Here is a 144,179-nt window from a genome sequence, read left to right as displayed (position 1 = left end):
AACTACAACTCAGAGTTGTTTGAAAGACAGAAATCTGCTAAAGGTACGACGTAGCGTTAGTGTGCTAAATTGATGCTTTCTCTGCAGAGTGCAGACTGATTTGCTCTCGCGAGTCACGTGACCAAATCGCAGCCTTTGCGATTAGGAAATCGCGTTTCAACATATCGCAATATTATTGCAAATGCAATTAATTGTTCCGCCCTATTACAGACCCAGAAGAGAGGGGTAATATTCTGAGAAAAAACTTGCGTCGAAAATTTACGGAGAAAGAACTCTGATATTCTCTGAGATTAAAGTGGTAAATTTGGAATTGGAATTAATTACTTCTCTGCAATGTTCACACAAGTCATCCGGTGAGACTGATTGGACCCTTTGGCGGGCCGGTACTGGCCCACGGGCCGTATGTTTGACACCCCTGGCCTAAGGGTATAAAACCTCTGACAGTATTTCTTTTAAAAATCCTGTAAAATAAAAGCCATACAACATCCTTACCAGGTGTTTGTCCATCATGTGAAAGTATGAGAGGTAAAAACGTCCCACTTCCCTTTCACCGGTCTGTCTTGTTCAGGTTCTGGTATGAAAACCCAGGCGTGTTTTCCCCTGCCCAGCTGACCCAATTGAAGCAAGCCTCTCTGGCACGGGTGCTGTGTGACAACGGGGACAACATCACACGCGTCCAGCAGGATGTCTTCAAAGTGGCCAAGCTGCCCCACGGCTACAGCAGCTGTGAGGACATCCCTCAGATTGACCTGCGCATGTGGCAGGACTGCTGTGAAGGTGAGAGCAATTTTAGATTTTGTTATAATGTTATAACACCGCTAACTACAGCTTCAAACATGATCATGAAATGGGCGTGACAAGCTTATTGCAAGGCTGTTGTATTGGATTACAATAGATTGTAGAGGCGTACAAACCAAAGCCAGTTTAAATTTGTGATTATAACATCTCCGCCCGGATGCAACAGCTACACCTGAGCCATAGGATGGCTGAGCTGGGGGCAAATAATTTTAACCCTGCACCAAATCAAGGAAGATGAGCAGCACATTGACTCAATGGTTGTCTTAGCAACTTCCAGGCAGACTGGATGGCATTTCACTCTCCCCTGGTTTGGTACTATCACCAGTGACCCCTGAAAGCTCCCTGGCCCAGCCTGGGCCACCACCACCTCACAAGGACAGTGGAAAGGCAGACAGTCACTGTCTCTCGCTCCTGTAAAAGTCCCTCACCTCAGCAATAGATCATTCATACTCTGTATCCTAGCCTGCACTTCCTGCTGGTTTTCTTGATGCCTCAGCTGCCCCTCCTGTGCCCCGCCCCACTACTGCAGCCCCTGTGTCTACTGTTCCTGTGTCTGCTACTCAAGCTGCGTCTACATCCAGCCCATACACAACCAGATCCTGGCATCCCCAGTCAGAAGGTCCTTCAAATCCCCTAACCCACCTGGTCCATCTCAGTCAGACCACCCTCCCCTATCTACCGTTGTTCTCGGGAGCTCCATCGTGGACAAGGATCCTGATTTCTGGTCAAATTCCAACACTGCACAACCCTTGGATTCCACATGGGTGCACACTTTATGTTTTGATTGATTGATTGATTGATTGATTGATTGATGCCATGCCATTGCTACTGGCTGGATCACCACTTAAGTGAAAAGGCAGGTCCTCTTTATTGGCAGCACGGTGGCTCAGTGGTTGCATGTTCTCCCCTTGTTTGCGTGGGTTTCCTCCGGGTACTCCGGTTTCTTCCCACCATAAAGACATGCATGCTAGGTAACTAGGGCTACAGTTGAAAATTAGCCGGCTGGCTAACACTGGCGCTTTTACAGAAATGTTGATTAATGTGCATCGTCCTAATCAAATAAACTTACAAATCTTTCTGAACACCCGTGACATAACCTGTGTTATACTTTTCACAGACTGCTCCTGTTAATAAGAATAGATTGTATTTGGAGTTAAGTCCTGGATATTTAAACCTTCCATTCAGGGGTGCAGCTGACGAAGCGAGAAGAAGGAGATGAATGAAGAGGCACCCCTTGCTGTTATAATAAACCAGCATTAGGGTTTATACTATTTGTTTGCCTTGTTTCATTTATTTGGAGATGTGATCAGTTGTAAAATGAGAAAATGGCTTAGATTAGAATAGATAATCTAAGGAATTAAAGTAACATTGAGCAATCATAATGATACATTTTGTTGAATGAGTACTAAATAATCATTCAGTCATTCCTATCTCCTGAGCGTTCATAAAGGGCTCGCAGGAACAACATAATGTGGCCATTTACCGCCTCCTGTAAAACATACATTACAGCCACTGCCTCCCAACTGTACCTTTTTCCATTTAATCACTAATGAAGTGATTGTATGAAGTGAAAAAGAGCAAACAGATGACATGGCTGTGTATGCACTCCAGAGTCTACCCACAAACTACTATGTATGGTAGGGGTGCATGATTCAGAAAAATGTCACGATTCATTTTAATATCGAATTGCTTTTTTTTTTTTAGGCTCAAGATTCGATTCAAAATCGATTTTCGATTTAAAAAAAATAAATAAAGATTCACGGGTGCCCGAATAACTTAGTTGGTAGAGCGGGCGCCCATACAGTGGCACTCATAAGTTTATGAACCCATGCTAAAGTAGACTAAAAAGAAGAATAAAAAAATCATCTTTTGGAAATTGATCTTAAGTCGCTTTTCCATTACATGGTACCTGCTCGACTCGCCTCTACTCTCCTTTTTTGGTTTTCCATTACGAAAAAAGTACCTGGTACCTGCTAACAGGTACTTTTTTTAGTACCACCTCAGTCGAGGTTCCAAGCGAGCTGAGGCGAGCTGAAAAGTGACGTGAAAGCGACAGACGGGGGTGTCCTGAACAAACACGCTATTTTTAAATAGTTTAGCCAGCTGTGTTTTTTTTTTTTTTTTTTTGCTGCCTCCAGCTTCATTTGAAACTAAATGTGTCTTCTGGCTGTGGCAACAACACCACATCTTCCACGTTCTGTGTGTCACGTTAGGTCACGGCAGTTTCCTGCGGCGCCGCTTGTTTTATAGTTCTGCGGAGGCTCCAGGCAGAGCTTTCACCATAGCCTACTTACACACACACATGTCCGGCTCGACGCACGCACCAGTGCGCAAGTATAAACATCAGGCCACTTACATAGTATACGGCGAAAGCTCTGCGTGGAGCCTCCACAGAACTGTAAAACCACCTCAAGTGGCCTGATGTTTATACTTGTGCGCTGGTGTTTGCGTCGAGCAGGCATATAACGACCAGCCACGCTGAGGCGGTACTAAAATCTGCAATGGAAAACGGACGCACAGTGTGTCGAGGCGAGTAGAGTCAAGCAGGTACCATGTAATGGAAAAACGCCATTAATGCCTTATTAAAAAAATGACGAAAAATCCAACCATTAAGGACACCAATTTTCTTTGTGAATGAATAATGTATCGTAAATAAATGTTATCATTATAAATGTTCTTCCTTAAAATACAGGGGGCATAAGTAAGTACACCCCTATGTTAAATTCCCATAGAGGTAGGCAGATTTTTATTTTTAAAGGCCAGTTATTTCATGGATCCAGGATACTATGCATCCCGATAAAGTTCCCTTGGCCTTTGGAATTAAAATAGCCCCCCCCCCCACATCATCACATGAAGACTTGACATGGGACACACAAATGTAGCACCAAATTTGTTTTAAACATTCATTTAACAATGTGAGAGTTAAGCCACTATAAATATATAATGAGTAAATGATTTCAGCTGTGTACATCTGGAGGCTGTTTGACCTTTGTGTCAATTCAGAATGGTTTTGTGCTGCATTTTGGATGAATTCTTGCTTGATGTAGACGCTTAGTTTTAGTACACTCTGATATAAAGTATTTACCATCATGTGTTCGCTGTGGTGTAAGTCTAGGTCTCAACTTCTAAAAGATTAAACTGAAATGAGGCAGCTTCATCAATTCATTGTCATTGTCAAGCCACATTGTATGGGGATAAAACACGAACAAAGGTATTATTATCCCAGATTCTTACCCTAGCGTTCATCCTTCCTTGACAAAATGTACAAAGGAAGAGCTGAGCTAATAAACAGAGAATATCCTGCTAGAAAGAAGCTTCTGTCTGTCTGTCAGCTAGGCTGTAGCCAGATTCACAGTTGTGTTTGGCTCAATTTAGAGTGGACACCGCTGGGGGGGGTGTGTGTGTGTGCAGCTCAGCAGGGTTTGAACGTGCATCTGTGTGCTCATGTGTGTCTATCAGCATGAGATAGGAAGTCTTGTTGTGTTTAGATAGTCTCTGGTAAATCAAAGGCACTCTGAGGCTGAGCAGCCGGCTTTAAACTTTTACAGATAAAGGTGAAGCCCTCCTAACTACAGGGCCTGATCCCATCCGTGTGTGTGTGTGTGTGTGTGTGTGTGTGTGTGTGTGTGTTATTGTCTTTGATCTAGGTACAGTGATGGCAGCCTGAGAGTGAGCCATGGTAATACAATAAGCCTCAGAGTCTTAGATCAGCACTTTGAAGCAGAAAGAAAGTGGCATCAGCAGCCATGGTTTCCTGTTTCGTGTATACATGTGCGTGGGTGGCTGTATTTCTGTTTGTGCGTAAAAGAAAAAGATTAACCTTATTGCCTTGCACAAGTTTCCCTTATTCCGTGGGGTCATTAGGTTCTTAATTGCTGCTATTTTATCATATTAAATACAAAAATATAGCTTGATCACGAAAAGCATCAGTCAGTGATTGTTTTTGCCTGAACCACAGTGTATTGTACTTTGTTTGGCCCCAACAGACTGCAGAACCAAGGGTCAGTTCAACGCCCTGTCCTATCACTTTAGAGGACGCCGATCAGCTGAGCACAGCTACAAAGAGAATAAACCTGCCAACAGCATCCAGGAGAACAGGTAACACAGTATGAAAAACATTAGGAATTCATCTTTGACTTAAGAGTGACAAATGTTTTAAAAGACACTGTGGTGTCAGTATGTGATTTGTATACTGATATAATTACTCTGAATCTGAAGCTTTTAAATGTGAGATTTAAGCAAGAATTTAGGATGTTTATAAATGATACACAGTGTATGTAGTTTATTTAGTCTTAGATTACAATTATATAATATACTTTGTACTATAATTATATGTTTGTACAATTGTCTGTGCAGCCCAGTGGAGCAAGCTGTAGAAAGTCTTGTAAATGTTACTGTGACCTCCAAGAAAAGCACTGAACCCTCAATCAACGACTTCCAGGACTTTGTCTCCGACATGCAGAAGACAATCACAAGCTTACGAAAGCAGGTGAGTGTCTCCATATGCTGCATGTCTGTAGCCTAGAAATCTAGACACACCCTAGCGGCAGCAAATGTAATTTGCAGCTAGGGTGTGGGTCTCGCTTGTCTGGCTAGCATGTCTGCACTGTCCATTTGAAAAAGCTGCTGTAGTGGAACACATTGACACAGTCAAAGCCTCATACATACACACATGTTTTTCATTAACATGTCAGCGGTACAGTTAATTCCTCAGGATGGGGTCCAGCATTCTTTTTCTTTTTTTCAACTATCTTTTTATTGAGAACAAGGTACAGAAAGACGGTTATATAGAAGGACAATACTTTTGGATTTTTCACATAACACATAAACAAATACAACCCACACCCACCCACCCTTCCCCCCTCCCTACAACATCCAGTACATCCCAATCTAAGGAGATTAAATAAGTAGATAAATAGATAAAGGTTATGATATTAATAGGTGAAGGTATCATTCAACAGGTATGAAGAATTAAAAAGAAAAGTATTTGAAAGTAAAGCTTGAAAATAAATGAGGAGGCCGTGCATGCTGTGCAACATCATGCGTCACCCCTCAGGATCTAGTACTTGTGGATTCATGAATTATTAGGGAGGGTGTTAAATTTGTTTATGAAAGACATTACTGGGTTCCAGGTAGAATAGAAGAGGTCTTTTGACCCTCAAAGTGTGTGTTTTGATCTTTTCAAGACTTAAATGGAGCATAAGATCACTCATCCATAAGGAGGTGCTGGGTGGTATGGGGGGATTTCCAGTGCAACAATATCCTTCGGCGGGCAAGTAGAGTTGTAAATGCTATAATGTCCTGCTTATTGATAATCCGTTGGTCAGCTGGCAGAGTAGGCGTTAGGTTGCAAATTTAAGGACAGTGCCTGTGAAAGTATTCTGAAGACCTCTGACCAGTAATCTGAGAGGGAAGAACATGATCAGAACGTGTGTGTGTTAATGTTGCCGGGGCGACATGACATCTGCTACAATTCTCATCCGCCTCAGGATAAATTCTGGCCAACCTAGACTTGGAGAGGTGGGTACGGTGCAAGACTTTAAACTGAATTACACCTAACCTAGCACATGAAGTAGTTCCATTAACTCTCTTCAGAGCATCAGTCCAGGATTCCTCAGGTATTACATCCCCAAGCTCCTCCTCCCATTTCCCTTTAATTCTATTGAGAGAGGTGTCTCCGAGAGATGATATGTTGGAATAGATTCTCACAATGAAGCCTTTTAAATTGAAGGGAATTTGGAAGATGTCATCCATAGCAGTAGGTTGAGGGTGCATTGGGGAAGTTTGAATCTAGATTTTGCATAAAGTGTCGGATCTGGAAATTTCGGAAACGACTTGAGCCGGGGAGGTTGAATTTTTGAGAGAGATGACTAAAGGTAGAGAATACACCTTCGCTGTAGAGATCCTTAAATTTGGAGAGGCCAAGTCTATTCCACAGGGCAAAGGTGTTGTCTAATCTAGGTGGAACAAAAAGATGATTATCACAGATAGGAGCCAGATGAGAAAAATCTCTTAAACCGAAGTGGTTTCGAAATTGTGACCAAATTTGTAAAGTATTGATAACAACAGGGTTAGAGGTATAGGGTGAAGTAGACAGAGGGAGACTCGAAGTAACCAAGGCGGGAAGGGATACCAGGATGCATGACTCATTTTCTATTTCACACCACGACAGCTTTGGAGCATGAAGCCAGTATATGATTTTCTGAGTATTAACTACCCAGTGATAGTGAAGCAAATTTGGTAAACCTAGTCCGCCCTGGGATCGATGTCGCTGAAGAAGCCTTTTCTATAATCTAGGGGCTTTACCTCCCCAAATGAATGATGATATAGTTTTATCAATGGACTGAATAAAGGATTTTGGGAGAAATATGGGGAGACATTGAAAAAGATAGAGGAATTGGGGTAACACGTTCATTTTAATACAGTTGATCTTTCCAGCCAGTAAAAGATTAGTGGACCTCCAATTCTGTAAATCGTTTTATTTTATCAATGAGGGGTATGAAGTTATCTTTGTATAGTTTAGGGAAAGTCCATGTAATATTGATTCCTAAATATCTAAAGCCAGATTTAGCCAGGTGGAATGGCAGGTCCTTTTGTGGAATTGCAAGAGCTAGGTTGTTCACTGGGAAGCACTCGTTTTTCGTAAGGTTAGTCTTATATCCCGAAAAGATACCAAATCTCTGCAACACCTGGACTATGTGGGAAACACACCGCACCGGATCAGACACATACAACAGTAAGTCGTCAGCATATAGAGCCACCTTGTGTTCCCTCCCCCATCTAGAAATTCCAACTATTTCCGAGAATGATTTTAGCATGATGGACAGAGGCACTTAGTGGGCACCCCTGACGTGTCCCTCTTGTTAATGGGGGCCCAGCATTCTGACGGTCTTCTGGTTAGCTGCAGCCTTTTAAATGCAGAGCCGTTGATAAATAGAGAGTCTGATTTCAGAGGGTGCTGGACTGTTGTGTTTATAATAGGGAATGTGTTTTACATGGGAATTTTGTATATTGTAATATGGTTCAATGTGGCAATATCTTTCACTTGATAGTTGAGAGACATGTGGCAGTGTTGATGTAACTGCTTCTCTGAGTACATGTTTGTGTCCTTGTATCTTTGCAGATTAAAAGACTCGAGGCCCGTCTGAGCAAGACTGACTGCACTGATAGTGAGGGACGTGAGCGCACCGATGGAGAGCGGTGGAAAGAGGACTCCTGCACCATATGTGAATGCAGAGTATGTTCAACATATAAATCAATATGCAGTAATGTTTTAGTATCTCCATGTTTCTCGTTGAGGGCAGCCTGTCCAAGACTGCCCAGTTTAAATGGCCCAGTTTCTCTCTGGCACTCCTGCCTGTGTTTTACCTCATCCAGCACCTCTTGGCATTACCATCCTCCTGGCACCAGTGTCTCCACACAGTGTTTGTGTGTGCCGGCCACTTCTCTGCCTTTCGTTCTTTATCTTTGACACTTTTTCAATGCCAACTGCTGGCAGAGGAGCTGGCAGCCCCATGCCAAACCGGCTGCCTCTGATCTTCTTCAGTCTTCTTTCACTTTCTTTCACCTTTTGTTACCATCTTTTCAACTCAGTTTATTTTGCTCACCACATCTGATAACACACCTTTCAGTTTCTCTCTTTTCCCTTGGCTTCCCCAAAACTATCTCTTTCCACCTTCCACGCGTCACTGTAATTGGAGGATTTTTCTGTTCTAATTAAATTTGGCAGGCAGAAGAACAGTGAGAAGGACTGTCTGGGGAAAAAAATAGTTGAACACATCATGTTGGTGCTCTAAAACAAAGCGCTTCATTGTTCTGTTCGGCACTGTTGTCATGCACCTTACTGGAGGCTTGTTGTAGGCAAAACTTTTCAGTTTCTGGTCTGTGCCAAACAAAAGCACACGACAGGGCCAGCTCATGGCCACACATTGAAATCATTCATTCACACATTTTATATTCATATTATGTACATCTGAGAAGGGATTTCTTATTTAAACACATTTTCTGAACATACATTATCTGTGTTTGTTTAATGTGTTATACAGTCTTGTGGTTTTTAATTTTGCTGTATATAATAGTTTCTAGTCTCTATTTCTAGTCTCTATTCATGTTTTTGTGCCTGTTTGTACTTCCTGTTTCGTGATATCTGTTCTGCAGCTGGCCAGATCACAAACATTCCATCCAGTCTAATCTAATAGGATAACTGACCTGTTGCCCCTTCTTTGCACCCCCCCTCCCCCTCCCCCTGCAGGACACCCAGGTGACCTGCTATGTGGAGGCTTGCCCTCCAGCTGAGTGCAAACGACCTGTCAAGCTAAAAGGCGCCTGCTGCCCGGTGTGCCTAGAACAGGCAGATGTTGAGAAGCGGCAAAAATCAGACACCCGCCATGAATAACCCTCAGGACCCCCCCGACAAATACACTCTAGTGGCTGAAAGTCTGAGAGTCACACAGACATCCAGAGAGAGGATGGGACTCATGAATGTGTGCCATCAACCGCCACCATTAGCCCCAATAGACCCGATAGCCTCAGTTTTTGTTTTGTTTCATTTTGTATTCTTTTTTTTGTTGATTGGGGGAGGGGGGTGATTTCAATTTTGGATTGTTGCCCCCACCAGGGCCAGCAGCCTGAGGCTTGGTTTGAAATCCTCTGGCGACCAGCCAGCAATCACTAAATGGATTCATTTCTGAACCGAAGGGGGGGATGGATGGATGAATGGGTGGATTGTAAACATGATGGACAAACCTCTTCTCCTTGGTGGAGTCCACTGAGGCTTCTCACATGTAACAAACAGCCACTGTGTTGGTGACAAAACGCAGGGCCACTCGCCATTGACAAGCAGGAAAGGGAAGTAGTTTTAAAAGCGGCAGCCATTTTGTTGTCTCACAAAATTTTCTCAGGTTAGAGATGCAGAAAAAACGGTGCTATTCCCCCCCTTTTTTATTAATGATTTAATCACTAAATACAAACCTTCAAAGTATTGTCTTTTGTATGCAAAGCAACCTATATACACTCCGTATATGTCTTTTTATGATAAATCACAATTGAAAGAAGTGTTTTATTTAAACTAAAAGAGTATATGAATAGATTTTGGTTTTTTCCCCTCCCTTTTTGTATAAACATGCTTACGTATGAAGATAATGTGAAGCCCTAGGAACATGTTTGTAATGCAAAAGAGACGTCTACTGATTACTGCTCTTCTTCCCATGGACAACTTGTTAGTTGACTTACTTATTGTTTCTGCTGGCCTGTCCTGAACTTGAGTGAGGTGGAGCCGTGTAGCACTCCCCATTGCAGGACACTCAAACCAGCTCTTGCACTGTTGTGCTTCTTCCCAAGTTACATTTTTGCTTTCAGAAAGCAGTGAAAGAATATCCATTTTTACCACTGTAATGTTGTGAACTTTGTCCCAGTATTTTTCTTGGTCTCCTTAAGCCAAATGTATGATTTAGTTACTTCAAAAATGACATAAATAGCATATGTCCATCTATGAAACTATGTATGAATGTTGTCATGAGGTCAGGATTTAGCCTTTGGTACTGCTAACTCTACCACAGCAGTATTCTCCTTCTGGCCTGTTCAGATCTGTTTTCTTCATGTATAGTCTTTAGTCCACAGACCACAACATTGAAAGACTGCTACCATAACTGTTCTTCTCTGCTGTGGTGGACCTGCAGCTCTCTAGCTCCAGTTTAGACAAGGACACGCTTGCATGCATTCCTTTGTCAAGCATCACTTTGACTCCAGCTTTTCCCTCTAAGTTTTTTTGCTTTCTCATGTGTGTTCAGTGTTTGGATATTTCCCCCTGTGAGGACCGTCTTCAGTGTCGATATAGGTTAGGAAAGCTGGTCCTGCTCATGTTTCTTTACCATGTTGAAGATTTTGAGACCGGGGTGACGTCAGTCAGCAGCGCATGTGTGGAGCGCAGGCTTCTCTAGCACTCTGACCCTCATTCCGCTGTAATGGAAGCCATATTAGAGGGGAAGCAAGGGTTATGTTGGGGGAGGAGTGCTGATGATTGGGATACAATGTCAATCAAAACAAGTCTCCACCATCTTGCTAGTGTGAGATTTATTCCACTGACCCCTGTCAGCTAGCTCTAAACATATACTGTGCTTAGACCACCCATTGTACGCCATGCACTGGCTCACCTAGAGTAACATAAGTCACGTTTTGTTTTCCTGTTTTGCTTCGCTCCTAATTATGGCGAAGTGGCTGCAGCTGCAGTGTTCCTTTCCATTGTTTTCTTTATGTGGTAACATCCTGAGCAAGCATCTGTCACTAAACAGAAATAATACTCTCCGGAATGTTCCATCCAGGATTCCAGATGGATTACTGGGTTGGCAGTCGCACTGGTAAATTGGTATCATATCATATGTTTAAATATACTGGCCAGGTTTGTACGTTAAACTGTGTTTACAGCCGTTTCAAACTGTATTTTTCTCCTCTCCATTACTTTCTGATTGTGGCTCTTCCAACAGTACCTATATGTACACATCCTTTTCATGTGCTCCAATTTGTGTACGTTTTAATGAATTAAGTATTTTGATATATTTTCATAAACGTGTATGAATGTGTCTGTGTGTGTTTCGGCCTCATTAACAGGCTAAATGAATTTTAGAAAGTGTCCCAAGGTTTGGCTGTCAAAGCACTGTGAGCTCTCTTCGTTACCAGTCTTCATATTCATATATCTGTTGTATTATTATTTCATTTTTATTTTCACCATAGTTCCCTCTTCTTTTTATTTCCACCCAAAAACCTCCCAGCTCCCAAGTGTTAATGGAATGCACTGCTCTGCTAGACTGAACATGCTTTACCTACACTGTCCCTTAACCAGTGGTCAATGTGGATATAATAGTACCTATCATGACATTTGTATTGTATGTTTGCCAAAGAATGGTTTGCACTGTAATGTATGCCTCTTGACAGTAGTAATAAATAAGTAAGCCACATTTGAAATATAGTCATACATTTTGGTGCCTGTTCTTTTTCAGCTCCTGTGCTTGGCGCTAGCAGTTATATTGAACAACAGATGAGATCAATCTAAACCATGTGACCTGCCATCAGCTCATTGATGCTCTGACAATGCTCAGACATTTGGGGATTTTGCTTATATAACAATACGTTTTGTACTCAACAGCAAATCTATCTAAAACCCATGCAGTTTCGTTTTTTGACTCGCTGCTTTAGCGTCCTGGTCGTTAACATGGGCACTTCATGAAGTCTATAGCGCTAATCTAGTATTTTGTATTGGACTTGATTTTCTTTCTTAGTACTTCCTGCACTTCCCTAAAGTACACTGGATTTAGGTCTAATTAGCAAATGCTAGCGCACTAAACTACTAAGGTGACATTGGTAAAAATACCAGCTTAACATTAGCACGTAAGTGTTGTCATTATGAGCATGTTAGCATGCTGACAGCCTCACAGAGCCACTAGCATGGCTGTAGCCTCTTAGACTTGTTCTCCTTTGTGTTTGGCATGAGAGACAACCCTATCTAAAGCAAGTACATCCAAACAGGAAGCCGCTGTGAAGTGTTTGCTGAAAGATAATGGCAAGGTGAGTTGCAAGTTTAGACTGTTGGTCACGACATTGTCTCTAGACCCACAAGGTTTTTATACCTGTCCTCTGGAATTAGTTGCTTTTGTGTTGATCAGTTCTGATTCAGAGACGGTCTCAAAAATAACAAGCTTCCTCCTTTATCTCTGCTTCCACCATCCCCTTACTTTCTCTCCCCTATGACCCTCCCTTAGTCCTCTATACTTCTCCCTGTAGACTCAGCAATGGCAGCCAGGGCAGTGAGTGGACCGAGGCTCTGGAAACAAAACTGGACCAGGAAATGAGGTTTCCAGTTGCTGCACAGATAAAAGCGCCTTCATCTTCTCGCCAGGCAGGAAAAGTCATTATCACCCTGACAACAAGGGACCTTACTTTCTCTGGGGTTATTCTCATATCTGCTGCAGAATTTCCCTTCCAGGCTGTTTTTTGAATGGAACCTGCTCCGTTAACTTGGAGAGAGATGGACAATCTGATTATTTAAGTAAGAAAATGCTGTACTCGTCTAGAGCTAGATGTAGGCAGACATTCTGACACGCAAACGCCCGTCAAAAAAACCCGTACCAGACGCAATCAGATATATTCAACTGAGATAAAAGCTCAGATCTGAATCTCCATCCAGTACTTTTCAGATCTTAAAGCCATGTACAGAAAAGAGGCAAAGGATTGTGGCATTCAGGGTTTGGACAGGACACAAGCCTGCAGCTGCACAAGCCTGGCTACCAAGCAAGCCTCTCACTCCCCACTCATCATGTAGCATACTGGAATTTCATTTAGGCAATTGGCTCTCCGTGTTGTACCTCTCACTTTCCAAGGTGGGGAATTCTTTCCCCTCGCTAGTGGAACGTCATTCTCATTTCCAGAGCGAGCTGGATGAAAGAGAGAGAAGTGATGTCCCGCTGGGGGGGAAATAGCTTTTGCATCCTGGGACTCAAAGGACTGCTGCGATGGCTTGTCACCTCTAAGAGTGTGGAAATGTCATGCAATGGCTTCCCGCTAGTGTTTTTGGCACTGACACACAAGCCCACTGAGTTAATTCTGCAGGTGTTTCCACGGGCAGTTACTGTATTTTTACAGTTTTTCTCAATTGCTAAAACACTAAAAACCCATTGGCTGAACAAAGTTCTCAGTTGCCTGAACTCATTTAGCTAATTGTGCAGTCTGTTGTCAATACCTTGAACCATTTCACACGGTAAAACACAATTTGCAGATCTCACTTAGACTTTTCAGCAAATCTCTAAACACATTCTCCATGCTGTCATCCATGCTGGTAAACACAAGTAGCAAGAATCAAATACAAATGGAGAACACATGTCATTGATTGAACACAACCACTTGTTTCAAATGATGTGACACAACCAATATAAGCCAGTTCAGAGAGCAAACAGGTTGTTGAAGGTGGGAAGGAGAAAGTCTGAGAATGGATAGATGAAACCATGTGAGAGGACGAGTGCGTATGTGAGGTGGGCGAGGAGGATGAAGAGGATTTTTGCCCCTTTTAGTATTGTATACTGTAGTACAGTGCATTGTAGGCTGTATACTGTACAATGAACAAATTGTATGGCCCTGAACATTGTGCTTTCCATTTGTTAACAGTATTGACTGCTCAGTCATTTCTGATCAATTTTGAGCTACTATGATAGAACATGTTTTCGTTCATCAAAAGACATTGACGGGAAAAATATGAAACTTGTTTTGAGAATGAACTGTAAATTGAATGTACTTCTCCCTGAGAACTGTTTTGAAACCATGCGTTTTCCATTTGTTGGTGTATTGTTTACTGACTGCTTGATGGTTTATATCTTTTTGATCACTTTGTTTATGATTTGAGAGCAGTGTTTGATTTTGAACCCAGGTAAAACTGTTTTGAGGCGAAAGTTTCATTTTGCGAGAGGAGTCGGAGGTTTTGTAAATAGTGCTTGAAGATGAGGTTTTGTGTTTAATGTTTTCAGAAAATGGAGCGAGGTTTCAGAAATTGTGTTTTAGCAATTGAGAAAAACTATAAAACAGCTTGGGAAGGTGACTGTCTTACCTGCTTGGAATCACAAGGGCTGCAGTCCACTGGCAAACTCATGTTTTACTTATTTTGAATGACACTATCCTTACTTTGTGTCATTGATGGGATAGAGATAGTGGAGCTTGAATGTGAAGTTTGTCCTGATGATGGCACAAGAGGAAGGCACAATGATTGTCCAAAATCGAACCGTGGCTCTGCCCGGTGCATAGCGCCTCCCATGACGATTGTGATTGGTAAAGAAATACCAATAAACCAGAACACGTTTTTCTCCCATCCCAGAAGGCTGTGTGGACTAGCCAGACCCTCCTCCGCAAGTCTAAAGCTGCCGCACAGCAACCTGCAAGAGCGTTTCCAAAAAAGCAAAGCATTTTTAATGCTGTATACTGTTTTAATACTATGTATGCTGTTCATCCATGGAGCGATAGCCATCCTCAGCTGCTCTGCCTGAGGTTTTTACCATGTTTTCTCTGGTAAAAGTTTTTTTTGGGGAGTATTTTCTTGTCAGATGCGAGGGTTTAAAGGACAGAGGGTGTCGTATTCTGTACAGATTGTAAAGCCCTCTGAGGCAAATCTGTAATACTGGGCTATAATAAAATTTAATTGAAAAGCAGCTGCTGTTGAAGCCAGGCGGTTACCGCCAGAAGTTCAGCACAGTGAACTCTGAGCAAAATCTGTGCACATTCACGTGTGCGGCAACCACACTATAACCCTTCTGCCGGGATCAAAACCGCTTCCCCTCTGCCGTCTCCAATACCGGGTTACCGTGCAGCGGTGTAAAAGCCCCATGAGCAAGACTTAGCATTTCTAGATGCAGCGTTTCCAAGCCACCGTGTTTAATTTCTGTGTAAGTCCTTAGGACCCTCGTATTCCAAGGAACAATATGGTGGGCACTTTACTGGGCCCAGAAATGCTTCTGCTCAGGTAGCATGTGCGTTCACTGTCCCGTTGTCCCAACAGCATATTAAGCTCTTACAAATAAAGTACAATTCTTGCTTTGGTATTATGGCCTGTATCCTGAAGGAGTCACTAACAAGGTTTTGGAATTGCCTTTTAGATGAATTGATACCATTGGCACCTTGCTATCTATGATTGATATTTTTGATTCCTTATAGGTGTACTGTACACATGTACATTTGGCTACAATATCTGCTTCATGGTTGGGTCATTAATGGTGGGGGTGTGTGTGTGTGTGTGTGTGTGTGTGTGTGTGTGTGTGTGTGTTTCCTCTTCAGTCCCTGATGTCATTCTCAGCTTTTGTTGTTTCCAATTCCCAGCGTTTAAGTTACACTAATTCGATTTACGGCTGTAACTCGGCGCCAAATGGAGTGCTACATTTGACCCTTCTCCCCCCTGAGGTCTTTCTTTCTCCCCCGTATGAAAATACCAAACTCCTTTCTCAGGTCTATTAACTGTAATTGACTAAACAGAAAATATAGACAAAACAGGTCAACAGATAAGAGGAAGTAAGTTATCTTCTATGTCATCCAGCATAGATATGATTATGTTGAATCTGTGTGCATGTCTATGTGTGGGAGCTGGGCAGGGAGTTGAGAAAAAAACATACAGTTCCTACAAAGTAATTGTTGCTGATTAGAAAGCCAAGCTAATCTGATGTGAGGACTGGCTGAGCTCCTCGCTGGCAGATGACTCAGTGCATGACCGACTGACTGGCTGACTGATAGGCTATCTGGTTGATTTGCCTGCATTCCTCAGTGGACACCAGCAGTGTACAGTCTGACCCAGCGTGATAATCCCCTCGCTGCCAGGACCCCTAATCAGATCTCCTCTAGACCTGAAATCGGCTAGCTAATGGGGGGAAGCCAACCTGACACACTGAAGGAATGTGTGTTCACACGCACACATGCACATACACACCCACTGCGGTGCCATATGAACTGTCTGTCTGCAAAACATCAGCACTTACCTGAATGAAAGAAGCCTGGACAAGAGAAATGAACTTGGCTGGCATTTTCCTCCCAGACGTTGGGGGATTTTAGTTTGAGGTGTGTGAAAAGTGCATTAAATTACCAAAACCGCCGCGAGTATTGGATGCTTTGGATACACAGCTAAATCAAAACATGTACACAAAGGTTTTTATCGGGGGAATTCACCTAATATGACACATCTTTGCGGAGGAACGAGCCACAACTCCAGCTGTGAGCCAAACACTGTAAACGGTGTCGGATTGATATCAGGCACAAAACAAAGGGGAACCCCTTTCTGTTGTGATATTCGATATACAAAATATAACCTTTGAGGGCTGCTGTGTGCTCCTGTTGTATGGCTGTAGTAGCTCATGTTACCTCAATGCTCACATTAAATATATAGCTAGGTATTTCAGGACATTTCTTTTTGAGTTCTTAATGCTCAAATGTCTTCATTGCTGTCATATCTGAATACGTGTCAAGCAAACATGTAGCATTTCTAACCAGGCATATCCACAATTAGCAGTAGTAGCAGTGGTAGTAGTTGTCTGTTGGCCAAACAGTAGTCTCGTTTTGCCAGACCTTCCTTCTTCCTTCCTTCCTGCGCAGGAGGGTCTGACTAGTCCACACAGCATTCCGGGATGGGAGAAAAAGTGCTCTGGTTTATTGGCATTTCTTTAAACTAATCACAATCGTCTTGGGCGGTGCTAAGCGCCGGAAGGAGCGCCGGAAGGAGCCCCGGTGCCTCCGTAAAATAGCCTCGGTGAAGTAACTTGTTTTGGTGGAACGTGTGAACGTTCAAAAGTTGTTTTAGTCGTGCAACAGAAAACTCCGATTGGACAGATAGTCTAGCTAGCTGTCTGGATTTACCCTGCAGAGATCTGAGGAGCAGTTAACCATAGTCCTCAGAAATCAACCAGAGCTTAGAATTCCAACACAAAGAAAGCGGAAGGAAACGGTGCTAAAATAAAACCCTTAAGCTGTGATGACACTTGGGACAATGAAACATAAGCTAATCGTGGTATAGGAGTCAAAGGAGTAACATTATCAAATACCAGATGTTTAGATGAACATATTAGTGGGGTTTAAAACTCTCATGGAAGGCGTCATGGATCTGCTTTGAGAAACCGTATCCTCAAAGGAGAGCCCCTCAAAGGAGAGCCCCTCAAAGGAGAGCCCCTCAAAGGAGAGCCCCTCAAAGGAGAACCCCTCTGCGGCACCAAAGATAACACACAGTGCTACCTTGTTATAGCCTGTCCCTAACATGTGAGACTAAAGAGAGTTGGAATGAGCCTTAGGCTACATGGTCTCTAAATCAGACTTTTACAAGGTGTTGTTTCTCTGAAGATAAATGGATGGTCATACATCACCTAATGCCATAATTCCCATTCTTTGACTGTAGTGTTATTATGATGGAGAACTTTAAAGCTGCACTAATCAATATTTTTATATCAAAAAGGATGAAATCACAGTGTATAATGTAAAAGGTGTCGTTCTTAGTGTCAAACCCACAAAGAATCATTACCCTCAGCTCTATGAAGCATTCAGTATCTTGCAGCTTGTTGTTTTGGTTTTAAGGCTCACAACTTGCTTGTAGGATTTTCAGTCCCCCTACTCTTATCAACACTGTTTCCAGCTGCAGCAACCAGCTGTTTGTCAGTAAAGTCAGTATTGATAATGTTGGTTTTTATTGGTAATTTGACGATTTAAAAAAAAAAAAAAAGAAAACGGGTTGAAACGTCATGATTGATGATGAAAGCTGTGATTGACTCGCGATTGGTCGAGCGGGTGTATGGCCGGGACTTGTGCTGCGTTCATGCCACCTGGGAATAACAGGGACCAAACCCGTGATTACGTTGTTTTTCCGACTGCCAGCGTTCACATGTCCGGGATGCGTGTTCTTCTTCTTCTGTTATATTGGCGTTTGGCATAACAACTTGTTGCATGACTGCCACCGTCGGTTGGCCGTAGCAAAGAATTTCTAATAAGGGAAGAAGTTCCACTCTCTCGTTACTTCTGGCTTCTGAACTGGTTGCAGTTCCACCAGAGTTCCATATAGGGGGCGCTCACAGGCCAGTGCAGAAAATGGGACTCTATGGAGCTATACCCCTCAAAATCCACTTTTCTCAGGATGTGATTTTTTTGTCTAGTAATTTGAATGTTGCATTCGAAAGGGGAGGCTAAGAAAATACACACTGCTGGGTGTTAGATTTTTTTAAAGTGGCTTTTTTGTTCTAAAAAGCCTTTTAAAATGTCAATGACGTCATACACATATACGGCCAGAGATACTGCTTTACGGCAAGCTCTGAGTCGCTTCCTTTGTTCTCTCGAAGCATCGACAACACAGCTGACAGGTTAGACTCTCCCTGTTAATACAACACAGCTGACAGGTTAGACTCTCTCTGTTAATACAACACAGCTGACAGGTTAGACTCTCTCTGTTAATACAACACAGCTGACAGGTTAGACTCTCCCTGTTAACACACGTGCTAGAAAGAGGTTTGCTAATGTTTTAAAGACCACGCCGAAATATTCACTCTGACATTCTGGTTCTGCTTCGGATGCCGTCAAGCGGGATCTCCGATCGTAATCAGTCCTTGACTGACCAATCTGCATTCATTAGCAGAATGCTAGCGTGTTATGGGCAACAACGACTCAACCTGTAAGAAATCGAAAGGACACAAGTACTCGTTCATTCAACTTTTGACCTATAATCCATGTTGAACTTGCAAAAACTACAATCAAATCTGAGATTTCTCAACGACAAACGGGCGAAAGAGACACATTTAGCCGTCTAGCTCCATAGAGTCCCATTCATTTAGCACTGGACCGCGATCACCCCCAGTGGAACTCTGGTGGAACTGCAACCAAATTTGGTACAATGGGGCTGAATAGGGAGTGGAACGGGCTTTGGCCATAGCCTAGAGCATCAGGTGTGTAAAAACATGGAGGCCACAATAGCAAAATATTTGGTGCTGTTTTCTTATACGAGCATACAGACAGCACATGGACAGGTGTTTGTTTGTGTTATCTGCAGGATAACCAACGGGAAAGGACACAGTTAGGTGTTGTTTTTCTATACATGGGCCTATTTATGAATAATTTGAAACATGTTATGTCTGTGTATGTTTCTTGGCAGAGGCATTTGTCCACAATAAACAGTTTGTCATTGAAATATGTTCAGTGAACCAAAGTCGCCTACATCAAACGTCAGTCGTCAACAACACGTCACCAACTGGGAAACTCGGTTAGCAAAATCTAGCCTCAGTTTCCCACCTCTGATTCTCACAGGAAGGGACGTGAATGATGATGTTTTTACTCAGAAAAATGTTTTTCCGATGTCTATGAACACAGCATTCGAAACCGTGGCTCCACCGCCTGATCACTACTGCACAGACTCTGACGCCAAAATTACAATATGGTAGCGCTCGTATCCGGTATATTTTGGCTTCACTTTAGTACAGTGAGAGGACATCTTTTTTTACAGTCTAACTACAGTTAGTTGAGGGTGCGACTCCACCGGTCAAGTTTACCAAAGTTGAACTACGCGCAAATTTGCTTTGCCACCAAAAGTGAATGTTTTATTCGCCCCTTATTCACATGGAATGGAAGTGAACAGAAGGTGGATAATTGCCAAAGCTAATTTTGCACCGGTGTGACTGTGCCTTACTTTAAATCAACAACAGGCAAGCAGGTTGGCTCAGCAAAAGGTAAACAGGTAAAAGGCAGATAGCAGCGGCTGGGCACATACAGTAAACCTTCCAGCAGAGAGCAGCAGTGAGCCTACTGATTGCTGATGAGGAGCAGCTTTGTGAGCAGGTGATGGGTCAGGAGGAATCTCTTTAGTGACAGCAACTGGGCAGAGGAAGAATAATACTCCACAAAACATTGCGAAACAAGTACATTGTGTCTGACAGGTTTCTGTTTCTGTGGCTCAGGAGTAAGTAGAGGGATACAGTGTAGGATCTTCTTTCTCTGAGAACCAAAAAATCATTTTTGCCAAAACCAAGAATCTAAAATCATAAACTGCAGAAATAAATCTTCTGGGGGGGGAAGAAAACTGTTGCTCAATTTGTAGCATACCTTTCTCATAGCAACATTTTGTTTTCCCACTAACTAACAACATTTTGTGTGTGTGTGTGTGTGTGTGTGAGACACGACTCTGGTATTATGCATGCTTACAACTTGCGTGATGTACTGGGACACCTAAATGGAACAGAGCCATCATTAATGTTGTCAATAACGCCTTTTCCTACACATTTCACCACATATGCTGGCATTTTAATACATACAGCATGGCAAAAATGACATCTGGGTTTTTGAGTTATGCAGTGTGCTGTGAGAGAGGCGGAGATGTAGTTGACATGTTTTTCTGTATCTACTATTCCTGCAAACGTTCATAAGAGGAACAGCTGCACAGGCAAGTCATGGCTCACCAGAGACTAGGGGTCAGGTGGTGTGTAGAGACAGTCAACTCACTGAGGACACCTAGTGGGCAGGTCCTATCCTATCCCAGTCAGGCCCTACTCAGACGAGAAGTCTTGTGTCCAGATGTATCCCGACTGTGCCTGGATCCAGCTGAGTTTAACTGCAGTTCACATCTGGCATTCAAATGTGTCTAAAATGGGTCTCGGGTAAAATATCAATTTGATTCAATGATTTACATTGTGTAATGTCAGTTCTGGAATTCCATACAGTTAACCTCTGTGACCAGCTGGTTCAAAATTAGCAATGCCACAGATGTTTAAAATGCACAAGGGACTAAGGAACAACCAAACCCAAAAGATAATGATGAGGTAAAGCGTATATATGTCAGTAGCTGGCAGTGTGTAATATACGTGTAATTTAACTAGTGGCGTGGCAACAAACAGGTAAGGAGCCAAAGTAAAGGAAGACTGTCCAACAGAGAAACCCCAGCACAGATGTTACAGGATTGAACAAGCTGTAAGGCAAACACAGCAGAACAAAAAGGCAAGCAAACAGAGTGGGTGGGTTGTCAAGAGATGTGAACTAAAGAACTAGCAAGCTACTGGTGAGTAGTAAATCACATGGAACATCGAGAGGGTAAAAGATAGAATTTCATCCATCGTGTAAAAAAGAATAACTCAACAAAGCTTACTGAGGACATCCAGTGGATGATAAAGGAGAAATGGTGCTGGAAATTATTATTATATTATTATTTTTAAACTTTAGTTTTTAACCCAAAACAATCTCTATCGAATAATGTTGCTCATCACAGCCACACATCTACCTGTACTATAATTAAAACTGGGGAGCTCCAGCCTCGTTTAAAAAGAGAAGAGGCACGCAGGATGGAGACACCGGGTGAAAGACTGGCAGGGACCTAAGTGATTCACAATTGTTCTTGGAGCTGTGGCTGAGCTGAGCTGTTACACAACCTGTTTGATGTGTGCATATGCCTGTGGGTTTTGTTAACATTATTTCGCAACAGTCTGATGCTGGTAGCACAAAATGTAACCAGCAGATCTGCCGTGCGTAATTGTGGCTTGACAGTGACATCATCACTCCAGTTAGTACTTCTGTATAGTACTACAAAAGCATATTTCTGCCATGCCCGAAAAAGAAAAACATATCAGTATCACGTAACGAGTAATAACGAGTTTTTCACGTTTTATCAAGGTATATTCAAAACACACGTTTGGATTAAGCTCTACTTCGTGCTTGGTCTCAGACATGGCGAGATTCTTCTGCTATTGAGGACGGTGGATGATATTGTTATTAGTTGAGGTACACTAAGAAGGATTGTGAAATGGATTGGGCTGTACAGAAGGAAGAATGATTCTCAGCCCAAGCATGAAGTAGAAGCCGTATTTCGCAATTGATCTGTCCGCACACCGTGTCTTCATTCAAACAGAAGTTTCATGTTCTAACAAGATACATTATCACGTGAAACGTTACATGTTACACTATAAATCATCACATCATAACATGAAAAGTTTCACGTAACAATGTGATCATTTATTGTTACGTGAAACTTTTCACATCAGCATTAAGCCTGGCTTTAAGCCATGGCGTTAGGCCAGGCATTAGGCCTTACGTTAGGACTGGCGTTAGGACTGCCGTGGCATTAGGCCTGGTGTTAGGCCTGGCGTGGCATTAGGCCTGGTGTTAGGCCTGGCGTGGCATTAGGCCTGATGTTAGGCCTGGCGTGGCATTAGGCCTGGTGTTAGGCCTGGCCTGGCGTTAGGCCTGGCGTGGCATTAGGCCTGGTGTTAGGCCTGGCCTGGCGTTAGGCCTGGCGTGGCATTAGGCCTGGTGTTAGGCCTGGCGTTAGGCCTGACGTGGCGTTAGGCCTGGCGTTAGGCCTGGTGTTAGGCCTGGCGTTAGGCCTGACGTGGCATTAGGCCTGGTGTTAGGCCTGGCGTTAAGCCTGACGTGACGTTAGGCCTGGCGTTAGGCCTGGCGTGGCATTAGGCCTGAGGCCTTGCATTTAGCCTACCTGGGGCTTGTGGTATTTGCTCGGAGTCTCTTTTCTTTAAAGCAGAGGTCTTCAACAGGGGGTCCAGGACCCCTAGGGGGTCCTCAGAGTCACTGCAGGGGGGCCACCAAAGTGTTGTTAATTTTTTGAAAGTAAAAAAAAATTTCTTAACATGAATCCAATATATTATTAGCAAATATAAATCAGCCAATTTGTGGGGAAAAAAACACATTAATGATAGGCTTACTGGCCTATAGGTAAGGTAGTGACTAAGATCCAGATACAGTTCATTCTAAGGATTCACTGGGCCATATGTATGTTTAACATTAAAACATGATTTATAAAATCATGGCAACAATTATTTAATAGCTTAGTATTCTGTACATTTAAAAGGTACAGCATGTATAAAGGCTTTAGGCCACCATACACATTATTGTAGGCCCAGTTTAATATGAAACTCAATTTTATACATGTGTAGTAGGGGGTCCCTGCTCTGTCTCTCTCTCAGATAAGGGGTCCTTGGCTTAAAAAAACGTTGAAAACCCCTGCTTTAAAGCAATGAGGCACAAACACCAGTAATGAAAGTGTGGAAAATGCAAGATGGTGGTTCAAGATAACAGAAAAGAGCCATCTTAAACATCCACACACACTAGTCAATATTTTAGTATTTTCTTTTGCTTTTTGTCAGTAAATACTCGGGGCAGTTGTGAACCATGCTGTTATCTGTAACTCATCAGAGATAGAACAGCATCAATGACTCTTTTAGGCCGGCTACACACTGGCTGCGTGGCGTGAGCGTGTCAGCTGCGTGGCGTGTCCGTTTTTATTTCGGCTCCCATGGTAACAGGTTAGATCTTGCACACTGCCTGCGTGACATGCACGTCTCAGGCGCGGTTCGAGCCGTGCCGAAAACGCGTGCATGCTAGAAGTAGAACCGACGCCTATTTTTCACGCAACACGCAAGCGTTTCCAGGCAAAATAGAATACTAGAAGATATTTATATGTCATTTTGACACGAATACATATTAATAAATGACATGTTGTTTGAAAGTCTCTAGGTTTTGATATATGCTAAATGCAGATATAAATGTAATCGATTTTCAAATATTGCACCTGTCAATACAAACGAAATATTCTGTAGCCTATTTTGCCGTCAATACTGCCGACGTTGTCTTTGCTGTAATCAAATCAGTCTATATTTATGTTTAACATGGTATTTCATTTTATCAATGGGAAATGTACATATGTACAGACAAGGCTAGCAGCAGCAGCAGCGCCGCGTCAGACACGTTTCTGGTGTGAAAAGACATAGAAGAACCCACGCAGCCGGGTATGTGCACTTAATTGGACTCCATCGTGACCTCTGACATTTCTATCTGTGGTCTGTGCCTCAGAAGGTAAGGCAGTCCCCTGTTGTCACACCTTGACAGTTTCTGTTTACAACTCTCTGAAGCTTTTACCCTACACTCTAGAAAACGTGTGATGTCATTTGCCAGAAATGATGTAAACTCTGAACTAAAAACAGGAAACGACGTTCATGGGTACAGGGAGATGGATTTTGAAATCTGTGTCTTGCCCCTGTGCCATAGTTATCAAGTATTCAAGTATGCTATTTAGGACTTTGTAATTGTCTGCGTAAAAATGAATGATTTGATATTTAGTAATAGTTTTTATTTAGTTTTAACTTATTACTGATAACATATGCATTACTTATGAAAAAAAGGTTTTAAATTAGAAGATAGTTATTTTGGGATAAGGAAGAAAGTTAGTTATTATACAGTCTGCTTCAAATATCACATTATCATACATATTGGCTATATATAAAGAATTTCACATTTTACAGCATTATGTAATGATTAAAATGTTATATCAAAAGTGTCAAATTAAGTTCTATCTGCAGTACTTTTTGAGACAAATTCTTAATTCAATTTCAGAATGACTGTTACAAAATGAACTTTTTCAGAGACAGTTTAATCAATGCAATGCAACAGAAAAATACAATCAGATATACAAAATATTAACAAAAACCTTATAACAAAATAGGGTATGTATGTGTTTCGAGAAAATGTGTAGACAAGAACTCTTCAGATTCTTATCTTTTTTTCAGACTCAGTCAACATCATACATATGAATACAAGACAACAAGAAGCTGTTGTTATAGTGACAATTACAAGATGAAGATATCCAAATGTGTCACAATTATACATCAGTGCCTCCAGATATATATTTTAAAGATAGCAACAAGCATGTTAGACTTAAGTATTTTCTAAACCATCAATTTGACTTTACTTTTGATCATGTGTATTTGTTTCATTTTAGATCATACAAATGTCATTCATGTAGGAAGTGACTAACTCTCTAAGCTGTGCCTTTTAGAACAGTTAGGAAAAATAAGATCTCTACAATATTACAATATCTTATATTAAAGTTACCTTCAATATAAGATATTGTAATATTGTAGAGATCTTATTTGCCCATGTTGGCTGAGCAATCAATAGATTTCAAATACACTGCATGTTTTATTTAAGCACATTTTTGCACAGATGCTTTTACCTCCACTGTGGCTACAGCAAAGTAACAGCTTGGGAAAGAAAGATGAGAGGCTGCTTGATTGTTGCCATTTCTAATCAGAACCTGTAAAGGCTTTGTACCACTGCAGTGTCATGCACTGAATGATGCCACGTTGCTGGAGCCATCTACAGACATGCGGCCCGAGATGCAAACATCGGACGTCCCGCGTGACGAGTGAGCATTGTAGATGTACTTTTTGCTAAAGCACCATAAGTCCAATATTATTTGCCGGAAGTGGCTCCTGAACTTCACCCCAATGAAGGCATAGAGGATGGGATTGAGACAGCAATGCAGGTAGGCTATACTCCTGGAAATGGCCAGAACTTGGAGTTTAATCTTCTCTGCCTCACAACCCCGCTGGCTAAAAAGAGACAGGGTGTGGTTCAGCAGAACTACATTGTAGGGGAGGTGGCACATGATGAAAACCACAACAACTGCCAAAATCACCCGGGTGGCCTTGTGCCTCTGGCTGCTCTGCACTCTCAGCAAGGTGAACACGATGCTGGAGTAGCTGAACACCATCACCAACAGAGGCAGCAGGAAGCCAATGGCCATTTGAAGGCTAGGAACCACCACCTTCACTAACTTTGCGGTTTCATTTTTGCTGAAAGACAGTTGACACATCACAGTGACAGCCCCAGTCTCAAAATTCAGCTCTTCAAAGCTCTCACTGTAGAGAAGTGTGGGCAGTGTTAAAGCCACAGCAAACAGCCAAACAGTTGAGCAGATAAGGCGGCTGTAGGTCAAGGTGCGAGCGCGAACACTGAAGGATCTTCGCGCCCAAACTATAGCAATGTAACGGTCGCCACTAACGCACGCAAGCAGGAGCATGCCACTGTAGAGGTTGACACTGTAGGCTGACTTCAGAATCTTGCAAGCCACAGTGCCCATTGACCAACTGTGCTGCTCGTTGTATATGATAAACGGCAGAGCTAACACAAAGATCAGGTCTGCCACAGCTACATTGTAGAGATAGACATCTGTCATCGTCTTGGTTCTCTTGTAGAATATGTAGGTGAAGATTACAAGAGCGTTGCCGATCAGGCCGAAGGCACAGATGATGGAATGGATGTACGTTTGGGTGATGACCTCCACGGGGTTAGGGTCAAGGTTGCAGAGCTCATCATCTAGGTATTCTTCTGTACCATTTATATTATCATAATAGTCTGAAGTCATCGACTCCATGTTTTTGATCTGGAAAAGAAAAGATGACAATTTGAACAAATAATAAAGCAATTGATAATAGGGAAGTTAATTATAATTTGGGGAATACTACAAAATGTCAACATTTCCCAAACAAATTTGGTGTCACATTTTAATCTATATCCACGACGTTCCACTACCGGGATTGCTCCAGTGTTTGTGATTGCTCCATATAACTAAATACACTTTCTTTAAGCAGTGTACTAGAGTACAGTTTTGAGCTACTTAATTATTCTCATTTTATACTACTTTATACTTCCACTCCACTTCCTTTCAAAGGGAAATATTGTACTTTTTGCTCCCCTACATATATCTGACTCCTATAGCTTCTAGTTCATTTTCACATTAGGATATTACACGTAGAACTTACCAGCCATGATGCAGGGCTTTGCTATTAAAGTACTTCAAATTGGCTACACACTGACATTATAACAGTAAGTAATGATATCCAATAATACCGTACATTTGTATTATTAACCCTCTAACATGCACGCGCGACCGGATCGGCTATCAAAACAAAGAACAGAGAAGCTCTGATTTGAACACACACTGAGGCCAGTAATCTTTTTTGAAATACAGGAAGTTTACTTGTAATGGAGCATTTTAAATAATATTTCTATTTTTTGTACTTAAGTAAAAGATCTGAATACTCCATCCACTACTAATAAAGGCTTTCTGAATGGTCAATAACTTGTGCAGTTGTTCTCAAACAGACCAGTAACTATGTTATCACTTGTTAACTTGTAAGCCCTCAGACGGAAAGTGGTACCAAAAATCTAGCACATCATTTTGATGGGATAAAAGCCAGTGTTCTAGTTTAACTCTTCCTCTGGGTATGAATGACCCAATTTCAGCCCCATTAGACATTAAGTGAACGCACGCAATGGGTGGCTGCAGGTGCTAGTTTGTGCTTTGTCTGCTCTTGGATCAGATAAGCTCCTTATCATCAAGATCATCAAAGATGTTTTAGCGAGAATCAGCAAGTGTGTAGGAAGGCCACCAATTTGTAACAAGGTCAGTGAACAGTAACAGACTGAGAGTTTTTTTTTCTGTGTGACACTAAAACAGCAGACTTTTCCGTTTTAACCCTTGTGCTGTCTTCCCGTTGACAATGCAACTTTTTGTTTTTCTGAGTCAACATTTTGACGTTTTTGTCACTTTTTCCAAGTTTTTTTGTCACTTCTTCCACTGTTTTTTATTTATTTTATTATCAATTATCATTTTTTTTCTGCGCCTTCTGACATTTTTGTGGGATCTTTCCTGCGTTTTTTGAAGCTTTTTCCGACATTTTTGTCACTTTTTTCCACATTCTTTTATTGTCTTATTTTTTCAAATGCTATAAAAGTCAATAAAACACCCAAATTCAACGAAAGTAACTAACTGATCATTTATTTTAACTTGTGAAGAGTGTTGGATAGAACCATCCATGTTGCTTTTGTTGTTGAAAATGGGTCAAATTTGAACTGGAGGGTTAGCTGATGGGTATCAAATTACACGGACCAACCCGTAGGATACAGCATAGCACAGAAATAAACATGGTTTCTCCTTGATGAAAATAGTAGCATGAGAGAAACTTGAGCTTCAACTTCTTAAAAAACCTGATGTGACGATATCTCTTGTTTCAGCACTTTTACTTCTCACAACCAACTAGTTTATATAGTTTAAGATTATTTTTAGTATGGTACAGTAGCATTAATAGATGAGGAAGGTATAAGGTTTTGCATACATCCGTGTGGGATAGATAACAGAACAAGAAAAGGGTGAGCCTTTTGTTCTGTAGATATTAATTACATATGTTACAGAACTGATAGTTCTGTAAAAGTGTTCCTCTTGTGTGATGCGTCATCTGTGAAACTAAAACTGTGAAAAGGTTTATCAAATATAAAAATCTTTTGTCATTGTATGTAAATCTTTGACAATGATCAGTGCAGTTTCAAGCTTTAAAACAAGAACACACCATTAAATTACAGTTCCACACATAGATGCTACTAAATAAACAATACATAGACACAGTAAAACATACATCATGCATTTGCCAAAACTGAAGAAAATCATCCAGCAGAGAATTTGGAGCGTTTATTTGTGCTTATATTTTCTGTTCAGAACATACGTACCTTGCAGAATGAGGATTCTCTCTGCCGATGTCTTTAAGTCAAAAGAGAGTAAAAAATATTCCTTCCATGTACCAGAGCTTCGCAGGTGTCAAAGCTGCTTGTGAAGACAGAGTTCAGTGTGGGGATTTATATGTCACAAATACTGCACGCCCAAAATATGTTAAAAAAGAGATAAAGCCAAAGCCACATTCTAATGGGTTTTGCTTCTGTGTGTGAGTATACACACACACACACACACACACACACACACACACACACACACACACACACAGCATTACTGATCTTCCTACTTTTGATGTCACATGCAGGGACATCCCCCCCTACCTTGCTTGCACAATGCACATTAGGAGGTTAGTTTTGCTTGCCAAGCAATGCTTTGATTTACTGCAAGATTGCTTGATTTACCCCAAATGTTCACAGTCTCAACAACTACCCCATCAACTTTCAAATGATTTGTTTTTTTGTGGGCAACTACTGAGCATGCCGTCACAGTTGTTGTCAATTTGAAGACAACAAGTCTCCCAGAGATACTGTACAGTGACAAATGTCTTTCATATCATAAATGAAAGACCAAATAGAGTTTTCCAATCTATCGGATAACAGTTTGCTGCCCTCCCTCACTCTCACGTGTCTGGTGCATTCGCGCAGACATCCCACACAAAGAAACTACCTCTCTGTCTTCATGCCCTCAAACCTCAGTCTGGTTTTGCGGAGAATTTGTTTCACTTTCGAAACTATTCAAAACTGTTTAGTTTTCAATTGCCATCTTAGGTTTTGTATTTTATTTTGTAGTTTAATGTTATTTTAAAATAACTTTTACATTTGTTTTTGCCTATACTATACTTGTTTGTCTTCTCTTTTGGGGTTTTCTGCTTTCAAATGTGTAGCTTTAAGTTTGTATTCTATTATTGTAAACCCCAATTTAGCCTTTTTTAGATTTTTAGAGCATTGACTTGGTTATGTGTCAGGCTAGTGGTTTGAAAAGAAGTAAATATGGATTACACTGTAATGTGTACAATAATACAGACTGTAGTTGCCTTTCCTCAACATGACCAGCAGATAGAGTCATTTCAGTGGATACAAGTTAGATTTGAGAACTTGTTGGAGAAATAAAAATGTCATCATAACTAACAATTAGTTGATATGAACAGAATGCTAGATCTAATATGTTATTTTCAAGTCATCATTTGCAGGGATATAGTGGAGGGTAAAACTCTAAGATTGTATTTGTATATTCAATCTTTTGGGCCTCATTTAAAGCTTAATGATATCATCTTTATGTGATATCTATTTACAATACATGTCACAGTTACTAATTGCTGGTTTAAGGTGTTTTTAAGGAGACACACACAAGTAATACACTTTTAACAGCTTATGGTGTAGGTAAGGAACTGTACGTTGAAATTGAGATAAAACCCTAATTATCATAATTTTCATCATGATTTTCGGAACGTTTGTCGCACTCTTAAATTTAGAGCATAACTCATACATCCACACCCATAAGCAAATACAAAAGCTTTATAATTACTCAGAGTGAAAAGATGTAGTTAGAGGGCACCAGACTAAATTGGAAAGGTTGTGTTGAGAGATTCCAAAGCCTGCTGCATCAAGCAAGAAGTTGATAGTAAAATGTTTGCTTTCAAAATAAAAGCTTTTTAGTGTAACGCCTCAAAATTCATGTGGCATATGTCTTGTGTGCGAGACAATAACACAACTCAAATCAATATACAGCTGAATAATGTAATGGAAATATATACTTGTTATGCACGGATGCCAAAAATCAGGTCTGTCGCCGTAAACACTCAAAACATTGCCCCTTGCTTAACTTAAAGGACTGTAAAAACACGCTCAAACGCCAAACTCAACCCCTTTAGTTACATTTTAGTTGAAGTTGGTTTGAACCTGTTCTCATCACACACAGGACATGTGGAGCAGATGCTGGATGGTCCCGGACCGTCAGTGGATCCAGTTAAGTCAAACTGATAAATCCAACAAATAATGCTTTAAGCATTCAACAAAAGCCTGTTTAAAATAAATGACTGGTTTGAATATGATATGACAGTGTACTTGTGGGTACTTGAAAGGGACTTGGTACTCGTACTGCAGATACTACTGATGGCCATCAGTGTCAACAGTGACCCATTTCAGCCTTGCCTGTCTCTTCCTGCTGTTTTTCTTCCTGCTTTGACCATTAAACCTCTTTTTTTGACCTCATCATGCCTGCAGCTCACACTCCGTTCCTTTAATAGAAGAACCTCTTTATCGGAGACAAGTCTAACTGCATAGGATATTCATGGGGCAGTAGGCCCTCTTTGTGTTAATTCATTTCATGTTAGGGGAGTAGCCTACTCAACCCTTTGAACTTTGGTGGCTTGTTCTAATTGAGTAATTGGATTTCATGTGTACCATATGTAAATAGAATATTCAAGGACATTTAAATAGTCGAGGTCTGGGAATTTTAACAACCCGAGGAGAGTTATAGGCTAGTAGAGTCGGAACAAAGTCCTGTGACAGAAACCCTTTTGATAATTTTGATGATTTAGTTATTTTATACTCAAAACATTTTAGAAAATAAATCAACATTAGTCATAGTCGGATTTTATTTTGGAGGTAATAGTCGGAAGTGCAGTTTTGTTTCTTTGTTGCAGCACGTTTTTCCTACCTGATGGCGCGCGCGACCGGTGTGGGCAAGTCCAAACCTTCGCCTCGCGGCAACTCGCTCTGCAGGTTATCCCGGTGAATCACTCCTCAGTCAGAAAGCTATAAGAAGGACAACTTTCCTCATGCTTTCATTATCCTGCTCGCTCTTACAACAGGGACTTTGTTTTCAGACACCATGAGTAAGTCCAACAGCTTGAGAGTGAAGCGCTTTTTCAAATTAAAATCACCTGATAAAGAAAGCAAGGACCTGAAACGGTCGGACTCCCTCAAAGATGGAGTATCGACTTTACCGACGAGTCCCGGTCCTCTCAGCCCGGGACAAAACGCCACATTGACCGCTGATGTTGTACCAATTTCCCCAAAAGAAAAGAAGGGAAGGCGGCTGTTGTCATTCAAGATGAGACGGAAGAAATCCAAGCGCAAGGAAGAAGACGAAGGAGAAGAGGTGTTCTTCACTGATGAACTGGGCAGCTTCAACAAACAACTGTAAGATAAAAAAAAAAAAAACAAGTTAATTAATAACACGATGTTTCCCCCGTTTTTAAGGCCATGGTTTAAGTGTAAAATACATATTGATATTTACATATGATTACCATACAAACTTAAGCTAGTCTACATGAATATTGTGTACTTTTAACTGTAACAATGTAATAGTTTTGAATTAGCAAACCACCACAGATATAGGCCACAATCCCCCATTTAGTAAAAAGAATGGTCTTTAGACCCCTTATCAGGGTCATTGTTGTCAAATATAATCTATATCCAATTGTATTTTAATCATTGTTTACTCTGGAGGCTGGGTGACACTGGTGCAAAATATCATAGCCCTACATTTTTTTTCCTTCTGATATGTAAATGTAAGTGAATGTAATAGTGAAGCTATGGGCCCTGGAAACTCCCCTGGCACTCATTAGACCCCATTTTGGAAAACCAGTGCACCATATTTCACAAGCTGACAACTGAAGGAAGCACTGCTGAGCGATTGTTTTCCCCCCCCTGGCATTTTTGAAAACGAACTTCTGTGGAATTGAGCTGTGGTTGAGCTAGATTAGTCAAGTTTGTAAATTGCAGAGAGGTAAACAGAGAGTGAGGAGGGCGTGCTGTCACGCAGAACACCAGATGCTGTTGCGTTGCTTCTCCTAATGAAGTTCAAATATTTCATTTGACATATTAGGTCTTCACTTTGTAGGAAGATTTTGAAAGTGAATGTGAAAACAGCACAGGCTGACCCTATTTTCTTTTGGTGCCCTTGGGCAAGGCACACCGCCCCTTCAATCCCTGTTCATTGGCCAACAGTGCAAGACTGTGGCAGCTCCTTCATGGGAATGGAGGGGAACTGTGTCACTGTGAAGCAGTAAATATACATGCTGAGTCAGTCTTCCCTGGATAAATTCAAGATTTAAAAAAAACCCTGGTTAACCTCAATTGGTCACAATAATGACAGAGACATTTCCAGTACTTTATTTAACCAAGATATTTCCAGTTCATTTTAAAAAAAATTCTTCCATTTCTTCTTCTATTTAGATCCAAATGTTCTGCATCCGAGCCAGTTTGTTGATGAATTGAGATGTATTGCCTGGTCTGACTCAGATGTTATTGTCACCTGTCAGGTTAACATACACTGACATGTGATATGAGGAGGGCAAGCATTGCGTAACATTGAATGCTGAAGTGAAAAACCTGCGGTGCAGGTGTTACACATTTCCCTGTTCGGTCCAATTATATGTGGCTCAATGAAGTTGATGTTGTGTCTGAGCTGGTCTGGCACTGAGAAGTAAATGACTAATACAGAAGACAGAGAGGGGACAAAACATGTACACATTGTAAAAACATAAACATCTGACTCATATGAATTAGCATGCACTATTAATTATATGTCTTACCCACTTAGCTTGATCAATGTATAATTTTGAAATACTGACGCTGTTGTGCATCAAATTATTGGTCTATTATTGGTTTATACACAGTACTTCCCAAACGTCTGCAGGCAAGCACATTTCCATTAGCCTAGAAATCTAGACGCGCCCTATCGGCAGCAAATGTAATTTGCAGCCAGGGGGTCTAGCAACTCTCCGTTGGCTTGCGAGCTGGAAAAGCCAAACTCTACCCGGGCCAATCACTCCCTGGAGACTTGGAGTTAAGCTTTTATTTGAGGAAAGAACAAAGAACGGCACTGAAGTCGTTCTTAAAAAGGAAGATGTGTTCGGAGTTTTGCCGACCGGATACGTTTAATCTATCAACTAGCGTTGCTCTGGTTGGTTGTAGCGCTATCCTATTGCATGCAGAGGGAATTTGAAAGACAACCGTTTATCCCGCCCCTCGGATTGAGCCCTGTCAATGCTGAGTTCCCAGACCCAACATCTTGATGTGGGTCTGGCTTGTCAGGCTAAATTTCCATTGCATTTGGAACTTTCAGGTGCAATTTGACTTTTTATAGATAAAAAACAAACAGAGGCCAAAACCAACACTACATACAGTATATTGATGATGTAAATTTGTCTACTGTCAAAGACTTTGCCAATGCTGTATATACCACGTAAGCTGTCCCTTAAATACTTTATATCTGGATGTATTATAGCAGAGCTGTAGTCTAGGGGGTGATCGGGGGCCCAGTTTGGCGTCACGGCTGGTGTGATCCCATTGCAAGCTGGTCTCTAGTAGGGCTGCTCGACTAAGGAAAAAATAATACTCACGATTATTTTGTTGCATTTATTGAAGTTAAAAACCAGTAAACAAATCAACAGTGAAAACACCTTGAACTGTGATATTTCCCTTAATACCTTTCCCGTTTGAATTTTTCATTTTCTTCAGAACACAAGACAAAATAAGAGTTTACTTGCAAAACATGATGTGCAAAAGAATCGTTTTTCTCCATTATTCTTTTTTTGTGATCTTTAAAGGTGCTGTAGGTAGGATAGTGAAGATCCAGGATTGAGTCAAAGAATTTGAACATCGACAACTTCTCAGTCCCTCCCCCCCTTTCTGCTAAAGCCCAAAACGGTCTCCTAAGTCCCTCCCCCCACAAGGGAGAATGAATGCGTGTGCATGAGCAGTGATTGACACGCAGTTAAACTCAACTGCATATGATACTTCCAATGATACAAACAAAATGGTGTTGGTTTTCACCTTCAAAGACTCATTCAAGGTTCAATCAGTGCCACGCTTCATTCACACGTAATACCACTGTGTGTTTTTTTAACCAACTGTTGATACTGTTCCATCTTCTGAGCTCATAAACATTTTTATTCATGCATTTCAAGACAGGCTTGTACAATTTTAGAATACGTCTTCAAGATCGTAAACCTCTCTATCTCTTCTCTATTACCGAGTCTCTATGGCCTGCTGAGTTAGTTTGTACAGGATTAAGCAAACAAACACACCTGGACCTTTCAGGCATTTGCCCTATATTCTGTACCAAAACAGATACAACACGCTATAGCTTATCAGTGAAAAAGGCTGTTTTGCAACAGAATGAGATCACTTTAGTTTGAGGCATGTTTCTTCTGTCTTGTCACAATGACAGATGTGACTTAAGTCACAGCGCTTTATATTTCCAGGCCTGTGTCTGGCTGGAATCGGACCAGTATAACACTTGAAATAGTTGATGTACTAAGCGAACAGGGAACAGGGAAAGTACAGCCTGTTCAAACTCACTGATAATACTGAGGGATTAGAAAAAGTTCAGAGTTTGTGTTTGTGGACTGCTTGTTTGAGTGCTAAGGTGCGAGGATACATGCTTTCTCCTTTCTTCATGTTACTGCAACAATATTAAAATGTCTGGTGGCGTATGTGAAAAAGATTTCACTGGATGGCTTTAACCAAAGTATTTGAACAGTAGGGGAAAGCTCATGCAGTCTTCCAAAATAATCTAATCTAGCAGACTAGATCAACCTGTCACACCCTTCAGCACAGGCTGCAGATTCCTGCCCTGACAATTCCTTGGGTCAGGATGTGGAATTTGCAAGCCAAAATGAACAAGTTAACTTTTTTGTGCACAACACCTGTGGTCCCATAGCGATGCAGGAATTAACAAGAAAATCACCCTTAATGCAATCACTCATACCTTGCTTTTTCATTGGTTTAAACATGAATTATGAATGTGGCAATCATGACTCAGGTTTGTGGGGTACAATAGATGTATTATAGCCCAGTTTTTTTTTCTTGAACCCATATTCGTTTAAGATTATTCTCTTTATTAGTCTCTGAAGGCCCCTGGCATTTCATGCTGTTGATGTAGGGAAAGCTATCTTACATGGTTTTTGCTGGGTTTTTAGAGCGCTTAGGTGCAAATGACAAACAAACAATCTGGCCCGTCAGGTTAGTGTTGTTGCGCAGACAGTGACATCAGAGTTTTTGGCCTGTGACATCAGTATTTATCCCGTGATCTCCTTTTGTGAGCTGTCACAAATGAGGTGGCATTTCGTACCATGGCCGGAAATGGCCAAACTGGTTATGGTTCTAACCGCAAACAAGACTTTTGACATGTTTACATATAAATGTGCAGTTGCTCTTCCACTATATCGAGGAACAGGAAAAAAAAGATTACCTTGACCTTGAACAGAGGTGTCTGAATGCGCTACAGGCTATTGATGCGCCATTGCAGCCAGGTTGCCTTCCCTTCTGGTAGTAGCTCTTTTTCACGCCAACATCTTCTTCTTAGCGTGATGAGCCAACGTGGCTTTAGGGCTAGGCTACAGGATAGGCTTATATTGCTGCCTGTTAGTTTGGTATGCTCTGACAACGTATCAATGTGTTTTTAGCGTTTTCATTGGACGGGATTTTTTTGAAACGGTGCTTGTGTGGACAAGAATTGTTTTTTAGAACGAAAGAGTGTAAAACCCTGTTTTGGATTAGACCTGATACACATGACACAAATGATGTACAGAAGGTTTCTGGCAAACCTGTGTAGTTGGCACAGTGAGTCAGTCAACGAGAGAGAGACAGGTATGCTATGGCGTTATGAAGGATCAAGGGAGAGGGTTCACTTTTCCTGCTCCAGATTTCCCACCGTGGTCAGAAAGAACAGGGGAGACACTTTGTTTCTCTCACTATATGACTCTAGAGTCGCTACTCGCTCGAAAGCTAATCGTGTCACTCTCACTTCTCCCTCGCTCTATCACCTACTCCACACACACACACACACACACATGCCACAAGTATAAACATCAGGCTACTTACGTTATTTGCACTACAAAGAGTGTATATATTTGTTATTTATTTTTGGTATAGTGCTTAACAAGCATAATTTAATTTTGCCCAGTTGTGGCCTGTTGAGGTGTTGTGTTATTTGTATCGATCCACTATATAAACATAATATCTCCATACATGGCATTTGATTGGAGGCTAGTCTCTCTTTGTCCCACAGCAACATTAAAATAGTTTAGATTTATGTACATTGTTTCTGTTAATAATGTATTGTATTAAGTGTCCATTTCATTATAATATTCAGATTTATCATAAATAATTGAACATGCACGTGTATTTTAAGTTCCATTAAAGAGGGGTAGGTGGAGGTGGGGTCACATTTGAGCACTTAGAAATTTACTTGAAAGTAACGCAATAGTTACTTTCTGAAGTAACTAGTTACTTTCATAATTTGTAACTGAATAACTAATTTAGTTACTTTTGGAAGAAGTAACTAGTAACTGTAACTAATTACTTTTTAAAAGTAACTTGCCCAACACTGATAACATTGTCCCGTACCTACAGGACATCAGACTTACTTATTGATGCACGCACACAGTAGTGTCGGCAAACTTGAGGGGAGAAAGGAAAGTGTGATAGCGTTCCACGTTAATGCTTTTTTCCTCTCTCGCTCGAGACCGCTGTGTCCAACGTTACTAGCAGGTAGAGCGAGCTACAACTGACAGGGAGAGAGAGAATTTATCACTACAGCCAATCCAGTCTGCTCAAAGCGATGGTCTTTTTCACAAATAGGTTGCACGTAAGGGGGGAAAAAAGTAGCTTCCACTTAAGGGGCCCTATCTTGCCACGACAGGGTGGGGGGGCGTGGCATCACGATGGTGGCTTTCCATTGTGATGATGATGATATCGTCCATCGTGATCGGCACAACCCTAGATGACAATCGATTGGTTTATTGCATGTTACGCCCAAAACACACCTATGAATTAATGAAGACACTAAGTACAACCCTTTTGAACCATGCGCCCGGCGCACGGACCCTTTTTTCTGCCGTCAAACTAGCAAAAGTGGATTTGGACACGCCCTAAACGCACCTGCGCCATGCGCTTCACGCCATGCTCTTAGATCGTTAAAATAGGGGCCCCAGTGTTTTAGCTCATTCAGTCCCAGTGGGCTCGGCTGCCAACTTTTTAGTGCTACACCATCCCTGGCTTCAAGTTACCTAACATAACATAATCCCAATGAGTTTGATGCAAAGAAAACAGAAAGTACTGCGGCTGCAAAACCAGCCCTAATCGTTGGTACTGTTTTTTTTCCCCCCACCAAGCAATGAGGAATCGGATTGATATTTTCTTATTTAGTTTGGTAAAACTATGCCATTAGACATGTAAGTGTTTGTCCTCGAGAATTTCTTGAAATGAGATCATACATAATCTATCAACTTCTTATCACAGTAACACTAGAGATTAGAGGTGTTGAAATTAATCAAATGATCGATGCATCGAATCGTGGACATGGACGGCCGGGCCATAATCGATTATTTCTGTTTACAATTTAATGTAGGCCTAACAACCTTTCTGTTTACATATTCTGTTATGTATATGTATATGTGCTCAGTGCTGTAGTTTTATGTATCCAATTTATTTAGTGTTAGAGCACTGCAGAATGTTTTGTTTTTGAAGCTTGAAAAGCTATGAATTAAATATCCTACATGGCTTTAACAGAAAAATGTATTTAACGCATCGTGATGCATCGCGATATCGAATCGCTGACATCATAATCGTAATCGAATCGGGAGCTCATTGAAGATTCACACCTCAACTAGAGATAGAACTGACCAAGGATGCAGTACTGGTTCGCTGAGACCAAACCTACACACATTACGACAGCTGGATCCTCCAGATGGGTGTTGTCGGATTTGGAGGAGACTGTATTTGAAAATGAAAGTGTTGGTGTGCGTAACATGTTCTGAGAAGCTGTTGACTGGCTGACCTGAGCTGCGGCTCAGTGATATACACTGTATGTACGCCTGTTCACACCTGCTCATTCACATGCAAACAAAGACGAGACAGGTATTCATAAAAGAAGACTGGCTCTCAGCATGGCCTGTGTGGCTGGTCGCCACACAGGCCATGCTGAGAGCCTAACTATGGATTTTCTATTGTTTGGAACTAGTCAAATGAGGTATTCTATAGCTATCGGTTTCACTTTAATGGTATTGGTGTTGGTATTGTAATTTTGTAAACGATACCCTGCCTTAGCTAGTATAGACCCACACTGGATCTTACATGAACGAAATGTGTTGTTTGCCGCTCTTCACGTCTCAACAGATCTACCTTTCCTTTGCTTATGATCCAGTTCATCCCTCTACCTGTTCTCTGCTGTGTTTTTTTGTCTACAGGAGCAGGAGTTAGTCAGCAACACATTTGACTAACAGCATTTTCTAGAAGATCAGATGATAAGTAGGATGATTCACTGCTGATTCTCGGGTTGCTGTGTATGGTAACTACTTGAACAACACTTGCCAAAGGTTCTGCCTTCTTGGGAAAAAAAAAGGCTTTTTAAACAGGGGAATTGTTGTCACATGTTCAACCAACCAGCCACAGTTACAGATGTTTACTTTTGTTAAGGGTAATCAGATCTGGTATTAAACATTGCTCTGTTAGGTGCTGTTTAGATAAGTTCTGAGATAGACCGATGTTGTGGAAGGACTGGGAGAAGGAGGGCATGCAGGCGGGTTAAAGAAGGCATTTGGCGTTAGGCATGGGTCGATTCTGACGGTATAAAAATATCACGGTTTCAAGGTATTGCGGCATCGCGATTACAGCTTTAAAATGTATTGTTTTTGGCATGTCTGGGTAAAAATTGAACACACTGTATTTTATTTTTTAACACACCGCACACTGGCAGGGAGAGGGGATTTCTGAAGTGCACTTTCTGTATACCTTGTCCCAGTAACCGGCCTACTTGGCGTAGGGAGGGTTGGGAGAGGAAACGAATGAATTCACTCACATGTGAAGGCTGTTGCTCCAGGGAGCAGGTTGTGAAATGTGATGTTTCAACTGTTGAGAGGGAATTTCTTTCCATAAAGTTTGAAACGGGTTTGTAGGTTAAAGCTTCATTGTGTAGTGTTTTGAGTCGATTCTTAGCAAAAAAAAAAACCTTTGTTCTTTCACAAATATGTGCTCATTCATGTGTAATTACTTCCACCAACTAATCAATTTATTCTCGTAAGTGTAGAATCTGCCATTCAGAATCATTCAGAATACATACCATCTTTAAAATACATTAGCCAAAGAGGGACATACCTCCGCCTTTCACGCTTTTAGGCACCATGACGAATGCCAGGGGGAGATTACTCTTCAAATTTGCCAGCAGATTTGAAAGCCCGGTGAAGATGGAGGATCACGCTGATACTTTACTAACATTAGCTTGCATTCGTTTGGGAACCTGATAGCTGATGTTAGCAATGAAATGGTACCAAAATAACGAAAACGTAAAACTATCATTACACTGGAAGGAACACTCACGGACGAAGTCAAACTTCTTGGAATAATACGGCCACCGTAGGAGTTAAAACGCGATCGGAATGGGAGGGGCTAGAAAGTAATATTCAGTTGGTTGTCATTAGAGGTGGTACGGTTCATGAGAAAAAAAATCCGAACCGCTCAGTTCGCTTGTCTCGGTTCGGAGCGTGTTCGTCAGTACACTGTTAATGTACACTAACCACTAACTGCCTTAGTGCCCACTTTATACACCTATGTTAAAACACTTACTGGAAACGACGAGGGGGATGAGCGTGACAAACGCAACACATGGCAGCTGATTGGACGAACGCGTCACGTGGTTCTTGCTGCTCCCGAATTTCAAAACAGACTCTAATGGCGTCTCGTTCTGAATAAGATCTCGTATTTTACGAAAATAGTTCACCGAAACGTGTTTCTGACAACATTTTAAGCGAGAAATAGGCCATATAGTTGCTGAATCTCTGTTTTTTTTGATCGACAAAGGTCAGTTTAAAAGATTTTCGTCAGATTTTGAGAGGCGCCGAGCCTCATCACATGCAGAAATGTCAAGTGGGAGAGATAAGGAAGGCTGCCCGGCGTCATATATAGTCTGGTGTGTGGGAACATTTTGGATTTCATCTTACCTATGATGACAGCGGAAATAAAATAATAGATAGAACTGCCACTGTGTGCATGTATTGTGCAACATGCATTCAATATGCTAATTTTGAAGTATATTTCTGGAGTGTTAAAGATTAAAAGAAAAAATAACAAGAACCGTACAGAACCGAAAACCGTGACCCTAAAACCGTGATACGAACCGACCCGTGGATTTTGTGAACCATAACGCCCCTAGTTGTCATATATAATTTCACCGCTAGATGGGAGAAGTTCTTACACAATGTAACTTTAGGACGTGGTGGTTATTTTTATAGAAATGTTTGACAAAAAAAACCAAAAGAATAGTTGTGTGTTATGCTCCTGCATCTGTGATGTCCACATTTTGCTGTCCTGTCTTATCATGTTCTGAAACACATGATCTGTTGTTTTATATAACCACTTGCACAACCACTTATTGACTAGTAAAGTATGTGTAGAGGCTGCAACCTTTGTTCTGGCTTAATAAGCAGAATGTTTCTCAAGGATTGTCTCTTGTTGCCACCCTCCGTAGTAATTGACAGGTAAATAAGATCCTCTGGTTGTGCGGAGGCTCCATGCAGAGCTTTCACCATAGCCTACGTAAGTGGCCTGAAGGTTATACTTGTGCGTTAGTGTGTGTGTCGAGCCGGCGTGTGTGTGTATGTGTGTGGGGAGGGGGAGTGTGTGGTAGAGCGAGGGAGAGAGTGACGACGATTAGCTTCGGAGCGATTAGCAACTCTAGTAGTAAGAGAATGAGCGATATAGTGAGAGAAACAAAGTGTCTGCTTTCTGAAAATTAAAGGACAATTCCGGCGCAAAATGAACCTAGGAGTTAATAACGTGTAGCAAGTCGAACGCTCTCTGGGAGCTACAAAATAACAAGGTTTTGTTTTTTGAAACCATGCATTTTTAGATTAAGTAACTTACAGGATATCATATTTGATGTCCATCACATGTACTGTAAACATCCATTAATCTGCTTTGAAATCACAGAAAAAAATGCTCTCAGTTATCTTGATGTTGTCTGAGGGGGGTCAGTACTCCTATCATAATGAAAACTGTTCTGGAAAGGTGGACTCTGGCTTTGTGAGGCCACATTTAACTAGGGTTTGGAGATAATTAGACCAGACTCTGATTATCTACCTGAACTTAAATAACTCAAGTCATTAGACTTTTGTGCACATATACATGTGTGTTTATTCTACTATTTGATAAACCAGGACTGACTGGAACAAATGAATGTCACCTGATAAGTTGGATCAGTCTTGTCATGTCCAATGACGAAGCTAGAGTTAAATAATAACAGGCGGATTTTAAAATAGCAGCTACCACAAGTTGTTCTCCAACAACAACAGCTAACACCACTTGTACAGCTGGAACTGAGCCAACTTCTCACACGCTTATTAAATATGTGTTACTACAGTGTAGAGCAAACAAAGTAGAGCTATTTTTCATGTTACACATGGGTTGATAATGTTATAATGGCTGGATAAACCCGGATGGTATTTATGGCCTAAAATATAAAATAGACTGGAGAATGTTTAAGTTTGTAACTGGGGATGGAGGGATCATTTTTCTGACTTTTTCAATTTGTTGGCATTCAGACACTCAGGTGTGACTTTTAAACGGGTTTCATGCTTCTTGTCGTCGGGGCGGACGGTCCATGGTTGCTGTCTGCTCATTCATACTGATAGCGGTAAAAGCGGTCAGAGCGGCCCCAAGAACAGACTTTTTTTTTTTTTCTTTTGTAGTCAATCATTGCAACCACGTTGTTACAAACATTGCTCTATGCTCAGAACCTCCGCAGACCCTTCCTTGCACAGTCGCCCAGGCCACAGTTGCGTAGTACCGCCGTCCACAGCACCCCAACCATGCATGAAACACCTGTACCTGGAGTGGTTGATTGGTTGCTTAAATACATGACCTGTACTCTGATGGCCTTTAAGCCACTGTGTTTGTTTAGTCTTTCACATTTGCTGTTATTCTGTGGATGGGAGTGTTTCCTTTAGAGCCATTTTAGCTGCAGTTATGCGAAAAGTTGAATGCAGAAGTTGAATAATGCTAATTCATATGCACATGTGCATATTTTTGTTTTTGTATTGCATGAATGTCAGTTTATATTTCTGTCAGTCAGTATTTGCATGCTGAATACAATTTGACATGCGATGGTCGCTGGGTGTTAACTCCAGCATAAACTCCCCATTGTTACTCTTTTTGTGCGTAGGCCTTCAAACACAAGTTGAGGGAGCAGCAGATAGGTGTTCCTAAAGTAAACATGACCTGGCTTTGGTCCTGAAACTCATATTTGCTATTGAAGCTGTGTGCATGTATTCATTGGTGGGTTTTAGACACAGAAGCTAATATACAACAAACTGTACACACAAGCCCACTTTCATGCAGTCACACAGTCTTCACACAAACAAGCCTGCAGCATTGTAAAAGGAGTGGTTTTTAGCACTGTCCAGTTGGGATTAGGTAAGAACTGTGGGCTGACTTAAGTTTTTCCATGGTAAAGAAAGTTCTTTAAGGAATTCAAAGAATATTGGAGTTCATCATTATTGCAGCACACTGAGCACAGGAGTCAGCTTTGGTCAAAAACATGCTTATCTGCCTTGCTGTTTTTGAACCTCTGCGCATCAAAGTTCTACTCTTCCCGCTCTTTTATTTCTGCATGAAACAGAAAACGGTGCCTAAGGCATGAATACATCTGGTATTTTTATTCATCTGTGAGGAAGTATTATCTTACTACTTGAAGAAACAAGTTATGCATTCTGAGCATATACAGAAAGCATAAAAACGTTGTGCCACATTATTGCATTAAAATCCTCTTTAGAGTTTCTACATATGGAAGCCCAATGCAGTCAGGAAAGAAATATTAAGTATTAGGGATGAGGCTCCCTGGTAGCTCACTTGGTTGAGTGTGCGCCCCATGTACTAAGGGTCAGTCCTTAACGCAGCGGCCTGGGTTCAAGTCCGACCCGCTGCTCATTGCTGCATGTCCCTAGTCTCTCTCCCCCTCTCCTGTTTTAATCTGTCCTATCAAAAAGGCCAAAAAAAGCCTAAAAAAATCATCATTAATATAGTAAGTCGAAATGTTGACTTACTAAGAGAATTACTAAGTCAAAAGTATTAGATTTCTTTAAATCATGTAAAATGTATCTATATCAGCTTAAAAAGTCCATATTTGACTTGGTATCTCATCATTTTGATGTACCTTGAGTATTATCTTGATTATTTTGTCCTGACAAATTGGTTTCCATACATATAAGAAGTAATTAAGCTAGTATGTAATAGAACGTGGGAAAGAGAGAGTGAGACAGAGAAAATGGAAGATGCCATCCGCCTCCCCTTCCAAAGTCAACATGTCAGCATTATGAGCTGCCATTGTAACATTGTCATCAATTTGTACTTGTGGCAACATCCCAACTCTCTTCCCCAAGGAGATTGTAACAATGATATCCTGTATGCATTTTATTACTTCCACTTCTTTCTGCAGGCTGGCGTGCACATGCAGTTGGCGCTATACTGCAAATATACAATATAGTTTGGCTGAAGTTTTTCAAAAGATGCATCATTTCTGCACTTTGCAGTTGAGGGAAACACTTGAAAGTACTCACAAAGATGTTGGCTTGGTTTCCATTGCACACCATCATGCCAGTTATTGGAGTGGAAGTGTAGTGGCTGCAGCCTACTGGTTGTTGCAGACCCGCCCAGCATCTGGCAAACACTCGGCCCTGCAGTAGTTGTTCCAGGCACTCCCAAATGCACAGTCACTCCTACAAACAACGGCTGTTTTCGATTCATAGTGTGCCACGTTGGAGCCCATTTACATCTTATCATTTGCACTTCAGGGTATTGATTGTTACTGTATCATTCGTTGCTTAGCTAAACATCAGGCTTATTTAAACACTAATTGAAACTGCTGTGTTGTCTGAGCATGAAAAGGGAAAAATAGACCCATTGCAGAGCATGAGCCTCTACTTTTTGTTGCGTTGTACCTCAGCTCCAAGTTTCCTATTCGGAAACTTGACCTTACATAAGGCAGCAGTCCAGCCATCGGCTCCTATTGTGTACAGAAGTCAGATCCAGTGCCCTTCTTCAGTGTGATCTGGATTTATAGTATTCTTAGAACAAGATGTATTCCATACACAGCCTCTAGTGTTTCATTATACCCCTCATATGCCCAACAAAGGGGAGTCGGTAGTTGAATCCTTTCCATCCCTTGTTTGAGTTTATTCAGTAGTTCTACACAGGTCTGCAGGTTTGCCAAGCTCAATGAAAACTGTTTGTTTTATTTGCCTGTTTGTTCCTGAGAAATGAACGCTGAGTGTGCGTTGATAACCTTTTCTTGGCACCAGCATGTTGTATCCGTGTGGTGTTATTCTATGGGTTGGCTGAAAATCTGCAGTGGATTAAGTTCATGGAGGTTTGGGCATGCATATTCCTGGGTAATGTCCTCTTAGATAATTGTTAATTTAGCTTACATAGGTACAGTTTAGGGCTGCAGCTATCAATTGTTTTAGTAGTCGAGCATTCTACCGATTGTTCCATGATTGATTGAGACTTTTTAAGATAAGGTGACCGCTAAGATGAAGCTTAAAAACAGCCAGCCAACTCAGCTTTCCTAAAAAACTTTTTTTTGTCACACCTACTTTTCCATCTGTACACCCAATATGATATCACATCTTCTCTAAAAGATCAACTTTTACCTCCAGAAATATTTGAGGAATGACGTCAGTTGCCATGGTGTAAGACATAACATCAAACATTCCTTGTTAAATTCTCTTAAATTGTGCACTTACAACAGTAGAGCTTTTGTCTGTGTTGCAACATAGAGAAGTTTCAGACAAGTTGGAGCTGGTTTGTGCTTGCATGTTGACAGGATGCTGGGGAGACCTGCAACTGATTCTGCAACTTTACTTTAACAGGGTCAGGGGTTATTCTCAAAGGCTCTTTTAAATAAGGATGTATAGGTCGCAATTCTCTCACAGTGAGCTATCACTGTTTTTAAGATTGCACCTGGCCTTCAACTGGCTTTCAGGCATTCTAAATCTTTTGAAATACACCCTAAATGTGTTTTGGGGGTCAAAGGTTACAGAGTGCAGCGGCCACTTTTTCCCTTCACGGAAAGCAGTGAGGTCCAGATTTAAAACCCAGCCCTCACTGTTTATTGGTTTGTGTTTATTCTAGGGCTGTCAGCATTAGTGCGTTAATCACGATTTAGGGCCAAGCATAACACGTTTTTTTTAATCGCATACCGCCATTTATTAATCAGTCCCTCCATTGTTTTGGCCCAAAATGCCTGATTTTGCGGGAGCTTTTGTAAATAATTGCGATAAAAGTTGCGATGTCTTTTGTATAGTTCTTTAAAAATAAAAAGGAAACTTGTTTTGGGAGAATAAAACTACTCTGGGCTGAGATTTCCTAGTAACCTTACCAAAAAGGCTCAGGATGCCGTAAATGTTGGTATAATATGAAAATGGCTGGTGGATTTCAGACAAAAAATAATAATTTATTGAATCAATCAAATTTGAACATATGTGTCAGTGGCTTGTTGATCTTTACATTGTTAGTTATTTTCCTATGCTGGCCTGGGCTGGGACACACATTCATACGGTTTGATAATACTGACTTTAACTTATCATTGCACTTACAATAACGAGCGTAGCTGTCGTCAATTTAGGTCATCGTGTCGTCTCATCTCCTTTTTCTCCTGCATCCACCGTGTGTGTGTTGTTTGTGTGTGTGTCTCTGTGTGTGTTTGTGTGTGTGTGTGTGTGTGTGTATACAAGCTTCAGTCGTGGGGGGTATGGAGCAGTAGCCCCACCCGCTGCAGAGAGCCGACAGCTAGGATGGAAACAGTAGCAACTTCAGCGACTTTTAAATCGTTAAAGTCTACACTGATGTTAAAATGTATCGGACGGTCTGAAATGTTTTGCACGGTCTTTGGCTGTACGTTTTGTTGGTAAATGAGTCACACACACATCTCGTCTTCATATCAAAAACAAGGAAATGACCAACCCATTCTCACTCCCGATTGGTCATTGGCTCTCAGAGTGCACGTGGGACTGCTGTGATTGGTTGAAGTTGCGGGAAACTTCAGATTATTGGTCAAATGTGCGGAAACGTTGCGGTGATTGGTCAAAATTGCGAGTCGCACCGAATTCGCATTGATTGGTTGAATTTGCGTGAATTGGCGCGATCGCGACATCGCGAAATCCTGGAGGGACTGATTAATCCATACTTCCTCGGTAAACCATCCTACTGCTGCAGGCATGATGGAGAGCAGAAAACACGATCCTGAATGGCGCTTTTTATTTTCCAAAACTCCTGGACAACTCAGTAGAAAAGTCGAAAGCCACATGCACATTGTGTAAAGCCAAATTACAATATCACCAAAGCACATCAAACTTGAGCTAGTACCTACGAGCTAATTAACGTGACTCAGGTTGATGCTAGCGGGCTCAGGCAAAGCACTATTTTGGAGAGAGTGCTACTTGCCGACCTGTGGATGAAACCAAATCCTAAAAAATGACTACAGCTCTTGCGAAATGGGTGGCAACTAACTACAGACCTGTCAGCATCGTAGATGACTCGGGTCTTAAAGAAGTACTACGGTTGGCATGTTCTGACCCGTCTCATTGCCGTCGAGGTGGACAGCAGCCCCACACATACACAGCCTGTACGACACGGAGAAAGCAGCCACACTGGAACAGCTGCAAGGTGCTGCAAACGCTGTCTCATTAACCGCTGATCACTGGACGTCAGTGAGTAATCAACATTATTTAGGAGTTACTAAACACTATATTGACTCTAGTAAGGATAGGGATTTTTAGTTTTTTAGTTAGGTACTTGGAGGAATTGTGCAATAATGACAGATTCACACATTTTTCTTTTGTTTACAGTAAATAAATAATAAACAAATACAAATCTTAAAGTCAAGTTCATAAAGTCACTTTCTTTGCATTCATTTGATTCCCAATCAAGATCCACTGGTAAGAATGGCTTTCCATTGTTAATATGTACTTAAAAACTGTTCTGAAATGCAAAATAATAGAATTTTATTAATCATCACCAACTGTAGAAATTCAGCGATACAGCAGTTTGCAGATTAACTGTAGCAGTCTTTTATTTGCCTGGTAACCGATAGTTAATTATTAAAAAGTGTCCCTCCGTGACTTTGACTTTTACTGTGTATTATGTTGAAAGTTTATAATTACTAAATAATTGCTTAAAGCATTTAAACAAACTTTTCTGTTGGCGTTTGTAACATTCCAAAATCTTAATTTGGTTTTAAAGATTTTCATTTTCACTGTAAATGCATATCTGTTCCAAGTATCGGTTATCGGTTTCACTAACTACTAATAATCTGTATCGGTATCGGCCTTGAAAAACCAGTATCGGTCGATCCCTAGTAGGATACAGTGAATATTTAACCGATATTTGGAACAGATACGCATAGACAGTGAAAATGAAAATCTAAGGTTTTGGAATGTTACAAACTCCAACACAAAACTTTGTTTAAATGCTTCAAGCAATTAATAAATAAATGAGAAACTTTCAACATAATACACAGAGCTGTAGCGGACCATTTTGATCTTTGAAAGTCTCTAGGTTTTGACATAAATGCAGATATAAATGTAATTTAAAAAAAATAATAAATAATTATCGATTTTTAAATATTGCACCTGTAAATATCTGAAACCGTCAAACGGTCAATACTGCCGACGTTGTCTTTGCTGTAATAAATCAGTATATATGTATGTTTAACATGAAGTATACTACTGCTTGAGTGCAGTAAATCAACGGGAAATCTACATGTGTACAGACAAGGCTAGCAGCAGCAGCAGCAGCAGCAGCGCGTCAGACACGTTTCTGGTGTGCAAAGACAGAAAAATCCACGCAGCTGACGCGCACCAGAAACGCCACGCTCACACCATGCTCACGCCACGCTCACGCCACGCTCCCGCCACGCAGGCACAATGTCAGCCTCACACTTTTTGCAAAACAAAACACACAATAATTTGCAAAACACTAAACACACTTGTTTACATTAGACACAGAAGTATATCATAATGTTACTTCCTTGCAATTCCAAAGGCCTGTCAAATTACCACACCTATGAGCCAATCTGTGTAAACACATCATTGCTTAATTGTAGGCACATCAATCAGGATTAAGCACTATAAAAATGCAGCAGGTAAGTCTAGTATTTTCTGCACTGTATTGTATATGCATGATATGAGGAAAATATGCGATAACGTTGTTGAATATCGCGATAACCATCTTTCTTGCAATAAATAAACCGATATTAAAGTGTACTCAGTTCTGGATTTCTGCTGCTTTCAGTATTCTTCTAAAATACAACCAATTTGCTTGTTGAATTTAAAACAAACGAACATAAATAATTTCCAACATTCTTTTATTGAATAAATTGAAAATTATATTGAATAAAAAAGGCACCACTAAAGAAACAATAACAGATACATTTTAAAGTGCAGTTTTCTACTGATATTTTCACACAAAAATCTGTTTACTGTAGTGTCTATCGCGATATGTCACAGCCTTTCGCGATGTGTATATGACGATAACAAAATTATATATTGTGTAACCCTAATCCTTATTTGACATAGATATAGTTCAAAAAATGTAAGATGGTTTTATACTTGCAAAAATATAATCACTCGCAGCTTTAGTATGGAGATACTGTGGACGCCTCAGGTACTGTGATCAGCTAGGCCTGCTTATGTTTTCTCCAAGCTTCCTTTGGTGCTAGAAAACATTGATCAGAAAAACACCACGCAAGTCCTTCTTTTCAACACGTCACACTTTGTGATCTGGAAAAACCACCAAGTGAAAACATGACACAGCCCGAGACTGTCAGGGTGTCTACTGTACGGATTACAATCAGCAGACTAAAAATGCTTAATGCTTATAATGCCCATATTTAATGCTGTCTTTTTTAAACCTTATCCTTGCACTGCTATAGTTTTCATATTACTATGTCTACATTATTCTCTTATATTGTCCATATTTAATGCTGGTCTCTAGACTTTATCCTTGCAGTATTGGACCTATTTGCACTACCACCATGACACACACACACACTCATACTGAATCACAGGGTCAGTTCCTGCCCTGTCACTGCAAGCGTCTCATGCTTATACATCCCTTAGTACATTCATGCATTCATCTATCTCTCTATCTCTCTATCTCTCTATCTATCTATCTATCTATCTATCTATCAGTTCACATGCTGGAGGCATCTACAAGGGAACTGTAACATTTGATGATACAGCATTAATCCAGGGTAAGAGTTGTGAGTTGCTGTTGCCTGTTACTCATTTCACCTACATGTGTCAGCATGATCAGGCTCTGGTGTAATTTGAATTCCCATATGGCCATATTTGATTGAAAGCAACAGGTTTATGCTTGTTCCTTGAAGGATGTTAAGAAAAAAAAAAGGAAATCTAGATAGACAGGATGAAGCTTGTCCATCAAACAATTATTTAATTTGATCAGCACACTTGTAATACATTGAAAGTTTTTTTTTAATTGATTTTACTCAGAAGGACATGAAGGTCATTTCCTCCCTTTGAATTCTTCCTATCTACCAGCAGTGACAGCGGCGTTTGTATTGTTTCACCATGTGACTGTGTGTGGGTGTGTGTTTCATTATGGCAAAATGTGGTCCTGGAGACACATACTGTCATGGAAACTACCAGAGAGGCAGGTTTGAGTTCATTGTCAGGTGTCAATATATTCTGTCTGCCTGCGGGCAGATTTTGTCACCTTTTTATATCGTACAAACGCTATGAGTCACAAAACTTTGCAAGTGTGAAGTTGAGATCAAAATGAATGCAGAGTTCCAAGATAAGTGTGGTCTGTGCAAGGACGCTGTAACACACACACACACACACACACACACGCACACACGCACGCACACACACTTTTTACTCCCTGCCAGATTTGGCGTAATGGCTGGTGTGATCTCAAGATGTTCTCTGTTGTTTCTTTACTCTTTCTGCAAAAAACAATGCCCTCATCCTCTGTTTACTATAATCCTTGTCTTAGTGAATGCACGTGGGGTCTGTCTATGTTACAGCAATATTTGTTTTGAAAAAATGACTTATAGCAAAAGAACACAACAAGCTCATTAATAAATGCAAGTGTACCAGTGAACAAGACTGTGATATACTGCACATATCTCTATCAGGTCATGCAAATATCATTATGAGGTTTTAATATCTCCAGCAAAGAGACACAATCAGATGTTCAGCCTGTTTCATCAGGCATAAACGTGAAACTACTTCGGGTCATATCAGGTGAGGCGTGGAGTTGGGTATGGCCGGTGTGGGCCGATTGATCGCACACAGCTGCACAAAGCATGTAAACATGGTCGAAACGTTACGTACAAGTCCTCTGGATCTACTGTTCGAACTCTAAAAGCATAGAACAATTCAATATCCACATACCGTACATTATTGTTTAACATGACTTCACAAAGTACATGACTATACCTGTTTTTACACCAAACGACATTGGGTGTTGATCTCCATTTTAGTGAGAATATCTTCCTCCGTCAGTACACCAGTCAGTCATCAACTGCACAGCCTCACCTTAAAGTCTTGGCACATTTGAACACAGCATTCCTTGAAAACCAGTCTAGCTCTGCCCCCTTGTGGGGAACCACTGCATTGCAAAGTTGTGGCTGGGGACATGTTGCTGCTGAATGGAATACTGTAAAATTGGTGTCACAGGTGGCAATAATATGCTATCATATTGCTGTTATGTCTTTATCGTTATGTTATGTCTTACAGTTTTTACTGATTGCCTACACACTGAAATCAAAAGAATTACACAATTATCAAAACCGTACACTCAAGGAGAAAAACATTGGCCCATATGTGCACCACTATAAGCACAATGTCAGCCTCACACTTCTTGCTAAACAATACACACAGTGATTTGCAAAACACTAAACACACTTGTAAACATTAGACACAGACGTATACCATAATGTCACTTCTATGCAATTCCAAAGCACTGACTGTCTTTTTTTCTTTTTTTTCTTTTGTTCTGTGGAACACATCCATCAGATATGCAAACACATGACACATTAATCAGGTTTAAGCACTATAAAAATGCAGCAGGTAAGTCTAGTATTTTCTATACTATTTTTTTTTTTTTTACTGTAATTGTAACCTGCACTGGATACAGTATTTTACGTTTGTCTTTTGTTTGCTGAGCTAACAGTGTTATGCACACCACTGTAGTAGCATGAAAACTGGGACATGTTGTTGTTGTTGTGATTCTCCATGTTGACTGATTTGGGTATATGGAGAGAAATAAATAATATTTTCCTCAGTCTGCAGCATTGGTCTTGTGTAGTGTTTGGTGAACTTATTGTATATTTGCACTTTCTCTGTGTACTTCATTTACAGTACTCTAATCACAATGAAGTAGAATTGCTAACTGGTTCAAACAGAATTAAGTCATATGAAACGTGTGTGTTTCATATGGTAACAAAATAGGATTTTTATTTTTTTTAATTAGTGTATATTTTTTGCAAGAGTGATTTATTTTGCAAAGGGTCTGAGGTGTTCTGCTTATTGTGTGTAGTGTTTTGAAAAACCAGTCCCTGTTTTCAAAATAGTGCTTAAGCAATCGGAAAAAAAAACTGTAACAAACTATGCTGAAATAAGTCCTCTCTTACCTTTTTATGTACTTTGGGAGAATTGGTGACATCACACCTGGAGGCTGCCATAGGCAGACAGTTTGTAGACAGTACAGCATTGCTTAATGTTCAAATTGAGCACATCTGTTGTTTAATGTGGAATGATGTCTGTCATTCTGTCATTGTATTGGACTGCTGGCTGCTCAGAGGACTCTTTGGTTACACAGACTGGGTGTGATTCGTCTGTAAATACTTTGCGGCAGCTGATTAACTTCAGCTGCAGAAAAAAAGACACTCCTTTTTAAAATAGATGCACCTCCTCATGCCTCACACGTCTTCTAGAATCCTCGATGGCACTCTAATTGCTCAGCGTGCATGGTTTGCCGCTGGGGAGTGAATGTTGTCCGTCAAGTGTCATATTGTCTGTCTCCAGCTCTGTTTTCCAACTCAACGCAAAGGCAGAATGGGAAACGTCACTGCAGTTAAGAGCAATTAGAAGTGACAGTGCACCTAACTGGGGACTAGACCAACACTGCACCTTATGTTTGAATAGGTGCAAAAACGAGTACACATTCACAGAGATCAAAACTGGCATAATTGTTGTCATGACAAGGAATTTGTTGAAAACATAGTACAGTAGAAACATAAGCACTGTACATTGAGAGGAGAAACAAAGGCCAATGACATAACATCCCCCCCCCATATCTCTCTCTCTCTCTCTCTCTCTCTCTCTCTCTCTCTCTCTCTCTCTCTCTCTCTCTCTCTCTCTGTGTTTCCTGCCTCTCTTCACCAGGAGCTACGACCAGATGAGTGTTTCCACAGAGTGCAGTTTCCGGACTGAATCGGACTGGGACCCTTATTCTGAGTCTACCTCCATGATCAGCTTCGACATGACTCAGCCACACGGGCCCACTTCCCCCTCAAAATTCTTTAAGGTGGGTTTTAGCAACACATTTTCACATTTATTATCAGCCTTGGATGTTACAGATTGTGTGTGTGTGTGTGTGTGTGTGTGTGTGTGTGTGTGAGATAATAGTTATTTATAGCAAGCCACGGTCAAATCATTACTCATTTCTCGATAAAAGCATTGCTTTTAAGGACCTTACCCTAAATGCAGTCCATGTGTTACTTTTCTAGAGCTAACTTTTTTCAGTGTTGGTAAGTATTCTCAAGTATGTGTTAGTACAATTTTGAGGTACTTGTGCTTTACTCCATTTTATGCTACATTATACTTCTACTCCACTACATTTCAGAGGGAAATAGTGTAGCCTACTCTTTACTTCACTTTAGTTACTAGTTATTGATACAGATTCTATGTATAAAACATATATGTTATGATGATCTTAAAAAATGTGATGCACGGTTATACAATAAAAAGAATATATTGTTCAGTTTAAGTTCTCTCCCTATTAACCAACTGCAACAGTGACATGCTGCTTTCACATTAATGCATCAGCAATAATAAACCAATGATATAATAAATAATAGTATACCTATTCTGCATTTTGAAGAATATTTTTTACATTTAATACTTTAAGTACATGTAGCTAATAATACTTTTAGTGAAACTGTCAATGTAGGACTTCTGCTTGGAGTGAAGGATTTTAATATTGCAGTGTGGATTTTAGACTCTGAACACTTCCTCCATCACTGCTTTTTTTCTGTCAGATTCCAATTTTTAATGAACCAAAATCAAAAAACCAAATGATTTGATCAGTGAAGCTTTTGGGTAGGGCTGTATATTTCGCTGTTACAGCTATTCTTTTCATCAATTTATATACATACTAATAATTTCATTAGCAAGAGAGAAAGAAAACACTGGGTTATAGCTTCACTACAATGTTTTTTAAATTGTTTTTATTGTGTTTGCTAGTTCAATCTTTAGCTTTTCTTTCTAGTTTATTATCCAAACAGCTGCACAAATCCATGACAGCACCAGTCTCAGACTGTTTTCTTTCATGTCTGCCTGCAGGGGACAGTGCTAAATACTCAGTGACCAGTTAGCCTGTCATAGGTGATTCAAATAAGACATTTAGGGACTGTGACAGTGTGCTTCCCCTTTGAGATAAAATACACTTAATCCTATGGGATTTCATTATCCCTGGGCTATTTCCTTAGACTCAAACCTGCTCTCAGTAATATTTGTGTCAGTGGGAGTCGTTAAGAAGCAGAGATGTTCACAAGTCATTTTTTGCAAGTCCAAGTCAAGTCTCAAGTCTTTGAGCTCGAGTCCAAGTCAAGTCTCAAGTCTTTGAGCTCGAGTCCAAGTCAAGTCTCAAGTCTTTGAGGGACAAGTTCAAGTCAAGTCTCAAGTCTCTGGCCATCTGATCTGTCCCTAACACTGTATTGTTAAATCTTATGAATTCAAAACATGTCCTGTAGCTACCATCCAGACAGTACAGTATCAAAATCAGTTGTAGGGTAACTTAACACATCCCTCTAGACCTCGGACCTGGTGAAATATTAACCTAAGTCTGTCACATCATATGGATACAACTATAAAGATACAATCTGCCTGTTCCCAGCATTAGCACAACACTTTGCGATGGTTAGCTTGTTACCTGTGACGATATATGCTAAATGTAACGTCTCTTTCACTCAAAAAAATGTCTAATGTCGAAGTGGAAATCAAGAGAAAAGTGGCAGCGCCACACCAGTTACAGAACAATATGCATCTCAGTGTCAGTCCAAATTACACACAATAAGCAGTATGAACTCACTGATGTAATGCCATTTATTTTCTAAGTGTTAGTAGGCTCAGTGAAACTGAGTCCAGCGCGAGGGAGACCCGACTCAGAGGAGGAGAGGTTGGTGAGGCCAGCGTCTCCACGGCAGGTGACAGTGCGCACGGATCCACTGTGCCACGCATGGATGAAATAGTAAATAGGACTACAGTAACAGAAATATTTGCAGAATTAAGACAGTGAATACGGCCCAGTGTTTGGTGGACCGGCTACACCTTGTTCACTTAATAGCCTACAAATCATCCACGGGATCAATTACGCATCACATGAGTTTACCCCCCCGACACAGCGTTTGTTCCTGGGGAGATGGATCTGTGCGTCCCGCCTCCTGTGCGCCATGGATGTCTGAGCCTCAGCAACTACTAACTATAAGATACAATGTGCCTGTTCTCAGCATTAGCACAACACCTTGCGATGGTTAGCTTGTTACCTGTGACGATATATGCTAAATGTAACGTCTCTTTTCACATTAGTGTGTGAGTGACTGACCTATTTAGGTGCGTTTTGAGATGCCTGATGAAGTCCGACGTTGTTGAGCCGGCATCATTTATCTTGGTGCCACACACTTTGCATGTAGCTGTTAGCTTACTGCCTCTATTTACCAAGTTATTGAAAGCAAAACTAATGAGAAAAGGTGCAACTCCAGGAGGATTTGGTGTAGCCATCGGCAATGCATTTTTTGATATGTGAGTGCGTGCACATAGGCACATGCGCTACGTTGCACATTATGGCAAAGGGCAAGGGACATGCAGCTCGCCATACGTTTCCCCGTATATGCGCCAATAAAAGAAAATAGAAATACATGAATACATTTTTATTTAAAAAGCTATAATTGCATGAAAACAGGTTGTTGACGAGTCTCGAAGCTCGAGTCCGAGTCAAGTCTGAAGTCTTTTGGGTTGAGTCCGAGTCAAGTCTGAAGTTCGTGCGACTTAAGTGCGACTCGAGTCCGAGTCTCAGACTCGAGTCCCCATCTCTGTTAAGAAGTGATACTCAAGTTTTTTGTTCCCGTGTTTTAAATATGACGGGCTTAAACTCCTGTGAATCTTCAATAGAGTGTATATAAAACCAAGACTAATTTCTTTGGGTCGAAAGCTGAGAAAACTAAAATATCAACCGGCTTTGTTTACACTTTGGCATGGAGTGTGAAAAATGGTGTAATTAAGATCAACACCATTGTGCCTTTTTATTATCATTACCTGCGGCTGAGATCAGATAATGAAGCAGAGCTTTGGCTGACAGATAAGGAAGTTGGCCATAATGCACACACTTATGGTACTATGTCTCCACCTACCTGGCATGTGTCATTGCTATGAGTAAATATAAGAGGAAGTTCTTAGTGGAGAGCTAATTGGTTGATGCTTTGCTTAGAGGGACGACAGGTAGCCATTCAAGACTTCAACATACACTGGACACAGGATACGGAATTTATGCCTCTTTTTTTTTTTTTATTTACTCTGCTTCAACACAGTGGATTTGTGAATGAGTCTAAACGACCTGGAGGTACAGTATCACTGCTTCTACTTCATATTAAAGCAAAAAACAATCCTTGATCCAAGCGAGGCTGTTCACTTAGGTTTCTGCATTTCATTTAGACATGAACTGGAAAACCCGACCGTAGGCTGTTTTCAGCTGCTGTTTGCCCAGTGATATAATGTCAATGTTTGCCAACACTTGACTGTGTCGAAACAGGTTTTTAAGTTATAGAAAACGTACTGAAAGTACTTAAATTTAAACTATCGGAGCAGTTAAGATCAATACAAATTGGATTGCACGTGTATTTACTTAGTCACCCCAGTACTGGATCAGGGCACCGTTAACCCATTTCTCTGTTCAGTTTCTCTGCCTAGATGATAGGTTTAATGACTCTTGACTGACACAAACCGAATTCTTGAATGCTTGAATAAAGGCACAGCAGATAACAGATGTCCTATTGAGTTACCCAGCTTTAGAATGAGGAAGGGTGGGGTTTTCTCCAGCAGGCCTATAGTATCCACACCCTTTCAGTATCACTGGATTGTGAATTCTTTTTGCTGTTTTGCCATCTGAAACATCTTTCTGTACTGTATTTGTGATGCAAATGGCCATGCCCTCAAGTCAGACACTTTGTTCAGAGCTGGGATGTTTAAAGTGTACACACACACACACACACACACACACAAGTCATTGCAGCCAGTACTGCTTGTCTGCTTACAAGAGAGGACTCATTTATTTTCTATGTAATCTGCTGCATAAGTAGGACACTGGCTTTCATATTTAACTTTACGATCTGAGCATTAATTAGACACAGCACATCAGAGGAATTTCACCGTTTAGACTTCAGGAAGTCAAAATGGTATGTAACTGCTGCTTTTTTACACTGTGGTTCATGTTCTTGTCCTAACATGTGCTCTTTATACTAGTTAGCCAAGTTTCGCAGGGTGTGTTTCTCGTCGGCATGGTGTTTTCTCCTTGGCCGTGATAGAAATCCTGTTTAAAAAGTGCCATGGCAGCACTACAGTGTGGTTTGTAACTGACTACCCAAACACTTGGAAGTCACTGCGGCTGTTTCACACCGTACTTTAATATTAAATAATAATATACTTCTCATTGATTATTAGGCTCTTTTTGGACCCAAGCCTTTTTTTGTCCGTCTTGTCTTTTATTGCTTATGTACAGTTGGTAGCCGTGATAACTTAAGTGACCCTTGAGCTGAGCATCAGACGTTTTTTATCGGTCTAGTTAGTCATTGGTTGTTTTACCAGTGTGTTGTTATTTGCACCAGGGTGTCTGCATTTAACTTGCTCAGCTTGGTCTAGTTTTGGGCTCTGTACCATGTAACTGTTTTAATAGGCATCAGAAAATACATCTTTAAACAACTTCAAGTGCTCATATTATGCTCATTTTCAGGTTCATAATTGTATTTAGAGGTTATATCAGAATAGGTTTACATGCTTTAATTTTCAAAAAACACCATATTTTTGTTGTACTGCACATTGCTGCAGCTCCTCTTTTCACCCTGTGTGTTGAGCTCTCTGTTTTAGCTACAGAGTGAGACATCACACTTCTGTTCCATCTTTGTTGGGAGTCGCACATGCACAGTAGCTAGGTAAGGACTACTAGCCAGTCAGAAGCAGAGTATGAGGGAGTGCCATGCAGCTAGGCGAGCATTATAACGTGTGTTACAAAGTGACCACGTTTGTCTCTGAAGTAAAGGCTGGACTACAATAGAGCTGTTTGGAGCAGTTTGTGAACAGTGTTTTCTGTTGGAGATGGTAAGTCCCTTTGGGGTGGACTTTGGGCTTTTTCACTTTGTAAACCTATAACGTGCACAAAAAGATAGATATATAACACAATAAAGGAAAGGGGAAAAGCCAAAAAGCATAATATGATCACTTTAAGTAATTTATAGTAATTCTATTATCACAATTAATAATACTATTTAGCTATTTTGTAAGTTACTGAACAAAAAAAAACTAATTTCCCTATTTAAAAAAAAAAAAAAAAGTATAGCTACAAACAAAACACCACACCAAATATCATTTTTAAATTTAACACTTTAAAGTTTCTTTAAATATTTATCAGTTAATTTCCCAAGTATTATCAGTTACTTTTCGAAATCAACATGAACTACTCTTCACATCTGCATGAATTAGATCCTTTTACTGGCTTACATTATACACCCATATGAGCTGCGGGGTGCCCGGCAGTTTGAAAAAAAGTATGGGGTCAAGGAGCGTACCGATATTTTGGTACTGAGCAGTCCGAAAGTAACGGTCCTTGATACCCATCCCTAATCCAGAATAAGCCTATTAATGTTTATTTTTATTTTTAAATTTTTTTTATTCTGTAATTACTTTTTCCCAGAATGTCTGTTACATTGAGCAAAACCAAAGAAATATGACTAAATGAGACATGGTTTTGGCCACATTGTCTCGAACATTTGTCACTAATCACTAACTTATATTTTAAATCTGTGTGATAAAATACTGCATCTGTATTTTCTATACATAATCTCTCCAGAAACTTAATTCAGTAGTATTCTTATATATTTTATCCATCCTTATCTTGTCCCTGTTCTGAAATTGTGTGTGATTTTATTTTGTTTCTTTTCAGTTAGGTCATAGTTTTTCCTAAGAAATTGAAAAAGTGCATTGTTTAGTGACTTAACCACTAAATTCCAGATAGTGTAAATAGCATCTAACCTGTGTGTGAGCGTAGTATTCCATACATACTGTAGTTCCTCAAAGGAAATGTATGGCAAATTATGTCAAATTTTCTAACTTAGCTGTTGGCTAGATATCTGTTGAAGAACATACCTTAAGTTGTTTTTTTTGCAAAGCCAAGGAAAAAAGTGTTTGCCGACTGCTCTCTCCACCTCAATATTTATCTTCCTATATATCTTTCAGTTTCTTGTGTGTCCTCTTTCAGAGTTCGGAGGACAAGAGGGGAGTGTTCGATCGCCTCAGCAATTTCTTTAACCACAGGAGAAGAAAGAGCAGCAGCAGGCGGCATTCAGAGGCCTCCGATTCAACTTCCCCAACGTCCCCCTTGTCTCCACATTCACTCCAGTCTTTACAGGAGGATGGCCCAAAGACACCAACTCCTTCTCGAAAAGACAGTCAGCTAACAGGGTTTTCTTATGGAGAAGACCGAACGGGAGCAGAGTATGCTGACACCCTCAGTTCCAGTCCCAGCACCTTAAGCGTGGCTTCTCTGTTGACAGACGGAGCAGAGCTCCCGTTCGCAGATAGTAACAGCAGTGGCCGAAGCAGTGTGAGGGAGGTGCACGTGTGCAGGGTTAGCACAGCCAGCGGTGGAAGCAATTCTGGGAATGTGACTCCCACCACTCTGGATCTTGCTACTACCACTCATCCAAGTGCTGATTCGAGCTCAACACTAGGCTTTGCCGAGTCAGTGGTGGAGAAAGTGAGCAAGAGGCTGCAGGTCAGTTTGGATGAAAATGTCCTGAAGAATACAGAGCGTTACAGTGAGGATAATGCAGTTGGTCGGACCACGCTGTTGGCGTTGAACACCCCCCTTTCCAAGGCAGCTGAGACCCCAAAGTCACCTAACTTGACTTCTATAAGCTTAGCGTCAAATAAAAGATCAGTGAAAGTTGGAGAGAAGGGGCACAGGACTGTGCTGAGAGGAATAACTTTAGGCTCTCAGTCGTCCACCTCACACCTCATCTCGACCCAACAGGGAGATGAAAACTCCCCGGACATAGTGAGGGAAAACAAGAGGAGGGGTCAGGTATTCTCTTGGGACACTGCAGCCGAAGAATTTAGCGCGTCACCTGAGGAGGAGCAAGTGCCCAGAGGAGCTTCTCCTGTCCAACTCCACAAAGCCATATGGGTGGAAACATACCTGGGGGCTGAGGAGGAAGAGGAGTGGGAGGGGAAGAAAGAGAAGGATATAATTCAACGAGGGGAGGAAGGCTTCAGAGCGGACTCTCCTCCCGTGCTGGCTATACCTGTCACAGTAATTGCTGAGGACGACTCAATCCCCCAGTGCGCTGCAGAAAGAAGGGCTTCTACCCCCTCCGAGACTTTGACGTCCAGTGGCAGCTTGCCAGAATCAGCCATCTACTTGGCACCGACTACAGGGGAGTTCCAAACAACCTTGCCACAGCCAGAGGAGCCTGACACTGGCATAGGCTCAAAGCAAAGTTCACAAAAGGAGAAACGCAGATCGAGAGAAATTCGTGTTACGCGCAAGACTGTAAATCTGCCTTCGAAGCACAAGGTATTTGCCCACAAGGTGTACGTTAGCCCGGAGCCAAGTTTGGATGGGAACGAATCAGCGGGAGAAAAGCTCGGCGGAGTTTCGACTTCAGAAACAACAGAACGGAAACTGTGAGTACCTTTCCATTTCAATTTTTCTGTGGTTACTGTTTAATATTCCCTTTGATCCTGGAGGAAACCTAAAGCAGGGCAGCTTAAGAGAGCTACGCCTGCATGCAACCTGAGCTCTGAGTTCCCAAGCTCCCTTGTACCAGAGGAGAACAATAAAGGGCTGAACCTGCACTGAAATATTCATGTACAGTACATCTAATCATACAAAAACAGTGACATTTTTGTATAAAGTAATATAGCTTACACTGCAAATTCATAAAAAGCATATTGTTACTTAATAAACTATACATGTAGAAATAATGGAGTCAGGATTACTTTTCTTATTGTCTTATTATTGTAGAAGTTTCAATTGAAATGAAGGTCACCTTTGCTGTGTTTACCTATGGTGTATATTCACTACCTGAATAAGTATTTCATTACAATCTGACGGGCAACTGGCGACTACTGCCTGCACACTTTTGTTTGACTTACATCGTTACACTTAGACACATGCCTATGGAAAAAAAAGGTATGGCATTCATACAGATAAGGCTCTCAAAAGAATGAATAGTGGTGAGTCTACAGTACACCACGAAGACTTGGATTTACAGTTTCAGAACTACTGCAGGGGGGGTTATTTATAAAGGTAAATAAGTTGCTAGAGATTGAAGACTTGATGTAAGGACTGGTGGAATCAAAAGCGAAACTTGTATGTTTAAATATTCATTTGTATAAAATATTCACAAGTGAGCCAAATCTGAAGTCACAGAAGAAAATAATCACAAATGTGTAAATTGATATTTACATAAATATATCACACAAAGTGAAGAATCTGCACCTTGACTTTTGCACACTTCTTGCGATAAATGTGGTGCAAAACAAACTTGACAGTGACAATCTCAACATACAAGTTCAGATTTGTGTTCTACAAGTTTTCACATCGTATTCCAAGTTTCCAAGCTCTCGCATTTTGCAACATATTTACCTTCATAATTATTTTACATAACTGAAGTTTCACCACACACAGTTTTAACAGTAGTTTCTTCACCGTTTGAGTTAAAAATGGAATAAAGCCTCAATTTAAACTTTCTGTAAAGACACCAAAAACTTCATAATAAAGTTTTTTTTAATTTACTTTACATTTTGGAAAATTAGGTTACATATTTTTTGTACAGACGTGAGAGCGGTATCAATCCTCTCATCTAACAAGCAAGAAAGCGACGAAGCGCATTTCAAACTGTCAAACTTTTCATTTAAGTTATTTTACTTGCATGAATATACTTTACCATTCCAACAGGAGAATAAAATGAAATTGACTATTCATTGTTCCTTATTTAAAGGCTCATGCAGTATAAGGTTACTCTAAAATATTTCTGTTAATGTCTCTCTCTCTCTCTCTCTCTCTCTCTCTCTCTCTCTCTCTCTCTCTCTCTCTCTCTCTCTCTCTCTCTCTCTTTCCCTTTAGACTCCAAAACAACAACAATGTGGAACTCAAGGAAGCCAACCTTGAGTCATTTCCAACAACAGATGAGACTACACACTCTGACACAAATACTCCTGAACCCCTAGTTAAAGAAAAAACAGACTGTGAGGCCTCTGACTTTGAAAATACCTCGGCAACCTCAGACATGTCCCAAGCGGTGGGATCTGGGGTAAGAGACCCAGGGACTAACCAGGTTACAACCTCTAAACGAGGGGTTAAAGCAGCAGCAAAAAGTCTGCATACCACGGCAAGTGGAGCAAAGACCCCATCCTTAGCAGCTGGCAGCAAGGCCAAAATTGTGACAACAAAGGCTAAGGCCTCCACAGAGAGCACAAAAGTGGGAACATCCAGTGATATGCCACCAAAGACGGAACATAGCAATGATATGCTACCAACATTAAAAGATCAAAGCACCAGTGGTCCCTCAAGTCCGATAGGTTCAAAGTCTAAAATCCCCAAAAGGTCAGCATCAGATGCTGATGTGAAATCACCAGTGACACCAGATAAAACATCAGTGACTGATGCCTCCGGGCCAGTGTTCACTGCTAAACTGCAGAAACAACCCAAAACCAAAGAAGCTTTGAAATCTCCAGTCACTACAACCAAAGCTGGCAGGAAGCACAGTTTTGAAGAAGCCAAGGGAGGGAAAGCTCTGCCAGGAGCCATTTCTCCCACAAAAACATTACAAAAGACAGGAACCAAGCTTATTAAAGAAAAGTCAGATGAGGACAGTGACTCTATAAACCTGTTCAATGGTGTGGAGAAAGACCACGAGGAGAATAGTACTAAAACAGGACAGCCAACTGGCAGGGAGGGCCTGGATGTAAAAAAACAAGGGCAAAACTGTCTGGAGAATAATGCCTCCCTGGCATCAAAGAGTAGGTTGCCCATTTCATCTCCAACAAGAAAGAAGAACGATGAGATAACTAAAACAAGTGGCACCAACTATAAAAAAATGACATCTGGTCAGACAGATTCAGACCGATCCAAGCCTGTCCAAAAGCTGCAAGTAACTCCTGGCGAGAGACCTGGTAGTGAGACACCACCTCCGCTCCCTGAAAGTCCCAAAAAAGGTAAGACCGTACGATCACAACATGTTGTATGCCAGATAGGAAATCTGTCGTTCTAGTACTGTTTACACTTCATCGTCATTATATCAAATTTATTGGGCCTCTCTGTTGACAGTTAACGAAAGAGCAACATTGAAAGTTCACCTTGAGGTAGAGCTGGGCAGTATATCGATATTATATCGATATAGTGATATGAGACTAGATATCGTCTTAGATTTTGGATATCATAATATGGCATAAGTGTTGTCTTTTCCTGGTTTTAAAGGCTGCATTACAGTAAAGTTATGTCATTTTCTGAACTTACCAGACTGTTGTAGCTGTTCTATTATTTTTACTTTACCCTACTTAGTCATTAGGTCAACATTTACTGATGATTATTTATCAAAAATCACATTCTGTAAATATTTTGTGAAAGCACCAGTAGTCAACACTACAATATCGTTGCGGTATCGATATTGATTTGTATTCCTATTGATATAGGTATTTGGTCAAAAATATCGTGATATTTGATTTTCTCCATATCGCCCAGCCCTACCTTGAGGTTTAACAATTGCTTGTGTTTTAAAGGAATTGTTAGACATTTTGGGAAATGTGCTTATTTACTAAAAGATAAGATTGATATGACTGTGATATCTGGGAGGTGAATATGTAGCTACTGTCTGCTTAGCTTAGCACAAATACTGGAGACGGCAAACAGCTAGCCTGGCTTTGTTCACTTAGCAGTATTGCCTACTAGGGGTGTAAGAAAAAATCGATACACTTGAGTATCGCGATATTTTATTTAGCAATACTATATCAATTTTCAAAAATATGTGCAAAAAATTTGCAAATGTGCAAAAATTTGTGCAAAAATATTCATGTAAGACAGTGGTTCACATTTATGTTGTGTTTAAACCCCCTACCGCTAGATGGCTATGCTGAGACGCACCACTAGTGTCCTTGCCTAACAGTTCCTAACAGTACCTGACTTTTTGCTAGAAGCTAACAACGTAGCTATGGCTGAACTTTGGCCTACTTTAGCATATACAAATTAGCTCACTAAGAACCTGTGAACCACAATCCCAAACTGGCAGTTGGATTTTCTATGTACTTAATTGTTTACCTAAAGTAAAATTCTTTGACTTTTATGGACATCATGTCTTTTTTTTAAATATTAGTTTTTCTAAAATTATACTTTAAAAAAATCCCAATATATCGCCTTACGCACAGTATCGAAATATATTGCAGTATATTGAATCGTATCGCGTATATTGAATCGTATCGCGATACGTATCGTATCGCCAGATTCTTGCCAATGCACAGCCCTAATGCCTACCAGCACCTCTTCAGCCTACTAATTAACACGTTAGATCTTGTAACACGTTATAACATGTTGTTTTTAAACTTAAATAAGGTAGATTTAACGTGTTAATTCATGAGCTTTAAAGTTGCTGGTAGGCAGATTTTGTTCCCTTTGGACAGATCAAGGCCTTTTTGTTTTCATGCTAAGCTAAGCTAATCATCTTCCAGCACCAGCTTCATATTTACCCCACAGATATAGGAGTGGCATCAATCTTTTCATCCAACTCTTGGCAAGAAAGCAAACAACAAGCAACTACTATGGAACTACTCTTTAAGGCGAGGACATTTTTCGTCATTCAAGATAGTTTGTTTTGTTGTTGTATTAAAACTGTGTGCATGCGTGTGTGTGTTTCCAGCAGGAAGCATGCTGTCGACCAGACTATCCAAACACCTCTCTAAAAGAAGCATTAGCCAGGAAGAAAGTGACTTTTGTGTCTCTCCACCTCCTACCGAGCAAGAGGAAACCGTCTCATCGAGGCTCTCCAAACAGAGCGACATCAAACACCACAAAAGTCCGGTAAAGGATTCAGCTGATCCCTCATCATCTGTAAGCAAGCTTCCTACAAGGAGTCAAATAGTAAAATCCAGAAAACATTCACCAACTAGGAGTTCTGCAAGCACATCCACATCTAAACAGGACTCAAATCAGAACACTAACACAGAGGCCGTTGTCAAAGCATCTGAGAGTGTCACAGCAGATGTGAAAGACAATACTAGTGGTGACAGATTAAGATTCAAGTTTCCATCTACAGAGGAACAACAGCACATCATAAAACTCCCAGGCAATCAGTCCAATACCAGTGAAAACAAGCTGAAAGGAAAAGAGACAAAGGAATTTGAGGAGAGCATAACCAGCCCTGCAACTGAGGAGATTTTAAAAATCCATCCAATACAAAGAAAAGATGTGATTATTTCAGAAAACACTCCAGTAAAAGTTACACCAGTTACAGGCCCAGGGACTGTGGTATTGCCTTGCAGAGAAGTTGCCAAGGCAAATCCATCTCAGTCGCAAGTTACCGATACTAATACTGAGAGTGATTGCCAGGGAGGGCAGCATGAGACCAAACAAAAAGTTAAGTCTACATCTAAGAAATCTCAAATTCAAAGTGACAACACTGCACAAGAACAGAAAACACAGTTTTCACAAAAGATTTGTCCAGAAGAAGTGAAAGAGAGAGACATTTTAGAGACAACCAAGCAAATAAGTAAGACAAAACCAGATTTAATCCAGGAGAGACGCCTTCCAGAGCCAAATTCTGCAGTTTGGGCTCAGGACACAATACCAGCTCATGAGAATGAAACTAATATGTCAACCAAACCTGTTGTGGTTGACATTACTCACTGTGACATAATCACCCACTCTGGTCAGGAAGGTGTTATGCCCAATAGTGTTTCCCTTGAAGAAACAAATAAGGTCACTTCTAAAGAAAATAATATAAATAGTCTTCCTGCTAAATTGGACTCAAAAGACCAAGATGCTGAGCCAAAACATGTACTTTTAGCCACTTCCATTGCTGTTTCAGTTGATGATCTGGCCCGTGAAGAGCAGCAAAAACAGTTATTGAAGGATCAAACCACAAATATCATTCTTAGAAATGATAGATTGCCCACGTTAAGCAGAGATTTAGTTAACGATTTTGAGGTAGAGGAGAAAAGTAAAGAGGAGGCTGGCAGGAAACCAGCAAAGGCTTTGGAAATTCAAACAAAGGTTGTTTGTGAAATGCCCAAGAATGTTGAAAATCAGCTGGACAAAGAGCCTCTTTTACTGGCAGGAAAATTTGAAAGTCAGGAGAAAAACTCAAAACCAAATGAAAAGCTGAATGATGCAGCAGTGGAAAGCACTGACTCACAGAACAGTTGCAAAAAGGAGCTTAAGGGCATAACTATCGAGAATGAAGCAGAGAAAGACATTACAAAAACACAGAAGCCAACAGATCTATCATCAGAGGAGAATCGTTTACAGCCTGACTCAGAGGAGGGACCGCAGACAGTAGTTACGGCTGCCCTGGAAGAGAAGATGACAGAAGCAGAGCAAGCAAGAAGTGCAATCCATGAAAATACAGCCAGTGTGGTTGATACAAAGCAGAAATGTCAGATTGTCTTAAAAGAAAATGCAGACACTGGTGATAAGGACAAAGATCAGCAGATGAAGACATCAACAGAGAAAAATGAACAGAAACCCAAAGTTCTTCTAGCCAAAGATGAGAAGGTCAGGGATAAGGATGCAAATCAGGGGGACAAACACGCTGATGTTGTTAAGAAGAGTCAAACTCCAGAACTAAACGCCATAAGCTCTGGAACTAATACTACTAAAGAAGATAGCCAAACAAAGGATTTATCAATGAAGAATTTACCAAATGAGATTTCAAATAAGACCGCTGACTCCAAAGTTAGGAGGCACAAGGAAGAGAAGACTGTAATTGCTAGAGACCAAGATGACGACATTGAAAAAAAAGAGGAACATGCTTCTAGATCAGCAGAATCCAAATGTCCAAATGCTAACCTAAAACAGGAACTGGAAATGGTAAGAACAGAAGCTCCAGAGAAGATATCAGAAAGCCAAACTCAAGAAATAAAGGTTGTAAGCACCAAAACTCAGAGTGCTGATGGAGCCAAGGAACAGAAGACTTTAATTGATAGAGACCAAGATGAGGACATTAGAAAAGCACAGGAAAATGCTTCTAGATCAGCAGAATCCAAATGTCCAAATGCTAACCAAGAACAGCAACCTGAGACAGAAATAGCTCCAGAGAAGACCACAGAAAGCCAAGTTTTACAAATGGATACAAGTCAAGATCTAAAAGCAGTAAGGAGTAAAACCCAGAGTGCTGAAGGTACTAAAGAGAAGACTGAAACAAAGGATCCAACAATAAAGAGTTTGGCGAATGAGACTGCAATTATGCATGCTGACAGTGAGGTTAGTGTACATGACCAGTTATCCATAGTTGTTAGAGATCAACATGCAGACATAACCAAACCAGATATAAGCAAATCAACAGAATCCAAACGTCCAAATACTGACCTAAAACAGGAACCGGAAATGGTAAGAACAGAAGCTCCAGAGAAGATATCAGAAAGCCAAACTCAAGAAATAGAGCTCGTAAGCACCAAAATTCAGAGTGCTGCCGGTATCGAGGAAAATACTGAAGCGAAGGATTCATCAGATAAGAGTTTGGTGGATGAAACAACAATGAGAACCGAAGCTCCAGAGAAGATATCCGAAAGCCAAACTCAAAAACTAAAAGATGTAAGCAGCAAAACTCAGAGTGCTGATGGAGCCAAGGAACAGAAGACTTTAATTGCTAGAGACCAAGATGAGGACATTAAAAAAACACAGGAAAATGCTTCTAGATCAGTAGAATCCAAATGTCCAAATGCTAACCAAGAACAGCAACCTGAGACAGCAAAAGCTCCAGGGAAGACCACAGAAGTTTTACAAATGGATACAAGTCAAGAACTGAAAGCAGTAGGTAGTAAAACCCAGAGTGCTGAAGGTACTAAAGAGAAGACTGAAACAAAGGATCCAACAATAAAGAATTTGGCGAATGAGACTGCAATTATGCATGCTGACAGTGAGGTTGGTGTACAAGATCAGATGTCCATAGTTGTTAGAGATCAACATGCAGACATAACCAAACCAGACATAAGCAAATCAACAGAATCCAAACGTCCAAATACTGACCTAAAACAGGAACTGAAAATGGTAAGAACAGAAGCTCCAGAGAAGATATCAGAAAGCCAAACTCAAGAAATAGAGCTCGTAAGCACCAAAATTCAGAGTGCTGCCGGTATCGAGGAAAATACTGAAGCAAAGGATTCATCAGATAAGAGTTTGGTGGATGAAACAACAATTAAACCGGAAGCTCCAAAGAAGGTATCAGAAAGCCAAACTCAAAAACTAAAAGATGTAAGTAGTAAAACTCAGAGTGCTGATGGAGCTAAAGAGAGGACTGAAACAAAGGATTCACCAATAAAGAGTCGGGTGAATGAGATTGTAATTGAGAATGCTAACTCTGAAGTTAGCAGCCAAAAGGACCAGAAGCCCTCAATTGTCGAAGATGAACATGTGGAGATAAAGAAACCCGAAAAAAGCTCTGAACAATCCACAGATTTCAAAGCCCCAACTGCTAACCCAGCTGTTTTCACAACTGAAAAAGCCGGTAGTCAGACTGATAATAAACAGAAGAAAAGAAAAGAAATTAAAGAGGATGTTGATGTTGAAAACAAAGTGACAAAGCAGGAGCATGAGCAGATGAAAGCATCAAAGATAGATGGCAAGCAAGAGTCGGAACGCATTATTGTAAAAGATGCATCTAGCAGAAAAGGTGGTGAAGAACAAAAAGACAAGCCCACTGTTCCAGATGAAGTACTTAATAGCCCTGATGCTCAGAAGAATAAGGAAAAAACAAAGACAGATGGTGATCTGAGACAGAAACTGCAGACTTTAAGAGAAGAGAGAACCATAAACCTCAGTGATCAACAAAAGCCTTCAAAGCCAACACTCAATGGCAGTTTGTCTCTTTCTGCGACAGCGGAACCACCTTCAACATCTCAAAGTACTCAGCAAAAGAAGGAATCTCCATCTAGCTGGTTAGATGTGATGCATCAAAAACAGAAGAAGAAACATAAAAGAAGACTAAATGCCTCAGCCAGTGAGGATAACTCTCTTGAGCCTGATGACTTTGATTTGAATTTTATCAGGAGCATTAAGGAGGGCAGCATTCCGTTCTCACTGCCTCCAAAGAGGCATGTTCGTAAAAAGTCCCCATCTCCACCTTTTGCCCTGCCAGCCATCAAGGAGGACCATTTTGAGAGAACGTTTGATCCAGAGGAATTCCAGTTTGGCTTAAGAAAAACTGGCAAAAGTTTTAGGGATCCTTCCCCAGCTATGGTGCTTAAACAAAAAGCAGCCGATAGGAAAGGACAGACCCTAGAAAAATGCGCAGAAGATAATGCCATGCACACATCAAGAGACCATATCAAATCACTTGATGAGGTGGAAGGAAAAGATGGAGTCAACGAGGGGACACACGTTGAAGCAGGAAAAGAAGAGGGACAAAACAATGCAGAAGAGCCTGGGAAGCTGACGTCACGACTTGGAAGGATGTCCATCCTCTCCAGCTTACTGAGTTCCCCTCATTCCTCCAGGAAGACCAAAGAGGAAGCTACCGCCGCCTCAAATAGCACACGTTCTAACCAACAACAGGGCCTGCTCTCACTTGCAAAGCAGGAAGTTGTTGATTCATCTCTGTCTGCCGTTGAAGCAGATAAGCAGGGTGTGAGAGGTGTAGATCAAGGCCCACTTGTGGGTGGTGGTATAGGTACAGGTAGTGAGTCAGCACCCAACCACTCCTCTCCTCCTCTGCCCTTGTTCTCTGAGATAAAGCTGCCTGTTCATTTGGAGAAATACCTCAAGAAGAACAAATCAGAATCTGAGGCCTCCCAGGGCTCTACGCAGACAACTAAAACTAAAATGAATCCTGAGGGTTCTGTGATAGACCAGGCCTCGACAGCAGGAGTACCCAATGTGGATGTGAGCCTGAAGGGCCCTGCAGGAGTGCCTCCAACCAGCAACAATAGCCAGCAGACTTCTAGAAATGGACTTACTACTTCTAGGACTAAGGTAGGAATTTCAATATTTTATTTCATTGTGGCTTCAGTTAGTTTTTTTCCGAATTATTACAAACATTCTTTAGAAAAAAGAAATAACAGTCATTCAGAACCATTCAGGCTTTGGGCTGCTAGGCTTTTACACAACACATTGATATTTCCTAGTTCATTTTCATGGTGATATGTCTCCGTTCTATATACTGTTCTTTTGTTTTTTGCTGCTGTTGCAACGAAGTCATGAATCATTTGCAAGTGAGGACAGGTCAAAGGAGCGCGTCCTCCATCTGGAATTTTACCCAGAGAATCTTTGCCTAGATCAGCTCAAAGCGCAACTGCAACGTCACAATAGGACATTTGCACTAATATGCAAATAAAGGAGAACTATGTAAAAACCGTGTTTGGGTTAAGATGAACACAGTGTGCATGGATGATACCTACCTACTGCACAACAAGTGTTCATGTCTCTTCCTTTAGAACTTTGGCATTACAACTGTTAGACAATTATTTAAGTTTCTTCCAATCACAATGTGTATTCTCCTCAGGGATTCCCAAACAAGTTGTACCCCAGGGGGTACTTCTGCAGTTGCTATGGGATACGTGAAAAGATAGTTAAAGTAGCTCAACTAATTTAATAAAATAGAAATTACTATTTGGTTAAAAAAAAATATATATATATATAATATATAGTAAGCTTTAACACCTGAATACAATGTAATGGATAAATGGTTGAAATAGATAGTAAAAAGTAATGAATGGTTGAAATAGTTTGATAAAAGATTCAAATGAAAACATTTGGAACATGACGGGTGGTGATAAGAAATGGTTCTTATTCCTAGAAGTGATTCGACTTTGAAGAGGCTAACAAATGAAGTTAGCTCCACTGTTTGAGGACTAAAGTATTTTTTCTAAAGCAAAGGATCAAGTTCATCATCAAAATGTAACATTTTCTTTCAGATACCTGCAGTAAGAGGGTTTCACAAAAGGCCTGGAAAGGTATCATTAAATGTTATTTGCTTGCATTTTTATAATTCTTTGTGTCAATAATACATTGTTTGCTGCTATATATTTTAATGACAAATGTATTTCCTCATCCAGATTCTGATACATGAACATGCTCAGTTTGGAGGGCAGCCGTTTGAACTTTACTGTGATCTAGAGGATGCCACCGCAATTAAGCTTTCCCCTGTCATCTCAGTCAGAGTTATCAGAGGATGGTAAGAGTCTTTGGTAAACCTGCAGGTGTAATATGAATGCTGATGATCATAAATATAGTTCCCTAAAACCTGCTTATACAGTATAATGTAGATGACTATCCAGGCATTATGTCTGCACTTGGCACTTTTGCACTGACCGTGTTTAAGAGCCGTCCTACGAGATCCTTTCCACTTGTTTTCTGTGTTTCTCTTTGTCCCTGTAAGCATGTATCTAATGGCGCAATCCTTAAGGCTGTTTATTGTTTCCTTAAGCGATCCATGAACTAAAACATTTTCAGATTTGTTTAGATGACGTAATGATGCAGTTCTCTTTTTCTTCAGCTGGCTCCTCTTTGAAAAACCTGGCTTCCAGGGTCGTATCATCGCACTTGAGGAAGGTCCCACAGAGCACTTAGTGAATATGTGGGCAGAGGAGGGAACACCACCGACACTAGACCAGATGGGTCAGCCTGTACCAACAGCACCTATGGTCATAGGTTCTATTCAGTTGGCAGTTAGAGTAAGTTAACCTGTTCATTTGTCAGTCTGTCATACTGTTTCCATATTGTTATTGTAACTATTTGGCCTGTTATGTTGTTTCCCACCTCATATGATCCCTGTGGGATTTGTAAGAAGGGCTAGGTATCAAACACTATAAAATACTTTTTTGGTATCGACCGAAAAGGAAATGTGACAGTATTGAAAAATGTCTAGTACCAAAAGCTGGCATTGAATGCTTGCTCAGATTTGTACTCTTCTTCAGTTATTCTTTGATCAGATAGTTTCTGATTTAATTCCAATTTTGCCAATTCTAGACTGCATTTCATAAAGGTGCAGTTTTTATATTTAGATTCAACATAAGGAAAGTTTGGCTTTTGTTAAGTATAAAAGTTGAAACTTTTTTTTGCATTACATAAAGTACAGCATCAAACAAATTATATCTTACTCAGACATGTTGGTAATGTATTGGCACTAAACATTTCAAATGACCTGTTACCAGGCCTTTTTTGTAATGAAATTCTCACACAATTTAATGTTTGTGTTTTATAGGACTATAGCATACCCCAAATCGACCTGTTTGCAGAGGTAAATGGGTTGGGGAGGATGTCATCGTACTGTGACGACATTGTAGAGATTGGGTCCTATGGGATTCCACAGACCACCGGCTCCATTAAGGTTCATTCTGGAGTGTAAGTTCAACTGACAGCCAAAGGCTCTATTGTGTCACTCATTTAAAGTAACGGGGAATGTAGGTATGTATGTAAATGGGGTTGTTGCATTATGAAAACGTCTTTCAGTTTCTATAGCCCCTTTCACACAGAGGCACCGTCTGTGTAAAAGTTACAAAGATGGACTGATCGGACAGAGTTCTTGCGCATTTAAGCCAACGGAGGCAGTCACAGAGCCGAACTGACGTCTGTGTAAGGAACCGCTGCCATGGCGAGACTACATGCAGTACGATGCATGAGTTGAACCACAGGCAGCGTTCCGAGTAGCTAAATGCAGACCTTCATTGTGGCGCTTTTGCGGAATCTCTGTGTGAAAGGGAATGTTGTTGGTGGCAACCCTGCTACTAAAGTTTTAGTTTTTTTTATTTTTTTATTAAGATTATCTTTTGGGCATTTGTAGGCCTTTATTTGGATAGGAAAGCTTAGACTTGAAAGGGGAGAAAGAAGGGGAATAACCTGCAGCAAAGGGCCGCAGGTTGGAGTCGAACCTGCGGCTGCCGCGTCGAGGAGTAAATCTCTATATATGGGCGCCTGCTCTACCAGGTGAGCTAACCCAGGTTTTAGTTTTAAAGATCACAACGATGCAAGCTTTCTGGGACTGTTGGGAAATCTGTTCTCTGTCTATGAAGAAATGCAATCTGCGGGATAAAGCTTGTGCTTGTCATAGCTTTAATTGCTGCTGATTATTGATGGTTAGCACTTCATTTTTTTTAGCTGGTGTAGAGATACTGTATTAAGTCCCTTCATTGTGTAACAGGATAAGACAGGTTTGTCTATCACTAAAGTCACTAAATAAGGCCCTAAATGGTCATTACTCCCCCTTTCCTTCCTCTCCTTTATTCCTCTCTCTCTCCCATGTCTCTGTGTGCCTTTAGCTGGCTGGTGTACAGTGATCCAGGGTTTGGAGGTTTTGTTGGAGTGCTGCAGGTGGGGGAGTATCCCTGCCCAGAGTCCTGGGGTTTCCCTGAGCCATTCATCGGGTCTCTCAGACCTCTCCGAATGGTACAGTACATGAAATAGATGATATAAGTTTCCACTATACTGTCGTTTTGTCAATTGTCATGGTCTGACAAATGTTTGTCTTTTCATTACAGGGACCAATAATGGTGGAGCATCCTTGTGAATTCAAGGTTTGTTTGCATTGCATTACATTTGTTGCATCTATTAATATGTGCTATTTATAGAAACCTAACACATAGGCTTGACAAATGCTTTCCACGGCCTGGCTAGCTAGCCCAGGCTCTTAACTGTATATATTTTTTATTATTCTTATCTTTTATTCTGCTCTGTAAAGCGACTTTTAAGTACCTAGAAAAGAGCTACATAAATTTGATGTATTGTCGCTATCTTGGTTTTTTGAAACCAGATGTGTGACGATTTTTGGACGAGAGGGTGGAGCTGGGGAGGAGGACACGGCCAAGCCAGTGTCCTCACATGAGGCATTGGAACTCTTCTTCTCTTTCTCTACCTTGGGATGAAAAATAAAATAAAAATGGAAAATCTCCTCTTATGTCGAGTGAGGAGGAGGAGATCAAGTTCATCATCCCTGGATGATGAGCTGGCGCAAATCTATTCAGACTTTTTTATTGCGTTGCAGCTGTCGCAAATTCACATCGCTACCCGGTACAAAAAGGTTTAGGTATGAAAACTTTGCAGTCGAGTTTTTCCGCATTTTCGTGTTGGTTATTCGTCACGCACCCAGTGTGTAAAAGCATTAAGGCCTCTCTTTACAACTAACGCTCATCTTTAACTTCTTTCACCCAGGCCTTAGTGTTTGAGAAGCCCAACTTTGATGGAGAGTGCATAGAGGTCGACAGCAATGCGTACAACTTGCAAGAAGAGCTGGAAGAGGAGGAAACAGGCAAACCAGACGAGAACAAGAAGACATTGTCTACAGTGGGGTCTTTAAAGATACTTGGTGGTCTGTAAGTATCTGTTGAGTCAATAGATGCAGGGCAGTGATCGTCGTCAGGCAGCCAACCATTAGGATATTTTGTCTTCTTAAATTCAAATAAGATTAAGATAAAGGTGGTAGCCCACCGGGCCTTAGCCACTGAGAATATTATTTTAAATGTATTTTGAAGACGTTTTTTTAAACTACAGTTACAGTGGAGTGGGTTGGTTGGAAACTTGGATGTAGTCATATTTTTAAATCTCCAGTCAGCTTTTAGCACTGACTTAATGTAGGGCCCAATGGAATCGGTTGTATAGCTTTTTTAAATTCTCAATTTTGCGATTCCTTCAATGATTCTGTTATTACAGAAACTCTAGGGCCGTCAGTCTGTGACTGGCCTGAGCCAGGCCCTTGTAAAAACTTGCCACAGGGCTTAACGCATTTTCTGGGGGAAACCCTGAGATGGCTTAAACTAATTGTGACATTTTAGTGATATGTCTTTGTTTTGTCCTTGCAGCTGGGTGGGCTATCAAGAGGCAGACTTGGAAGGCCAGCAGTACATCCTTGAGGAGGGGGAGTATCCTCACTGCAGTGACTGGGGAGGATCTGAGGATGGGCTCCTGTCACTTCGGCCTGTATGCACAGTGAGTATCTCCCGCATTATTATTGACACATTGAAATGATGATCTGCAAGATTTGTTTGGTCTTGTTTCTTTGGCACTAAGCACTGATTGCTGTGTTGTTTCTGCACTCTACCTTTTAGAGTTCACTGGTCATTAAAACAGTGCCTGCTCTGCCCCTCTTTATTCTTAATGAACTGGAAACCTAAAAGAGTTTGTTTCCTGTGTGGAAGCGTTTTGTCCTGGACAGTGAGAACTTGAAATGAAAGAAGTTGCTTTTTACTTTCTAATAATTTCACCAAATTGTCTTCCCTAGGATTTCCTTTCCCCTCACGTTAAACTGTTCAGTGAGCGGCACTTTGATGAACTGGGGCGCAACGTGGACTTGCTGGGTCCCGTCCTCAGCATGGAGGACGTCGGCCATAGTGGCAAAACTCAGTCTGTCAACGTCTTGGGTGGAGTGTAAGTCAAGCACACAATCAAAAAACAATAACTCACAAAGTTACAATGCATAAAGATGGAGTGGAAACATCTTGACTGTGTTGTCCACGCCCTTATAGTGTTTGGGCGTGTGGCCCTCACCTTTTATACACAAGTAAGCATTCTGGCACTGTATACACACACACACACACACACACACACACACACACACACACACACACACAGACACACAGATACAGCCCTAGAGGATACAATTATGAATAATCTCGTGTGACATAAAGTTTTGTAATTCATATGTCGTGGTTGACAAAGCATGACAAAAGCTTCCATCTCTCGAGGGTTAGGATTCACACTGATGTGAATAAGAGGAGAGAATCTTTTAGAGCTGCAAAGATTAATCGATTAGTTGTCAACTCTTAAATTAATCGCCAACTATTTTGATTATCGATTAGTCGGTTTGAGTAATTTTTTAAGACAAAAGTAAAAAATTCTCTGATTCCAGCTTGTTAAATGTGAATATTTTCTAGTTTCTTCTCTCCTCTGTGACAGTAAACTGAATATCTTTGAGTTGTGGACAAAACAAGACATTTGAGGACGTCATCTTGGGCTTTTGGGAAACACTGATCCACATTTTTCACCATTTTCTGACATTTTAGAGATCAAACAACTAATCGAATGATGGAGAATCTAATCAACAGATTAATCGACTATGAAAATAATCGTTAGTTGCAGCCCTAGAATCGTTACTATTAAAGGTATGCATTACAAGCTTCTTTTCGAAGTTTCTGCAATAAAAAAAAATGAGGCTTCGATCCAGGTACACTTCTGTGCAGCTTGTTTTTTTAGAAGTTAAGTAGCTATTGTTTAAGTTTCACAATGGTTTGAACACATTTTAAGTCAGTTATTTATATTAAATAATAATATCTATACAACATAAGGCACAAGTTTTTTTAGTTAACAGATTTTTGTCAATCAGCCAGATGAATGTTTGAGCTGAGTGAGTTTGTTTAACCTTTATCAACCTCTTTATGTAACGTTCTACTGTTTGCTTTACTACATCTGCCTCGCCAGCTGAATCGTTTTACAACCTCTTTAGAAGCATTGACTTCCTCTTTTTATAATGGTAGCACAGAATACAGCCCAAGTCAGTGATTTAATGAGAGAACCAATCAGATTATGAAGAGACAGCTTTACCTGTGTCTGTCTCTAATACAAGACTTCTGTCACTGTGGGGTTTTGCATCTTAGGATCTTTTTGTGCGTTTCCCTGGCAGGTGGGTGGCGTTCGAGAAGCCTGGATTCAGTGGAGAGCTCTACGTTCTGGAGAGAGGCCTGTATGCAAGCCCAGAGGACTGGGGAGCCCAGAACTTCAAGATCTCATCCATACAGCCGGTCTTCCATGTAAGAAAAGTTAAAAGCGGGATGTGGCAAATTTTTTTTCACATTGGAAACAGAGTCTGCCTTTGTGATGTTTTAAGTAAATGTCATGTCATTGAAATAAGTCTTAGCAACAGCTAAATGAGCATTTTATTAACAACTCTGTTAGTGAAAAGTTGTTAAAGGATGTTAATACCTCCCGCCTGTCTGTTTTATAGGACCCGCTGATGGTAACAACCAGATTCAAGGTATTATCCCTCCAATTAATACTTTAAATCAAACAGATTAACCCATTTTCCCGTCTTCTTTTCTGCCCTGGCTGGGTCGCTTAGTTCCGTTTTAATGTGTGTTACAGATGCAGCTGTATTCTGAGCCAGACTTCCAGGGAAGGCTGGTGGCTCTTGAAGACAGCGCAGCAGCTCTGAATGAGGACTTCATACCCAAGTCTTGTAAGGTGCTGGCTGGCAGGTAGGCACCAAACACTACCTGGAACTGTCAGTGACTGTCTGGGTATTAGAGATTTGATGTGGACGGCTGAAGATTGGATGCTGTCTTTATTTGGCACCAAATTAAAAAATGACTTTTGCCAGATGAAAACGTTTTATTTGTTGTTTGTTTTTTCAAAGTTTATATTCCACATGCATCTCTTTAGTTAGGAAATTTTGACAGCCCTTGGTTCAAAAATCATGGATAAACTTAGCAACATTTGGATTAATAAGTTCCACCTTAGAGTGACAATAACAAACAACCTAATGATAGAATGGTAGAAAACACTAATACAAGTGACACTGAGTGTATAAAGTTGTGTTATGATGAGAATAGATTTTAAAGATGATAGTTATTGGAAAAACTGAACAGAACAATATGACAACAATAATGTGTGCGTGCACCTGTGTCTTTCTGTGTCAGATTTGTGGCATATGAAGGAGCTCAGTTCACAGAGAACATATATGTGTTGGAGGAGGGAGAATACCCCAACACAGAGGCCATGGGCTTCCTGTCCTCAGACTCTACCATTCGCTCCATACAGACCCTTGGACATGTGAGTATTGTCCGTCTGCTATATTTGGACCCTTTGTGAAGCTCACTCTGCGTTGTTGGTGATAAAGGAAGAATTCTAAGTGATTGTGGATGAAACTAATAATAAATGCTCTGGTCTTCTTCTCCAGGAGTTTTCTCTGCCCTCCATCGTCTTGTTCAGTAACGTCGGCTGTAGAGGGCGCAGAGTGGTGTTGGCTAATGGAGCTGTGAACCTGCAGCAGGCAGGCATGGACACTCGCATACGCTCCCTGGTGGTGGAGGGAGGAATGTATGTCACTTTTTAAACATTTCCACTATTATGTTTTTGGTATCTTTTTAAAAGGTGCTCTAAGCGATGTTGGGTGACGTCACTTCTTGTTGACGTTCGAAGTATTGTCAAACAGAACGGAGGCTAGCTCGCCCCTCCCTCCTCCTCAGCCCGTCCCCTCCCCCTCCCTTCCGTACTTCCTGAAACAGTCATGAACGTGCATTGTGGAAGTAGCCTACATGCTAACGCTGCTGCGGTGATGGCTCAAACAACTCCTTCTTGTCAGTTATTGGCTGGAACACTGTTTGTTATGTTTGGTGGTGCAGGTTGGCGCAGTTTGTTTTTGTTGCCGTTTGTGGAGCCTGGGCTGTCTACAGAGACCGCATTTTTTTACAGTGTGTTCAGGGGACAGGCAGCTAGAGGATAGTGAGGAGATGTTTGCTGTATGTGACAAAAAATGTATGTAGCCTAAAAAACGTGTGACATCGTTTAGAGCACCTTTTAAAGGCACAGTTAATCAAAATGGCTACCTTTTATATTAACTAATTCATTAATTAATTATATATTTATATTATTGTTTTTTCGCCCAACCCTATCACTCAAAACACAGTCAAAACCTGCTTTTAATCCCAGCTTGATTGACAGGTCATAAAATAGACATACTAACTGAACAAAATGAAACTTTTGAATGTTTTAATAGTTATGGTAAGTTGATTTAAAACACTACGGTATTTATTATTTAAGCACACACAAATGTTGATTTTCTATAACTTCTGCTCTTCAGCTGTGTATACGAGTATACCTTTAATGTATGTAAACTAGTCAAACCTTGTTATGTTTGGCGATTTACATGTTTAAATTAGCAAAGTTTTAACCTAAGCTCTTCGACCTTTAACCACTGAAGTGTTGAGGAAATGCAAAAGGATCCGTGGAAAAACATTTAAATGTTCACATTCCTGCAGAAGGTTTGACAGGGACACGTGCAATTTCCTTAAATAGTGTTAGCTTAGCTTTTTGAACTGGACAGGTTCTCATTAAGAACAGTAAACATGTTAAAGATGCGAGGAAAGTCGCCAAGTCAATAAGATATGTCACAAATGTATCATAAATCATGAAGCTCAGCTTGAAATGTAAATATACGTAGACTGTTCATGTGTGATTTATTTCTTTTTTTCTTTTTCTATGCATATTCATGAAACTGAACTAACACCCATGGCCGTCCTCTCCCTAGGTGGGTGTTGTATGAAGGCAGTAACTACCGCGGTCGACAGCTGCTTCTCCAGCCAAGTGAAGTGGCTGATTTGTGGAAGTTCAGCGGCAGGCAGCAATTAGGATCCCTACGTCCATTACCCCAGGTATGGAGGGAGGGATATGAGCCCATCAGAAAATAGTACATTAGACTATTAGTAATAATAAACTAAGTCTCATACATGAAGTTAGTGTCTCTGTTTTGTTTAGATTCAGTTCTCACGTGGATAAGAAGTACATAATAACGACTAAGTAAAATACCAAATAAAAACACTGTCTCTATTAATCAAGTCAGATCAAAAAAACTAGTCACACATCTAGTTGTAAAATACTGTGACATGTGTTCATAAATTAAATCTAACCATGTGGTTTTGCATGTTTTCCTCCAACAGAAGCAGATGTACTTCCGTCTGCGGAACAGGGAGACCGGATGTGTGATGTCCCTGACAGGAACTCTGGATGACCTCAAGCTGACGAGGGTTCAGGCTGTGGAGGAGACGGGAGGGTTAGAGCAGGTCTGGCTCTATCGGGACGGGCAGCTTACCTGCAAGGTACAACATTATACCGACACCACGCAAAACTGCAAAAAAAAACACTTGTCGGGGGTTACACCAAATCATCTAGTCACCCACACCGTCTGTGGGAAATTTAGTGAAGCCCACAGGGACAACAGACAGAGATACATTTGCTTTAAAAAGTTCAAGGCCTGGGCGCCTGGGTAGCTCACCTGGTAGAGCGCACGCCCTTATACAGAGGCTTAGTCCTCGACGCAGTGGCTGTGGGTTGGGTTCCGACCCGCGGCCCTTTGCCGATGTCATTCCCCCCTCTTGCTCCCCTTTCATGTCTTAAGTTGTCCTGTCAAATGAAAGGCCTAAAAATGCCAAAAACAATAATCTTTAAAAAGGCAAACAATTTCTTCAAACAGCACATTCAGGATATACAGAAGTGTTTAGTATGACCTTAAAAGTCTAATATTCACCTTATTATCTTTAGTATTTTGCTCTATGACAGTCTTGTGGTTGCGCTCACTCTCCCTACAGTAACAGTGTCAGTGCCGCACATGATCCCTAAATATTACATTTTTGCACAAAAAGTGTGTAACAGATGTTACTTTCTGTAGGAACCGTTCCAGTAGTAGTCGTGATGAAAATACTCTACACTCTGGCACAGTTATTTTAAGCTAACTGTGTACCTGAAAACAAGGGCGTGATCAAGACAATATGCAAAGCAGGAAAAAACATGTATTCCCAACAGACGTTATTCATTCCACTGGTTAATTCTGCCAAAGAGGTTATTATGTTTTTTAATCCAGTTTGTCGTCTGTCTGTTAGCAGGATATCTCAAACCTCTCAACAGGTTTCAACGCAGTTCGGTGGAAAGTTAAGCAATGGGACAATGACGAGTTATTTTTTATTAATTTTTTATTTTTTATTATTTTTTAATGTTACCTCAAAGATTCTTAAAGGATTTCTTAACATTGCAAGGTTTATTTATTTATTTTTTATTTATTTTGGGTGCTTTTTCCGCCTTTATTTATTTATTTGATAGGACAGCTAGGTGAGAAAGGGCAGAGAGAGGGGGAAGACATGCAGGAAATTGTCGGATTTGAACCCTGGACCTCTGCGTCGAGGCATAAACCTCTCAGTATATGTGCGCCTGCTCTACCACTGAACCAACCCGGCCACAGGTTTATTTTTTTTTACAGTTTTGCTACTGCACTTACTTGAAATAAAAAACAAAACATCTATCCCCTTTCCAATGGACTCCCCGGGAAAGGATAGGACCTATACATTTTTCCTGTGGGGTCATATGTAAGAGGCAAGCATTAGATTTGTTAAAATTGATCTTGAATCCTGAATATATTACTTTCTGTTATGAAATAACCCATTAAGGAGATGGTGGTAGCAAGGCAGAGTCATCAGTGGAATGCATCCAATGAGAGCTGTGTAGTTTAGAGTTTGTTTCTTTCACTCAGAAAGAATTACAAAAGCAATGAATGGCAACCAGTCTGCCACAATATACATTTTAAGCAGCAAGGAAAATGAACCGATACTTACTCACACATCTTCATCCTCAACCACCATGCCCTCTATGTCTCCAGCTGGTGGACGACTGTTGCCTGGAGACCACAGGCAGTGTGGTGATGGAGGGCAGCAGGCTTTGCGTTGCCCCGGAGCGAGGCAAAGGCAACCACCTGTGGAACGTCACCCCAGATGGCCGAGTGCGCTGCCACCTCAACCCTAGCCTGGTCCTGGAGGTCAAAGGTCAGATAGCTTAGTCTTAACTTCAAACATGTGTTTGTCGAGTAACGTTTTAATGGAATAAATGAAAAGGTTCAACTATGTCAGTATGTGATCGAGATGCAGTCAGCCCTGAACCAACAGCTCCATCTCCTGGTGTATTGAAGAGGTGCATACCAAATAACTGGGTTTCATTATTTGGATTCCTTAATGACCGACTTGTCATTGGTGTCAACAGTCTCAAATGTTTTTTTAGTTCAAAAAAACAAAACACTGACTTGTGTTTTATTGTTTTTGCTTCTTAGGCGGTCATCAGTATGACAAGAACCAGGTGATCCTCAATACATACGATGAGAGAAAAGTGAACCAGATTTGGACCTTGGATATCCTGTGATCTGATGAACCCCGTGGAACACACACACACACACACGGGGGCCTAGGAGGGGTTTTGTAATCGCTGCACCTTTTTGTGGTATTTTGACCCTTCTTGGAGGAGGGTAACCATTGATTGGATCAACATTTAAACTATTATAGTAGTGTAAAAAATATTGCTTATTTTTAGCCACTTGATTTCAAACACTATATACCAAAGACTCCCCTCTCTGTTTTCACTGCATGTAGTGAGAACTCAGCCCTGTTTCAATGCTGCATACCTTTCTTCACTTTATGGTACTTTTCGACTACAACCGCTCCAATGTCAGTTTTTCTGATCATGATGTTGGCCAATATGAATGTATAGCGTTTATTGACAGCTGCAATATGAAGTCCGATGTTCCCACAATCCAAAGATTTCTGTAGACTAAAGAGGTTTCATTTTTATTGTTGTAGATAAAAAAATGATCTATCGTAAAGTTTGAATATCTTTTTAGGACTTGATAGGGTTTTTACATTTTTACACAAACTGTACTTTGCTGCATTAGGTTGTACATAAGCATCACCTGTATAGATTTGGGCTCACATTTTAAAGCAGAACTGCAATGACAATGCCACACACTGTTGATTGTAAATATGTGAATGTATTAGAAAAACTGTTACACATGGAAATAAGCATGTGATTTTCTTTTCATCTTTTTGTAGGAAATAAAACATTGTCTTTCTTTAGATTGAAATGACCCGTTTCTGTGAAACTGTTTGTCAAAGCTATAGTGCGTAGTTTCTGTCTCCCCCCTGAGGAATTCTAAGTAATGACAAAACTCAGCGCGTCCACATGATACAAGCCTTCTGTGATTGTGCATCACCCCTACCCCTCCTCCACACAGTTGCTAGCAGCCAAGGAGGACACGGAGGATTAAAAAAACATGGACTCTTCAGAAGAGGTAATTATCTTCACTCGAGTTTCTGCGTGCGAAAGCAGTTTCTGAACACAGCCGTACTGAGAAATCCAGAGAGAGTTGTGTGGAGCTGATAGTCTTAATTAGCTTTGTAGCAACTCATTTGGCAACGGCTTGAATGTAACGGACGTTCATTAATATCAAAAAGTTACGCACTAAAGCTTTAAATTCACAGTAATTTTCTGGCTTTTAACTGGCCTATTCTCTCTTCCATGGATTTGGGGTTGAATTGCTTTCACCAGATCAAGCGAACCATTTGGTATGATCCACTGGTGCATAAAAATAGACAAATGTATATTTAGATTTTTTGGCACAAAATAACAGGATTACCCACCACATTGTAAAATTAAGCAAAAATGTGTAAAAAAACAAACAAAAAAAACAACAAAACTAAAGCAGAATAAAAAATAACTCTCTTATTCTAGTCTCGGTCTTAAATACACATGGGACAAAATAACATGAACGCATGGTAAAATACATTTCACAACAGTTACACTTGCATATACTGTTGCCTTAGAAACGACCATAGAGGATTAGCAACATCATGCAGGGCTTTTGATTTTGGCTGGTGTTCGTGTTATTTTGTCCAGCCTCTATACTGTATATGGAGCCCCATTTTCATTGTTAACTGACACAAAAGCTGTACACACTATGGAGGACACGCTGTAACCAGTCAGACTATTTCTCAAATATGATACCAAACGGAAGCAACAGCCACATTCACTCACAGGTTATCAAGGCCATATTTAGCTATACTGTATGAAAGAGTAACATCAGAAAGATCCTACAGTTGAATCAGCACCTCTCACAAAAACTGAACATTAAAACCATTACGAAGGTAGGGCTCTGCAGGGCTGTTGTGTTAGACTGCATTAGTTTTAGGACGGTGTACCTAATAAACTGGCAACTGAGCGTATGTGGAAATACTTACATTTTACAGTCAAACATAACTAAGCGCTCTTTAATTGAATTGAGAGTATAAAAAATACATTTGAAAGCATATACCAGCAGCTATAATGCTTACATGCATGTTTGTAGCTTCAAAGCCCCCAGAAACAAGAAGCAATAGCCTTGTTCTTGTACCTTGTTTGTAGCTGTGGATACAATAAGCTAACCTAACCTTGCATATCAGTGCCTTTAATTGAGTTTGTTTCAGGATTGTGCAGAAAAGGTCTCCAAGAGTCGGCATTATAAGTCATATCCCCCTTTGCTGAACTGGACCACGGTCTTTCCACGAGCGTGCCCTTTCTCCACCTTCTCGAAGGCCTGAGGAACCTGGGAGAAGCTGAACGTCTCCTCCACCACTGGCCGAATCTGAGAGAGCAGAGAGAGGAAGGTAGCAGTCAGGCCTTGTTTCACAACTGTTGTGAGTTACATCATCAGTGGGGGTAAACGGCTGATGCTATTTCCTTCAATGATGAAATAAAATGATGTTAAGGCATGTTTGTGCAGGTGCATGCTCAAGTGAGAAACATAAGATACTGTAGACAGCGGGGTGTTATCTGCACAGGGAGGAAGATAACCCCCAGTTGAGCTGCATATTATATCACACTACAGGATCAACAATGTGTTGAGATGCCAAATGCATTCATGAAATCTAATGTACGGTTCCTTCTCAATTTGGAATTTGGAGATGCACGAATCAATCCTGCTGCTGTGTGATGACCACAGCTAATTAATGGAGTCAAAGAAAATGAGCCTATAGAATACATTCTACATTTGTTTGGTTGGCATATGACATTGTCTAAAAAAGAAAAAAAAAGAAAAGATGTTTCAAGCCAAAAGTGTGAGAGTTAGCAATGCTGTGATACTGAAGGTGGGCTCCAGGCCCAAATTAACCCCTGATGTGCACACAATAATAAGCTAACTGGAGGAAACATAATTCTGTCCGTTGTCAGTCCCTGAAAGGTTAAATCTGATACTGTACCTTTCCTGCATCCACTAATTCCCTTATTTCATCCAGTGCAGGACCACTAGGTGCAAAGAATCCCCAGCGGTAGTGAACTCCTTTGACTAGGTGCTACAAGAAAACAGAATGAGAGAACAGGCATAATTAAAACTGTTGTGTGCATAGCAGAAACTCTACTGATGAGGATTTTAACTTTACAGTGTCCGATAAAAATAGCCTGGCTCCGCCCTCCTACGTACTTCTGCTCAATTTTCATTTTCCTTCAGTACATCGTCTGGGTTTGCGGTATATTCTTGGGTTTTCTCCATAGACATATATAAAATGGACCAACAGATCCCGTTGCTCTGGATGGAGACCAGTGAAGGATATTAGAAGGACTTTTCCGGTAATGGCTGAGCGTTACTGCGCAGCCTCCAAATGAGCTTGAAGACGTAGATGTGATGTGAGCAACGTGTCTGAAAGTTGGAAGTCTTCTGGTAGCTGTGCCAAGAGAAATCTCAATCATTCCGAATCTTGCAGAGACGGAAAGCGTAGGTATATGTTAGGAGATAACATAGGCACAGGCTAATTATTGCTAACTAAAATGCTAGTTAACATTAGTAATTAAACTTATACAGCGAATGTGAGACGAAACTGCCTGCGAGCTTCTCCTGTACTATACGGTAATTCCTCTACTGTGCAACAGTAAGTCGCGTGGTTATGACGTAATTGTTAGCCTATTTTTTCCAAAAACGTCTGCTACGGAGCCATAATGTGAGGTACAAGGTAATGGAGCCTTTTATACATTGTCGTGTTTCTTTAGAAATAAACAATGGACAAATAGAGTCTTTAAACGCTTCAGATGTAAAGTTATTCGCTGTCAAAGTGACGTCAAAATGAATGGGAGTCAATGGAATGCTAACGGGAGTTGATGGCTTGTTAACATCAAAATGGCGCCATAGGAGGTACGCGTTCCGAGGAGAAGCTTACCCCGTTGGTTTTCTCCGGCCAAATCTTCACCGGTCCAATCAGCGAACAGAGGGAGTGGCTGAGAACGATGATGTTGAAGTTGTGCGCTAGTTTGAGTTGTAGTTCCGTAATGGCGGCGGAGAAAGATGCGAGCGAAGCCATTCGGTCTATTGTGGCAACGCTGACGAATATCCAGAAGTTAAAGCCAGAGCAAGAACAATCTTTGCTGATTTTTGATGGTGGCCATGATGTTGGGGCCCTCCTCCCCACGGGGTTCGGGAAAAGTTTGATTTTCCAGCTCACTCCGTTAGTGGTGAAGGAGTTGGCTAAGGCGAACGCTAGCGATGCTAAGCCGATGTCACGACCAAAGTTGGCGATTGGTTATGGCAGATCCAGAGTGGCTCTGGGCAGATCCAATAGCTTTAAACTTCAACGGAGTACCCGCCTTCAGGAAGTGAACACTTGTCAATGGAGAGAGGCCAGACTCTCTGTACAAAGGAAATGTACGAGAGTCTGGTAGGACCCAGGCTACGATAGTAAGGCCTAAACTAGAAGAAAAACAAGTCATGTTGAACTGATCGCGTTACTGCAGAACATCTACAAACTTCCTCTTCTCACCATTTCTTTTATTAACTTGCTACTTTCCTGTTAGTTCCTGTCATAATAGAAATATTAATAGCAGTTATAACTACAGGCATGGATCGCTAGCTAGTGTACTTTTCAATATGTGTCAAGAACATTCTGATTGACAGGTCTTGACAAATGTTAATTAATCATACTTTGCATACAAAATTACATTACTCAACCTCGGCCTGTATCCAAAGAGTCTCATGGGTGGAGATGCAGCACATTGCTCCTCCCCCTTTGAATTCTTTCATAATCCAACGTAACAACAGCAGTCACATTACCAGAAGCACCGCACGAGGTGACCTTCTAATTCCATTCAGGAAAAGCACATTTGGCCAATTATCATTTTCTGTTACGGCATTACAAAACTGGAATTCATTGCCCACTACAATCAAATATATACATACATATTCCACCTTCACAAAATACCTTAAAACATGGCAGTCTGATAACTATTACTGTACACAATCTGTCAGATGTGACGTGTTTGATGTGACGTAGTCATTGTTGCTGTCGCTCCATCTCTGCTGCCTGCCTCTGTTATGTCTTGTATGTGCTTTCAATGTGGCCTCTTGAGACTCTTCTTTTCTTTTGTCTCCTTCATATTGTATTAACTGCATGGACTGATTTAATGCCATTGCCGTGTTTGTGTGCCACTTTTTTGTGTGTTTTAACCCTTTTTGTTTAGGCCTGCTGTTATTATAGATGTAATGTAACTGATTTTAATATGTCAGCTGGCCGGGGACTACAGCTGGCAATTAGCCGTTGAGGCTAAAGCTGCTCCTTTGACTGTATAGTTCATTAAAGGGGACTGTCCACGACATTATAAACTAATAAACTAAATTAAACTAAATGTTCCTTAACGCCTTTAACAGCAGGGTAGGATTTCCTGCAACTCATAACCGGAACAATGATTTGAGTCTATTGTAATGTTTGCAGCCATTGTGTGTGTGTGTGTGTAACTTTTCGATATATAAAAAGGAGTTACTTAACGCGTTTCCTTTAGTTAAAAATGACGACACTGTGAAACCCAAGCCGGCTGTCGGCGCTCTAGTTTTACTTTTATGTACAAAGTGCACAGAGTGTTTGCATGAGGAAACAAGGATGTGTAAGACCTTGGTGTGTACAGTATTATTTGCTTCCTGTCTGTAAAACAGGAATACAGTACAAGATACATCCCTCTGCCATTATTTTGAATTGTTTCATCATTCTGCTGTATGTGTTTTTTCATATCAGCTCTATGAAAGAACTGCGTGTCACTTCCAAATAAAAACGGTCATCAACACTGAAAAAAAAATCTGCCGATCCCTTCACGGGTCTACTGAGAGGTCAAGTGTAAGAGGGCAATGTGGGCTACATGGTTTCAGGATGAGTAGAAGAGGAAATGTGGAAAGGAAGTGAAGAAATGTAGACACATTTAAAAATTGAAATGTTACATTAAAATGGTATTGTGTGGAAAGCAACAAACCGCCAACTCCTCCCCAAGATCTGCATTTACAGTCTGTTTCATGTCCTACCTTTGTCAACCTCGGGGGCAAACCCCTCGGTTTGACATAGTCACATAATTCTACTTTTGGCAAGAAAAAGAAAGAAAAGGACAGATTTCTCTGGGGCTGTCCCTGTCCGTTATAATCCTTCATCCAAACTCCTTTTCTCAAGTTTCGAGTTCATGAGTATTTCAAGTCCAGCAGCTCTGTAAGGTTGTACTTAGGCATAGTGCTACTGTACTTTGCGCGAAATGCTTATGTCACCATGCCATCATGATCCTCACATATAAATGTGATATTTACCATTTTCGCCATCTTAATTTTGCATCTTAGCATGCTTAAATTTGCTAATTAGCAATAAATACAAAGTACACTTTTTGATATTAATGAACGTCCGTTACATTCAAGCCATTGCCAAATGAGTTGATACAAAGCTAATTAAGACTATCGGCTCCAAACAACCCTCTCTGTATTTCTCAGTACGGCTGGGTTCAGAAACTGGTGTCGTCCGGCGACTTTAGCGTTCAGAAAATCGAGTGAAGATAATGACCTTTTCTGAAGAGACCATGTTTTTTTAATCCTCCGTGTCCTCCTTGGCTACTAGCAATTGCGTGGAGGAGGGGTGGGGGGCAGTGTGTGGCCACTGAAGGCTTGTATCATGTGGACGCGCTGACAGTTTTGTTATTACTTAAAATTCCCCATGGGAGAGACAGAAACTACGTACTATAGCTTTAAGTTCAATATTCTCTCTCCTTCCAGCTCTGTTTTGGTCGCCACCAACTCCTGAGAAAATGCTTCATATTATGTTCACCTGCTAGACGCTAACATTGTCCATCTGCCATTTGGTGCTGGGCAAGTTCAGGTTGCATACATTATGTTTATCAGAGCTTTTAAGCTTAAAACAGATGTGGCTAGAAGCAGGGTTAAAGGGGAGCGGATTAATAAGCTAAAAGACACTAAAACGTTCCTAAGAGGTAAGCACATTTTTCTCTGGATTTGTCACCACAAGTGACACATTTTACATTACACATAATCATTTGATCCACTTGTAAAGATAGTGGTGAGCAGCTTTAAATAAAAAATATTTATTTTGGCTCTTAAACTAAAACCATTTTAAATTGTCATGTATGGTGTTGAATCTGATAATCCTGTTTCCCTTTCCCCTGGTTCCAATACCTGTTCCACTTTGGCTAGATTTCAATACATTTCGAGACTACAGAAACTACAGCTAAATATTATGAGCAAAGCCTTTTGAAACTTTCTAACACTTTGGAACAACTGAAGTTCACCGCATTACTTCCACTTCACATCCTGTTTTCAGGTAGAAATGTGCCAAGACACAGTTTCCTTGTTACTGAGTGTAATGTAATGGAAATAAATTGCATTAAGCTCTAATCTTTTGGATTTACCACATAACACTTGTGTGCACTTGTTACTTAGTGATTTAACCATAGATCTAAATGTATAAAGATGTTGTATATCTAAGGATTTAACTCCCAAATAGTGTGTGTTCCAGCCACAGAACTACATGTAGACTGTGTAGAACTTTCCTTTACAACTTCTGAATAATACATCTATAATAAGTACACTTCTTCTCCAGGTCATTCATGTAAAACATCATCCTAAAGGGAAAACTAATTTAGCTTTAGGTGTAACCAATCATTGAAGTAGAGGTGTTTTGACTTGGAACATAAGCGACACATTTTGTGGTTAACGCTTGAGTGAAAAGAAGTGGTGATGTTAAAAATGCATTGCATGCAAGCATTGCTCTGCATGATGTTCTGTAGCAGGCCGCACTGACAGGATGCCACTTACACACTCCTGGAGTGTCATGTTCTAAATGTGTCCTGACTGTAATACCATATATCTATGTCATTTCAGTTACACTGGCACCTGAGACTGACTGAAAAACACTGTAGTCATAGTAACTGGAAACACTGTACATCACAATGTCTCTGGTATTGCTAATGAACAGTTTCCACTGCGTTTTCACACAGTTTGTCTCAATGCAAGACAGCTGCTATTCAGATCAGATTACTGGACTCTGTGGGCAGCTAATCACAACTGAGTTGTCTAGCTGTGCCGTTTGCGTTGGATGTTTATCTAGCTATTTGTTCATTAACACACAATATTTTCAGCAATAAGCCAATTTAAAAAAAAAAAAAAAATCTGAGTGCTCTTTGCATGAGGACATGGAAGAAATGGCTGTGGGCTGCTTCCTTTAAAAGGAACACCTTGGGCATGTTACAACATAAATATGGAAACAACAATTCCATCCATCCATCTTATCCGGGGTCGGGTCGCGGGGGTAGCAGCTCCAGCAGGGGACCCCAAACTTCCCTTTCCCGGGCCACATTAACCAGCTCCGACTGGGGGATCCTGAGGCGTTCCCAGGCCAGGTTAGAGATATAAACCCTTCACCTAGTCCTGGGTCTCCCCCGAGGCCTCCTCCCAGCTGGACGTGCCTGGAACACCTCCCTAGGGAGGCGCCCAGGGGGCATCCTTACCAGATGCCCAAACCACCTCAACTGGCTCCTTTCGACGCAAAGGAGTAGCGGCTCTACTCCGAGCTCCTCACGGATAACTGAGCTTCTCACCCTATCTCTAAGGGAGACGCCAGCTACCCTCCTGAGGAAACCCATTTCGGCCGCTTGTACCCTGGATCTTGTTCTTTTGGTCATGACCCAGCCTTCATGACCATAGGTGAGGGTACGAACAAAAACTGACCGGTAGATTGAGAGCTTTGCCTTCTGGCTCAGCTCTCTTTTCATCACAACGGTGCGATAAATTGTAATACCGCACCTGCTGTGCCGATTCTCCGACCAATCTCCCGCTCCATTGTCCCCTCACTTGCGAACAAGACCCCAAGGTACTTGAACTCCTTCACTTGGGGTAAGGACTCATTCCCTACCTGGAGAAGGCACTCCATCGGTTTCCTGCTGAGAACCATGGCCTCCGATTTAGAGGTGCTGATCCTCATCCCAGCCGCTTCACACTCGGCTGCGAACCGATCCAGTGAGTGCTGAAGGTCACAGGCCGATGATGTCATCAGGACCACATCATCTGCAAAAAGCAGCGATGAGATCCCCAGCCCACCGAACTGCAACCCCTCTCCACCCCGACTACGTCTCGATATCCTGTCCATAAATACTACAAACAGGATTGGTGACAAAGCGCAGCCCTGGCGGAGGCCAACTCTCACCTGAAACGAGTCCGACTTACTGCCGAGAACCCGGACACAGCTCTCGCTTGGTCGTACAGAGATTGATGGCCCTGAGAAGGGGACCCCTTCACCCCCGTACTCCCGCAGCACCTTCCCACAGTATCTCCCGGGGCACCCGGTCATACGCCTTCTCCAGATCCACAAAACACATGTAGACTGGTTGGGCATACTCCCAGGCTCCCTCCAGGATCCTTGCGAGAGTAAAGATCTGGTCCGTTGTTCCACGACCAGGACGGAATCCGCATTGTTCCTCTTCAACCTGAGATTCGACTATCGACCGAACCCTCCTTTCCAGCACCTTGGAGTAGACTTTACCGGGGAGGCTGAGAAGTGTGATACCTCTGTAATTGGCACACACCCTCTGGTCCCCCTTTTTAAAAAAGGGGAACCACCACCCCGGTCTGCCACTCCTTAGGCACCGTCCCCAGACTTCCACGCAATGTTGAAGAGGCGTGTCAACCAAGACAACCCCTCCACACCCAGAGCTTTAAGCATTTCTGGACGGATCTCATCAATTCCTGGGGCTTTGCCACTGTGGAGTTGTTTAACTACCTCAGCAACCTCCACCAGGGAAATTGATGCCAATCCCCCCTCATCCTCCAGCTCTGCCCTCTACCATAGAGGGCGATTAGTCGGATTTAGGAGTTCCTCAAAGTGCTCCTTCCACCGCCTCTATTACCTCCTCAGTTGAGGTCAACAGCGTCCCCATCCTTACTGTACACAGCTTGGATGGTTCTCCCGCTTCCCCCTCCTGAGGTGGCGAACGGTTTTCCAGAAGTACCTTGGTGCCGACCGAAAGTCCTTCTCCATGTCTTCTCCGAACTTCTCCCACACACGCTGCTTTGCCTCTTTCACGGCAGAGGCTGCAGCCCTTCGGTACCTTGCAACTGCCTCCGGAGTCGTCTGGGATAACATATCCTGGAAAGACTCCTTCTTCAGTCGGACGGCTTCCCTGACCACCGGTGTCCACCACGGTGTTCGTGGGTTACCGCCCCTTGAGGCACCTAAGACCCTAAGACCACAGCTCCTCACTGCAGCTTCAGCAAAGGAAACTTTGAACATTGTCCACTCGGGTTCAATGCCCCCAGCCTCCACAGGGATGCACGAAAAGCTCCGCCGGAGGTGTGAGTTGAAAGTCTGTCGGACAGGGGCCTCCTCCAGACGTTCCCAATTTACCCGCACTACCCGTTTGGGCTTACCAGGTCTGTCCAGAGTCTGTCCTCTCTTCACCCTAGTGTCCAAAACATATGGCCTCAGATCCGATGAAACGATTATAAAATCGATCATTGACCTTTGGCCTAGGGTGCTCTGGTACCAAGTACACTTATGAGCATCACTATGTTCGAACATGGTGTTCGTTATAGACAATCCATGACTAGCGCAGAAGTCCAACAACAAACAATCACTCTGGTTTAGATCAGGGAGGCCGTTCCTCCCAATCACGCCTCTCCATCTGTCTCCATCATTACCCACGTGCGCGTTGAAGTCCCCCAGCAGAACTATGGAGTCCCCGACTGGAGCCCCATGCAGGACTCCACTCAAGGTCTCCAAGAAGGCCGAATACTCCGAACTCGTTTGGTGCATATGCACAAAAAACAGTCAGAGTTTTCCCCCCCACAACCCGCAGGCGTAGGGAGGCGACCCTCTCGTCCACCGGGTTAAACTCCAATGTAGCGGTGCTCAGCCGGGGGCTTGTGAGTATCCCCACACCCGCCCGGCGCCTCACACCCTGGGCACCTCTGGAGAAGAAAAGAGTCCAACCCCTATCCAGGAGTATGGTTCCAGAACCAAGACTGTGCGTAGAGGTAAGCCCCACCAGATCTAACCGGTAGCGCTCCACCTCCCACACAAGTTCTGGCTCCTTCCCCCACAGAGAGGGGACATTCCACATCCCCAGAGCCAGCCTCTGCTGCCCGGGTCTGGTCCGTCGAGGCCCCTGACCTTCACTGCCACCCATGTGGCAGCGCACCCGACCCCAGCGGTTCCTCCCACAGGTGGTGGGCCCATGGGATGGAGAGATGTCCGCCACGTAGCTTTTTCGGGCTGTGCCCGGCCGGGCTCCGTGGCAAACCCGGCCACCAGACGCTCGCTGACGAGCCCTCCATCTGGGCCTGGCTCCAGACGGGGGGCCCCGGGCTTCCTCCGGGCAGGGTCACTTCATCCCTTCCTCGATGTTTCATAGGATTTTTGAACCATTCTTTGTCTGGCCCCTCACCTGAGACCACTTTGCCTTGGGAGACCCTACCAGGAGCACAAAGCTCCAGACATCACAGCCCTCAGGTTCATAGGGACACACAAACCTCTCCACCACGATAAGGTGATGGTTCCCGTAAACATAAACAACAATTCCCTTGTGCACAAATCTTAACCTCATCCAACACCTCTGGAATAAACTGGAACGCTGACTGCGAGCCAACATCAGTGGTGCCCGACACAGCTAGTAGGGTTTAATCCACCCTATACACATCTTAACTATTTCCCCCAGAAATATAATAGAGGGAAAAACTGTTACGTTCTAAGCATAAACCAAATAGGCTGATATTTACAGAATATATGTATCACTGCAGAAATACGCAAGTCCCCAACCAGCCTCTGAATGCTAAAAGAATATGGAATAATAGAATGACTTTGAAAAATCCAAATTACCTGCTTTAACAAATTATTTTGGTTTATACAACGAAAAATTTTCAGATATCCCTTCCATGAGCCTGTTCTCAGCAGACAGATCACCGGCAATTAACTTGGCATTTCACATTCCTTGCAGCTCTAGCTGCATGCATAGTTTGTGTTATTTTCATTCTAATGTTGATTAACATAAATGGTGTTCTTTTGCCTCAATAATTATTAATACCACAAAATAATAATACACTAAAGCGTCAGGTTGGGAACCCATAAGTGTATGCATATTTCTTTTTTTTGCATTTAGTGTAGCTTGAAATATGAGCAATGCATTTTGACTGTAGCTAAAGTTCTACCTTAAAAACAAGTCAGTTTCCCAGGATTCTGAGGATAGTGTGCTTCTGAAGAGAAAATGTCTCATTTAGGGGAAAAGTATTAATCCCTACTACAGTAGCTAGGGCGTAATCTGCAAGTGTCCACATACATTTGGCAACGTACTGTACTGAACTGAGTCATCCGATGATGTTGTCATGGGTTTGTTTTTGCAGGGGGTTTTTTAGACCAAGATTGTCGTTAGATGTTGATAGAAGCATGAAAAATGTTCAAAATTCAAAATTCCAGTTTTTTTAAATTTCATTCAAGAATGTTTTTTTTTCCTGGCATGGTAGAATAAGGAGAAATAGGTACAAACCAATAAATCTGATCAATTATATTATAATACTCCTATTCTTACAACACTAGCAGCAACAATGAGCATTGATGCATCCTTGCAAATATGCACAATGTGATCAACATCTGTTGCATTTGGATCAATTCAGGTTAAAAGGACACAATCAGTCCATTCTTCAATAAATATGTAATTAATCATACTGTATCTGTGTAATTCTATTATGATTACCTTGAGGGCTTTGGTGGCCACTGTGGCAGCAGTCTGCATCATGCCATCAGCAATGCCAAGCCTGTCAGTGTTCTGGAGGAACGGTGTTACGAGGGTGACATACTTGGCGCCACACCAAGGCTTAAGCAGATTCAGCGCCCAATGCTCTGTGTCCCCTCCAATATTATCCAGGATCAGGTCAAATCTGGAGGTGGAGAGGGGTAGGGTTAGTGAAAACAAGAGACACAAGCAAAGGTACATATGTGTGGCGTCGTTGGGCATAAAAGACAAACTAAAGTTAAATGGAGAATTAGTAGGTGTGGAAAGAAAAGGGTGATTGGGCAGATGACAGAAATGGATAGAGAGAAAGAGATTAAGACGTGTAATTAAGTTCTTTTGAAAATTGAAGTGCATTGTTTTCACACACCGATATGCCAACTGCAGTTAGATGGACTGGGTTGCCTTGGTAACAAGGGCAAGTCATGATACATGATGATACATACACCGAACAACTCAAATTAAATACCAACACGAATGATAAATGACTGTAGGTGTGGGATTCTCTCACTTCTCCAAAGCGCTGAGCGGCTCCTCAACAGGTCCGGCAGTGTAGTCCACCACATGGTCTGCCCCCAGGCCCCTTACAAACCGCTCTGCATTCTGGGAGCAGGTAACAGTCACATGGGCTCCCCATGCCTTCAGCATCTGGACACAAATGATAGCATCAGCTGTTTGTATCATTTATGTCTAACTACCAAACAACTACATAAATAAATAAATAGATTTTTGGGTTATTGTAGTGAGCAGATTGTTACCCAATGTTTGAGAAGCGCACTGAATTTTTAATTAATGAGATCAAGCGTAACTTCTGTGTAATGTGAGCTACAGTTTTCAGGTCACCAAGCAAGGTGTGTGGCACAGTCAACCTGACAGGCCAAACAGACTTATAATAACACCGTTTACTTCATGATCGGTGTTCTTGTTAATTTCTACGCTGCTGCCACAGAGTATGAATATACGTTTGTATTTAGAGCAGCCTGTTCTGAGCTTGATGCACTTAAAAATGCTACGTAATGTGTACAATGTGCAGCCTCGCATATCATCATGCTCCTTTTGATCCATACCTGTATAGCAAATGTTCCCACTCCCCCGGATCCCCCAAGGATCAAAATCCTGTAGGGGGGAAGAGGAAAAATAGACATATACAATGCATGTGTCAACAATGTTTTTGACACTACAGTTGCACAGCCACAACCTCCTTAGGATTCATGTCAAATCCACTGTAACGTGTCAAGTTCACTGCAGTGCAAGGGAGCGTCACAGCCGCTGCCAGAGAACCACAGCACATCACCCAGAGGCTCATTACAGAGCGGGCTAACAGGGGCTTAGCTTTAAAGCAGCACCGAGTGGAATAATTGGTTAGCTCAAAAAACAGGGAGCATCTTTGGGGTGGACAGGGATTATAAACAAGTGGAGATTGTGTGTGCGTGCGTGCATGCGTGCAGTGTTAATCCACATTCCCTCACCGCTTCTTGGCACAGTTGTCCTTACTGAGCCCCCCGGTGTTGACCAGTGCCGACCAGGCACTGGTTGCCACATAGGGCATAGCTGCTGCCTCTGTGTGGCTTAGTGACTTTGGCTTGTGGGATACCTGAGCACAGCACACATTTATAATCATTATAAAAGCAGGATCACTTCAACACCTGCTGAATCATGATGAAAAAGCATCTGCCAGCACTGTACAATATTTACCTGATTTTCATATACCTTAATTAGTTGTTTTTTTTATTTGCATGCTTCACTAGTCAGTAAGTTATTTTAGAAGGAAAACAAAAACATTTTTCATATGCTGAAGTTAAAATTGATAAAGTGAGCAACTGCAAGAAACCACATTCAAACAAAGAGGAAGCTCAATACACAGAACTGATAAAGAGATTTAAGCAAACCTCACTAAATTGAGAAACTTGCTGTGGCACTTACATCAGCTCAAAGCAACAATATAGTCCATCAGATGCACAATACCTCATTGGCACTCAGCACCACAAACTCAGCCAAGCTGCCCTGCTTCCATGGCGGGATAGCTGCCCACACCTGATGGAGACACACAGCAACATGACACTCATTAACCAGAGACATAAACAACTGCGTGTCTACATTTCTATACAGTTAGTTCACAATTGTTTAGGATGACGAGACTGTGCAGTCACCTATCAAATCAAAAGTAGCACATGCTTAAGGTCATACAGTGAGTCACTCTATATTTTAGAGCTGCCTGAATTAATCAACAAATGTTTGGTCAGAAAAAGCCAAATGTGGCTTCATGAAGTGGTAAAACTATTTAAAGCCCCAGTTTCCCTTCACACAAACTTTAAGGCCATGATCTACAGTGGGGCAAAAAAGTATTTAGTCAGCCACCAATTGTGCAAGTTCTCCCACTTAAAAAGATGAGAGAGGCCTGTAATTTTCATCATAGATACACTTCATCTATGAGAGACAAAATGAGAAAAAAAAAAATCCAGAAAATCACATTGTAGGATTTTTAATGAATTTATTGCACTGCAGGATTTGAGTCCCTGGCGGCATAGTGTGTTACTGATGGTAGCCTTTGTTACTTTGGTCCCAGCTCTCTGCAGGTCATTCACTAGGTCCCCCCGTGTGGTTCTGGGATTTTTGCTCACCGTTCTTGTGATCATTTTGACCCCACGGGGTGAGATCTTGCGTGGAGCCCCGGATCGAGGGAGATTATTAGTGGTCTTTTATACTGATAACAAGTTCAAACAGGTGCCATTAATACAGGTAACGAGTGGAGGACAGAGGAGCCTCGTAAAGAAGAAGTTACAGGTCTGTGAGAGCCAGAAATATTGCTTGTTTGTAGGTGACCAAATACTTATTTTCCCGAGGAATTTGCAAATAAATTCATAAAAAATCCTACAATGTGATTTTCTGGATTTTTTTTCTCATTTTGTCTCATAGTTGAAGTGTACCTATGATGAAAATTACAGGCCTCTCTCATCTTTTTTAGTGGGAGAACTTGCACAATTGGTGGCTGACTAAATACTTTTTGCCCCACTGTAAATCATATCCAAGAAGAAAACTAGGTGTGAAACACAAGGTTGTAAACTGAAAGGAAATTAAAATACATGACTAAATGGAGGGAAAAAAGCAGTGATCTTAGTTTTCTGTGCCTGGTATAAAAAATAATAATTATGAAGGAATTTTGCGGTGTTTGAAGACAGTTGCGGATAAGGACTCTTCAAAATAGAATAATTCTAAATAGAAATAAGAAAGTACATAAGTTCAGACGTACGGTGTATTTGAGCTGCAACTAACAATTGGTTTCATTATCAATTATTCTGCCAATTATTTTCTCAAATAATCAAGCAATCGTTTGTTCCATTTTCTAATGAATAGGGTGAAAATGCCTATCACATCGACGTATCAGATGTTTTTCTAAACCCCAAGTTATTTGTATTGCACATACATGCTTTCCTTCCTGTAAAACAAACCATAGAAACATCCTGTCACTTTTAACTGCTTTTATATTTTAAGCAAACTTAACATATGCAAATATTAGCATGAACAGTAAAAGATTTAACAACTAAGACATAAACTGAACAATTTTCACAGACATGTGACTAACAAAAATGGAATGTGTCCCTGAACAAAGGGGGGGGTCAAAATCAAAAGTAGGCCTCAGTATCTGGTGTGGCCACCAGCTGCAGTAAGTACTGCAATGCATCTCCTCCTCATGTACTGCACCAGACTGGCCAGTTCTTGCGGTTGTTGTTGCCATCCTGTACCTGTCCCTATATCAGGTGTGATATTCGGATGTACCGATGCTGTGCAGGTGTTGTTACACATGGTCTGCTGCTTCCTGTCTCCCTGTAGCGCTGTAGGCGTCTCACAGTAGGGACATTGCAATGTATTGCCCTGGCCGCATCTGCTGTCCTCATGCCCCCTTGCACCAAGCCTAATGCACTTTCACGCAGATTAGCAGGGACCCTGTGCATCTTTCTGTTGGTGTTTTTCAGAGTCAGTAGAAAGGTCTCTTTACTTTCCTAATTTTCTTATAACTGTGACATTAATTGCCTACCGCCCTTAAAGGCATACTATGTAACTTTTCCCTCTTCGGTCCCCCTACAGGTTGTCTCATTGGAACTACAGCCGCACGAGCTGTAGCTCCAATGAGACAACCTGTAGGGGGACTAGAGCTTAGATCGGGCCCAAAAAATCAAGCCCGACCCTACCCGAGCACGTTGTGTCCAAGCCCGGCCCGACACATTAACTGTAATTATGAGCCCGAGCCTGATTTAAACCCGACAATTTTTCTAATACGTGGACCGTTATAACTGACGTTCTCAACTACAATTCCGTGTCTACAGAAATCTGTTTAGATTTATCTTAATGAATAATGCAATAAGGACGAAGCATGTAAACTGCGCTGTTTGTTTATCCAGAATGGAATGGATCGCAAATAGATCAGAATAAAGAAACGTAAAAAAAAACCTCGACCCTAGCTGCTCCCTCAGCTGAATAGTGTGGGTAACAGATCACTGCAGCAACATAATCAAAGCCCTGGAACCATATAGGAGACTTTTTCTGTCTCGATCACCTAATTGGTCGACAACAGTGCTGCAGGGGCGGGGGGGAGACGCGATGTAGCATAGTTCACCTCACACTCAAGTCAGTGCAGGACATACACCCAGAGCAACGGGAGAAGCTGGAGAGGCATAGCTTGTTCCCCACCGAATAAGGCTAATAAAGTAATGATTAAAAAAAACACAAATGCTTGTTTAAGGGGCCGGCCCGATCATAGCGGCGTAAAATGTCGGCCCGGGCTCGTTGGGCTCGGGCAGAGAATCTAAACTCTAAGGGGGACCGAAGAGGGAAAAGTTACATAGTATGCCTTTAAGCTGTTATTGTCTTTTAGACCGTTCAACAGGTGCATGTTCATTAATTGTTTGGAAAACATTGTTTAAACCCTTTACAATGAATATCTCTAGTTATTTTGATTTTTACAAAAGTATCTTTAAAATACAGTGTCCTGAAAAAGGGGCGTTTCCTTTTTTTGCTGAATATAGATTTAAAAAAGCTGGAACCAATAAATACTGACATCTTTGCTTAAATTATTTTTAGTTTGGTTTATTTCCAATTGACTTTTGTCAATTGATTAATCAATAAATTGACTAGTTGCAGCTCTACAATGTGTGGTGATCTGTCCACCACATTCTGTGTTATGATGCACAAGTTGAAAGAGCTGATGGGATTACATTTCACTGGAATTGTACCTCGTATGATTTCATGTGACGAATATAAATTGATCGATTGATTAATTAATTGGTTGATTGATTCTCTTTCTTTAATACATTCTCAATTAAAAACACTCCAAGTCAGGAATCAGCCAACAACAAAAGTTGAGTGCATCAGTTTAATAACACTCAACAGCATCTCCCAGCTTGCTGCACAATCCTACTCTACCACAAAGGGCTAGGATTTGGAAAAGACTCCAGTCATGTCGTGTTTCAAAGCCAGGCGGAGATGATGGTGCATAATCCTGGTAGAAAAATCATTGTGACAAAGCGTACACTATGGCCAGGAATAGATGAACTAGGTCATCCGCTGTGCTCAAATAGGCGTACGCTGTTGTGAGGAAGTTCAGTTTGCATTACAGAGCCTAATGTTAGCCACTGATTCTGCTATCAACGTGTGGCATCACATATCAGGATTCATCAGCACAGCTAATGTGTTTTTATCGACATTCTAAATGATTCTTGTATATCTTGTCTTTTGCAGCACTCTAACTGCAGCTAGATGGTTTTGTTTACGTCACCATGAATACATACTTTACAGTTATCCTTTATCCATACATGACTCAATGTGCGCAGGAGGAACAAGTTGTTTCCGTAAACAAGGAGCCTGCCTGTATTTATAGGCTAATGAAGTGATTACTGAGTCTACATGCGCACAACTCTTTCATCTGCTTTTTGCTCTGTTTACCTCATCCCTTTCTCTGAAGTACTTCACATCCAGGCCGCACTCCATGATGACCCCAGACACATCCCTTCCCAGGATGAGAGGGAACTCGCTGCCTGACTGCTTGATATTCAGAGGGTCTCTCTTCATAGACATTGTTGCAGCACCATAGCCACCTGACAGGGAGAGAGTCTCTGATTACAAATCATTTGAGATAATTTGCTACATTGACACATGCTACATGTTGAAATATTGGGGGGCGCTGCTAGATAGACTAACCAAGATAGAAAGGAAAAAAAGAACCAGGACAAGATCACATTATTTTTCCAGTTGGTTTAAGGGTATACAGTGGTCAATGGTGTCAAAATCTACATTAAGATCAAGTATGTTGTGGTTGTGTATATTTCTTTTCCCTGTTGTGTACATTTCTGTTTCCTGTTGTGTATATTTCTGTTGGGGTTGTTTATATTCCTGTTTCCCTGTTTTATTTTGTCTATATTTTTTGTCTGTTTTTCTCCCTTGTCTTGTCTAGTTTTACTTCCTGTGTTTTCCCACCTTTTTTGATTACTCTGCCCACTCCTAATGTGTTGCACCTGTTCCCCAGCCCTAGTGTCACCTGTTCCCTGTTTTCTCATTTACCCTGTGCATTTAGTTTCTGCGTTCCCTTTGTCTGTTGTCAGATCGTTTGTTTCTGTAGTGTCAGTTTAAGTCAAGTTATGTGATCCCTGGTTTTCCTTTTATCTCAAGTTCCTGGTTTTTGGACTACTTTTGTTTTTTGGATTCCCTGCTCTCTTGTTTGCTCTACACTCTGGAAGAAGCTTTTGCCCTCTGCATTTGGGACTCCTTTTGTTTATGTGAATTTAGTTTTTTGGTCAAATAAAATCCTTAAGCTCAACTTTTGCTTGCCCACTCTCTGCGTTTGGGTCCTCTAATTCCCTGAGTTGTGACAAAGTAACAGTAGCCGCAACCAACAATTATTTTAATCTGCTTGTTATTTTCTCAAATCCTCAGTTAATTGTTTGATCTATAGAATGTTAGAAAATAGGGAACATATTCATTACAAATTCGTAAAGCCCAAGGTGTTTTAGTAAGTTCAGTTTCAGTGTGGTGATAGGGCCTTGAAATCAGATTCAAAAATATTGCTGTTAGATTGGTAGGCCGAAGGTTGTTGAGCCACCACTCTATCCAGTACTGTTAGAATGTGACGTTATAGACTGGTCTAAATTAAGGTCCATGGCAGTCTTAAAACTGGTACTAAGCAATATAGTAACCATATATAGCATTGTGGGTGCCAGAATCCATCATAAATCTTTAAAAGCTGTATATGGTTATGTGGGGTTGAGGAGGCAGCAAGTAGGCTTGTTTTTTTCAACATTTGCTTCGACAATGTTTCAGATTTGGAAATGTGTGAGAACATGTACTATGCTGAAGTCATTGTATAAATTTAACAAAACAAGGTCGAGACGAGAGCTAGTGTAACCTGGGGATCAGGAACTTATTTTGAATTGTATATGATATATCATCTATTCTGTTATTTTTTTAGGGCATTGGATATGACAGTGGATAGACAGGAAGGGGAGAGAGAGAGATGGGATGACACGCAGCAAAGGGGCGCAGGTCAGATTCGAACCCGGGCCTCTGCAAAGGACTCAGCCTACATAGGGTACAGGCTCTACTGGGTAAACTAGAGGTCGCCCCAAATATCATCTATTCTTCTGCAAAACCAAGAAGTCATTGGCCATACGGTGGATAGTTAGTGGAGGGTTGCTTTCGAGTAAGTTTGAGTAAGTTTTGAGTAACAAAAATATCTAGTATTGTGTTTTTTGTTACAGATCACGCTAAAGAAAAATGTTGCTTTGGCAGCTGAGACAGATAGAAGAAATCAGATAAGACAAGCTTTGTGTTGATGCATTAATGTAGTCATCCCTGTATGACGACAAACATGCACGCCAGGCAGTGACAAAATAACACCTTCCAATATGCAATAATCAAAGTGCAATCCAACCAGTGAAACTTGAATTTCCACTTAGCATCCTCAAAAACTATCACAGTGTTTAACCCTCTCTACCCAACCGCAACCCCTTCCTTCAAGATCACTGGCTGTGTGGGAGAAGAATGATTCATTTTAAACAACATTACCACAGGAAACGTCAGTGTCAGACTCTGCATGCTCACTATTTAGTATCTATTTTGCTCACAAAGGAAGAAAAAATACCTCAAATCAAACTATAATGCATTCTTTAGTTCATTTGCAGTCACGTCAGATGTGGATCTATTAATTCATTGCCATTATATTAGTTTAGTTTAGTGTTTATTTTGATCACATACATAACATAAATGGTAAAAAAAAAAGTGGCGTCTTTACTCATTTCTAATCAATACTGATCGAAAAGGTGTAGGTTGAAGCATTTGCTTATTACACCTACCCTTTCTCTTTTATTTAAATTTTGTTCTTAGGTCCCTCATATTCACAAGAATTTCTAACACTTTTCTTAATGTCAGTCTGCAGGTTAAAATCTGATGGGCCTGTTCACATGTACACAAGCTTGTTACTCACCTCTCATGTTGACATCTAGTGGGTTCAGTCCTGCTGCCTGCACTTTAACAATTACCTCATTGGGGTAGTTGATGACGGGGAAACTGGCATTTTTTGTAAACCGAAACACATCATTGCTTCCATATTTATCAATAACCCAGGCAGGCATAATAGTCAAGCTGCTTCTGGTAGTACTGAACAGTCTTGATATGTTCACACTTAGTGGTTTAGTGTGGTGAAACAACCACCTACTGTACACTAAGTGTCTCACAGAACTCATCTTTAAATATTGTCAAATAAATCAAATAGTGCACCTGTAAATTCGCAGTGCTTTAAATCCCTGTTACATAGAGGAATACTTCAAACTGTACAGCCACTATGCTACAGTAAATTACTTATTTAAGAGATGTATACGCCACGACTACATCCTAGCTATAAGCAAATCTTAAATAGCCATTTCGATAAATGCAATAATTCCAAAGTTTATGCTGATTTCAAATCAGCGTCCTCTTTCTTAACGTGCTACTTCCTCGACCGGTGTCTTTCACAGTGCTCAGCCTCTCTCCGCCAATCAGAGCGCGGTTTCCTCAGCAGCTGTCCAATCACAGAAAGCGCTGTTAGACGTGGATTATTGAAACAAACATGGCGGCCTGCTTGTGCTGCACACTGTACAGAGGTTGTTGTTAAGTTGAAAGGTTGTCATTAAAATACTGTAAACATGCTCAGCCTGACAATAAGGGAGGTTAGTACGACTATTCGCTTGTTCTTTGAGCTCAGTTGTCCATGTTTGTGTCAACAGTTACCTTAATGTTAGACATGTTGTGCTGTCAGTTCATAAATAACGTTAGCCCAAGTGAAATAATACGGAATCTCTGATACTGATCTTATGTGTGTTTCATAGCTGTTGAAGTATAGATATCTTTTACCTAAATAAATGTACAAATACGTTTATTTAACCTTACGTAAAGGTGTATACACAGTATCAGATAAATGTACTTAAAGTATCAAGCATAGTTATTTAAATAAGTATTTATTATGCAGAATGACCCCATTCAGAGTTTTAAATCGAATGTCTATCATTAGTATTGGAATATAAATAATGCATTAATATGTAAGCAGCATTTTAACGCTGTCAAGGTGTGGCTATTGTTGAACACCTATACACTGTCTGGTAGTTTAATCTGTAGCAATGCACCATATTTACTTTGAAGATAAAGACTTTAAATACAAAGATAATAAATTTAGCACAAAAAGTAAGGACATTTGTGTTTGGTAGATTATTTCTCTGTGGTAACAATGCTTTTTGGCAATAAGTTGGAAAAGCCTGTTTAGTTTCCTTTCAGATGGTGCCCCATTTGTAAGGAACATGCATTTGTGGGATGAGCAGCAGTGCTGAGTATGTGGGTTGCGCCCATGAAAAATTTGCCAAATCTTCTCTGCCAATGCCAAACAGCTTATTCTGCCATTGACTCGTTTGGTGGATTAGATGATTGGAGTTTGAAAAAATAAGACATATTGGCAATTGAACAATTTATTCATTTCACAAACAGGAGCCTCAGTAGCGTGTGGAAGAACCATACACAGCCACAACAGCCTGACACCTCCTCCTCATGCTGGTCACCAGCCTGGTCACACACTGCTGTCGGATGGCATCCCATTCTTCAACCAACAGTCCTGACCTCAACCCCATTGAACACTTGTGGGATCAGCTTGGGCGTGCTGTTCATGCCAGAGTGACCAACACAACCACGTTGGCTGACTTGCGACAAATGCTGGTTGTAGAATGGGATGCCATCAGCCACAGCAGTGTGTGACCAGGCTGGTGACCAGCATGAGGAGGTGGTGTCAGGCTGTTGTGGCTGTGTATGGTTCTTCCACACGCTACTGAGGCTCCTGTTTGTGAAATGAATAAATTGTTCAATTGCCAATATGTCTTGTTTCTTTAAACTTCAATTATCCAATCCACCAAACACCAAACGAGTCAATGGCAGAATAAGCTGTTTGGCATTGGCAGAGAAGATTTGGCGAATTTTTCAGGGGCGCAACCCACATACTCTGTGCTGCTGCTCATCCCACAAATGCATGTTCCTTACAAATGGGGCACAATTTGAAAGGGAACTAAACAGGCTTTCCAACGGTATAAGATTTATTGTCAAACAGTGTTGTTACCACAGAGAAATAATCTACAAAACACAAATTTCCTTACTTTTTGTGCTGAGTTTATTATCTTTGTATTTAAAGTCTTTATCTACAAAGTAAATGGAATGAAAAGTACAACATTAACGTCTGAAATGTAATGTAGTAGAAGTATAAAGTAGCATAAAATGTAAATAATCAAAGTACAAGTCCCTTCTAATTATACTTAACGTAAGGCATGACAAAAAAATAAAATAAAGCACAGGTGTGCTGCTTTTAGGGTCTGATGTGCATGCTGGCTCACTGTCTCATTGCCATGGCTTACTGGCACACTTGAACAGAACGTAGCCATCATTAAAGTAACTGATATTTCATCATTGTTCTCCAGGTGTCTTTGGCTCTCAGGGAGGGAAGAATCTCCCCAACAGAGCTTTGTAGGAAGTGTCTGAACCGCATCAAGAAGACACAACATCTTAATGCTTACATCAGTGTGACAGAGGAGTTGGCACTGAAGCAGGCTCAAGAAGCAGAAACCAGACTGCTGCAAGGTGTGGACACGTGAGGGTGTATTTCTGTATATTCTGCGTAGAGTCATAGGTGTTACTGATCTTGTTTTCCTTCAGGTGCCCCCAAAGGTCCTCTGGATGGAATCCCCTTTGCCGTCAAGGACAACTTCTGCACAGAAAATATCAAGACTACGTGTGCATCCAGGATGCTTAAAGGTCTGTCTGAACCTCAGTGAAAGTTACTATGTCTTCTATTTTTCAATAATAACCTACCATTACTTGTGCTACAGACTACACTCCACCCTACAATGCTACAGTGGTCCAGAAGCTTTTTGACCAAGGGGCTGTTCTCATGGGGAAGACCAACATGGATGAGTTTGCTATGGGGTAAGGCCATTGTTATCAATGTCGCAATAGCTCTGCCCTCGCAGCGTGCCTTTCAGTAACAGCTAGCCACAAATTGCAGTCTCTTTTTATAAATAGCTTGATGAAGCTGTTACGGCTGTGTGTACTTTGTAACATTTTTTAGATTACTGGTTGCCATTGTCTTATTTGTTTACTCATTTATTTGTCTGGCAGTGCGGGCAGTACTGATGGGGCTTTCGGTCCAGTGAGAAACCCCTGGAGCTATGCTGCTCCCTACAGAGAGCAGACAGGGGCAGCGCCAGACTCTGACTGGGTCATCACTGGAGGAAGTTCAGGAGGAAGTGCTGCAGCTGTGGCCTCACTCACTGGCTACCTGTGAGGGAACACTGTCACACTTACTAGTTCAGGAAAACCGTTTGTAAAAACATTTTACAAAGGAATACAAAAGGAAAGATTTGATATAATGTGGGTTTTATAAATAAAATTTTCCTGTTTTGGTAATTACTTGGCAGAGCTTTGGGTTCAGACACAGGTGGTTCTACTCGTAACCCTGGAGCACTGTGTGGTGTTGTGGCCCTGAAGCCCACTTATGGTCTGCTGTCCAGACATGGTCTCATCCCTCTCGTCAACTCCATGGACGTCCCTGGTATTATGACCCGCAGTGTCAGTGATGCAGCCATCGTCTTAGGTAGGAAACTATTGATGATCTGTCAAAGTGTTGTCAAACATCATCTTGGCCTACATAAAAACTTGTCTTGCTTATAAATATGGTCAATGTACATTTCCAGGTTATTCTTTCTTTCCAAAAAGGGCTTTGAATTCAAGGGGACTTATGTGGTTCAAAAGCACAAGATATAATTGCTGTTCTGTTCATAATCTGCTGGCCGATTGGGTTTCATCAAAACACAGATGTTGTTTGTAACAAGCACACAGACGACGATGCAAATTGGCCATGCAAATTTGTCACGAAGCAAATGCATTCCACACACAGCTTTTTTGTTTTCAAGAAAACTCCACAGAGTCCCTTTGAATCTATCCATATAATGGAAATAATGTGTGACACTGTAAATTAATCAGTATAGCACATTTAAATGCATTCAAGTTTCTTGATAAACATTTAAGTTACAGGATAAACAAATCCTCTATTCCAGACTCAAGCAACACAACACAAATATATACACATTTTAACATGTTTTCATGAAACACATTCATTTCATGATTGAACTTTTCTAACAATTCATAAATAACATAAAGTAGAAGTACTGTTCACATACATACATACATCAATTACTGACAAGCTTTATAATTATACATTTTATAATTATACATTACACCTTTTGACAGGCAAAATGCATCCAACGTATTCTTAAAAAGAATTAACTGAAGGGGAACGCACAGCTTCTTCTGGAAGCTCGTTCCATGATTTTACCGCACGGAGTGTGAAAAAGTTCTTTCTCTTTTCAGACAGGCATGTTCTAGGGTAATGTTTTAAAGAATTCCCTTGTGTCTCATACCTATTGCTCCAAAAGTGAAAAATAGGCTCAACTGTTGCATCATATATTCCCTGTACAAGCTTATACACCTGAATCATATCACCTCTGTATCTCCTAAATATGAGAGTCTGTAAACTTAATTTTCTCAATCTGTCTTCATAAGACCTTCATCATTCCTGGAATTAATTTTCCTACATTGTTGTGCATTTGTCATATTGCCATAAAATGATTGACCAAACCTGGGTTGCGTGATGTCACACAGGTATCCTCCAAGGCCTTGATATTAGAGACTCAACAACAGTTCCTGCTCCCTCATCACTGACAGAGCTACCTGAACACTTTGATGTCAAGAACATCTGCGTAGGCATCCCTAAGGTGAGTTAAGCTCTGTATTAAAGTCAAGCTCTTCAAGGGTAGATGCCAGCTTATACTTGCAGTATTATACAAATCCCAATTTGAATTCAAGTTTAGTTGTAAACGCTTGAAGAGTCCTGCAATTCTCAAGCTTTTAGAAATAAAACTTATGATGTGGAACAGACTTCTACTATACGGTGTGTGTATAGTATATGTAAAGTGATTTTAAAGAAATCAACAACAATGGGAAAAACACAGGACCAATATTACGTAATATTATCATATCTATATTATATACTGTCTATTTTTAATCCTGACAAATTGCCTTTTGTTATATATCTACTGATTTTTAGATGACATCTATTGATCCATGTCCTGTACTGTACTTTTGTGTCTTAGCAGCAATATCATCAAGACAAAGTCTTTGGAGGGGAAAGATAGTTCTGGTTCAAAATGTTTTAAATGTCTCTGTCAACACAAATGCATCGATTTCCTAAAGCTGCATGTATTTCTTGTTTCTTAATATATGTCAGGAATACCACGCCCCGGGGCTGTCTGAGGAAACTCTGGCGCAATGGAGTCGTGTTGCTGACACATTTGAGAGGGCGGGGGCGCGGGTGAAGCAAGTATCCCTGCCCCACACCCAGTACTCCATTTTGTGCTACCGCGTCCTGTGCAACGCTGAGGTGGCGTCAAACATGGCCCGTTTTGACGGCCTAGAATACGGTATGAACCAGTATACAATATAAATGATTAAGGGTGCAGTGTGGAGTGTTTTACATTAGGTGCCACATCACACATTAGATTATACAGGGAATCTGATTATTAAAGTGGCCATATTATGCTCATTTTCAGGTTCATAATTGTCATTTGAGATTGTATCAGAATAGGTTTACATGGTTTAATTTTCAAAAAACACCATCTTTTTGTTGTACTGCCCATTGCTGCAGCTCCTCTTTTCACCCTGTGTTCAGGTCTCTGTTTTAGCTACAGAGTGAGACCTCTCAACTTCTGTAAGATCTTTGTTGTCAGTCGCACATGCGCAGTAGCTAGGTAAGGATTACATGAGCTAGCTAGCTGTTTCTCCAACTTCGGCCTGTACAAGGCAGGATTAGCCCGGGAGACTTCTTCTAAACGAGGGCGCACTTCCAACTTTGCGTGGAATACCTGCAGAACAGGGACATGTAAGTAGTTCTATACAATTTATTTTGTAGATTAGGGTGAATTTGTGTGTGTTGTAGCAGTGTTTTGCCATTGAGAACGAGCTAGCATGCTAGCGCTAGCATGCTAACGGTTAGCTCCCTAGGCCCCTCGTTTCGGCTAGTGACGTAGAAAGCCGTGCAGATTTTGAACAGCTCACCCGGAGACTGAAGGCAGGACACATTCAGAAACCAGTATCTCACTCAAAACAGCATGGATGTTTTTTTTTTTTTTCAAAGTTTGTATGCGTGTGGAAGCACCAGAGACACAAAATAACACCCTAAATCCCAGAAAAAGTGATTTTTTTTTTCATAATATGGGCACTTTAAACAGCACAAAATCAGAAAAGCTTATGATATTGATTTCCATGTCTCTCCTATCAGGCCATCGTAGTGAGGTAAACAGCTCGACGGAGGCCATGTATGCCTTGAGCCGACATGAGGGCTTCAACGATGTAGTAAGAGGGAGGATACTGTCTGGGAACTACTTTCTGCTCAAACAGTAAGAGAACCAGTAACAGATTGAACCAGCTTGCACCCTTTTGATTCAGTTCACTAACTACACACCAGTGTCAAGCTGATAGTGTGCCACCTTTTCTCCTTGATCTTTTTATATAGCACATTTGGTAATTTGCCAAATTGTCTTTTATGAAAAAAAATGAGAGGAGCTGTAATATTTCCTGAAACAGCAAGAACTAACTGACTGCTTCCTCAACTTCATTTTGCCAGGAACTACCAGCACTACTTTGTAAAGGCTCAGAAAGTCCGCCGGCTGATTGCAGACGATTTCAAACACGTGTTCAGCTTAGGTGTCGACGTGCTGCTGACGCCCACCACTCTGACTGATGCAGCCCGTTACTCCGAATTTATACAGGAAGACAACCAAACACGCAGCGTGCAGGAAGACGTCTTCACACAGCCTGTCAACCTGGCAGGTACAGATAGAAACTAAAGAGGCAGAACTGTTTATGCATGTACAGGAAGTGTGGAAGGATTCAGAAACTTATGCATGCATGGATACACCCACACCCACTCTTTCACTCAAAACTACTTCAGTTTAGTTCTTCTTATTTTTCATCCTATAACAATGGCACATTGATCATACAGTATATGTCATAGTGAACTTAAAAGGAAATAAGTATTTTACTACTTATCTTTACTTTGTAAATCTCTGATGGGAAAAATAAACATAACCTGGTCAACACATGGTCATTTCAGATCAGATTAAAATGTACCTCAGAGCTTTAAAGGAGTGTTTACATTCAGTTCGACTTGTTCCACTTTTTATCGCTCTCCACACTAACCTTGAGATCCTTATCATGGACTTTCCTTCAACGCTACTTTTCTTCACCTCAGGTCTCCCCGCTGTTTCTGTGCCAACTGCTTTATCGAGACGAGGCCTTCCCGTTGGTTTACAGCTCATAGGCCCCGCGTTCCAAGACCAGAAGCTGCTCAGTGTTGCCCAATGGATCGAGCAGAGGGTTGGTTTTCCCTCCATCAGTGACTATGGAGACTCCAGCGAGGGCAAGTATGACACAGGAATGACCAAAAGAGAGCAGACTTCAGCTGTATGAAGAGAACTGTGGACACAAGGTACTGACTGTTGACAAAGTCACACATAATGGAGTTAAAGTGCAACTATGAAGGACATTCATGGCTTTTATGATGCCTTTTCAGGACATTTCTGTTAGAGTTACGGCCATCACTCAAGTTCTTTTCATGATGGAATGAAACATGATTACAACTGGTGATAGACTGCGTCATATTTTAAGTGCAGGGATATTGTGTTCAATCTGTAACCTGCTGCTCTTTTTGTTGTCTGAAGTTGGTGCTATTAAATATATGCAAATTGGGTGATTTCATTTTAATTAATTATTTTTTAATGATCCCCAGTGGGGAAATTACAATTTACACTCTGTTAGTTAGAAATCACTACACACTGCCTGAAATTCATGCACAAATGGAGAGATGTCAGAGTGAGTGGGCTGCCAGCGCCCTGAGCGGTTGGGGGGGTACGGTGCCTTGCTCCTTGCACCTGGCAGTGCCCAGGAGGTGAACTGGCATCTCTCCAGCTACCAATCCACACTCTGTACTTTGGTCCGTACTGGGACTTGAACCAGCGACCTTCCGGTTCCCAACCCAACTCCTTACGGACTGAGCTACTGCTTAAAATTTTAAAAATTAAAATAGCATGTTCATAATTGCACTTCTTTCTATTTTCAGTCTATACTAAATACTTTTATTTTGTGTTTTAGTATATTGTTTTGCCCAAAAAGACATAAGCAAACATTGCAAAACATTGTCATACTTCCTTTTGACACAACAATGTTGACATCATTTGAGTGTTCTCACTTACTGCATCACTTCACTTGAATAAACCACATTCTTCTCAGTGAAAAGTGTGCACTGCAAAAAATTGAAATAATCATGTTTTAATTATTGTCTACAAATTAATCTTTTTCTTAATATAAGAAATGATAAGACAGGTTGTTAATAATGAATATTTTTTTAAAAAAAAAAAAAAAAAAAAGAGAAGATATTCCTAATTTTTTTTATAGTGCCCAGGCATCCCCAAATCCCAGCTCACTATTGGTATAATTAGCATGCTGCTAGCATACTGGCTAACTTTAGCACAAAGCCTGTTCTACATCAGTTGAAAAGAGGAAAACTCAGTCTGAAAACAACACAAAGCATCTGGGACAGTAGCCAGCCATGGCAGGCCACATTAAGACAATTAGGAAAATGGTTTAGAGGCTAGTTAGAGCTTGTGTCCATGTTGCTGTAGGTGCATTAGCAATTTAGAGCTTCAGCTTTATAGGAATAGTTTGACCTTTGGGAACTTTACTTATTCATGGCAGTTCGTGAAATGGTGACGTTATTTAATCTATTGATTCGAGTACAGGGACACGTTTTTCTGTGTTTTATCGTGTTGGTGAGCACGAATTTTAAACTAATGTATTTGAATGGGAAGCATATTACGTGATAACAGCACGATTATGGTAGCGATTAGTATTGAAAAGCCGAAAATCCGCTAACTGGGGATTGCGTCCCGCATGTGGTAATTCCTTTTTGCGTTATTCTTCTCCTAATCACAACCTTTCCCGTCTTTCTTTTCCAAACCACAACTGTCCCGTTGTTGTTGCCGTTGTTGTCTGCGTTATTGTCGCCGCCGTGCAGAGTTTAATTTCCCCGTTGTTGCGTCACCCAGAGACCGCGGATCGTGTCCCGGCGGCCGTTGTTGTCACCGTCTGCGCGTGTGGCGTCCCCGTTGTTGCATCCCCCAGAGCAGCCCCGTGTCATGGCAGTTCGTGAAATAGTAACGTTCCAGTTTCGTGGTGACCAGCACGAAATAAAGTAGAAAATCGTTTTCCTGTACACAAATCAATAGATCAAACTAACGTCCCCATTTCACGAACTGCCGTGAGACCGGGTTGGTTAATCACCTAGCTGGCTCCCAAAATATGGAACTAATAGCAACATTTTTGAGGATCCTTATAATGTCACTTCTTGTCACTATGACAAAGGGGGTGCCACTGGTCAGAGTCATTCTATATGGTAACAACATGAAGGAAAAGTTAGATAATGGCTTCTGAACAAAGGGTATCTAAAAAAGAACTTCATGAAAACCATTGTGGCCACTGAAATGTAGAGCTTTGAGTAACATACTGTATATTGAGCTACCCTTGTTGTTTCCCATATTTCACCCAGCAGAACACAGAGAGCCAATGTTAGGTTCTTGTTTCCTTTGACATTATCCTCTTCGGATGTGTGGATTTGTGTGTCATCCCCTTTTGCTCTCTTTCATCCCTGGCCCATCCCTCCCACCTGCCCAGCTCTTTCCAGTGTCTCTCATTTGATCTGGGTCTCCGTGTTCATTACGCAAATGTCACCATCGCTCACGGCTGACTGAGAAGGACGTGCTAATGAAATCTCAGCATAGCACAAGCTCCTCACATACTCACATAAGCCATCTCTTCCACAGACATAATTCTGGTATTCCAACATGGTAACAGGGTCCCTATAAATGAGTATATGGCTATAATCACAGTCACTGGTCCTTCGATACATTCTTAAGCTCTCTTTTCACATTCACTACAAGACATTAAATAATACGTCTACTGAATCACAGCTCAGAATATCATTAGGAAGTACACAATGTTCAGCACAGAAGTGTTTGTGTCATATTTTGGGGTTTCTGTAAACAGGCTGGGGCCACAGCAGAGAGGGCTTCTAAACATGTTTCAGTTGGTTTGAGAAGGGTAATTTAAATTGCAAAAAACAAGTGTCTTTCTTGAAAAACCATGTAGGTACTTTGTGTTTGTGCGTGTGTGTGGGCCTGTTCCCCTTTAAACCAGAGCATTAATAACACAGCTGGGTGTTGCCATCTTTCAAACACAGAGATTGATTTCTTCATTTTGCTGCACCTCCCACAGACTTCTGGTTGCATAAGCTCAGAATTCTTTTAAAGACTGTTTTTGGATGCCGCTCAAGGTCGATCGTGTCTCTGTGTGTGTCTATATGTGTAAGCCCTGTGATGGACTAGTGTCTTGCCAATGTCTCTTGCCCAGTGCATGCTTGGATAGCATCCAGTTCTCTGCAAGGATGGATGTGTGGATGGATGGACTACTTGTAGACTTTTGAAATGCCTCTAACAAAAGAGAGGGGTTATCAGTAGCATGTAACTGGTTCATGCAATAGGCCAATGCCCCACACATCTGTCTCCTTTACTAGACAAATAGTATTAGTTTACAGCGATTGAGCAACATACACTTGGAGTATTGCTCAGGCTTTTATGGATATCATAGAAATGATACTGGCATGTTTATCAGTCTGCTTTTTTTATGCATGACTATGGTTCCACTCAGTATTAGTATATGAGCATGTAAATCACTGATCTGAGTGACAACTCAGTGGGTTTTAGAGTAGGGAGGATTCCGAACATAGAACATATGATTATACAAGCCCTCACTGTATCCATATTCTATATTTTATTACTCTATTACTCTTACCATGTCACATGTCAGTGACAGTCTTTCTCACTGAGTTTGTTGGAGGAAGACAAGCCCAACAAATTTAGTTTGGTCAGTTTATGTGACCTTGACTATCATATTTTCTGCTTGTTTCCAAAGTCGGTCAAATCTTCGGATGTATGAAGCTGATTTAGTGGCCTAGTTTAAAGATGCTATCACAAACACCAAATTCCACCGTGATTCATTTCAAAGTTCACTGACAATTGGTCAAACAAACAAAGAAATAGTGAGCCTCAACTCCTGGTACATCAGTCTCATTTATCCGGACATAACGTTTGTTATTACCGCATCCTTGTGTCTGTTTGAGTTTAAGCCGTAGTTTGTGGTTTCAACTATAGAATAGGTTTATTTAAGAGGAAAATACTGAAATTCCTATTCCACAACATGTATTGGGTCAAATTTAAATGCAGAAAAGGAACCATTTCCAGTCTTTGTGCTAAGCTAAGCTAACCAGCTGCTGGCAGTAGCTTCGTGCCGTCACAGTGCAGGCATTTCGATCGTTTCATCTCGCTCTCAGCAAACTTCTCCACCTGTGTGATGGTGTGCCATTTTCAGACATGAAATATGTAACATTGCTGGTTTCATCTGCCTGTTAATGTAATGGCCTTTTGGCATTCAGAGCTGCCTTCACACTGCATGTAAATCAGCATCAACATCTCATTTGTATGTCCCACATGTAAAGCTACTGTCTCGTGAATGTGAGTAACCCATAGCACAGCATTCAAAGCAGGTTAACACACACACAGACACACACACACGCACACAGTATCATTCATGTGTTAGAAAGGCTTACTGTGGAATGAGGTGAGAAAACCAAGGTGATTTACAGATTGTGGCCACGGTAAACAGACAGTTGATAACCCTGTCATTAACTGCTGGTATGTGTTCCTCATCGGGAAAGACATGTTTGATTGATAATTGGAGCCTGGGAAATGTAATTTTACAGTGTGTATAAAAGTGTCAAGAACAGGAAAAGATGTCGACTGATCTGCATACAGCATTTGACTACAACCCAAAGAGCTCAACGATGACGGGAAATGGAATGAGGGGCATGGGAGGGGGCTAGTGGTTAACAATACCATGCCATATGTGAAACATCACACAGTGCATCCTGATTACGTGTCTTCCGTTAAGGCACTGTGTCACTACCCGTTTGTAGTAAGCGCAGTGTTTAATCTTACCTTGTCAAGATCAGTCAAAAATCATACAACATGTGTGCATGGGAATTCTTCAATGTTTAGTATCCTCGAACTGAATCTCAATTGCATTTGCATAGGGTGAGGTGACATCTGAACTTCCCCGAAGAGATGATGTGTGCCATGATGGCTTGTATCAGTTATTTATTCATTTTTTATTTAACCAGGTAGGCCGTTGAGAACAGGTTCTCATTTACAACGGCGACCTGGCCAAGAAAAGCGTAGGCGTGCAAGACAACAAATAGTTTCACATTCAATACGGTACAAGAACACAGAATATATGCTACATAAAGTGCAGAATAAGGGTGTTTTCACACCTACCTCATTTGGTCCGGACTTTCTGACTTTTCAGTTTGGTCCGAACCAAAGGTGAGAAAGGTGCCTCGGACCACGGTCAAATTTTGGTCCGATCAAAAGAGGTGGTCTCGGTCCGGACCAAACTGAACCATGGTCCGGTTCGTTTATAGTGTGAAAGCATTTTTTGGATGGTTCGGACTTTCGGACCAAATACAAGAAGCTCTTGCAGGCTCTCCTTGTGGGAAGCTTGGTGCTTAGTGTGTAGGCTACATGAGTGAGAGACAGTGTCAGCGCTCAGAGCTGAGAATACATCAGCAGTTTATTTGTTAAGTAGTAGTAAATGTACAATGTAGGTTTCCATTTGTCTCTAAATAAATGCTCCAGCTTCTTAACATCACAACAAAACAGAAAGAGCCGCGGCAGTGGGGGAGAGCAACAGTCAGTTGAGAAATGCCATGACCGGCACGGAAGCCAGATTGTGTAGCGGAAAGGATACAGTGGAATTCAAGGAGGTTAGTAATCTGTTTATTGACCAAGCTTTCGAAGACTTTCGAAAGACAGGGTAAGATAGATATGGGTCTATAGTAGTTTGGGTCAATGGTGTCTCCCCCTTTGAAGAGAGGGGTTGACTGCGGCGGATTTCCAATCTCCAGTAATTTCTCAAGATGCAAGAGACAGGTTAAACAGATTGGTAATGGGGAAAGCGATGATATTTGCAGATAATTTTAGGAAATTGTGGGTCCAGGTTGTCTAGCCCTGCTGATTTGTATGGGTCCAGATTTTGCAACTCCCTCAGTACAGTACAGTAAATGTAATATGTGAAGGGATTTTTATATCTTTATAATGAGGTTGAATAAGGTTATACAACCTCTGTATGGTTTAATTGTGTTGTTCCTGTTGCCATGCTGTGCTAAATCTCTACAACCTCTACCAAAGGATCAGCATCAATGTTGTTTGACATAGTGAAGCCACTGTAATTTACTCTCCTTCTTTGATGCTTTGGATTGTGGTGTGGTGCGTTGTAGCCTACATACAGTAGGCCGTTGTTTTCAATGGAAAGACAAGTAAATTCTTATGAACACATGAAAGCCAACAAAGAGTGGCTTCCTATCTCTTTCCATGCAGCCACTAAGCTCACAGAAGACTTTGAAATCAGATATCTTTCTCGCTCTCTCTCTCTCTCTCTCTCTCTCTCTCACACACACACACACACACACACACACACACACACACACATGGTGGATGATCTTACTACTCTTTCTAGTTAATGTCTTTTAGTTAGTTTTGTCACATACAGTACAATGATCAGAAAAAAGGCATTGAAGTTTCCAGCGTTGGGTGCACTTTTATTTCTCTCTCTCTCTTGTGCCAATCAATCTAGTAGATGTTAAGATATTTCTCATCTTAAGGGAAAACCTTGACAGTCTGGTGGCACTAGAGGAAAAGTTTATTTTCAGGGCACCATCAATATCTGTTCAAATCTCATGGGAATCAGCATGCTATGCTTTTAGCATAAACACATTTATAGTTGTATAGAAATTCTCAGTTGCTCACAAATGCAGGCTTCTTTTTCACACAGCATGTTCGTTATTGAGAAATATTCTTCACTTCCCTTAAGCAGTGACTGACCACCATGACATTACATTAATGACTTCACTGTTTCCGTTCTTCCACAGTGCTCATTTGAAAAGGAACAGACAATGTAGAAGTAGAAGCTACATAGCAACCCTGCTTGGAGCCGTCAGGTGCTGTAATTATGCTGGGAAGCCACAGCGAGGGTGTACTGATCTGTTTCCAGCACATGATAGTCTTTGACTTATTGATAAGCAACACACTCCATAGAGGCACTATGGAATGAATGCTGAATCAGTGTGGCCGATTTAATGGCTGGTGTCGAACCACTTATTAGAGGCTTCAGCGTCATGGTTGTGACTGTATGGAAATACAGATTATTCGCTCCCTATCATGTGCTTCCTCCTCCCCCCTCTCCACCAGCAAACAAACACCTTAACTCAGGTTTCTCCTTACGTTTCAGGTGGGTGGGAGGAGATGGGTGGAGTGGCTGAAGGAGGGCCTTAAGTGGTCACACTCTGGTGGTCAACAAAAGGAGAACTCTTCTCTCAATCACCTGACCGCACTCCAGTGGCATTGAAGTTTCACGGCCACACTGCAGGAATGTGGCTAATGCTCCGCCAGGCCTCTTTAGCTTAGGGTTATGAAGTAGAGAGAGGGAAAAGAGACAGAGGTCAGGTGAGATGGACATGTTTATGAGGAAGAAGCTGAAGTACCTGAAAGAGGGGGGGAGGGAGGGGGGGATGAGAGGCAGGCTCATGGAGCCAAGGTCCTGATCTGAGTCGAGCTTTGGAGCAGATAAGATGAGCTGGACAATACAGCCATTGTCATGTGGTCAGGGTGGAATGCAATTCCCACACAGATCAAGAGAGGGTGCACAGGGGGAGGGGGGAAAACAGGTGAATTCCAGCAGTCGATCTTTCCCAGAAATAGGTCCTTTGATGGCAAAGTCCCCACCAGGTGGAGGAGGCCTGGCTCACCGCCTTTAAATTATTCATTCCCCTCAGTCAATTATTAAAAGTATTTTGTATTTGTTTAGTACTCACATCATTTTGTGTAGTGAGAAAACCATTTACTCTTGTACCTTATTTGTGGCCAGTTGATAAATGAGTTTTAAATTTCACAGAGTTGATAGAGTTCACTGGTGGGCCAACAACTGAAGGGAGAAGGACTCCCTTATAGGTTTTAAGGACAATACTTTGATTAATCTCCTTTTTCAAATTTGCATTTCCCCTCACATTGGGAAAAACCCCAGAATCTAAGATGCAAATAATGCTCATTTCAATAGACCACAAAATATTTCTAATTTCACACAAGTCAGTTATAACTGGAAGTGCACCGAGACTCCAAGCTCTCACACACTGCATATTGACATACAACTGCCTTCCAAACCAATGTCAAAATGTGCATTAATGGGAACTTTTTAGAGCACAGGAACTTTCCACCTCAGGTCAAAACATCCAAGTGCAGCAACAGACATTTAAGTGGAGGAACACTAAGACAAGTGTATAAAATGCATTTAAGGAAGATTTGACTATGCCATTAAACTGAAATTTGCAGGAGAATACTTGCATTATCCAGTCAATACAATAAAAGCATTTCCATTGGCACAAGAGGTTTATCAAGACTGGAATAGCTTAAGTTTAAAAGTGCTTATAGCTTCACGATGTGAGACCGGACACTAAAGTTGACACATTGTTGTCCCAGTATGGAGACATTTACCTCAACTCCTACCATATGAGCCCTACATTAAAAGCAGAGCTAGATAAGCCTAGGTGCTTTAGCTTCCAGATGTTAAGTTTAATGGCTCAGAAAGTTACCTCAGTCCACCTCAAATGCAGACAGATACTTTAACTGCACGCCATTCAGGTTTGACTTTTTAAATCCTTAAAACCCACTATTATAGTCTCACCTTGTTATACAAAACTCATAAGTCCATGTGGTCACATATTCAAAGCTTTATTAGATTTAAAAAAAGAATTACACTTCCAGAATTTGTAATTATAAAAAAAAGTTTGCAATCACGTTTAAGCCTGTAGGGTTTTTTTAAAGCTTGGTGGGCATACACGTTATACCTGCTACAAATAGATTATTCACCACCATACAAGAAACAGACCGGTGTTTTGCCAGACAAAAGGAACTTTCATAGTCCTCGCAAAAAAACACGGCGTAACGTCAATAGCAGAAGGGCGCGGAGATGCGCTCTGGGCTACGGAAAGCATTTGGTGCAATCCAAAAGTGTTGGGAGAGACGGGACTTCCAAAGAACTGCTCTTGGACTAACGTTGCGTGCCCAGTCCAGCAGTGTTGACAAGTGGGCGAAGAGCGAACAGTCCGGTTATTAGGGCCAACTGAGGAGAAAGGCTGCAACCGTCAGCGGGAGCAGCGGCGTGAAGGCGTCGGTCCTCCCGCAGCCGTTGGAGGTCCCGTTCGAGGTGGACGTCAAGTTGCTGTTGGCCTTAACAGCAGCCTTAGTCATCGTGGCGGTAGGGTTAACGCCCTGGGCCTGCACCCCCTGCAACACACAAGCGCAAATCATTTTTACTTAAAGATGTCGACAGCAGGTTCATTTCAAACAAACCTACAGACATTTAGCACTAAACCTACACTATGCGGGGCTCAAACTCATTAGACCTATTGAAACCATCCCTCTCCAATCTCATGGGTTTCTAAAAGATTGAGAGAATGTTATCAACCCATAACACAAGGGAGGAAAAAAAAAATATATATATATATATATATATATACACAAATTAGTTCTCGCCTTTAGGACTTGATCAAACGGATCACATTCAAATTTTTAATTCCTGTAAGTTTCCTCAAACCTATCCCTTTATTAATTTTGAAAATCACACTTTCTGCTCAGAATTAAACCATTACCTACAGTGCTACTCTCGCAGGCCACGGATTTAAATCGCAGCCAAGACGGACCACCTGTGACAGAGCTTGTCAGGAAGCCGTGGAGAAAACAAAGCCTACAACAAGTTTACAACTTCAGCGCTAAAACGGTTCAACACTTAAGTTGATATTCCGTTAAAGACAACAAAACAACGTACACCGAAAGAGGGACAAAACTAACCTGTGTTGAGATGAGATGGAGAGCGACTAGAAGAGCTACAAGGTACGCTAAACACATCTTATTCATCTTGGCGTGGTGTGTGTGAACAACTGCTCTGCTCTGCTCTGGTCCTCAGGTTAGTAGAAGGGTGAATGAAAGTAGATATGCAGCCGTGCGTTTTATACCCCTGGTGACATCAGCCACTCTATAACACCTGCTGTAGCCTCTGTCGTGCTGCATTCAGGTGCTGTCGGAAATATAGTCTACTATATTAGCAAGTTAAGCGCACGTGAAAGACTAATTTACAAAGTCCAGTTATCAAGTTATCAACGTCAAGTTCTATAAGTCTATAAAGTTGACGTCGTCAACTTTCGCGCTAAAATTGATAACAGCCTATTAATTTGATAACATTTTCATATTTAAAAAAAGGCTCCTGTTTGTCAGCAAATTGGCAAAACTGGTGAGCAACAGTTCACCGAAACACAGCACAGCATTAGTTGCACAATCAAAGTATTAGGCTATTTATTTATTTATTTAACAATGAACATGTTTGTATGAAATATTCTGTGGCCTGTAAGTAAGATTTTTTGCTTAAGACTGTAGTTGTAGTCATTGTGGCCACTGGATGGTAGCCTACTGAAAACATTATTCTTAACACACAAGACAGAAGTCAAACCTACTAGTGTCAAGACGGACACCGTAGCTTAAGCATAATTCCGGTTAGACCTTCAAAATAAAAACCAAACAAGACTGTTTCTAATATTCTGTTCACCCATGTGAGTGTATATTATGTATGGAGATAATATCAACATAAGTAGTAACATGACAATCAATAGAAATATTGATAGAAACATTATAAATGTACATTAATAGCATACTCCCACTGAAGAATATGGAGTTCCTCACTGTAACCACTGAAGGGCACTAAGATTTATCTTTACATGAACACAATTTTCACGACAACTTCAAAATAAAACAGCCCCTGAGTTGCTAATATTCAGTGTTTAGTTGTACGTGTTCTTAGAGCAGATAGCCTACTATCCATAAGAATTAGCATGACCAATAATAGCAATATTCATTATTGTTATTGTTTTAATAAGAATCAGTGTTAATATTTGTTATACTATTGGTAATTTTCTCATTGAGGACTGTTGAGTTAAATCAGTGGGGGGGCAGTAAAAACTAATTCACCAAAAGTCACACATCACAGCAGTCAAATCCATGTCATTATATTTTATTATATATTTTATATTTGTTCATTATTATTAATAACTAGTAATAATACCAGTACCTGCAATAGTAGTAATCAGTGCTAATGTACTATCTGTGGAGTTGTAGTTCCTCACTTTGACCACTAGACGGCAGTCAAAGCTCAGATTCTACAGCAGTCAAGAGGTCAAGATTGAAACAATGATATACGTGTACTTCCGGTAAAACCTTCAAAGTAAAACAACTCAAACAGACAACTGTGTTGTTAAACGTTTTACGTAATATCTATAAATAAACGAGTACTCAGATCTATCACAGGCCTAACTATTCCATTTTGCTTCCCTCGAAGATAGATGGATAAATAGCGTCCTCCGGTGTATACAGGAATCGCATGCACCCATAGAACAGTTTTTTATGCTTGCACCACTTGTCATGACCTAGCTAATTTGATTTGCCATTTCCGTCCAAATGGGCTTCCGTAGTTGTCCCCTCTTCAATTTCTTCCGGAAGAAACAGCGTTGCACGAAGGGCGGAATTTAACAACACGATACTGTCACAACTCAGAAACAACCAAACAGGTTTCAGTTTTTTTGTGGTTTTGCTTGGCCACAGAGCTACTTCGCCTCTCCATGCTGCTGTGCCGGGTTTCGGCAGTAAGCCAGACGCTAGCGAGATGGGGAAGGAGGTCACACCGGGGAGGCGGCCTCCTCCACCGTGCTCTCTCCTTCAGCTCCAGCCGCGGTGTGAGTTCAGGAGAAGGCAGCGCTCAGCCCGCCGCAGTCCCTGCTCAGGGATTGTATCGGGACACAGTGCTCCTTCCCCGGACTGAGTTCCCAATGAAACTGACTGGACAGAAGCTGCTGGACCGAGAACTCCAGATACAGCAGGTACGACGAATGATAGAAGCCGACCCTCTACAAAAAAAACAAAAAAACCCATTAATTTCCCCCTGCTCGTTGACAGCTGGACACATTGTAACACATGACTTAACATCTTCTAACATTACATTTCTTTAGGGTTCATTCCTTAGTTCGGCATGCATCAGATGTTTCGAAAGGCAGTTATTTCCTCCTTTCCCCTCAACAGACAGGCTCCGTTCTAGGTTATGCACTCTGAAATAATGTCTGACTGACAGATCACGGCTTAAATATTGACTTAGGTTTGGTGATACATAACTAAGTGACTTTTCACCCTCTAGCGGCCTGTGTAGACATACTTAAATTTGCACAACTCAAATCTAGCTATGTAGGCTACATTATCTTGATATTTAAGCACTGATACAGATAGCTCCATTTTAATGTTTTGTTTTTGACAAATGGAACATCTAAATACTTTTGCAGGAGTGTGGATTTGCAGATTTGTACTCCTGGCAAAGAGAGCGGAAGGCCAAGAAGGAGTTCTGCCTACATGATGGACCCCCGTATGCCAATGGAGACCCTCATGTAGGACATGCACTCAATAAGGTGATTAGTTAACACTGTGCTTGTTGTGTTTCAGTAATTAATTTTTTGCTTTTATGGTGCATTATAAAGAATAATAATTATGACTTATTATTTGGCTGCTGTCGACACCTGCAGTAGCATTTAGTCGCTGCTGTAAAGTTCTAAGCTTTCTGATGGCAATGACCGCTCAAACACTGCCAAAATGAACATTCAATTCACTGTTGTTTGGTCCAGATCCTGAAAGATATCCGTAACCGTTTTGAGATGCTGAGGGGGCGGCAGGTCCACTACATCCCAGGATGGGACTGCCATGGTCTGCCCATCGAGCTGAAGGCTCTGGGGGAGATGGGGACGAGCGACCTCGGTCCCCTGCAGATCAGACAGAAAGGTAAAGATGGACAGAAGCTGGATGAACATGTCCGTTATTAGATTTGCACCTGTTGTAATGTTTTCATTCCATATAGCGCGGGAGTTTGCAGAGGGGGCCATTGCTCGTCAGAAGGCTGCTTTCCAGCGCTGGGGGTTGATGGCTGACTGGGACAAGTGCTACTACACGTATGATGGAGCCTATGAGGCTGCTCAGCTGAGAGTCTTTCAAGAGATGCACAGCAAGGTGGGCAATGATGTGCTGTTCAACAAACCTTTGTTGGCAATAGGAACATTAGTAGTTATTGCAACAATGTAAAAGCAACAGGAACTTACAGTAGCACAGGAATGGGATTTGGATATTATTGATTTTTCTCCAGACAGTTTCATATTTTTAATATCATATTTTTTTTTGGTTTTTCAGGGATTCATCTACCAGGACTACAAGCCAGTCTTCTGGTCGCCTTCATCAAGGTACTGAGTTAGTATGCTTATGCAGAGGTTGCTGCATAGATGCATCGATATGTTAGTCAATTGTACTCTAGATCAACATATGTTAACTGCTTTTGCTCCTGTTGTGTGCTTTATTCCTGTCTCTGTGCCTCTATAGAACGGCCTTAGCAGAGGCAGAGTTGGAGTACAACCCTGAGCATGTGAGCAGAGCCATCTATGCCACATTCCCCCTGAGCACACTGCCACCGGGGATAGCCTCAGAAGGTAATACAAATGCGTGCACACACATACAGGTAATTGAGGTTTTAAACACCTCTGTGCCGGCTGTGGCCGGAGGCATTATGTTTTTGCGGACTTACAGACTGACGTCCGTTCCATTCCTGTATACGTGATGTCTCAGGACCCCCAGGAGGGAATTTCTTTAAATGTTTTACAAAGTCTTTGACTACATATACTTTGAGTCTGGACAGACATGGATGTAAACTGCAACTTGACTAGTTGGCGGAGGCATACAACTGTTAGGCGGTAATTCTATTTAGAAAATATTGTACTTCTGAACAGGTGCGAAATCTATTAACAGTGTATGGGTGTATGGTTTGTGTACCTCAGCAGGTTTGGAAGGTGTCTCTGTGTTGGTGTGGACCACCCAGCCCTGGACCATTCCTGCCAACCAGGCCGTTTGCTACATGCCCAAAGCCCAGTAAGTGTCTCTGCAGAGATGGCTCAGCTCTCATTAATCTACGCTGTACCTGAGGATTACTAAGAGCTAAGTGGGGCGACAGCACAGTCTTCTTGTTTTGTGTTGTAAAGCACTTGGCAATTTGCTTGATTGCTCTATAGTGTCTGACCAATACTAGGTTTCTTAGGCAGATACCCATGTTGATATTTAAGAGTTAAAATTCCAATTTAAAAAAACAACCTTTTTGTTTGTCTTACATTAAAGGATATGTTAAAAAAAAACACATTAGTCTGTAAAGCAGTCAGATTTCCAGTCTTAAAGGTCCTATGACATGGTGCTCTTTGAATGCTTTTATATAGACCTTAGCGGTCTCCTAATACTGTATCTGAAGTCTCTTTTATATAGACCTTAGTGGTCCCCTAATACTGTATCTGAAGTCTCTTTTATATAGACCTTAGTGGTCCCCTAATACTGTATCTGAAGTCTCTTTTATATAGACCTTAGTGGTCCCCTAATACTGTATCTGAAGTCTCTTTTATATAGACCTTAGTGGTCTCCTAATACTGTATCTGAAGTCTCTTTTATATAGACCTTAGTGGTCCCCTAATACTGTATCTGAAGTCTCTTTTATATAGACCTTAGTGGTCCCCTAATACTGTATCTGAAGTCTCTTTTATATAGACCTTAGTGGTCTCCTAATACTGTATCTGAAGTCTCTTTTTTATATAGGCCTTAGTGGTCTCCTAATACTGTATCTGAAGTCTCTTTTATATAGACCTTAGTGGTCCTTTAATACTGTATCTGAAGTCTCTTTTATATAGACCTTAGTGGTCCCCTAATACTGTATCTGAAGTCTCTTTTATATAGACCTCAGTGGTCCCCTAATACTGTATCTGAAGTCTCTTTCCAGAAATTCAGCCTTGGTGCAGAATTACAGCCACTAGAGCCAGTCCCACAATGAGCTTTACTTAGTATGTGCCATTTCTGTGTCTGTAGCTTAAAATGCTATTGAGGAGGAGAGAGGGGGGGCAAGGTGGAGGGTGGGGGTATGGCCTTGACCAACTGCCATGCTTCGCTCGTTTGCAAGCCATTATGTCTCTCTCTTTCTCATGGGCGGGCCAAATTTTCTGGGCGGGCAAAGCAGAGAAAGGGGAGGTAACTTTTCCCCTTATGACGTCATAAAGGGAAGATTCCAGATCGGCCCATCTGAGCTTTCATTTTCTCAAAGGCAGAGCAGGATACCCAGGGCTCGGTTTACACCTATCGCCATTTCTAGCCACTGGGGGACCATAGGCAGGCTGGGGGAACTCATATTAATGTTAAAAAACCTCATAAAGTGACATTTTCATGCCATGGGACCTTTTAAGCTTTCATCGTAAAATGTCTTTATTCTAAAGAAGGCCAGTGATAAAATGTTTGATTAACAATACAGATTATGTCTGTTATATGAATGTGAAGTGGTACCAAATGTAGTAAAGGCAAGTGCCTTGTTTTCTGTTTGCAGGTACTCTGTGCTGAAGAGGGCAGACAACTCTCAGCTGCTGTTGGTGGCCACTGAGCGCACAGCCAGCGTGGCAGCGCTGCTGGGCACAGAGCTGGATAGTGTAGCCACCTTTACAGGTCTCACACACACACACACACACACACACACACACACACACACACACAGACACAGAGGTGTCTTGTCAGTTACAAACATAACCATGCCCCTGTCCTTCTGTACCAAGGCTCCCAACTTGAGGGTGGGATCTGCAAACATCCCACAATTCCTGACAAGGAAGTGCTGCTATTGCCAGCCAATCATGTGACTATGGCAAAAGGAACAGGATTGGTCCACACAGCGCCAGCTCATGGCATGGAGGATTACAGCGTGGCTTCACAGTTTAAACTGTCTGTGGTACGTTCCATTTTTTTTTTTTTTTTACAATGACATCTGTGATAATTGATTAATTGTTTCAGTTATTTAGCAAGGAAAAAAGTGAGACATGGCTGACATGATACGGTTAACTGTTTGCATGTTTTTTCTTCTACTAAAGGAGTGTATGGTGGATGAGGACGGCAAGTTCACTGAACTGGCCGGCCCTGAGCTCCAGAATCTGTCTGTTATGAGAGAAGGCACTGACAAAGGTACAGCATAATATATGACACAATAAGATACTTACTTAGCGCATGTGGATGTGTGAGTGCACGTGTTGTTTTTCATATCTTTCTCTGTTTGTTGTTTGTGGATTGGCCTGTGTTAGTGATCTCCATGCTGAAGGAGTGTGGGGCTCTAGTGAAGGAGGAGCAGTGTGTCCACAGCTACCCGTATGACTGGAGGACGAAGCAGCCTGTCGTCATCAGGCCCAGCAAACAGTGGTTTATCAACACGGCGTCCCTTAAAGACAAGGCCAAGGTAAAGCTGGAAGACATGTTATGGTCAGACTAGTTTTTGTTAAGCTCCTATTTCATTTCCTGGGTGGGAAATATAGTCTGTTTCTGGTGCACATAAGGTGGTTCCAGGAAGGGATGTGGTTTATGTTTCAAGTGAGGGACTTACTTCACATTTACAGTTTGTTCCAAAGGGAAAAACAAACCCAGTGTGTGTGTGTGTGTGTGTGTGTTTGTCAAGGAGGTACTGCAGAAGGTGCGTGTTTTGCCCGAGTCAGCGAAGGGCAGCCTGTTGACCATGCTGGACAGACGGACGTACTGGTGCATCTCCAGACAGCGAAGCTGGGGCGTCCCAATCCCAGTCTTCTACCACAGAGAGACTGGAGAGGCTCTCATCAACAAGTAAGCTGATACACACCACATATGCAGACAAACTGCATCGTACACATGCTCGGATACACACACTTACCACGTGCCCACTTTTTAAAGTATTTTATTTTCATTTAATTTTTTTGTATTGCTGATTTTATTTCTTTGTAGTCATGACATGTTTTTGTTCCCGGTTCAACCATGTAAAGCACTTTGAAAAATGCTGTATGAATAAAGTTTATTATTATTTATTACTAAACGTTCCTCCTGTCTCTGCAGACACACGGTGTCCCATATAGCAACGCTCTTCAAAGAAAAGGGCAGTGACTGTTGGTGGGATCTTCCTGTTGAGACTTTGCTGCCAGAAGCTGTGCTCAAGAAGGTCAGTATACTGTATGTGTGTTCGTGTACATGTGAGGGTGCAATTAAGTTCGGAACGAGTTGTGGGTTTGAACCAGCCTTAGTGACACATCAGATGAGATTAGCCATGGTAATCCTTCTCTAGTATGATGCATATTATAATTATGAACGCTTTTTGGCAGGAGTAGACACTAATTACTGAGAGCTGTTTGGCATTAATGAAGATTTGTATTCTTAGTTACCTCTCTACTGTTCATCTTTAAAGGTGCCCTGCCACATAAAACCATTTTTACTAGTATTTTTTTTGCTATGTCGTGAATGTGAAAATGAACTGCTACCTCCTCTGTCAGCTCTAGCCATTGAAAAGAAAGAAGTGGAGAAATCAGGCCAATTACAAAAGCTGTTGCCTGAGCTCATTACTATTCATGAACCAGTTGCGCTGGGTAAAGGATGCTGATAGCCAGGCTCTCATTGGCTAGCTGTTAGCCAATCAGAGTCAAGCAGCTTAGCTCGTTGAATATTAATGAAAACTGGCACAAATTGAGCTGAGTCTTCCTGCAGGCTTTCTATACCATGCTAGAATGGCTTGAAATAAGGTAACCAAGGCATTTCTTTCCCACAAAAAAATGTTACAGAGTCCATGGTAGAACTTCAGACATTACCACAAAGTAATGAAATACGTGTGGCAGGGCACCTTTAAAGAAAAGGCCAAAAACCCTGAATACAAAACTGAACATTCTCACACATCTTTTGTGTGGGCCTATTGATTTTGTTCTACAAAACGTTGAAAGCTATAACAAATCGCTACGTTAACCAGAGCTCAAAGAGATGCTTTTTGGAATGATTTTCAAAAAAACAAAAAGGCATATATTTGAACAGTAAGGAACGCAGAAAAAAAAAAAATCATTCTCACTTTACACAAAGCTGTGTAAATGTAAGTGTTAAAAGCAATAGTTTTATTTATTTTTCTTCTTTTCATTTTTTCTTAATGAATAAGCTGCATTATCAACATATTTCATATCCACACTGAACAGAATTACTGGAAGTAATGTGAAATGATTTACCCAATAACAAATCGAACAATTATCTCCCAACTCTGCAGAACTGCGACATTTTAAAGGTGCTCTAAGCGATGTTGGGGGACGTCACTTCTTGTTGACGTTCAAAGTATTGTCAAACTAAACGGAGGCTAGCTCGCCCCTCCCTCCTCCTCATCCCGTCCCCTCCCCCTAACTTCCGCGAACTAACCCGCTAACCCCCACCCCCAAATCCTTCTTGTTGGTTATTGGCTGGAAGACTGTTTGAAGAATGTTTGTTATGTTTGGTGGTGCAGGTTGGTGCAGTTTGTTTTTGTTGCCGTTTCTGGAGCCTCGGCTGTCTACAGATACCGTGTTTTTTTACAGTGTGTTCAGGGGACAGGCAGCTCGTGGATAGTGAGGAGATGTTTGCTGTATGTGACAAAAAATGTTGTAGCCTAAAAAACGCGTGACATCGCTTAGAGCACCTTTAAGTCTCCTGTAATGTATTGTTTTGGTTAACACCTCTGATAAAGCCACTGTACACTACTTTCCCAGCAGGCAGACAAAGTTATAGCAAATAGCCGGTGGACATAGTGGAACAACTTCCAGCTAAAGACGGATATTTTTGTCAGGAGTTTGAGTTCTTCTGCCCTCCCTTAAAAAGTAATCAATGTAGTGTTAAATGTGATTATTAATATTGTCATTAGTTGTCATCAGTTTTCTGTTGGCCAACTGCAGTCGCTCATCCATTACCGTTTCTTTGTGTGTGTCTCTATCAGAGTAAAGCAGGTCCAGTGACTGACTACGTTCGGGGAGAAGACGTCCTCGACATCTGGTTTGATAGCGGAGCTTCATGGGCTGCTGTACTGGAAGGTACATCTGAAATGACTTCCATCTGTCCTGTTATGCACATCATACTAAGTACAAATAGATTTAGTTAATTTTGTGGGAATCAGCATCTGTGAAAGACTATTATTTGACTATATATATTATATCATTATATGTGTAATTGTTGAAAATTGATGTCCATAGCTGCAAAATGCTTTAACTGCTGATTACTTCTATAAAACTGATGCTTTCTCATCCAGTTTTTCGTAATCCACAAAAACGTTGATATTTGTACATCGATGTGATGATGTTGCTCCTTCACACTTCTTTCTCTCCAATGACACTCGTCAAGGTTGTTCTCAGAATAGCAGCAGTTAATTCTCCAGCTCACTTCAATGACTGCCAGCTTTCAAGATGCCTTTAATCACCTCTCCCTTCATTAGTTTTATTGTAGAGAAAGCTACTTACACTTGCCTTACACAGCCTACTAATGAAGTTGCTTTGCAAAGTGTATTGTAAGCAAAAGCAGTAGTTTGCTGACCACACACCTGGATTAGAAGGCAGTGCAGCCTCAGCATACTATTACCAGGCTCACCGTGCTAGGTGTCTGCAATGCAACATTAGTAGAACATCCGACAATATAATCAGTGAACACATTTATATTGCAGATACACTGCCAGAGGGACAGTTCACCCCAAAATCACAAATGCACATTTTTCCTCTTACCTGTAGTGCTGTTTATCAATCTAAATAGTTTTGGTGCAAGTTTCCCAGTGTTGGAGATATAGGCCGTAGAGATGTCTGCCTTCTATCAGATATAATAGAGCTAGATGGCACCCGGCTTGTGATGCTGAAAGCCAGAGGCTCGTGGTCCGACACTGCTAGCTTGTGGAGATTAGTTTATAGCTAACCAATACTGCTAGCTCACCTGAGCTAACGTTACAGCTCAGCGAAGGAGGGCACCATTAATGTTGACATCGTGGGCTGTCACAAGCACAAGGCTCTTGTCCATGAGTACACTTACTTTTGCGCTGTGATACGGTTGGCAGGTGTAGTTCGGTAGAAAGAAATTAGTTCCTACATGAAACTGCTCACAACCAGGTCAGATTATCTTGGTTATGATTTCTGGAAAGAGACATTACTGTTGAGTTTTTCAAATAAATTCTTTTGGCGCTTTTGAGCACCACAAGCCGAGTGCCATCTAGTTCAGTTATATTCGAGAGAAGGCAGACATCTCTATGGACGATCTCTCACACTGGACAACTCACACAAAAACGATCTTGATTGATAAAACACTACAGGTAAGAGGAAAAATATGTATTTTGAGTTGAACTGTCCCTTTAACCTAATCTTGTAGTAAGTCTTCAAACAATACATACCAAAGTGTGCCAGTATGGGAAGAAAAGCAACGTGTTTTTATCTACAGCAGTAAACTGTTCCTCTCCACAGGTTTGTCTAGTAGCCTTATAAAGAGGCAGGTTGTGAAAAATCACCTGTTTACCTGTTCTGTGGAATTTTCTAGACACAAGTACCATTTTCTTTTAGCCATGCTAGCGGTGTGACACTATGGATGGCAAATAATAATGTGTTAAGTAGGGCTGGGCAATATATCGATGTTATATAGATATGATATGAGGCTAGATATCGTCTTAAATTTGGGATATCGTAATATCCTGATATGACACAAGTGTTGTCTTTTCCTGGTTTTAAAGGCTGCATTACAGTAGAGTGCTGTAATTGTTCTAGCAATTCTAGCTGTTCCATTATTTGCCTTTACCCACATAGTTATTATATCAACATAACTGATGATTATTTATCAGAAATGTCATTGTGCGCATATTTTGTGAAAGCATCAATTGTCAACCCTACAATATCGCAACAATATCGATATCGAGGTATTTGTTCAAAAATATGGGGATATTTGATTTTCTCCACATCGCCCAGTGTTACGGTGAAATGAAAACGATTTTAGGTGAAGTTGTCATTTGTTTGCTTGTGAATCAGAACACAAGATCAAATGACTTGCTGAGGTGGACCTGTTCAATGTCGCTGTTTTGGCTGTGTTGTCATTTCCAGAGGAGAAGGATGGAGACACTGAGGAGCCTGAGTCACGTCTCAGCTGGCTCCCTGCTCCGCTTCGCAAACCTCGGGTCACAGGTTATTTGATCATCCGCCTACCGGCCAACACAGCTGCCTCTGTCTTCCAATGTCTTTGGCTCTCTCTCTCTGTCTGTCTTTCTCAGACATTTTTACTCCTCTTGTCTCAGTCTGCTTGTAAATGTTCTCTAATACCTATGTTAGTCAAGACATCTGTTTTGCCAGAGTGAAGATCTCTCATCTTCACTCTACCACTGAACAACACAGCACCTCTCCAGTGTCTAAATACCAAAAAATAGACATTCAGTCCAATTCAGTGAATTGATTGATACTCTTTATAGTGCATTTAAAAATGCTGTGAGGAGTATTTATATACCAAATGTGGAAGTAGGAGACTACGAGGAACTCAGACAGCATGAACGCCAACACCTCACTTTTATCCTCTCTTTCTCTCTGTGGCAGTTTTTTTCTTGTTCCAGGAATGGCCCAAACTCTGCACTTCTTTGCCATTTGTTTTGTCTGTGGATTGGTTCAGGATAGAGATAGATGAGGCTGAACGTTCTTTGTGCCTGTGATGCCATGGCTGCAACACCTGTCTTTCAGATAGCGGTCTCTCTGTAACCATCTGGAGTTAAAATATATAAAACGGGCTATTTGGACAAGGCATGGTTATTGAGTCTACTCACTAACACTGGCTGTTCTCTCTAGACATTTCACCTCTGGAACAGTCTTCACATGCACTAACCATTTTGTTTACCTAATATTTTAGAGGCATGAATGTAAAAACGATTTACCTCTCATTTTTCTACAACTTGCTCTCCTCCAGAGTCAGACTCCAGGGCGGATGCTTATGTGGAAGGGAAGGACCAGATTGGAGGCTGGTTTCAGTCCTCGCTGCTCACCAGCGTAGCCGTCAGGAACAAAGCACCTTACAAGTGAGTGACCTATCCACTTTTTTATTTTTTTAATTTAACCTTTATTTATCCAGGTAAGTCGATTGAGAACAAATTCTCATTTGCAACGACGACCTGTCACATTCACAGTTACACATTCATACCTGGAAAGCTGCCCAGTACAACCACAGTCTGATCTGCTGGCCACTGAGCAGCTCCGCTGGAGCCGTTGGGGTTAAGGGCCTTGCTCAAGGGCACCTCGGTGGTGGTAATGAGGGACGGGCAATCGCTGCTCTTTCACTTTCCCCACCCAGATTTTTATCCTGCCGGTCTGGGGATTGAATCCCCGACCTCCCGGTCACAAGCTCGCTTCTTTAGACAGTCTTGCTGTGAGCTATATCTAAATGACTGTAAATCACTGTTAATTCATTTACCAGATACATAAAAATAAATTGGACTGAATTGTAACTTACATTACAATACAAATCACTGCAATGTAGTGGATACACATTTTAACATGAATAAATAGCGTTTAAATGAAAAAAAGCATCCGGTGAACATTGCTTTCCCAAGAATAGAAAATGCTTGTGATTGGTCATAGGTGTAATTGATGGTGACACTTATACACAAGTTTGTCAGTTTAGAGTTACTGGAATTGTTTGACAAAAAGGCAAAGAAGCCTTAATACTTAATTTTCAAGGACAATAAAGTCATAAGAGGGACCAAGTGTGCGCATATCCAGGCAAAATAAATAAATAAATAATAATACATTATTTAGTTGGAGCCTTACAGTGTGTAGACCTCCTGTGTGCCCTGCAGTTAATGACAATAAAGTCCATTTTCTTTGAGCTCATGATGATGTTTCAAGTGCTACTCCAGCAATTTTCTGTTAATGCACTTTTTTTAAGTTGGGTTATACTATGACTCTTTTTAACATACTATTCTATGACTTTTTCATAACCTTTTTTCGACAAACTATACAATGACTTTTTTTTTGTCATATGTACCAAACTATGACTTTTTCGTGACTTTATTTGACATACTATACTATGACTTTTTAGGATATACCATACTATTACTTTATACGACATACCATACTATGACTTTTTAATGGCTACATACTATACTGTGACTTTTTTTCGACATATTATACTATGACTATTTTTCAACGTACTATACGATGACTTTTTATCACTCTTTTCGACATACTATAATATTACTTTTTAATGGCTGTTTTCGACATACTTTATTTGGTGGGTTAGGGTTGTACATTTCACTCCGACGATCTCAGTTAACAAACTATTAAACTGTATTAATAATATAAATTGCTGGATGTCCAGAAACATTTGGTGGCATGGTGGTTCAGCGGTTAGCACTGCTCCAACTAGCACTGCTAGCACTGCAGACTCTGCACTTGGCTCGAGCCCCAGTCCGGGCTGGGCCTTTTCGTTTGGAGTTTGCATGTTCTTCCAGACTTATTTGACATACTAAATACTAGTCATACTATACTATGACGTTTTTATTACTTTTTTTTTTTTTTACATACTCCAACACATACAAATATCAACTAAAACATCTTTTTTTTGGGCCCAAATCATTTATTTTTTTTTATTATTGAAAAACGTCAGTCACACTAGTCTCTCTTGCAATATTTTAATTTTGCTGATATAAGACATTGATGTGTGTTTGTGTGTGTAGGTCTCTGGTGGTCCATGGCTTTGCGGTCAGTGAGAAAGGAGAGAAGATGTCCAAGTCTCTAGGAAACGTTGTGGATCCTGATGAAGTCATTAATGGAGGAAAGGTAAGGTCAGGGGAAAGATGATGAACCCTGCGGCGAATCGTCAGATAGCTTTTTTTCTGGTCTGAAAGGACCCTCAGTAAGGCGTAACTAACTTTGTTTAAAGACTCCATTTGCTCTAGAACCTTCAGCTATTGCAATTTTGAATACTGACCATCCTAACTTCAATTAAATACTAAGCACTTTTTGTTTCTCCTACACACTTTTTCCTCACATGTCCCATCCTTTTCAGGACGCCACTATGCCAGCCTACGGGGCAGATGTGCTACGTTGGTGGGTGGCTGAGTCAAACGTCTTCTCTGAGGTACAGATCGGACCCACTGCACTCAACTCAGCCAGAGACAGCATCAGCAAGGTACCAGTGCAGTAACGACATGGTACAAGTGACATGGTTATTTTCTACAAATGATACTCACTGCTTTCACACTCTGTTCTTACGCCTCTCCCAGTTAAGGAACACTCTGAAGTTCCTGCTCGGCAACCTGCACGGTTTCGACCCACGTGTGCAGACTGTCGACCCCAAAGAGATGCATTACATTGATCAGTACATGTTGCACCTGCTCCGCGAGTACAGCATCAAGGTGTGTTTTGGTGTAGAACTTGTTCATCTCAGTCCAAGCAGCATCAGCTGCTGACTGAAATGAGGGTACCTGTGTGAAAGCCACTGAAGTGTGTATGTGTCTGCAGGTGACGGACGCCTACAGTGAGTTTGATGCCGGCAGGGCCATCCGTGTCCTCCAAGCCTTCATCACCAGAGACCTCTCCAGCTTTTATTTCAGCATCATCAAAGACCGGTACAACAAATAACCCACATTTGGTTTAGCTGTGCTTATATTCTTCCAATGGCTTCACTTTTCCTTAAAGTGCTCATATTATGCTCATTTTCAGGTTCATAATTGTATTTAGAGGTTATATCAGAATAGGTTTATGTGGTTTAATTTTCAGAAAACACCATCTGTTTGTTGTACTGCGCATTGCTGCAGCTCCTCTTTTCACCCTGTGTGTTGAGCTCTCTGTTTTAGCTACAGAGTGAGGCATCTCACTTCTGTTCCATCTTTGTTGGGAGTCGCACATGCACAGTACTCATACTGCAGTTGCAGTTACTAGTTGCAGAGTATGAGGGCGTGCCGCGCTAGCAGCTAGGCGAGCATTATAACGTGTGTTACAAGGTGACGCACGTTTGTCTCTGAAGTAAAGGCTGGACTACAATAGAGCTGTTTGGAGCAGTTTGTGAACAGTGTTTTCTGTTGGAGATGGTAAGGGGGGACTTTGGGCTTTTTCACTTTGTAAACCTATAACATGCACAAAAAGATATATAACACAATAAAGGAAAGGGGAAAAGCCAAAAAGCATAATATGAGCACTTTAAGTGTTTTTGAAACTCCCACATCTTTGTCCTTCTTTGTCCCACCCTCCATCTATATCTTTATGTCTGCCCCTTTCAATCAGATTGTACTGTGATCCGGAGGACTCTTTGGGCAGAAGATCATGTCAGACCGTTTTAGAGGAAATTCTGGATGGAGTGACCAGATCAATAGCTCCCATCCTGCCACATCTAGCCGAAGAGGTCTATCTACACGCACCAGGACATGACGGTATGTGTCTGTTGGTTTGTGTTGTGAAGCTATTGCGACGTTAACTCCATATAACTGCGTGGGTTTTCAACCACACAGTCTCTGTATATATATTTTTATATATACAGTATGTGTTTGCTTGCTAAGTATTCATAAACTGTAATTGTTGCTGCAGGAGAAGAGACATTGTTTAAAAGTGGCTGGATCAAAAGCAGCTCTGTGTGGCGGCGTCCAGGATTGGAGGAAGCAGTTGAAGGAGCCTGTGCCATCAGGGACTCCTTCCTGTCGTCCATTCCAGGCAAAAATGCAGCTCAGTACGACCTCACTATTGCCATTGAACCCGGCTTGCTGTTTGAACTCATGGAGGTAAATCAAATGGTGTTGGCAAATCACTACACAGGGTTTTCCCTAGCATTAAGGCTTAGGTGGAGCACCCAAGCCACCACCTAAATGGAATGAATGTAAAATCCACGTGGGCATCAAAACTAGCTAACGTTAAATGACTTTTCTCAGATCTAATGATTGTAGTTGGTTGCTTTTTGAGTGCTCTTTATTCGTTTTCTGCTCTAGCTTTTCCAACATTTTAGACACAAATATGGTAATAATAATGGTCCAAAATGATGTGAAATTATTTATTTTTTTAATTGAAAAACGTAATATTTTCTTTAGTGAGGACCCCTTACGCCTCTGCCAAATACTTGCACCTAAGTATTCCACAAACCTAAAGAAAACATTGCTATACATGGTTTACGTAAATGCAAGTCGACAAAAGACACCTTTTATATTTGTATATATTCATATGTTCCACCGTGCATCCACCGTACCTTGAAATGACTGATGAATTGTTAAACTTTTATTTATATATATATATATAGTTATGGCAAGGCTTGAAGACTTCCAAACATTATACCTCATCAGTTCCAGAGTGCTAGAATCATGCACACATAATAGTATATATTATATATAATGTATTATAAGATATTATAGAAATATGCCAAGTAAATGGGTCTGCAATGGGTTGTTTGCCTACATAGCACTACATTGATAAATGATCTGGCATTTACTGTATCATAGTTTAAGAGGTGTAACATATTTTGCACTGGTAATGTAACGCATGTTTACATTACTGTCAATATATAATAAATAGATAAGTACAAATATATAAAATATGCTACACCCATGTTTCAAAGGGACTGCATAAATACAAACTCATACCCTCCTCCACTTCCCTCCCAGTCTCTACAAGATGAAGCCACCTCCACCTCCTCCCAGCTGGCTGAGCTGATGATGGTAGCGCGGGTCAGCCTGACCAGTGAGCTACCCCGTGACCTGCCCCCAGACGCCCTGCTGAGCCACGGCACCTTCCTCATCAACCTGGAGGGTGAGGAATGTTGACACTAAGATAGTGACGTAATGGTGCAGTAGAGTTTGCGTCACGTCCTTTCTCCCAGCAGACATTTCCATCTGTCAAACACAGGAGTCACTAAGAACATTGCCAGTGTCGGGGCCCTGTGCCTGTGCCGGTACCACTATGGCAGTGAAACAGCTTTACTGCCATAGTGGTACCTAAACGGAACGGAGCCATTGTTACCGCTATTAGTTACCCATGCATGAGGCATGTATTGTGAAGCAAGATTAACGGGGTTAGCCAGCGATCTTCAGGTTTTCTGGTATCATGAAGCCGGCTCCTTTTTATTGGCGTGCATCACCATGGTAACCTAAGCTGTATGTTTAACCTGCAGGTTAACTTCAGAGGATCAGATCAAAACAACAGCCCGGCCCAGTATAATTATGTCCGAGACAGAGAAAACCGTTACTGTTCAACACACAATGGTCTATACTATTGTGGACAAAAAGTGACTCAGCGATGACTTCCACAATGCTCAGTATGTGTGCATGTCTATGTCCTGTCAGGTGGCGTTATCCGTGAGGACAGTGCCTACAGTATAGCAGCGGTTCCCACCTCTGCTGCCCGGTGCCCGCGCTGCCGCCGCTACACTGCAGATTCTGCAGACTGCCTGTGCCCACGCTGCCAGACCGTCGTTTCACAGGCTAACTGACAGGCCACCCATGCTGTCACCATGACGACCAGCAAACATCATCTTGGCTGTTTTGTTTCTCTGCTCTGGGTGAAGTTCCTCGAGGGCTGAATAGAGACCAGGATTTACAATCCATGTCTCCATCACCTGAGAAATGTAAAACTGAGTCCAAATCAGCTGCTGCTTCACTCCGGTTTTCTTTCATTTATTCGACTGTCAGTTAAAAGAACCTGCAGCTTGGCACATGGTTGGCTTTGGGAAAGAAAGGCCTAATAGCAGATAACAACGCATACTTCACTAAATGTGCTTCAGGCTTCACTGTTTTATGCACTCCCACACTTTCCTATAACAGCAGGTGTGAACTCTAAAACCAAAGTGTCTAAGTCAGCCTTGGTCACTTTGCTGTGGCATGAATGCGGTGCTTATACATTTGATCTTGTACCACCAAACAATGTGATAAAGCATGAGCAAGATTGTGTACTGTATGTATAGTTGGGAATTGAAGTTATTGACTTGTTTTGTCAGTCTAGAAGGAATGCCATTCAGGGGGCTTATCAGTTGTGTTTTTTTTAAATGTGTAACTACATGGAAAAGAAATTGATTACAATGAGTGTCACTATGTGACAACAGTAGAGAATTTATATTGGCTGTGGGTACGTTCTTGTGAATGTTTACCTTTGTATAATAAATCCTGTTCCCTGTAAACTTTCCCATAAAGTTGAAGGTGTATGAAAAAAATGTAATAAATTATAAACAAATGGAGTTTTAGCTCTGAACATGTTATGAGTGTCTGCTGAATTAATCAAGTAGCTAATAACACATCATCATCTCAACATAAACATCTAAGCTTTTGAGAAACATCTTTATTCTGCAAAGGATTAGTCCAGTGGGAGCAAAACGTACTATACTATGACTTTTTTCAACATACTATGTTTTGACTTTTGTCAACATATTATACATACTGATTATACTGACTTTTTTCAAGTAAGTACTATGACTTTATTCAACATACTATACCAGGACTTTTTGTCAACTTTTTCGACGTACGATACTATGGCTTTTTTCAATGTACTATACTATGACTTTTTATTTACTTTTTTGACATACTATACTATGGCTTTTTTCAAAGTACAATGACTTTTTTTTTTCGACATACCATACTATGACTTTTTATGACAAACTATAATTTCACTTTAATCAACATATTATATTGTGTCAAAACATAGTAGGTTGAAAAAAGTCAACAAAAAGTTGACTTTTTTCAACATATACATACTGATTATACTGACTTTTTTCAAGTAAGTACTATGACTTTTTTCGACTTACTATACTGTCTTTTTATGACATACCATACTGTGACTCTTTCCATCATACTATACTGACGTTTTTCAACGTAGTATAATATAACTTTTTTCAACATTCTATATTATGACTTTTTTCAACATACTATACATACTGATTATACTGACTTTATTCAAGTAAGTACTATGACTTTTTTTGACATATTATACTATGACTTTTTTAACATACTATACTATGTCTTTTTTTTCGACATACTATAGTATGACTTTTTTAAAAACCTTTTTTGACATACTACACTATGAATCTTTTTTGACATACTACACTGACTTTTTTTCGACATACTATACTATGACTTTTTTTTACTTTTTTCAACGTACTATACTATGACGTTTTTCAACATACTATACATACTGATTACACTGACTTTTTTGAAGTAAGTACTATGACTTTTTTCGACATTGTATACAATGACTTTTTTTAACATACTATACATACTGATTATACTGACTTTATTCAAGTAAGTACTATGACTTTTTTCGACATACTATACTATGACTTTTTTTTACTTTTTTCGACATGCTATACTATGACTTTTTTTGACATATTATACTATGACTTTTTAAAACTTTTTTTGACGTACTCACTATGACTCTTTTTTGACATACTACACTGACTTTTTTCAACATACCATACTATGGCTTCATTCTACTTTAGTCAACATACAATACTATGGCTTTTTTCAATGTACTTTACCATGACTTTTTATGACATACTATACTATGACTTTTTTTGACATACTATACTATGACTTTTTTTTGACATACTATACTATGGCTTTTTCAAAGTACTTTACGATGACTCTTTTCGAGCTACTATACTATGACATTTTTTGACTTTTTCGACAGACTTTTTTTTTCAAGATACTATATACTGTATACTGTACATAATATACTATGACTTGTTTAGACATGCTATACTATGACTTTTTTTCGACATACAATACTTTGACTTTTTTTAATCACTTTTTTCGACATACTTTACTACAATATATTATTCTATGACTTTTTTATGACTTTTTTTGACAGACTATACCATGACTTTTTAATCACTTATTTAGACATCCTATACTATGATTTTTTTTTCGCACTTTTTACTGTACTGACTTTTTTCAACATACTTATACTATGACTATATTCAACACACTATACTATGACTTTTTATGACATACTATACTATGACTTTTTTTTCGACTTTTTCGACATACTATACTATGACTTTTTTTTACTTTTTTCAACGTACTATACTATGACGTTTTTCAACATACTATACATACTGATTACACTGACTTTTTTGAAGTAAGTACTATGACTTTTTTCGACATTGTATACAATGACTTTTTTTAACATACTATACTATGTCTTTTTTTCGACATGCTATACTATGACTTTTTTTGAAATATTATTCTATGACTTTTTAAAACATTTTTTGACGTACTACACTATGACTCTTTTTTGACATACTACACTGACTTTTTTCAACATACCATACTATGACTTCATTCTACTTTAATCAACATACAATACTATGGCTTTTTTCAATGTACTTTACCATGACTTTTTATGACATACTATACTATGACTTTTTTTTGACATACTATACTATGACTTTTTATTGACTTTTTTTGACATACTATACTATGACTTTTTGTTGACTTTTTTTGACATACTATACTATGACTTTTTTTGACATACTATACTATGGCTTTTTCAAAGTACTTTACGATGACTCTTTTCGAGCTACTATACTATGAAATTTTTTGACTTTTTCGACATACCATACTATGACTTTTTTCAAGATACTATACTGTCTTTTTATGACATAATATACTATGACTTGTTTAGACATGCTATACTATGACTTTTTTTTATCACTTTTTTCAACATACTATACTACAATATATTATTCTATGACTTTTTTATGACTTTTTTTGACAGACTATACCATGACTTTTTAATCACTTATTTAGACATCCTATACTATGATTTTTTTTCGCACTTTTTACTGTACTGACTTTTTTCAACATACTTATACTATGACTATATTCAACACACTATACTATGACTTTTTATGACATACTATACTATGACTTTTTTCGACATACTATACTATGACTATTTTAGACATACTATACTATGACCTTTTTCGACACAATACAATTACTTTTTTCGACATACTACACTGACTTTTTTCAACATACTATGCTATGACTTTTTTTCAACAAACTATACATAATGATTATACTGACTTTTTTTCAAGTAAGTACCATGACTTTTCAACGTCACTGACTTTTTTCGACATCTTATACTATGACTTTTTTTCGACTTTTTCGACATACTATACTATGAGGTTTTTACATGCTATACTATGACTTTTTTTTCTCTACTTTTTTTTTAACATACTATACATACTGATTATACTGACTTTATTCAAGTAAGTACTATGACTTTTTCGACATTGTATACAATGACTTTTTTTAACATACAATACTATGTCTTTTTATCGACATGCTATACTATGACTTTTATTGACATATTATACTATGACTTTTTAAAACTTTTTTTGACGTACTCACTATGACTCTTTTTCTACACTGACTTTTTTCAACATACCATACTATGACTTCATTCTACTTTAATCAACATACAATACTATGGCTTTTTTCAATGTACTTTACCATGACTTTTTATGACATACTATACTATGACTTTTTTTTGACATACTATACTATGACTTTTTATTGACTTTTTTTGACATACTATACTATGGCTTTTTCAAAGTACTTTACGATGACTCTTTTCGAGCTACTATACTATGAAATTTTTTGACTTTTTCGACATACCATACTATGACTTTTTTCAAGATACTACACTGTCTTTTTATGACATAATATACTATGACTTATTTAGACATACAATACTTTGACTTTTTTATCACTTTTTTCGATATACTATACTACAATATATTATTCTATGACTTTTTTATGACTTTTTTGACAGACTATACCATGACTTTTTTAATCACTTATTTAGACATCCTATACCATGATTTTTTTTCGCACTTTTTACTGTACTGACTTTTTTCAACATACTTATACTATGACTATATTCAACACACTATACTATGACTTTTTATGACATACTATACTATGACTTTTTTTTCGACTTTTTCGACATACTATACTATGACTTTTTTTTACTTTTTTCAACGTACTATACTATGACGTTTTTTCAACATACTGTGTTTTGACTTTTTTCAACATACTATACATACTGATTACACTGACTTTTTTGAAGTAAGTACTATGACTTTTTTCGACATTGTATACAATGACTTTTTTTAACATACTATACTATGTCTTTTTTTCGACATGCTATACTATGACTTTTTTTGAAATATTATTCTATGACTTTTTAAAACATTTTTTGACGTACTACACTATGACTCTTTTTTGACATACTACACTGACTTTTTTCAACATACCATACTATGACTTCATTCTACTTTAATCGACATACAATACTATGGCTTTTTTCAATGTACTTTACCATGACTTTTTATGACATACTATACTATGACTTTTTTTGACATACTATACTATGACTTTTTATTGACTTTTTTTGACATACTATACTATGACTTTTTTTGACATACTATACTACAATATATTATTCTATGACTTTTTTATGACTTTTTTTGACAGACTATACCATGACTTTTTAATCACTTATTTAGACATCCTATACTATGATTTTTTTCCGCACTTTTACTGTACTGACTTTTTTCGACATGCTATACTATGACTATTTTCGACATACTATACTATGACCTTTTTTTCGACACAATACAATTACTTTTTTTCGACATACTACACTGACTTTTTCAACATACTATGCTATGACTTTTTTTCAACAAACTATACATAATGATTATACTGACTTTTTTCAAGTAAGTACCATGACTTTTTTCAACGTCACTGACTTTTTTTCGACATCTTATACTATGACTTTTTTTTCGACTTTTTCGACATACTATACTATGACTTTTTTTTGACCTACTATACTGTGACTTTTTTAGACATACTATACTATGACTTTTTTTGACCTACTATACTGTGACTTTTTTAGACATACTATACTATGACTTTTTTCGACATACTATACTATGAGGTTTTTTTTACATGCTATACTATGACTTTTTTTTTCTCTACTTTTTTTTTAACATACTATACATACTGATTATACTGACTTTATTCAAGTAAGTACTATGACTTTTTTGACATTGTATACAATGACTTTTTTTTAACATACAATACTATGTCTTTTTTATCGACATGCTATACTATGACTTTTTTTTGACATATTATACTATGACTTTTTAAACTTTTTTGACGTACTCACTATGACTCTTTTTTGACATACTACACTGACTTTTTTTTCAACATACCATACTATGACTTCATTCTACTTTAGTCAACATACAATACTATGGCTTTTTTCAATGTACTTTACCATGACTTTTTATGACATACTATACTATGACTTTTTTTTGACATACTATACTATGACTTTTTTTTGACATACTATACTATAGCTTTTTTCAAAGTACTTTACAATGACTCTTTATACTATACTATGAAATTTTTTTGACTTTTTCTGACATACCATACTATGACTTTTTTCAAGATACTATACTGTCTTTTATGACATAATATACTATGAAACTTGTTTAGACATGCTATACTAT

At 40.7% G+C, this 144,179-nt stretch overlaps 6 protein-coding genes and 1 long non-coding RNA gene across 11 annotated transcripts in view; 4 read left to right on the top strand and 3 right to left on the bottom strand.

Annotated features, from left to right (window-relative positions):
• pxdn (peroxidasin) overlaps nt 1–11,750 on the top strand; it is a 64,663-nt gene extending 52,913 nt beyond the window's left edge. Inside the window, exons 19-23 of the mRNA XM_078276911.1 lie at nt 569–777; nt 4,785–4,896; nt 5,155–5,287; nt 7,922–8,035; nt 9,050–11,750. Coding sequence (XP_078133037.1) covers nt 569–777; nt 4,785–4,896; nt 5,155–5,287; nt 7,922–8,035; nt 9,050–9,193 — 712 coding nt within the window. The 3' untranslated portion in view covers nt 9,194–11,750. The remainder of the gene's footprint in view (nt 1–568; nt 778–4,784; nt 4,897–5,154; nt 5,288–7,921; nt 8,036–9,049) is intronic.
• A 12,937-nt stretch (nt 11,751–24,687) lies between these two features.
• ccr6b (chemokine (C-C motif) receptor 6b) lies at nt 24,688–29,039 on the bottom strand. Its single transcript, XM_078278094.1, has 2 exons — nt 28,624–29,039; nt 24,688–26,500 (listed from the first exon to the last, which is right to left on the bottom strand). Exon 2 carries the CDS (start codon nt 26,489–26,491, stop codon nt 25,397–25,399), a length of 1,095 nt encoding a protein of 364 aa, XP_078134220.1. The 5' UTR covers nt 26,492–26,500; nt 28,624–29,039; the 3' UTR covers nt 24,688–25,396.
• A 2,330-nt stretch (nt 29,040–31,369) lies between these two features.
• On the top strand, nt 31,370–82,870 carry crybg1a (crystallin beta-gamma domain containing 1a). 3 transcript variants are annotated; one of them, XM_078276822.1, is made up of 23 exons: nt 31,370–31,770; nt 53,043–53,184; nt 59,404–60,830; nt 62,275–63,365; nt 65,063–70,326; nt 71,268–71,306; nt 71,409–71,527; nt 71,849–72,026; nt 72,557–72,696; nt 73,611–73,737; nt 73,830–73,865; nt 74,500–74,660; nt 75,147–75,273; nt 75,566–75,711; nt 76,964–77,090; nt 77,285–77,314; nt 77,422–77,534; nt 77,976–78,108; nt 78,236–78,375; nt 79,586–79,709; nt 79,995–80,153; nt 81,704–81,866; nt 82,148–82,870. In XM_078276822.1, the coding sequence occupies exons 1-23, from the start codon at nt 31,460–31,462 to the stop codon at nt 82,234–82,236; spliced, it is 10,386 nt and encodes a 3,461-aa protein (XP_078132948.1). In that variant the 5' UTR covers nt 31,370–31,459; the 3' UTR covers nt 82,237–82,870. The 3 variants fall into 3 exon arrangements, with proteins under 3 accessions (XP_078132948.1, XP_078132947.1, XP_078132949.1); XM_078276821.1 differs by having other exon boundaries at nt 65,060–70,326; XM_078276823.1 differs by lacking the exons at nt 31,370–31,770; nt 53,043–53,184 and adding an exon at nt 56,401–56,496 and having other exon boundaries at nt 65,060–70,326.
• A 1,248-nt stretch (nt 82,871–84,118) lies between these two features.
• Nucleotides 84,119–103,922, bottom strand: rtn4ip1 (reticulon 4 interacting protein 1). Its single transcript, XM_078276824.1, has 9 exons — nt 103,394–103,922; nt 100,861–101,012; nt 96,886–96,954; nt 96,390–96,514; nt 95,988–96,036; nt 95,432–95,568; nt 94,885–95,068; nt 85,101–85,193; nt 84,119–84,487 (listed from the first exon to the last, which is right to left on the bottom strand). Exons 1-9 carry the CDS (start codon nt 103,650–103,652, stop codon nt 84,362–84,364), a joined length of 1,194 nt encoding a protein of 397 aa, XP_078132950.1. The 5' UTR covers nt 103,653–103,922; the 3' UTR covers nt 84,119–84,361.
• Nucleotides 103,923–104,004: 82 nt separating this feature from the next.
• Nucleotides 104,005–111,278, top strand: qrsl1 (glutaminyl-tRNA amidotransferase subunit QRSL1). Its single transcript, XM_078278041.1, has 11 exons — nt 104,005–104,114; nt 105,897–106,056; nt 106,132–106,230; nt 106,305–106,401; nt 106,594–106,755; nt 106,893–107,068; nt 108,136–108,248; nt 108,761–108,953; nt 109,811–109,928; nt 110,156–110,361; nt 110,783–111,278. The coding sequence occupies exons 1-11, from the start codon at nt 104,091–104,093 to the stop codon at nt 110,998–111,000; spliced, it is 1,566 nt and encodes a 521-aa protein (XP_078134167.1). The 5' UTR covers nt 104,005–104,090; the 3' UTR covers nt 111,001–111,278.
• Nucleotides 111,279–119,461: 8,183 nt separating this feature from the next.
• Nucleotides 119,462–120,860, bottom strand: LOC144535468 (uncharacterized). The gene is made up of 2 exons (XR_013503673.1): nt 120,600–120,860; nt 119,462–120,035 (listed from the first exon to the last, which is right to left on the bottom strand). It is a non-coding gene; the product is annotated as an uncharacterized LOC144535468 (long non-coding RNA).
• Nucleotides 120,861–122,303: 1,443 nt separating this feature from the next.
• iars2 (isoleucyl-tRNA synthetase 2, mitochondrial) lies at nt 122,304–138,855 on the top strand. 3 transcript variants are annotated; one of them, XM_078277354.1, is made up of 24 exons: nt 122,304–122,674; nt 123,128–123,250; nt 123,464–123,617; nt 123,694–123,842; nt 124,020–124,069; nt 124,206–124,312; nt 124,661–124,748; nt 126,232–126,347; nt 126,455–126,624; nt 126,764–126,854; nt 126,971–127,122; nt 127,339–127,499; nt 127,746–127,848; nt 129,625–129,718; nt 131,750–131,830; nt 132,597–132,705; nt 134,362–134,464; nt 134,694–134,816; nt 134,911–135,042; nt 135,149–135,255; nt 135,911–136,056; nt 136,211–136,401; nt 137,272–137,416; nt 137,950–138,855. In XM_078277354.1, the coding sequence occupies exons 1-24, from the start codon at nt 122,417–122,419 to the stop codon at nt 138,093–138,095; spliced, it is 3,099 nt and encodes a 1,032-aa protein (XP_078133480.1). In that variant the 5' UTR covers nt 122,304–122,416; the 3' UTR covers nt 138,096–138,855. The 3 variants fall into 3 exon arrangements, with proteins under 3 accessions (XP_078133480.1, XP_078133482.1, XP_078133481.1); XM_078277356.1 differs by lacking the exon at nt 131,750–131,830; XM_078277355.1 differs by lacking the exon at nt 131,750–131,830 and having other exon boundaries at nt 124,658–124,748.
• The last annotated feature ends 5,324 nt before the right edge of the window (nt 138,856–144,179 follow it).

Source organism: Sander vitreus, chromosome 20 (assembly GCF_031162955.1).
Source record: "Sander vitreus isolate 19-12246 chromosome 20, sanVit1, whole genome shotgun sequence".
Taxonomy (NCBI): domain Eukaryota; kingdom Metazoa; phylum Chordata; class Actinopteri; order Perciformes; family Percidae; genus Sander; species Sander vitreus.
This window is presented reverse-complemented; position numbering and strand designations above follow the sequence as displayed.

What these genes read in the sequence shown, in the direction of transcription:
- ccr6b (XM_078278094.1), bottom strand. Translation starts at nt 26,491, where the DNA reads ATGGAGTCGATGACTTCAGACTATTATGATAATATAAATGGTACAGAA.
- crybg1a (XM_078276821.1), top strand. Translation starts at nt 31,460, where the DNA reads ATGAGTAAGTCCAACAGCTTGAGAGTGAAGCGCTTTTTCAAATTAAAA. An exon ending in CCCTGAAAGTCCCAAAAAAG is followed by an intron (nt 63,366 to 65,059) that starts GTAAGACCGTAC and finishes GTGTGTTTCCAG; the next exon opens with CAGGAAGCATGCTGTCGACC. An exon ending in CCTGGTCCTGGAGGTCAAAG is followed by an intron (nt 81,867 to 82,147) that starts GTCAGATAGCTT and finishes TTTGCTTCTTAG; the next exon opens with GCGGTCATCAGTATGACAAG.
- rtn4ip1 (XM_078276824.1), bottom strand. Translation starts at nt 103,652, where the DNA reads ATGAGTTCTGTGAGACACTTAGTGTACAGTAGGTGGTTGTTTCACCAC. An exon ending in TGGTGCTGAGTGCCAATGAG is followed by an intron (nt 96,515 to 96,885) that starts GTATTGTGCATC and finishes TGCTGTGCTCAG; the next exon opens with GTATCCCACAAGCCAAAGTC. An exon ending in TGGGAACATTTGCTATACAG is followed by an intron (nt 95,569 to 95,987) that starts GTATGGATCAAA and finishes ATTTGTGTCCAG; the next exon opens with ATGCTGAAGGCATGGGGAGC.
- qrsl1 (XM_078278041.1), top strand. Translation starts at nt 104,091, where the DNA reads ATGCTCAGCCTGACAATAAGGGAG. An exon ending in TGCATCCAGGATGCTTAAAG is followed by an intron (nt 106,231 to 106,304) that starts GTCTGTCTGAAC and finishes CTTGTGCTACAG; the next exon opens with ACTACACTCCACCCTACAAT. An exon ending in TGATGCAGCCATCGTCTTAG is followed by an intron (nt 107,069 to 108,135) that starts GTAGGAAACTAT and finishes GATGTCACACAG; the next exon opens with GTATCCTCCAAGGCCTTGAT.
- iars2 (XM_078277354.1), top strand. Translation starts at nt 122,417, where the DNA reads ATGCTGCTGTGCCGGGTTTCGGCAGTAAGCCAGACGCTAGCGAGATGG. An exon ending in CCTGCAGATCAGACAGAAAG is followed by an intron (nt 123,618 to 123,693) that starts GTAAAGATGGAC and finishes CATTCCATATAG; the next exon opens with CGCGGGAGTTTGCAGAGGGG. An exon ending in CCCTTAAAGACAAGGCCAAG is followed by an intron (nt 127,123 to 127,338) that starts GTAAAGCTGGAA and finishes GTGTTTGTCAAG; the next exon opens with GAGGTACTGCAGAAGGTGCG.